The following is a 144179-nucleotide window of genomic DNA, read 5'->3' as shown; positions in this document are numbered from 1 at the left end:
AGTGAAAGAGGAAGCATGGCGGAAAAAGAAATACAATGATAAGATTTACAGCTGATTTTTAAGCTTGATATGGAATGTCCGCAAAGGGAGTGACAGAGAAACAGAGACAAGGAGAACGAGAGAGAGAGAGAGAGAGAGAGAGAGAGAGAGAGTGACAGACAGTGATAGAGGATGGGAAATGGAGGAGAGAGAGAGTGACAGAGGGAAATAGAAAGAGAAAACAACAATGCTAGAGACAGGGAGAATCTGTAACAGTGAAAGAGGGGGAGGCATTAGTAGCCGAGTGGGTGAAGGAGAAAGAGAGAAAATGACAGAGACTGACAGTGAAAGAGTGAGATATCGACAGCAGGAGAGAGAGAGAGAGAGAGATAGCAGGAGAGAGAGAGAGAGAGAGAGATAGCAGCGAGAGAGAGAGAGAGAGAGAGAGAGAAATAGCAGCTGTGTGGATATGGAGAAGCAAGAGAGATATAGTTATAGAGAGACAGAAGAAACAGAGAGGGAAAGAGACCATCATGAATGGGAGAGGGAAGGAGATGACATGGACACACACACACACACACACACACACACACACACACACACACACACACACACACACACACACACACACAAAACAGACTGACTGAAAAACAAGATTGAATTGGGGTAAATGAGAGAGATACTACAAATGAGACACTACAAAATCAGTAAAATACTACAAATCATGAATGAAAGAGAGAGAGATATAGGCAGACAGAGGGATTGACATTACGGATGTAAGGAATGGGGATGAGACGGAGAGAGAGAGACGGAGAGAGAGAGAGAGATAGAGAGAGAGGATGACCGAGAGGGGGAGAGAGATGGAGAGGGATTTCCTCTTTGGCATAAAACAAAGCCCTTGCCGGCTCCTACCTCCTCGGCGCTCCAGGAGAGCCTGTGTGGTGCCCCATTCCCTCGGGACGCCGCGGATTCTTTGTCTGCCTGTCGCCACGTCTCTCCCTGCCTGCATCCAGCCTATGTCCCGCCACACACACACACACACACTCTCTCGTTCTGGTTCTATCTCTCCCCCTCGCTCACACAGTCCTTCACACACACACGCACGCCTGCCGCTCTAACGCTCTGCTCCATACGCAAGCAAGCAGCCTCCCTGCCTCTCCCCGTGATTATGCGTATCCTAGCAACAGCCAACCGGAGGCCATCGGCATTCCCCAGCACTGCCGACGTCTGATTGGCCAGTGAGGGTTCTACTAATAAAGGCGCTGGTAATGATGTTTAGTCTTATGAAAAAAGCCCTCCCCCCACAGTAGTATGCACTGCACCTACAGAAGTCATGTCTACTGCACAGACAGATGATACCTGACACAGTGGCCATCTGCTTAAATTAAGTTAGCAAGTGGACCATGGTGTTTCTGTGAAAGTGTCTGCTGCACACTATACTTACAATATATTCACTGCAGCCTACTATATTTACTGCAATATCTGAAAGAGAGATTGTGACTATGGTTTTACTGTGTTTAATCTAGAGAAGCTATTGGGTGTAACGCTGCTACAAAAGCTGATATAATATTCTGTCTTGAGGGTACTATATTACAATTTCTTAATGAGATTTTCTTTTTCAATAATAATAAAACTGATATAGTCTCCAGGCGATGAGGCTGGAATTAAAAAAAAAAAACTATTATAATAAAAAATAATGAGCTATAAACAGTGCACCACATCACTTCATATTACTGGCTGGTAAATGAAGTGCATGTGAAATAATTTTTTTCCCATTAGGTTGTAGAAATTGGCACCATTGCGACGGCCAGCGTGCCATTAAGAAGCCATTCCGTCCTGTGGTTTCGAGAGGACGTTATATCAGCAACTAAACGAACCTCTTCTGCAGACCACATAAGTATCAAACACTAACCTCTACTCCTGTCCTCCATGCATTAAATATATATCCCTCCTCGTCTTTGGGAGTAATATGCTATTGATTGAGGTGCGACTGCGAATGGTCCTCATTGATTGCAATCTGCCTATTAGCATATAGATTAGCTAGTGGTGTATGGGGGGGGGGGGGGGCAGAAAGAGAAATTCAGAAGAGGAGAGAATGGAGAGAATTGAGAGAGAGAGAGGACGATGAGACAGAGAGAGAGAGAGAGAGAGAAGTCAATGAAGGACAGGAGGAGGGATGAGAAGGGAAAGAGGGGGGAGCCTCTGCATGCCTTCAATAATGATGGATTGTGCATCTTTAACCCCCTTTTTCTCAGATCCACTCCCAATTACTATTGTCATCACTTTTTTATTGATATATCTTTAAAGGGAAAATAAAATCTAACCAAGGCACACACATGTCACATGTCCAGTATCCCAAATGTCCACCATTACCTTGACCCTGGCTGTTCCAACAAGCACAGTCTCCAAATGGGCCTTGTCGCTCTTGTCTAGGGTTGCAAAGGGGCGGAAAATTTCCGGTAAATTTCCGGAAACTTTCCGGAAACTTACCATGGGAAGTTAGGCTGGGGAATATTGGAAATATTCCAAATTGGAAACTTTAATGGAATTAAAGGAAATTATGGGAATTAATGGGAATTCACAGGAATTAACTGGGAATTTTGGGTAATTGATACAAACTGTTTCATATACAAACAGTAACATTTTGTTTCGTAATAAGCAATATGATTTGTATGTTCCTATTTTCGCTTAGCTTAGCATACAAAGCTAGCTAGCATGCTTGCGGGAATCCCATTCTCTGCCTATTGTTCACTAGCGAGCTAAACTAGCAACACTGAACTGCCCAAGATACACCACACCACTCAACAAAAAATCCTATTGGTTGGAAAAAAAATTTCCCATGCACATGAACGCACCATAAGATTCCTTTATGTCTAGCCTATGCTAAATTGCTGTGTGCATGTGACTGACTGATGTGCAGGGTAGAAATTCGACTGAAATTGCATTAAATCAGGTTGTTTTAACTAATATTATGCTGCAAGATGGGGTTTTGTCCACTACATTTAAGTTCCCTGTTATAGACTAACTTGCCATATAAAAATATCCCAGTTTATTCCCATTAATTCCCGTTTATTCCTGTTAATTCCCATATATTCCCGTTAATTCCAATGGAAAGTTTCCAACTTTGAAAATTTTGCAACCCTACTCTTGTCTAATGTGTTCTTTGTCTAAATAACAATTGGCAATAGCCTCAAGATTTCCCACCTAGTTGCTGTTAATGGGTCCATTTGAAAGTTATCTTTTCTCTGAACAATCATTGCAACACCTCTCCCTGCACACTCTTCGGCATGATAGAAGAAATTCAGAAGAAAGAAAAAAAATTTACACGACACCAAACCAAATTCTAATGGAAGGATGTCACTAAAATGGCTAGTAGATGACCTTGTATAAGTCTCTCAAGCATTTGGTAGAAAGAAAATGGGAGAAACAATCAGAAAGAAAAACAGAGAGGCAGAAAGAGAGAAAGAAAGAAAGAAATGAAGAAAGAAAGAAAGAAATGAAGAAAGAAAGAAAGGCGTTTTTTGGGAGAGATGCTTTCAAAGAGAAAAATATGTTTATTTGTCGATTTGTCGTGCCAATAAAGTACATTGAAATTTAATTGAAAGAGAGTAACCCTTGACATGCTAGCCTGTAGTTGAAGACACTAAATCTTTGGGTGATTTGTGAAAGAGAGAGAGAGAGAGAGAGAGAGGAAGAGAGAGAGAGAGAGAGAGAGAGAGAGAGAGTGACCCTTGAGTTGAGGCTGCGGAGTCTTTGGGTGTTTTTGTGTCCGTCACTCACACGGCTGAGCAGTCCAGCACAAAGACTGCTGGCCTGCATCCAGAAAACACATCTCAGCACCATCTCTGTGTTAGTCTTCAGTTACTCAGACGTGTACACACACACACACACACACACACACACACCTGACCTGCACACACATGCAGGGCCACCCTGAGAAGTGGCACACGCACAAGTACCACACGTGTGTGTGTGTGTGTGTGTGTGTGTGTGTGTGTGTGTGTGTGTGTGTGTGTGTGTATGCGTGTATGTTTAGAGTATGTGTGTGTATGTGTGTGTGTGTGTGTGTGTGTGTGTGTGTGCGTGTGTATGTGTGTGTGTGTGTGTGTGTGTGTGTTTACAGTATGTGTGTATGTTCTGTCTACTCAGTGCTGCCACACACATCAGCACCCCTCTTAGAGAATTGTGGACACAGCCTAAAAGGAGCCAAAAGAAAAGGCTGTGTATAGTCTTATGCGTTAATTGACCCTGTGAACATCCTCAGTGTGTGCCGCCCACACCCCAGAGAGGACCAAAGACTTGCTCTGAACAATTCCCAATTTTATTTGCTTTTTATTCATTTATCATTTCACATATTTTATTCACTTTGGGTAGATTTCACATCTATTTTAAAGGTTGACACTCTCCGTAGTCCAGATATATATCCACAAAATATCCACAATGGCTTTACAAACTGTACTTAGTTTGTTTCCTTGGACCAACTGTAGGTGTAATATGGTCTTTGATCTATATAAGATGGGTGAACACGAACAGGGTTACACAGAGGATGGAATGTTTCTTCAGAAATAGCTTCAGCTGTGAGGTATTTTCCAATGGTAAGATTGGCAAAACACTCAAACATCTGCTCTCATTACCTTTCTTTTACTATCTCCAAAATCTTACCCTCCCTGATGGCATTTTTTCCATCAGCCAGAATTGCAGCTTTTTAGAGGCTCTCTGAGAAGTGGCACCATTACTGTAACCCAGCGAGAGAAACAAGCAACGGGGAGAGCTTAAAAGCAAACAACAAATGGAGAAGAAATAGGTCAGATGGGAGACAGAATGAGTGGCCTTAAGTGCTGCAGAGAGGAGGGTGGGGGAGATTGCTCCAACCCTCAGGAGCTAGACCACGAGGCACTCCGGAGGAAGGGACCAGGTCAAGTCCAGACTAGATCTATAAGGACTAATTAAAGAGGTCCCCTGTAGACCTGCCTGTCACAGCATCAGCCATGATGAGGACATGAAGGAGATTGATCAAGGCTCTGATAGGGGTCGGGTGTCCGCTGCAAGGTACAACGGATAATTTAGTTAAATCATTGAGATCCTCAGTCAGTATCTATCAGCAAAATTAGCGGTGTGTGTGTGTGTGTGTGTGTGTGTGTGAGAGAGACAGAGAGAGTGTATGTGTGTGTGTCTGTGTATCTGGGTGTGTCTGTATATCTGTGTGTGTGTGTGTGTGTGTGTGTGTGTGTGTGTGTGTGTGTGTGTGTGTGTGTGTGTGTCCTTGTATCTGTATCTGTATCTGTGTATGTGTGTTGGCCAGCAGGGTCAGATAAGGCTATGGTGGGGTCTTTCTCTCTCACAGCACAACACAGATGGTGCTCTAATGCCAGATTAGACTGGCAGATTTAATTCCTTAATGGAGCAATTACATGACCTCCCCTCTCCCTGCCCCACGTTACGCCGCCTGATTGAATTTCTACGGCATCCAAAATCTGCTCTTTGTGGCAAGAGTTGGGGGGGGGGGGGTGGAGTCCCCTCTTCTTCCTATCACCTTAACCAGTCAAAGTAGCCTTTAGCTTGATGTGTGCTGGAGAAGTAAGATGATCATGCTGTTAAATATCAACAATATAATCTTTTTGTTACATACTGTATATGAAAGAATATGGACAAAAAATATTGAGAAACTGAAATTGACATGTTGTTTTTCTTAAATAAAGAATGTCCTCTCTCCTCTGTTTAAAATTGTGTTAATGAAATCATCCAGAACAGAAATATAAAATACTGAAAATAGATGTTTTTAGCAGACCCTGTCAGGTATAATCCATGTGTTCGTTGGCAAAATATATGTCTTGCCTGCTTTGGATAGAGGTGTCTGCTAAATGAAGGAGAGGGAGTGTAAATCAGGCATAGGCTTGCTCCGAGAGAGCCGCCACCACAGCCTCTTCACACAGTTCACACAGAGCCCTAATGGCCCACTGTTCATTTACAGGGTGCTTAACACTCCTCTCCCCCCTGTGCTCTTGTCTCTGCATGACTTGTGTGACTTCACTGTGTGTGTGTGTGTGTGTGTGTGTGTGTGTGTGTGCATGTAAGTGCTTATGTTTATGCCTGATTGTGTATGTGTGTGTGTGTGTGTGTGTGTGTGTGTGTGTGTGTGTGTGCATGTAAGTGCTTATGTTTATGCCTGATTGTGTATGTGTGTGTGTGTGTGTGTGTGTGTGTGTGTGTGTGTGTGTGTGTGTGTGTGTGTGTGTGTGTGTGTGTGTGTGCGTGTGTGTGTGTGCGCGTGCGCATATGACTGTTCATGTTGAAATGTGCGAGTGTGTATGTGTGTGTATATGTATGTGTATGTGTATGTGTGTGTGTGTGTGTGTATGTGTGTGTGTGTGTGTGTGTGTGTGTGTGTGTGTGTGTGTGTGTGTGTGTGTGTGAGTGTGTGTCCTCTCTCAGCTTCAGTGGGGACCTCCTTAATGACTCCACTCCTGCTCAGGCTGGGAGCTGTTGGGTCTGGAGATATAACCCCCCCGGAGACCCACGCTCTCCCCCAGGAGCGCATCATCAATGGAGGGGCAGGGGATTAACTCTGGCTGAGGGAGAAATGAATAAAAGGCATGGATGATGTCTCCAGGGTGAGACGGCAGAGAAAGTGAGAGAGGTATGGAGAAGGAGAGAGAGAGAGAGAAGGAAAGATGGAAAGAGAGAACAGAGGAGAGAGAAATAGGAGGGAGAAGGAGATAGAGGAAACAGACAATCAAACTGCACACCTCCTTCCATGCTTTTAAGTGTGCACACCAGACTGACAGCTAGAGAGGACCTTCAGGAACAATCAGCTCAATTTCTCAAAAAAGCATATTGGACTAGAATTCAGGACTGTACCTTTAAATGTACAGATGAGGGAGACACCATACCAGCCACTGAAGTAACTGATAATGAGCCATGATGATCTCTTAAGAACCTTGAGAATGTCAAAGAGATTGGTGACCTAAAGTGAAGTTCACCTTATACAATACATTTCATTATTTATGTTTAAACCCATTCAAACCTCTCATCAGGATGTGAGACAGGATACAAGGTTACTGGTAATATTGGGTCCAAACAAACAGGAGGCCAAGTACAAACAATGGCCCAGCATTAGGGTTTTTGAGGTCAAGCTTAGTTTCAACAAAAGTTCTGTTATGGTACATTGTGGCAAAACCATGGCTTTCATCTCTTAAAGTCAAAGGCCAGTGAACCAGCGATGCAAAGAAGGCTTTGAAAGAAAGACAGAACGAAAACGAAAGAAAATGAAAGAGAGAATGCTACCCTCCTCTGTGAGTAGTCACAGCTGTGTAAGCAAACAGACACAACTGCCTGCCATGCTATTACCTATGCTTTGCTGCCTGTGATTCAGCGGTGCTGTTTGCAGACAGGCCTACTACATTGTTGATTCATACTTCATCTTGAATGCCCCTGAAGGAGGCCACAAGGCTTTTCCTCACCACAGTACACAGTCAGGGCCAGCAGGGTCACTGGGGACACAGGGTCCATGACCTTGGGATGACCCTGGGATGACCTTTGGAAGGCTTACACAAGAAGCTAGAAGATTTGCCCCTGGCATTGAGGGTACATGCTCAGGATCAGGAAGAAAACAAATGTGAGGATAAACTGTAGGCCTATATTACACAGAGTATATTGGACTGTAGCTTTACTTTAACGATGTAATAATATGCTGTGCAACAAGGGACGAGGAAGAGGAAGAGTGTATTGGCTGATTGTCATTACATAGGGTGATGAGTCGAAGCAGGATTATAATTAGATTCAGGATAGGCCCATTGTGTCAGTGTCAGAATAGTCTGACAGTATATAATGGTATAGTTACAATGTAGCAGGACCCATGCAATTTCTGCTTTTCGAGGAAGATGATGATAGTCACTCAAAGGAGTTTTTTTTAAAGGAGTTGTCTGAGGCTGTTGAGAAAATGAGCCAGTGGTTATGGCTGAGACACAAAACCACTATTTGGATTTGCATTTAATAATTAACCCCGAACATGAAGAAGTCTGTTGTCACAAGATGACTACCGGTAAATGTCTAAGGGTTGGCATCCTAGTTTCTTCACTTTCCCTAATCTTGGTTTGCCATCACAGACAGCAATCCTGCCCATAGTCCCTTCCAAAAACCTGAGTTCATATCCAATTCCTAACACAGGTTCGAATGGTCCTGAGGGGGCTACCCCAACCCACCCTACCCAGCCCTTACTCTGAACAGACTGTGGCATGTACAGTAGACTGAAGATGAGTAGGCGATGCTTCGGTCAGGCTCTGAGGTATGCATGTGAAAGCTTTTGAAGGTGCATGTTGAGGTGTCTCTGTTGTTGTTCCTGGCACTGAGGTGAGTTCTGAACGACCGTGACTATAGAGGTGGGTGGAGGTGAGGTGGGATGGAGGTGAGACACTATTGTTGAGCCTCCTGAATGTGTCATGGAATGTGTCATTCAATGAAATACACTGATGATGTAAAGTTTCCACTTGACAACCTCCGTCAAAAGGCTCACAAAGTCATCTTTGTTGTTGATGCTGATGCTTTTGTTGTCGCTGTTGACCTTAAATATTGTTAAGTACTGGTATGATGGTTGTAGTGCAACCTACTGTGCTATAATCCTTAGGTTTGGTTGTTGGGTGCTTGCATTTCACAGTGAAATCTGCACCCAGTAAAAAAAAGAAGTTTAACATCTTTCTATAAAGAGAAGTTACAAAATGTTGCAATCAAGAAGTGTAAAAAGGGGAACTCTGTTAGGTTTCCCTCAGAGAAAATTTCCTTTCTACGTTTTTTTTTTTTTACTTTCCAACAGTGTGCATTGTGATAATACTGACAAAAAACGTTAATGTCTACCAGAACCTTCTCTGAGTAACAAAGTGCTCGTTGTGTGGGAAGGGTCCCATTTCGACTAGATTTTCTGCGAGGGCATGATGAACCTTTCTTGCCAAGCCAGTGAGCTACGCCTCGCCAAGCCCTGCAGTGGCCGAGTACAGGCGAGTGTGTGAATCCTACCGTGGGGTAAAGCACCTCTCCCACACTGACCCCTCTCTGACCCCAGGTCAGCAGATAAGCAGTCTTTTCCTTAATGCCTCTGTGTAATCTGGCCAGCGAGCGACTCGACTGAGCGTGTGCAAAACCCCAGCTCTCAACGTAATTAACCCCAATGTCCCTCAAGAGCTGCGAAAGTGGTGCGAGAAGGAGCGAGAAGAGTGATAAAAATATGATCTTTCACTTGCCAGGTTGATCCGGTTAAGTGAAGACTTAACCCAAGTGAGTCAGGTCATGCAGATTTCCTTTTTGAATTAATGCACGGAGACACGGGCTGTCATTAATGCATCACTAATGTTTTTTGAGATGAATTCAGTGAAGTCTGCAAATCGGCTAATGCACGTTCCAATTCCAATTCAAAACTATGCAGACCAAATGTATTCCTGTGTGCTGCATTTGGAAATGGCTTTCTTTGCAGCTACCTGGTCTTTATTCTGTAAGTAATTATAGAAAAAAGGGTGCCACTTGGCACCAGAATAAAAACCTCTTTGGCTAGACTTGGGCTGTTTCATCCTCTCTCTCTTTTAAGTCATCCATCCCTTGAAACTCAGCAGCTGGTACAAATATGGTCATTTCTTTTAATTAAGCCATTTTCTTTCAATTAAGCCATGTTCTTAAACTCTGGAGCTTTCCATTGATCCCATACATTGTTTCAACTGTTGTCTGTGTCTATCTGAATTGAGGGTACAGATTGTGGTACTGAGAAGACCTCTGTTTAATGTCACAATACTTCATCACTGATAATGGTAATTTCTCTCCATTACGTCATACCAGAATACGTTATAAAACAAATACAAGTATGTGTTTATGTGATTATATCCTTATTTGTATTACCGAACCAATTCTTTCCAAGTGTCAACAAGGAAATCTGTTGTAATGGTGACGGAGAAGCTAGCTAGTGTCTTTAGTTAGCTCCATGTCCTCAACCTCAAAAAATAGAGGATCAACAGTCATCCCTGTTTGAAACCGTGGATTGTGTGATTCAAATAGTTGTTCTGATTGGTATGGTAGCCAGAGATTTATATGTAAATAATAACATATGTGTATGTTACACACACACACACGCACACAGCATTGTGTTGTATCCATGTCTTGCACATACATGCGGGCAAAACAAACACCAACACCCACACACACACAGCCCAAAGCTCCTTGTTGTATTCGTGTCATGCACCCACACACACACACAAACACAGAGGCACCCCAAAGCTGTGTGCTGCTGTATCCGTGTTATGAATTGCGGGTGCATGTGGGTCAGTGGAGGAGCTTAGGGCACCAGGGTGCTCTCCACAGCCTCCCAGCCTCTCTGCCCCTCAGGACAACAAAAGCCCCACCACCCCCACCCCCACCCCCCGGGCCCCCTGACCTTCACAGGAGCACTTGCAAACAACCGTCCGCACACCCGAAACCAACCCCCATCTCACACACACACACTGCACACCACGCATACCTAAAAAAGAAACAGAGGAAAGCTGCCGTTTGCATATGCGTGTGTGTGTGTGTGTGTGTGTGTGTGTGTGTGTGTGTTCATGAATGTGTGAGCATGCACTCTGCATTCCGGAATGCACAGCCCAAGCTGAACCTATGAAAAGCCGACTCCCCTTGCTGACAGCCAGCCGCCACGGTCTGAAGCGATGTCTTACGCAAACGCTTTTGTTTTCGTCTTTTTAATTAAAGAGGGGATGGTGGTGGTGGGGAGGATGAGGGGGGTTGTTGAAGGGGGCTGGGGGGTGTTGTTGGTTTGGCCTGATGTGCGACTTCAGCACAACCAGCTGCAGAACTGCTTCCCAATCTGTCACCTACTAACACCGACACACACACACACACACACACACACACACACACACACACACACACACTCCCCCCTTCTCAAAGTGCTCCTGCTCCAGCTCCAGCCACATGCAGGAAAAATATGAAAACAAACTGGAGCGTTCACCAGAGGTCCACCAGAGCTGTGCTGTGAGGCTGGCCAACACACACACACTCACACACACACTCACACATCTAGATACACACACACACACACACACATACACACGCAGAGCAGCCCCCGACACACAAAACAAGCTCAGATCTGCCTACCTTCCACCTTAGGCCTGGTGCTGTTCTCCTCGGGGGGTCGATTGCTTGGTCCTTCCCTGGTATCCTACACCATTTCTGGGTTCAGTTCGATCCGACAGGACCGTCACAGCCAAGGCAGGACAGAGGAGGAGCGGAGGGAGGGAGGGAGGAAAAAAACGAGAAGCCAGTGCATTAGCATTCATTCCAAAGCAAACATGTGACCTGGCCCCAGCCAATGGGCTGGCTCTGGCACAACTCCCTCCCCCCTCAACCCCTCCCCCTTCCTCTTGCTGGCTGCTCCTGTCAGGTCGCTGGTAGTGCGAGCCTGTCATAGTCTCCATGGCAACACAAAGGGATTTAACCCATGCGTAGAATTTTATGGCGCCTGGCTTAAACTAGGAATGCAGAGGAAAGGAACTGGTGGGAAATAGATTAGAAATTATGAACACATGCACACATGCACTTATACTTAAAGCATGCAGTAAATACAATTATTTCATGTCACTGTTTAAATCTAGGTCATAGTACATATACATTTCACAATAAACCCATACATTCACATCAACATATTTGGAGTCCTATCTATTTTAAGTTACAAACTTCAAAAACAAAAAAACATTTTTTTTCAGCAGACTGATTTGCTTCTTGTCATCAATCCTAACAATATGGCCCTGACACAATCATCTAATGGCTAAAAAATTATTTTCAGGCAAAATATGCAAAATACATGCAAAACTATACATTTTCTTTTGATGACATTGCATTCAGAGTGTCAGGGTGTTTGACATTTTATGGCTTTGATGAATAGCCGGACTATTGTTATTCTGTACTATAAATTTTAATATATGCAACTTTTTCATTTTCATTATCTTTCAAGCTGAGAGGTAATATACAAGTCAGAGAGAGGTCATAATATATGTGTGTATATATATATATATGTATATGTATATATTATATAAATATGTATATATTATTATTATTACTACATACACACACACACACAAACACACACACACACACACACACACACACACAAAGGTCGATCGAATTGAGTTTGTAGATTTGTACACAAAGAAGAGTGCTTCTGGTGCAATGCAATTCAAAACCTGATTAGTGGGTCATAACAACCTCTGGTACAATTAAAACTAATTAAATGCACAAAGCTGCCCAGGACACATGTCCTTTCTTTATAAATGCCACACTAAGAGCCCTACATTTGAAAGACAAATGATGATGGCAATATCCTCTTGGCTGTGATTCACTGGGGTGAGTATAGGGTGTGTGGGGGTAGGGCAGAGAGAGAGAGAGAGAGAGAGAGAGAAAGAGACAGAGGGAGGGAGGAAGAGAGGACAGGGGTTACTTTCAATGCATGCAAATGTATTCAAAAGGGTAGGGCAGCAGGTCTGCCATAAAATGTGTTCCCCTGTGTGAGACGTGGAGGATCAGAGCTCAGGGGCATGAGGGGGCTTCCCCCTGCCCAGTGGAGAGCCTGTCCCCTGCCCACTCACCGGCTGATGGAGGGAAGGGGAGGGGAGAGGACACGCGTGTCAGGGGATGCCCTTTCACAACAGAGGACTTGTGAACAAGGAGTTGTATTATATGTCATGAACCTGTGTACATAAAAAAACACTGGAGCAATATTATAGTATTATTTCTATGTTCTCTCTCACTCTCTCTCTCTGGCTCTCCATCTCTCTCTCTCTCTCTCTCAGTGTGTCTGTCTTTCTGTGTGTATATGCATTTGTTTATGTTTCCGTGACTGTATTCTTTATGTACAGTCGTCTATACATGGTTATGGAAGGGACTATTGTATGCATTAAAAGACCAACACATGACATAGGGCACTGTGGATGGAGTACAACAGAGAGTGGTCTTGATCTGAGGGATCTCCTCAGCCCCATCCCAGCCCCCCTCAGAGGTCGCGCTGAGCCGTGCTCAACCCCAGCCCGGTCGCATCGTCAGGCAGATTTTCTGCCATTTTCTTTTCATTAACCCAGCCAGGGATTTGCACAGCGGCTCTGCACAGCTCTTGGCTCTCGCTCATCCCCAACGCCGAGCGTCTGGTCTGATCAGGAATTCAAAACGCGTGCCTCTCGCATTGATTCACCGCGGGCGCTAGGAGAAGCACGTGCATCCATGCAGTGGTTATATGCAGAGTGAGGAGGGAGGAGGTGGAGGGGTGGGGGGGCTGTTTGAACAAGGCGGCATGCTTTTTATTCACATTAAGTGATTCTCAAAAGACTTCTTCCCATCCACGTGGGAAAACATCTATACCCTCTGTGACCTGCATGGGCCAATATTGAAAATTAAAATGCATCCCCAGTGCTGCCTTCTTCACGCGCATCAGAATCAGACAGCACTTCAGTCGGCTTCAGATCTGCACAATAACAGCTTTTATGGGTCTGTGAATGCTTAGCTTTAATATCTCTACGGTACATGCTGACCAAAGGAAGCGACTCTAAAGACATATCCAACACATACATGATTCATAAGAATGAGAAGATTTTTCACTGGCCTATTTCAACGGCTTGTCACCCTTAAGAGTGCAAAAAGAAGTTATGCATTAAATGTTTTGTATTTATAATGGGTATGCAGTGGTGTAGATATGGATAGCTAAGTTTTACAATTGTAGGATCAAACTCGCCAAAGCTTCACCACTGATGTCAGGACTGATTACTGATTACTGATTACAGATTACTGATTACAGATTACTGATTACTGATACTGATTGACTATTTTCACCCCACTGTCTTGAGACTTGAAAACCTCAGCCTGTACACATCAGCATTTCTATTGTAAGCTCTAATCTTAGACAGGTATTTCGGATCAATAAGGTCTGCCTTTCCAGAAAGCCTTGAGGCTATAACCAATATTTGCATTTAAATTATGCAGACATCAATGCAAAAGGTGCACTTAGTGTTCATATTTACTTGTAGCGACTGTTTGAAACTGTTTAACAATGTATAGGTGTGATCTTCAACATCAAAATGAAAACCGAGTAAAAAAAAGAAGGGAAAAAATCTATTGGCCTATTCAAATTGCTAAAGAGTCTAAAAAACAACGGTGAATATTGGCGATGACCTGACGTTGAATAATTCATCTGGATGAGACTGAATTGGTCCGACCGCAGGTTAATCATCCTCTCTCTCTCATAGCTCCCCTGATGGCTGACTTCCAGAAACACAAGGCGTCCACTGCTGCCCAGTGTCATCCAGTTCCGTCCTGTGCCGAGCCTTTCCAGTAACTCAGAATCCCCAGCGGTCCGGTTAGAGGACCTTCCCAACCAGCGCTCGCTGTATCCGATGACATATCCCATGTCACTCACATAGTGGTCACTGGCAGTCTTCCGTCTGTCATGAGAGCAGGATACCACTACCTCCCCCTACCCCCACCACCTGCCCCCCCCCCACCTCCTGAAACTAAATCAGATTCATATGAAGTGGAAATGCAACAACAGAACTCCCCCCCCCCCCCCATTGAATAATGCATGTGAAGCCTTCTCAAATATTAATGCCAGGTCTCTTGGTGTTGTTGTCATGTTAGACATAATGGTGTGAAAATGCAGTGATATGTCTGTCGATATGGAGATAGTCGCCCATAATGTCCAGCTGGGCAGTATCAGCACCTTAGATGGGTGGGCAAACAGAGCATAATTGATGACAAAATATTGCCCCCCACCCCTCCACCCCCATCCCTGTGTATCAGTGAGTGAACCCAATATAATACACACGTCAGATCGGATGGTTTAGAAACATATATCTAACCTACAGGTAAAAAGTCATCAATAATGTGTCAAAATAGAATTAAGTTTCTGTTATGTCATATGAACAATGCTTCTAATTAAAAAAAAATGCTTCACCACCAGTCCACTGTTTAAAAAATAAATAGTGTAAAATGTATGGTAACACTTAAGTTTTGTGACATTTTGTTACTGATAAAGCTAAGCTAGTGTCAAACAGAATCATCTTACATGTCACCTCATATGCAAAAGCATCTACATGACTTCCTGCTGTTCAATTAGTTTGGCAAGGTGCTACAAGCATCATGAGCGTGGGTTTGGACATACACATACAGGATACAATACTATACTGCTGCTGTGAATAAAAGCTAAATGAACAAATGCAAATATGAAATGCATTCTGGATCGGTGGACAGTTTTAAAGTAAACTAGAATTAGCAAAAAAGGAGCCCATCTGTAAACACACTATAACACTGCCCTCTTCTGGTAGTAGGCACAAGTTGATGCAAAGAAACACAAAGGTCAGCAAAGCATTTCACCCTGAAACAAGACACGAGGGAGTGAGCCTATTATCTCTCAGGATAATAGCTGGCATTTTCCCCTACTCAGCTCTAATTAGTTGCTAAATGTGTTTCGTTTCTTCATTAAGGCCACATTGTGCTTCAGGCCATTGTATTTGGAGAAGTCTTTGACTCATGTGCTATTTTTACTTTAGAGCTGTCAAATGCATCCAATCATCCCAATCCAGAAGAGATTTATATGATGAAATCCTGGATCAACTTCCATCCAGATCTTTCATACTGCAAAGTTAAAAGTACTCTGACTATGGCCACATGGTAAAGAAGGTTACAGTCTTTTCTTTGTTGGCAACTTTCAATAATGAAGGCAGACATCTTGCTATGAAGTTGTGAGGATACTGCCATCACCAGCATAATGACTTTATGACATTACGGTATCAGGTGATGAAAGTGGAGGAGTGGCGTTGTAGACAGAAGAACTTGTTGTAGACAGAAGATGACTAATCTGAGCGTCACACTTTATGTTGCCTGTGTCTCTCCATGATCGGGCCATCTGTCAGACAAAACTTTGGGGTGTTGTCATTTCTTCTTGATAGTACATCAGGATGTCTAGGATGACTGATCTTACTGAGGTCACACCAATGCTGGTCATCGCCACTGAGACTACAGGCCTCGTTAAAGGACTCAATGGTGTGCAGGTAGGAAGTAGCTTTGTTTGAAAATGTGCTTCTTCATATACAGTACAGTGCCATTTGAGATGTGGCATCAGCCACAAATAGCTAAACTACTATACTGATGAAAGAGTGACTTCAAAGATATGTCCACTAAGACTTACTGGCTATTCATAGATCCTGTGTTAAGACAAAATACACTCACTCATCAGGTATGCTGTTTGAGGCCAGGATGAAAGGCTGTTACAAAGAAATGGTGACTTTTTGTTCCGTGCCAAATACAGCTACTGTTCAGTCTAATTTTTTTGGTTTATTTTTTACCCATAATGCCTGCAACCCATAATGCCTGCAAAGTTACTAAATCATACTTACCAATACCAATATAAATCTGAAATATGACGTCATTAATGACATTTCATATATGTATATTTGCATTGTTAAGTATGACTGCATCTCATAACATCCTACATTTTTATTGGCTGAAACTTGTTTTAAGAAGTCCAACAACAGCTGTTGGCTGTTCTGCCATCTCATAAAGATAAATGGGAATCCCAAACACATCCCACTGTGTGCACGTGCAGTTGTTCTCTGCTGTCATCAGCTTCGATGGCTGCCCCAGGGTCACATGACCTAGAGGGCATTGCTGTCCCCAGCTGAGATTTAGTGGAACTTGGCTTCTTTTCATCGCCCTGTTATTAAACTCCCAGCCTCTCTTCACGAGTGCTGTGCACGGTCTAACTCTAGGAAAACCAATTACTTTAAACTACATGGACAGCATGCATGCAGCATGCAGCCTACATTCTGAATGCACAAAGTCAAAGTCAGAACCCATTCAGGTCAGGGCTATTTTCAGTGTAATTTTACAACCTTTACTTTAAGCTCTTATCAGGGCAGTCTGGGCTACCCATAGTGGGAAAGTATGATGTGAAAATACTTGCATATGTCTTATATGTCAGCCTTTATATCAAGGAAACATAATTAAATCTAATTTTTCATGCTTTTAAATTCATGTCATCAGAAAGCAAGCCAGTATAAAATATTGTCTCATATTTGTGTAGATGGGACTGTCTGGCAATGTAAGAATCATGATGGTGGGATACTCTATGGCTTTTACAAAACTATACTATTGTTTTATTCATTGAAGTCTTGTCACTGAAACATTAGATGAAGAATGTGCATTTGTTACCTGAAATAAGCTGTACTTACATATGTGCAGATGTCATGTAGCCAAAATTCTTTGCTTCAGTTTCAAAACTGGATTACTTGTGAAAGGCTTATTGTACAGAGTACTTTATATTCTGCTATATACTTTCTATCCTGCTGTTTATTTTAGTAATTGGTGTAGAGATGGACGCAGAGCTGTGTGCAGAATGTAAATATGATTACATTGCATGTAAATTCAACGTTAAGTTTCTCATGATTATGATTATGCCCACAGAGTGTAGAAGTACCTCTATACTCTTTGATTGCACTGTAGCTGCCTGGCTATTCTAGCTGTTGGCTGCAGCTAGGTAGCATAGATTTTTGCAAACATTTAAATAAGCTGGAAATGAAAAGCAAACTATAAATTGAGATGACAACAAGTAATGTTAAACACTAATGGTTATGGTTTGTTAAGTTTACGTAAACAGTTTATGCTATACAGGATCTCTGAATTCAAATGAATTAACATGCTTTGCAGGTGGATTAATTGGATAACAACAGTACAGTATTCTACCTATTCTACATTATATACATACCAGTACATACTTACATACATACATAATGTAAACAGTACAGAGACTGGGTTGGTTCTGTGATGTGGTTAAGCAACACAACCACCAGAGGGCGCCTGCTGAGTTGAAGTGCCTCAGCTACGGAGTCACTATTACCACATCTGCTGCATTTCACAAGTCTGGTAAATTAAGTTACAAGTGGATTGCAACACTTTTACCTTTGTCACAAACCACACCCTTATGGCATCTCACCATCCCCCAAAGTCAATTACACAGCAAATGCGTATATTAGAGACAGAGTACAGTGAGTATAAGCCACTTCTGTGAGCCAGATTGACATTGGACCATAACACAGAGTGCTGACAGATAATACAAATTCTAGGGTTGTGTTTAGGGTACCTCCATTGAATATTGAGAAATTTACATCAGAGATAGCTCTGTTTCTGATTGTAATAGCTGTCACAGACTGACGTTTGGCAATAAAGCATTATAGTTAGGGATCTGCCAATCTGCAAAACAAATCTTACCAATCGTTTTTTTTTACTATGTGTTCCTATAGGTGTCTAGTAACACCTCCCAATTTATCCACTATAATATAATATATAATATAATTTCTCCCTGACATAACACATATTTATCTAACAATATGTAGCGTCTGTCTTTCTACAGAGGATCTCAATCGTGCTCCTACAGTGAAAAATTGATAATGCAACCTCCCTACCCACAACATTATTCTCAGGCAAAGCAAGTAGTCATCTCTTGTAAAAGAATCATAGACACATGTATGATAGCAAAAGCAACCACAAACTAGAAACTAGAGTTTACTGTATATGATAGCCTTTGGCCTTGATTGTTATCTCATTGTCATTTTACAACATCCTTGGAATTTTTATGTGGCATGAATGGCATATCATGATGCAATTTGAATTTTGGCTTAAAAGTTGTACAACAATTCTTTAAGTCACTTTGGACAAAGCCACCGGCTAAATAGTACATAAGTTCTGAGGGTTGACATGAGAGGGTGTGGAGGTCGCATCATCAAATTTTTCTTAGCAGAGTATGTCTCAGGCTAAATGTAACCAAGGGACAAAATTAATCTCTTTGAAGCTTTATTGTTACTTGGCTCAGTTCCTATCATCCACCCATATTATCCAGTGCTTCGCACGATAACCTCGGCAGGGAATAGACTAGGAATGGAACTGCCACTCAACTCCCAGGTTCCTTGTTTATGCTGAAATCCTCAGTTCTCTATTGCCTTGCCGCGGCTCCTGTTGATTCTTTGTTTGCTTGGATGGATGGCTGTTTGAGTACTTTGTCAGGACATTTAGACTAACAAAGTTCCCAGCCATGGTTTCCCCTAAATCTGTGGGTATGACCAAACTTCAAACACACCTTCATCTCTGGAAGACATTTGTAGAGGGTTTCATAAGTGTCCACATTGATCATAGGAACTTGAACAGACTGTATTGTTTTAGCGATGGGCCTCCTTTTACGCTCTTGGATTTCGTCCTCCATTGGTATAGAACTCGAGATTTAATTTAACAGACATTAGAAGAGGAGCTAATACAAATCTACTGATTGGTGAAATAGTAAATATTTTAAAATATTTACAGTGAAACTTCATTTAAAAGCAGAATCACAATTTGACGCAGGCCCCTTGCACTGGCCTGGTGTCAATTAAAAGCCTGATCTGGTTTTATGGAAGTTTTTTGGTTGTATAAAACCTCTTAAACCCCCAATTGCCTGCTGGAGCTATTTCTATGCTGCTTTGAATGTGCACACAAAAGTGTATGACACTGCTTAACACGCATTTTCCACTGATGAAGTGTGTTAGGTAGAGTTCCTAAATGTTTAAGCTTCTGTCAATATGGGCGTGCTATATACATACTATTGGATTGGTTAGATTCTCCATATTTCAATCGTTGAGTTAATTTTACGGAAACCATGAGCACCAAAGTAAGCTACGTTCAAACTCATTCAGATTTACCAGCATAGTAAAGAGAGAAAGGGGTGACACCCTATCTTTGGTGGCCTTGTCCAAATATGTGTCCATTTTTAGATTTCATTAGATTTCTGTGACACTAACATTGAAACTGAGAAAAATGCCTTTAAAGTTTTCACAGTGGCCAGCCTGCTGCAACATGCTGTGGGTAGATTAGTGGTAATACATTCATATGATGCCTTCTTAGGAAGTATTTTTTGTAGATAAAAAAACATGACCACTGATGTGACCTTTGACCCCAAAAATGCAGATACTGCACATTGCCTTGGGATAACCTTAAACAACTAAAACACTATTGCAAAGGTAAAGTGCAGTATCTGCAATCTAAATGTGTAAACTAGATTGGTTTTAATAGTTGTTTTGTTTTATTTTTTGATGGTTGGTTGCAAGTTGCGAATGCTAGTAGGCTAACCCTCAAGATAAAGAAATATTGCAATGCTTCATTCTTTCATTAGTGTTTGGCTTTGGAATTTTTGTTTTCATTTTTAAAGTAATTGATTATAGGTGGATATTTTAAAAAAGTAGTTTTTAAAATTAATGCAATTTACAGTTTTTTTCAACCGCTTACACACACAAAATCTTTCACGCAAACACTACAATACCAAATCCGCTAAACCATGCACTAATTCTCAGCCTTCTCAGTTTTCAATTTAATAAAACACTATTTGCAAAACACCACACACTATTCTCTACCTAACACACATATCATAAACGTGCTAATTACCAACCATTTTGTTCGAAAATTCTTAAAACAACAATGTTTTTGATACTTCAAAACAACATTTGTTAAATTAACCTTACATTTTTCAGTAGCCATAGGTGTGTAGATTTGAACAAAATCTAGTTTGGTTCTTACCGGGGCTTTTACTGCCTGAAATATCCGATTTAGTTTACCACGCTCGGAGTTTAGTGCTGGGCTGGTGGCCAGGTGCTTATTCCCATCCTTTCTCAGGCACATGAACGGTTAGCCCGAGAATTCTCGTCGGCAAATAAAAATTCTACTGGAGCTCCAAGAGAATTTGTACACGCAGCCTTACAACGCTGTTTACAGCTCTTCGAGTCACGATAAAATGTAATTTTTGGTACATAGCTAATTTAGATAAACTTATTGTGTGGGTGCTTCATGGGCGGATTATGAACTTTCGGGCCCCTGGGCCCAGATGTATTAAGGGCCCCCCACTTATTGTCGTATATATGGGAGGGGGGGTTTGGGGGTCCTCCCCCAGAAATTTTTGAATTTTTCTGATGTGATTTCCTGTATTCTGGTGCATTTTGGGGATGGCCAATACTAAATTCAATCAGATTCATAGTAGGGATGTTAACCGGTAGCTGTTTAACAGGTGGTTGACCGAATCAACGTTGACCGGTTAAAATTTTCTGCCGCCAGTTAAAAAAAAAAAAAAAAACACTATTTTTAAAGCTCCCGAATACCAGCCAGCGTCTGTTATTACACTGCGCACACACGTGTTATGATCACTCAATATCTAAAAATGATAAATGTGAGCATGAGCTATCCCACAGTGGAATTTATTAAGCGCAACCACAGCACAGAGCCATGGCTCTGCCACAGCAGAGCTCACGTAGCCATTCCGAAAACAGTTTATACCAGTTACTATAGTGACTATTTGTACGCCTTACATGACAGGTCCTGTCTGCGCAGCTAAAAAAAATCGCCACTATTAACCTAAATAAGGCTTATGTGAAGCATGTTACCCATTATGTAAACAGTTAGAACATATAGGCCATATTGACTATGGCATGATGATAATTGTAGCAATGTAATGGCAAACGAAGACACGAAAGACTAACTTAGCATATGCCTACTTGTTGTGTTTTATTACTCATCTGTACTTAAATGGCATGACGACAGGAACTTATTGCAAAGGATTTTGTGCAACACGCTACAGAGGCTGTTGGCAATCGGTAAGTTTTTTTACGAAGACGTTGGTTAATATACTTTCCTGTAACACCACCAAATGTAGCGTTCTCTGTTTGTGACTTTGTAACGTGAGCTTTTTATAGCCCGAGCTCGGTGCCGCGTTGTATGGAAGGTCGACATTAAGCGTAATGTGTGCCTGTGCGTGGGTGCGCAGGGAAAGCAATTATTTTTCTCCCCAAAACAAAACCCTTATTCCTCCACAAGTATTGGTGAATGATTGGGGAAGATGTATAATACAAAGGGCACGAACTAACATTGTGTGACGGGAGCCTAACCATTCTAAAATGGGGGGATAACTTGTTTCACGGGCAGAGAAAGACGCGCGACAGGACACGGATAAATGGCAGTTATAGAATTTTCGGTGACCGACTTTAACCGGTTAATGAGGCTCAGTGGCCGGTTAAGATTTTTTTAAAATTTCGCCATCCCTAATTCATAGCCTACATCCTGATTTGTTGATATTGAGGCAATGATTCCATGCAAAGGCTTGGGCTTCAGGGCCCCCTGACCCCTTGGGCCCCTGGGCCTGGGCCCGGTAGGCATCCCTGCAGTAATCCATCCCTGGGGTGCTTGCGCTTCTTTATGAATCCGCCGTCTTGGTTTGTATAGAAATGAATATTAAGTGACACATACACGTAAGAGTGACCATAACAGTTTTCACTAAAATTGGATTAGCTGCCTGATGCATGAATAGATCAAGAAATGAAGAACACAAGAAACATCAACACGATCATAAATCGGATTATCTTAACATTGTCGGGGTGGATATTGCCTTCAAGTGAGCAAGTTGTGCTAAAATGACTTTAATTTCCTAGCGGCATGCTAGCCATGGTAACAGTTCATTGATAAAGCGGTCATTTGCCAGGCTATGTGTTCATATTTTGTACATCTTCCTTACCCGTGACCCGTCTTTGGATTGGCATTTTAACGCGAGTTCAAACATAATTTTACCGTGACAATGAGCCATAGCATATGCAGCCTTGGTTGGTTTGTTGTTTCAGTATTAGAGACCATTATGATCGGGACAAAGTGTTTTCGAGATAAAGGTCCCTACAGGATCTGGCAATGGTGTTGTACTCTGAAACCCATTATTTTCAATAGCTTGCACAGTGCAAGAACGGTCTGGCTACAAAGTCAGATTGCATTATCTGCAGTGTCAAAGCTGGGGAAACAAAGGCAAACCGGCAGTAACTGATGTTCAGTACCGGAGTTACTGTGGTTTGCCTTGGTATTAGCTTGGATTTTGTAGTTACTGCAATTTTGACACTCTTGTGTCTCTGAAACTGAACACAATTGAACCAGGAGACTTTAAGACAGAACAGAGGTCACAAAGTCATAACTCAATTTTGGTGTAGTTACTGCGTTTTGGCTTTGTACGGCAGTATTGGGTACCACTAATTTTATGAGGAGGAAATAATCTCAGCCCACAAGTTTTGCTATGTTTTATTTATATACTGTACATAGTGCATCCATGTATTGTATAATGAAAATGTATAATTTCCCCCTGGGAATAACGCTAAATATATATGCAATATTTAGCGTTTGTCTTTCTAAAGAGAAGCATGGACAGATTATGAACTTTCGGGCCCCTGGGCCCAGATATATTTAGGGCCCCCCACTAATTGTCGCATATGTGGGAGGGGCGGGGGGTTTGGGAAGTATAACGAGTGTAACAAATTGCTTTACTGCATTCAAATATACATACACGCCAGGCACCGGCTAGAAAAAGGTAGTGATGGAGTTTCTCAGACATTCGTCATGACAGAGCAAGCTAAAAATAAGCAAAAAACAGTAAGGAAATCGCCAATACTGCATAGTTTACCTTTAAAGTCTCTTGGATGAATATATGGAACAGGATAGGATCCAGGTTGGATAGAATAGCGTGACAAACTAAAACTAGAAATGCAATTCCAAGGAATTATAAGTGCATGAAGTTATTTTGTTTGTTGCCATGTTTAATTGTAGTCCTTGTTAGGTGTTGTGTTGTGTTTTGTTATGTTGCTGTATAATGTGGTGTGGTTTGTGTGGTGGTATTATATTGTTATGTAGGCTAATTGTGGTCTGTTTGCTTTTTTGTGTTCTTTGTCTGTACTAACTGGTGCTTGCTGCTGTTTATGTGTGCATGGTTCTGCTTGTTGTTGGTCCACTGTTTGTTTGTCTTTTTGTAGATGAGGTTTCTCTATTTTATTTACAGTGTTGCCTTTCTTGGCCAGGGACCATTTGAAAAAGAGACTATAGTCTCAATATGACCCCCCTGGTTAAATAAATGAAAAATAGACATTGCAGTGGTACTATGATGTTGCTAAGGTAGACATGGTGGTTGCTATGCTGAATATAAGCTTGTTTTTTATTAATATTTCAAAGAGTATAACATTTACATAAATATAATAAGATGAAAAATGCATTGCTGCCATGTCCTTTGGCAGACCTACGTTACAAAGTTTGAACGAAGTTTCTACGTTAAACGCTTCAAGATGAATTACACACATTTAAAGTGGTAAGCGGAATTATGAGAAGAAGAATAAGCCTGGGAATAACAGTACAGTGCATTTTCATGCACTGTAATAAATTGAATATAGCCCAAAATCTATTCTTTTTGTAACATAGATTCCCTACAAAACCATTGAAGAGGTCTCAAAAGGAAAGGCATGGAGTGGCTTCATGAAAAAGTGGAGATTTGTTCCAATGGTCAGCATGCCAAAGGGGCAAATATCCAAAAGCTGAATCCTGCTGTGCCATTGAGGCTTTGCCACATCTCTGTTATCCAGCGACTCAGGTGTGACTCCCAGAGACAGTTTCTGAAAAGACAGGCTCTTTGAACCACTGATGCACAGGACAGACCAAGCCTCCCTGTTCCCGAGATGACAACAAAAACGCCTCAGTCAAACTGACACACAGAAAATCACTGACGACAGCAGTCTTGTCTCCATTAAGGCTAAGCCAAATAGCTGCGATGATTGTGCTAGATCGGTGGTTTGGCAAACTTGTGGGACAGAGTGGCACCTTGCAATTGTCTAACCAGAACACAGTGTACTTCATGGAGATAGGATGAGAAACATCTTAAATTGCATTCACTTATATATGAGACAAGAAACAAAAAAGAGTTTTTAAAACACATTTTTGCTCAGTTACCAAAATATCACACACCACATCTGACTTACACACAAATAGCTGCTATTCAGAAGAAATTCAGTTCGCCATTCCACAGTGTAGAATGTGTTATATACAAATAAAAGCAGAAGTTTTGAAATGTTGCACTATAAGAGTACTTCAGGTCATATCCGCTTCATATTAATCCACACAAAATGAGCATGTGACAATACAAAAAAAAAGCCCAGCAAAAACTAAATAAAATGGGAAAGTAAAGGCAGAGAAGTTCCAAAGTGGCATTTCTATCCGTAGAATGGAGTGTTCAACATTACTTGGGGATAACTATAAACAGCTGTTCTTCTGAGTGACACTATTTTCAACTGAAGATGACTTGAAAGTCTTTCAAGCCCAAATAAGCAATTTGCCAGGTGTTAAGTAGTAAAGTATAACCATGTACAACAGCACAAAGAGGCTCAAAGAAATCTTACAAAATAACTCTTAATTTTTACCCAGAGACAGTGTTCAGAAACACTATAGCTTGAAATCATGTCACATTTACTGGGCCTGGCCTACAAAGACACGCTCTGTGTAAAATAACTCAAAATGTGATCCCCCTCCACCGTATTCACTGGGGTCCTCTGGGAGCACGTTCAGCTGGCAATGTGAAAAAACTCTCTCTGAAAAAGCATCGGGCGAGCGAGCACAGGAGGTCTCTCAGCTCTGCCTTGGACATCGCAAAGGGGTGTTGCTCTCCCAGGACCCGTATGTTGAGCGGGAGTTCATCTGAGGTGATGGCAGGAACTGAAATGAGCTCTGCGCATGGCTGCTATTGGTGTATCTGGGGCGGGATGATGTGGTCTGGCTGTGTGTTTCAAATGAACCACAGCTTTACATAGCAACTCAAAGCAACTCGGAGGAAGTCAATGCTTTAGAGGTGTCATCAGGCAGAATGTTCCAGTCAGCTGACAAGAGCTGTGTTAAAGAACTGAAAATTAATTTTAAGCTTTTTTTCCCTTGTAGTGTATATTTCAACTTAAGGACTTCAGGAAATGCTTCCATCAGAAATCCCCTCTCTCCCCTGATTCAAATCCATACAGACACACATTTCCATTCCATACAGTCATGTTACTATGATCTCCCCCTGCTTCAGCATTTTCCCAAGGCCCATGATGTGATGTGTGCTTCCCATATTCCTATTTTGGAGCTCTGAGACAAAGTTAGCACCATGCAAGAGTATATTTGTGCACAGGCACGCACACCATTTGGCTGAGTTTCCACTACATGTGTTGGCTGAAGTGTGTCAGAGCTCTGCATGCATGCTGACAGCATTAGTGCAGGTTGAACCAGGACAGGAGACCGACACAGAGTGTAAAGGAGCAAGGAGAGGAGTCTCAGGTGACCCAGAAAGACCTGAGGAGGAGAAAAAAAGAGAAAGAGACAGACAGACACACAAAGACTTCACTCTCTTTAGTTCTCTTACTCTTTTCATCCTACTTTTTTGGGGGATAAATAAGTGCAATTGTGATGTGACTGGTAGATGCATGTTTAATGGTCAACGTGTCTTGTGTGTTTCACTCACAGAAAAATAGTTCCCCTACAGAGACAATAAAGTATCTGTCTAGACGGACAAACAGACAGACAGACGGACATACAGACTCAGAGAGAGAGAGAGAGAGAGAGAGAGAGAGAGAGAGAGAGAGACGGATAGCTACATGGCAGACAGTGAAAGAAAGTATTACGGGTCTGAAAGAGGACAGTGAGTGACAAGGAGAGAGAGAAAGAATGAGGAAGAGAGAAAAAAGAAAAGAAGGGCATAGAAAGGGAGAGATACACAAGGATACAGAAAGAAGGAGGAGGCAGCAAGAGAGAGGCGTGTGGAACAGCACAGGCTTAACCACAGTCTCACGTGTCTACGAACCAAACCAGCTAGATCCGGTATGTTGGTAGAAAGTATTCACATCCTCACACACCTCTAGAAAACTCCACAGAGAGATACATTGCTGCCTTGAAAAAACAAAAACGTGACTCCTGTTCCAACAATCCTGTTAATTGATTTGAATGTGTCTATAGTTACCGTGACAAGCCAGTTACGTCTTTAATAGCTAACAGGTTATAAAACAATATAATGACTATCAGTACTTGCTAGAGGCTTACCTTTCTATAGTTTTCAGATACAACTATTTGCTTAAACAGTATCAAATGGCACATAGTAGTATTTAACATCAACATTATTTTTAACAGTATCAAATGGCACATAGTAGTATTTAACATCAACATTATTTTTAACAGTATCAAATGGCACATAGTAGTATTTAACATCAACATTATTTTTTCCTCAGCTTGGATGTGAGCTCTGAAGCCTGTTCATATTTTCTGTTATATTCAAATTCAAAGCAGGAGCTTGATTTAAGAAAGGTGACCTTTGCTCCATCTCCCTGAGGCAATCCCATTCAAAGAGGACGTCTTTTGCCAGGAATGTCTAAAGAATTCATTATGAATCTAATGCCTTTGATGTCCACCAGAACCATTTTACAGTCAATTCAGCCAGAGTTTACAGAGGGCCGATAAGATTCTTTTTTCTTTTGTTAACCCATTACATTGACCTCAGTATTGCCACTGGACTCACTCACTGGTTACAATATTTCAATTTAACATGATCCATAACCCACATTAAATAAAATCTAACTTAACCTGTGATGATCACCAGCGTTTCACAATTGTTGGGATCCTTCTGAGTGGGTTTTGTCACAGCTCCTTCATAACATTAATGACTGTTGTAGAAAGTAAATGAAAAGAGCTGAGTCTTCATGGTTCTTATGCCTCTATCATGATGGAAAATTGCTTTAAAATATCTAAATTTATTGAGTCTATAAGAACTATGAACTGCTGTTCTGCTCTAATGTCCAAGAGTCGCGATTTGATTGCAATTTCGGGGTGAATTTTTGAAGTATGTAGTACTATATTAAAAGATACACAATAATGATCAGACATATTTATATCATTTACAGATAAGTCTGTGACTTCTATCCCTCTAGAAATGACTAGATCGAGGGTGTTGCCAAGGTTGTGGGTGGGTCCTGTAACATGCTGCTTTAGCTCTAAACTGTCCAAAACATTAAGGAACTTACTGGCTTTAGCATCAGCTGTCTTATTGACATGGTCGAGAAAGCCAGTCCATAGTTTAGGAGGGCGGTATAAGGTTAATAGAAGTACAGCTGGGTCAGCCTTCAGAGTGAGGGCAATATACTCAAAGGAAGCGAATTCGCCAAAGTTGACTCTACACTGTAAAAAGTTTAACGTAAAATTTACAGCAACTTGCTGGCAGCAAATAACCAGCAAGTTGCTGTATTTCACTCTACAGTACACCTACTGTATATGAAATCACAGTACCTATGCCTGATACTGTAAATGCAAACTACAGTAGTACTACCAGTGCTGTAATGTATACAGCATTGAATTATCTACCGTATTTTTAATCACAGTACTTATGGATCATACTGTAACTAAGTACAGTAGTAATACCAGTGCTGTAATATTATATACAGTAATTTTGGGAAATTCATATCCTGCTTTATCTACAGCCAGGATAAATTTGGCTAGGCCTAGGTATGGTTTAGGCTACACAAACTTGCATAAATAACCATTGACAACTTGTTATCAGTTTGAAAAGCAAGTACATTTATTCACTTTTTTCCGTTTAGAAATTCTCGTGTGCTGCATCCTAACGTTAGACCAACGGTTGCAGTCAGCAGAGTGAAGCAGCACCTAGCAGAAATAGAAGAAGAAAAGATAAATAGTGTTAGATAACAATGTTCAACTGAAACTGAAGGCTACTTACAAGTGAAACTTTAGAATAATCATTTATATATATATATACTGTATGTTTTTTGAGTTTACTGTCAAAATGCCAGGCTGAAGATGGTGTTAGCATAACTCAGTTTCGCAAGGTATATTTAACGTTAGCCAGCTGGGTGAGCTCATTGATGAAGTTTGCTTGCAGCAACAGCCATTCGCGCTGTTCGTCCGAACAACGGTTAATGATAGTCAGATGTGACTTAAAGTTAACTTATATCAATATTGCTAAAGTTCGCCTATTAAACTCACAAAACCGTACATGATTACGGGGAGTTAACGTTACATAAGTCAGCTAAACCTCCACGTTAACGTTAACCAGCAGCACATCATCTTCAGCCTAACATTTGTGACAGTAACGTTAACATACTAGGCCTAGCACTACTAGTGAATGTTTTATATAAATGATATGAATATAATAAACTGTAACTTACTGAGAACTAAGGTAGGCCTAATATAAATGAGACTGCCATAACGTTAACGTAACATAAAACATTAACGTTAATGCCACCGTCACAGCAACAGCAACTATGATAGCTAGCCTAACGTTAGCTGCTACTTACTTAGTTGATCCAACAAGCATGGATGAGTTGCAGGGCTGTACAGTGCGACATATATGTCGCACATGCTACAAAAAAAATAGTTTGTGCGATGGATGATTTACCAACGTAGCACTGGTGCTACAGTATACAGTTTTGCTTATGGCAATACAATGCATGCGTGTGAGACTGACAGGGAGGCTACAGCAATTACCTTCTACTGTGATCAGTGCAACTGGCTACACCAGATGTGATAGCGGCGCGTAGGCTACGTAAAAAAAAAAAAAAATAGACCCTTCTGTTTTTGCGCGTCGCAAACGGAGCTCTTCGTTACGCGCCCGGTGTAGGCTCCCGGTGAAACGCTTGTTTGTTTGTTTGTTTGAAGTGCGTATGTATAGATTACTTCTGTAAGAGGCTACTTTGATTTCAACTTAGTTGCAGTCTACACGATTAAAAACTATGTCTACTTGTTTGTAGGCATAGTATCCAAACAATCCAACTCCAAACCAAAAAACACCTTGCAAATTATCCTCGCGAATCAAACAAGTGATAGCTATGCTTAGCCTAAAGCGAAAGTATCTTCCGACCGGGCCGGGCTGAGGTGATTAGATTAGTCAAGCAGAGGTAGAAGTTTGTGGCAATCGCCTTGTTGCTTTGCATTTTTAGTTCAGTTTAAAACGAACAAGTTATCCAAACAGCACCATTCAGATCTAAAACTTAGAAGAAAAAAGTCCACCGGGACGTTCGCTTCTATCTGTCAAATATGAGCCCACTTCATGCGCAACAGTCTCGCTTAGTAGTGCTTAACCTATACAAGATCGGTTCCGAAAAAACCTTCACGACACTTTAATTACGACTGCGTTAGCCACAGACCTTCAGCTATCTTTAGTAGGCTACCTATTGTAGCCTATGTGTATGGAACAGTCTAGGGATGCATTTGACATGTCAGTTAGCCTACTCATTTGCACCACTGGTTAGATGTAATTACGGTATTTCACTCGTGCAATGACAATAAGGTTAAATGTAGGGTTACACTAATTTAAAAACTTAGAAATATGAACTAAACGTGAATTAAATCTTAGTGGAATAAAATCTTCAGCATATCTTCTACTTATTCAAAAATAAATGAACAAAAAATCAATGGCATGACCTGTCTTCCTGATACCCATTGAAAAGTCTAACTGCATGGAACTGTCATGGATTGTTTTTTTGTTTTTACAAAAACACAACAACCAAATAACATGCTGATAGCTTTTGTTCATCTCAAACACAATGTAGCCAGGTGAGATGTTTACAACTACATGACCTTTTATCAATCCAGTTGCAGTAGGCCTAGATCCCAACCACAATTGATGAACTGTGATGAACTGATTGTTTTTAGAGATTTTAGAGGTTTTATATCGATGCTACAGAATTTGTGGCTGGTGCTACAAAACTTTTAACCTCTGTAGCACCAGTGCTACTTGCAAAAAAAGTTAACGTACAGCCCTGAGTTGTAAGTTAGACAGTACAACGTACATAGACTGTACACATGCCCGAATTTAATGTAGTACACTTTCACAATGAAACATTAACGTTACATAAATAAATGCTTGCTTACCATTAAGGTGGAGCTGCGAACTTGTCAGAGTGCTGAACACCGTTGGTCTGACTGACTGAACTGTTGCTCAAAAATGATCTCCCGCCGGACAGTTCAAACGTCGTCGCGCGGTGCATGTTTCAATCACCACGTCAAAATTTCCCAGTAAACCATAAATCCATGACTTTTCAATATCTTTTCAAAATGATGATTTGGATGGAAAATCAACATAATATCAATGTCACCTTGCTATCTGGGAGCTTAACTTTGTAAGAAAACAGAAAACCCCAACTGATTTTCCGCCATGTTTTTTCAAAATTTTCAAAAAGCTGACAAGTGAGGGAGGAGTCAGATTTATTACTGTGTTATGATTCGCAGCAAATTTTTATTACTGTAGTTTGACCATTTTTGACCATAATTCATAGCGAAACCACAGCAACATACTGTATTCACAAATACAGTACACATTTTCCCCCAAAACAGCAGTGATGCTGTGAAAATCACGGAATCTTGTTACAGTGTAGTGCAGCTATATTTGTTTGAGAGAATGGAGGCAATTCCACCACCTCATTTGCCCTTATACACTGACGTGGCCAGGCTTGGAATTTCACCATTCTGGGGGCAAGGCCACTTGGCCTTCAGTTGGGCATATTTGGTGGGGGGCACAAAGGCCACATGTCAGGGCACCAAGGCCAAAGTTAACTATACAGTAGTAGGCTATAAAAATGATCAAAGTTGTATTTAGCCTATTCACTGCAGTAGACCTGCATCACTGTATGAAACATTACAAAAACATGAAACATGACATATTACATGTAACTGTAAATCATCTGATCATCTAATAAAAACAGATATCTAGGCTATATATAAAATGTATTTTATATTTGGCCTGCTATGAAATCATGTATTGAACAATTTAAATGTAGCACAGCTCAGCTTTAAGAAACTCAAATAGCCTAGATGCATGCTTAGCATTTTGTGATCATTAAGGCTACTTTCACAAACTCTTAGTCAGCTGTCCTCTGATTTACCAATATCTAGGCGATATCTGTAACATTTATTTTGTATTTGGCCCGTTATGAAATCATGTGGAACAATTTAAACACATTGTAAAACTTAAAGCCCAAATTTGGAGACATCCATGCATGTCGAAATTTACTGCAAATTCAAAACTGGATTACTCTGGAACGGCTAACTGTACAGGGGACTGCTTTACACCTTTGTGTTCGGTAAGGTCTGCTGTTTATTCTGATATGTGGTTTGTCATGTGTTAAAAGAAGGGTTCGTGAAGTATTCCACCGAGATGAATGGGTAGGGAGATCATGGACGCAAAACCTTCAGTAGAATGTATGATTATATTGAATTATATTATTTACTTTTCTCGCGAACCGTTTAACACAGCAATTATCGGCTAACATCGTTTAAAAGCTGAGAAAAAGCTCTTTCATGTGATACTTGTGATGTCTGTGTGATGAATAGCTACTTCGCGAGTAGTTCAACTGAGAAGAATGGGTGAATTTGGACGCACTTTCTTGCGCTGTCACTTTCTCCACTGCGTAAAAGACTAAATTAATTTGCGCTGTGAATGCTAAGATTATTTTGACAGGCCACAGGCTAAAAATAAATCGCTATTAGTAGGACAAAGCAGAATATTGAAAGAAGGGGGCACCAAGGCCACCGTGGCCTGTAAACCTATGATTTTCAAAGGGGCTTCACGGCCAATGCAAGCGGCTACGACGGCCATGGCCGTCGTGGCCGCCGTGAAATTCCTACCCTGGACGTGGCCCTCCAATCAGATGACGTTGGCCGAAGTGGCCCCCAGCTCATTTGAGTTTGAGACCCCTGCTTTAAAGTTAGCATGATGATGGAAGAAAAATAAGGATGCAACAATGTGCGTTTAACCCTTTAAACAATGTGCGTTCAAGCCTTTTAAACCTGGGCCTGTTTTAGTTACGTTCGGAACAAAATCAGGAGCGTAGGCCTATGTTCCCCGGCTGGGTCCTATGCTCCCTGCTTTGTATGGGACCTGGGAACATACAACCCCTTTTAAAAAATAAAAAAAAAACCTAACCCTAACCCTGAGAGGGGAACATAGGACCTGGAGAACATAGGGATGACCCCACAAAAACGATGGCAATCCTTGCAGTTCTGAAATAGTTAGCATGCTAACACAAGCATTGGCTAAGTGCCTACACAATCCTGTGGCTAATTTGAAAATAGACAGCTTTTGTGCACCTGACTAGGCTTAACATGTCAGCTAATATGAACGAGATCCCTTTGGTGGTACGCTTGTGCATGTTAATATTGGTAAATGTAAACAAACGTTATCACATGAGCGTTAAGTCGGATCTACCTTTGTCTATATGTTAATCTACCCTAACCTATCCAAAACATTAAACCAAATTAATTGTGATGAATGCATAATTGTTTTTGGCTCTGGTCTCTCCTTGATCTCATAATGTCAATGTAAACTTATCTAATAACATACATTCTTATCTAACTTCAACTAGCCAAATTCTCTTTTGTAATGACTAGCATAACTGGATCTACATGTAGGCCCTGGACACTCTTGTCTCATTATTTGAATTTAAACCTCACCTAAAGCAATCTAATATTACCTGTGCTAGCCTCCTCAATAACATATTCTAAACTTCACTCTTTTAAGGGCTCGCCATAGCTGGCTGTTGCCCGTGGACTTACCCTGGCACCCTGATCACGTTACCTCAGCTCCTAGCTCTCCATGGCCTTCCGATGCTCCAGTGGTTCTGAAAAACACTGTAGTCCATCCTAACGCAGGCTGACAGAGTGTTTTTCTATTCTGCGTAGTTTCAGAGCGAACACAGACAGGCGTCTCCCTAATTGGACATAATGAATGAGGAAGGGATCACTGAGGCTCGGGGCAGATTGGCAGAGGGAGGAACGCACTGGACTGTTTGTTCGGGGCCTAATCCACAGATATAGTGAATAAAAGAGAATCTGACTTAAGCCCATCATGCTTTGGTCACAGCATAGCTGTACTGAGAGGAAGCTGAAAAAGGGGGATGGATGGTATGGTGTATATGGAAAGGTGATAGATAAACAAACACATTTGACATATTGATATACCACTACTAGGAGCAAAGTGTCATTTCATTATTTTTTATCTTTCTCCCATAAACTAGGAGGCCAAATGTTTGGTTTTGCATTTTTATCCACTAAGTAATGCAACTCATACCCTATGTATTCAAATATTTCACCCTCAGTTAAATATTTGGTCTTGTCTCACTATTGGACAGAGTGGAATTAATAGGGAATGTTCTTAGTAAAGATTAATTGGTTAAGGATTGCTGCCAAGTCATTTATCTTTTCTCAGTATCAGTAGAATGGTCTCAGCTTGTTCCCAGGTTATAAAGCTTTTTTTATCGAACCATGACATAGTGAGTTTTTAAATACTGTATACTGTATATATGACAGATTCAGATCTCCTAATCCTACACTAGGTGCACTGGCATATCGACTAATCCATTAATATGAATTTAAGCAAAAAAATGGCAAGGAATTACTTGATGAAGGCCTTGTTAGAATGGGATGACATTTACTGTAAACATTCACACTGAATAACCCCTTTATTCCCAGACTGTAAGAAGAGAATCTACAGCATGGGCCATGTGCCAGTAAGAAGAGCTTTGTGGTCCACCACCATGGACCCTGGGAAAAGTATGCAGTTTCACTCTACACCCATATTTCTGATCGTCTCGCATGCTCCGTTTTAATTAATGCAGGATTAAACAACCCAGCCCCCTTCCCCTTAAACCCCCTACCATCACGTTCACCATGTTCCCCGTGTTCTTTACATTGCCCAGGTCCCCTACTGCTACACTTTCCTCCTTAACCAGAAAGCCCAGAATCATAAAGGCCTTAAAGGAAACATTGCCACCTTCATTTTGGTCCTGTCCTGATGACTTTCTTCAGATTATTTGGTTTTATAACCAGTGTGAATGGTGAACAAAGATGAAATTGGCAATGAGGCAGATCTTTTGCTTACTGGGGTGTTTGTGGTCATTTGGACCCTGGTGAACATGGACGAAATGTGTGCTGGGTCCTCTTGGGTGTGAATTTTGCTGCTGCTGCCAGGTATTGGTTCAGTGGCAGTGAAATTTGGATGGAACTCAAGTTGTCCCTGTTAATGATGATTGGCTGGATTCTGGAAATAACCCAAACTCCTAGTCCTGTAACGAGTGTTACCGTAATTTCCTGCCTATTAACCAATTTATTCCTTGATTTTGCAAAATTTCCTCAGCCATACACGGGCCATGGGCTATACACCAGAATACTTTTCTTTTCTTCATTCTTCATTTCTGATTAAAGCATGATCTGATTCTGATTTGCTGTGCTGATTGGGCACTGCGGTTAATACACTTTTTTGTGAAATTTGCATACAATACTGTCATGCGGTTTATATACAGTGCAGGTAATACACAAGCAATTACTGTACAATCAGTGGAGGTCCTCAGGGAGTTGGAGTATGAGTTGATATGAGAAGAAAGCAGTGTGGTGTGGCTCAATTGTTTCAGAAAAATCAGAGGAATCAAACTTAAAGGAGCATTCCGGTGTGATATTGACCTAAAGTGTGTTGAAATATAATACTGAGTTTCTGCTACTGGAAGCAACCGGAATCCATGCATTTCCATGGAATTATTTTTGGAATCTGATCCCTTATCATACCTGTTCATTTGTACTCGTCGCTCGACTTATCGTGACTAAATTCAAGATGGCGGCGAATCGGCGGTCTGTATAAATCGTCTTGTAAATAAACTACCAGTGCTTTTTCAAAGTTCTCAATGTCTCGTTTTAAATGTCAAGGCCCTCGGAAGTCTACCAATGAAGTATGGAGCTACTTTGAGCCTCGTAAATGGTGTAAAACAGTGATTTATTTGCATGGCTAGGCCGATGCACGAGGCACCACCCAATCAAAAAACTGTTGGTAGCATCGGCTAACTAGAACCAGAATTCTAAGTGCAGGGGACATCCAGGGGATGAGCTACGACACATACGTTCACACTCGGTATCATGTTTCAACACCCTTTAGGTCAATATCACACCAGAATTCTCCTTTAAATAAAACAGGCAGTATCCAAGTTTATTCTTTCTCCAGGTGTAATGCTATACTCTGGCTGTTTAACCTAAAGGTCACAGTGTCACAAAAAAAAAACCATGAGCATGAGTAAGAGTTTTATTTACAAAATGTACAACCTCTCCCTCATCCAGCATAAAAGGCACCTGCATTGAAAAGCACCTGCAATCGAAAGGAAACACTAGTGGCTCAAGGTTGTCATAATAATGTAATGTCCCATGACCTCATTGCCCTCCAAGTAAAAGTCCTGAAATAAACCACAGTAGTGAACAGTTAGCAAGTTGGCATCATAAAGCAGAAATGGTATTTATGCTGTAGGCCCTAACCATAATCCTACAGTGTGTATGTGTGTGTGTGTGTGTGTGTGAGTGTTCACTCCTGATGCGTACAACTCTCCCTGCACGTTACACAAACCCAGACCCCCCCCCACACACCCTTTTACGAAATCACCTTATGAAGCTGCGTGCACATTTTTCACCCCATCCTGCTGTTGCTAAGCTGCTTTCCCAGCCTGAATGGCCTTGCTTCAGGATCAGTGAGCGCCCAGTTCTGGCCCCTTGCATTGCCAGTCAACTGTGCTGGAGCGATGGAACCTGAACTTGGCTCCTGTTACAGCCAAACCATCAACAGCAGTGGCAGCAGTTAGTGGTAACGGCCCAAGCAGTTTGTACAGCCTTTCTTCAGCCCGCCGCTCTGTAAACGAAGCAAAGTAAGCCAGCAGACACATTCATTACAGAGACGTCCCCCTTTTGTGAGGGGTTCTTTAGACTTCACAACACATAGCACCCTCCAAGCCTGCTTTGGACATGTCATTCATTTCTTTTGGGTTTAGTTTTCAGGCTGTAGGCCAAAATAGTTGGGTCAAGTGTGAATGGCTCTTAACCATGAAAAACCATGAATTCTGTTTGGTTTCTTTCCATTGAAGAACCCACCAAAATGGCAAAGTAAAAAAGAATAATATTATTTAAACAATAACTAGCTTTTTTATGAATCTATTTACCTTCCATTTAGTTCAGTGGTAAACTAAATGCCACACATTAATCAATCAGTGTCTTTTAAAGACACCACAAAACCTGTCAGCACTTGGATTTAGATGTCTGTAGTGTGTCCACTCCCCAATTCCAGTCTTTTCTGGATCTGTTTCAACACCCACTGTTCTCTGTTCACTGTTCTTCCTCAAACCAGGGCAATAATCAGTGTCATTTTCAATGGATACACATTTTATTGAGCCATGCTATAAGCTGCTTTTAGACCTGCATGTAAGTCAGGCTGTTCTGCGGCTGTATAAGTAAGCATAAGTATAAGTATATATACTCTTTTGATCCCGTGAGGGAAATTTGGTCTCTGCATTTATCCCAATCCATGAATTAGTGAAACACACTCAGCACACAGTGAGGTGAAGCACACACTAATCCCGGTGCAGTGAGCTGCCTGCAACAACAGCGGCACTTGGGGAGCAGTGAGGGGTTAGGTGCCTTGCTCAAGGGCACTTCAGCCGTGCCTACTGGTCGGGGTTCGAACCGGCAAACCTCTGGTTATAAGTCCGAAGCGCTAACCAGTAGGCCACGGCTGCCCTAAATCGGCATGTCAAACGGTTGAGCCATATATCTGAACTTCACCGGTCATTTGGAAGTCCGAACTTAGCCGGCTGTTCTACTGTTCCCCTCCTAGTATTTCCGACGGACATTATGTAAATGAGCTTGTGTCTGAACAAATTCGGATGTGCATGTTCAACCACACAGCGATACTGTTCATGCGTGTTTGTCGTTTACACATATTTCAGCATAAGGTCTTCAGGTTAGCATCATGTCTGAATCACCCGAAGGGTCAGACCTCTGTTTGACAAAGCTCCGCATATACTGCGGAGAGGTTGTGTTTGAAAGCAGCTATAGTGTCAGAGCATCATAGGAATGTGATGATACAATGTCTGACTACTTACAGATTGAGTCTTACCTCTTTACAATTTATAATCTTAGAATCAATGAAAGTTAAACTTGTGTGATTTCATGTGTTTTGACTCTCTCTTCCTCTCTCTCACACACACACATACAAGCGCGCACACACACCCACACACACAGACACATATTCACACACATACGCACACACACATGCATGTGCATGACAGAACGCATGAGTTCACACACATGATTTATGTAATCCTATAAGGATATAGGCATTACCACGTCTATTTCTTTTTAAATACATTTTCAGGGACTTAGGTAAGATCTGTCCCTCTAAGTTTCCCCTTCTCTCCAGTACAATTCACAGTAGGCCTGACACTCAGCCTCTCAGGTTGTTAAGGTGGTGTCTGTGATTCACTTTTTCTACACCCCCCAATAAATTCCTCTAATTGTCCGGTCAGTGTGTGTATTCACAAAAACTAATGTAAGTATAAGCATACTCTTTTGATCCCGTGAGGAAAATTTGGTCCTTGCATTTATCCCAATCCGTGTATTAGTGAAACACACACAGCACACACAGTGAGGTGAAGCCCGGAGCAGTGAGCTCAAGGGCACTTCAGCCATGGATGTGGGCTTGGGAGAGCAGTGCTCAACCACTTCCCCCGCCCACATTTTTCCTACTGGGTCGGGGATCGAACTGGCAACCCTTCGGTTTCAAGCCCGAAGCCCTAAACAGTAAGCCACGGCTGCCCCAAACTCCAGTGTTCATACACAGTCATGGCTTTGTGAATGTGAAACAGGCCAAGGTTAAAACCGACGCATACTCTAACCAGCCATCGCTTTAGGATCACCTGAGGGAGGAAATCTGATTGACAATTGAGCTCAAATATCAACAACTTTTTGTCAGAATCACAGACAATGCCTTTAAAGGAACGCGCCAACTTTTGGGGAAATTAGCTTATTTCACATTTACCCCTGAGAGGATACATACCCTTCTCTTCTCTGTGCTTGCAATAACCCAGTTTGATACCGTTAGCGCCTAGCTAATGTACTGGAATTCAGTGGATTAAACCAAGTAGCCTACAGCTCCCTAACTAAAAGTTGGTGTGTTCTTTTAAGGTGTAAACGTGCAAAGTCAGTCTTACTCTTGGCCTTCCTAACTGCCATATACAGTCTGTGAGCTGTGCATGAGTTAGATGAATGTGGAGGCTGTCTCAGTCTCACTTTACTCTAAGGTCAATGTGTCACAATACGCAAGGGGAAATTGATGCAGTTTGGAGTGTTGTTGTATCGCAGACAAAGACAAATCGAGAGTGCATGGCATATACAGTCTTTACATTGTACATCTAAAATGTATTTAAATGATTTTCTTTGGCAATCCATATGTTTGCACAATAGCCGAGAACGTTTTTTGGAATGTACTATGTAGAACTATCCCACTTGTTTCTATGCTTGACAGTACCATTGAGTCATTTTGGTGACTTGTGAATAATGATAAGAACAAATCCTAGATAGGATAAAAAACAATCCAGGTAAATTACACAAAGGAAGGGTGTGTCCTTGTATCCTATTGCAAGTCACTACAAGTCATTCTTATCAGCAGTCCTTAACACAGGTGACATGTTTGTCTGCGGTGTCTTGTACAAGGTCAGAGTCAGTTCCGGTTCCTACTCAAAATTGCACAGATTAACGTCGTTTTGATCCCCAGTGAAAATTCACACTCATTATCCTCCAAAAATAGACCATAGGTTGTTCTTAGAGCAGAGTTGTCCTTTATCACACTGCACTGTGCTTCTCACACACAGGGTGCCAGGCCTCTACGTGTATTTGAAAGGTCTGAGAAATGTACCCTGTACTGTAATGTAATGTGTGGTGAGTGACTGTCAGTAGTGTCTTTCATTTACACCATATGTGACCACGGCAATGAAGTTTTTGTGCTGTCTTGTTCTCCATGTTTACTATGTATTCCTCACGGAGCGGTTATGAGGGAAACACCCAGCCTCTTACTGGTGGTGCTCAACGCAATTGTAGTAACACATCTATATGTGCCAAGTCTGAAGTCTTGTAAAGCATTCATTAAAGCATTATTTAGAGACGATTATGAAGGATAGAATGGAGATGATCCACTGTAATGCACTGTACTACTGTGTGCAAACACTTGGAGAAAATGAATGGGAAGGAAGAATGGAAACATTGACGAGAGAATTCCCAGTTCGCTCACATGTGCTTGGGCTGATTTGTTTGTTCCGGAGACCTATGAACTTTTGATCTTGACAAAGACCACCTTTGTGTTGAAGGTTTTAATGGGGCATCCACATCCAATGCTGACATGCCTGACCACTGAATTTAAAATTAAAATCCACTGCTCAGTTCCTGGAAAAGAAGATAAAGAAATACCAAGTACCAAATACCAAAGTTATTTTGTTTCTTTCCCTCTTAACCTGTGATAGATAATATTATTATGTTATGTCATATTCACCTGTCTTGATGTCTTATTACAACAGCTATGTTACTGTTGTTTAATTAAAAGGGATCTTAATGAATGTTTTGACAGATAAGTCATATACAAATGATTAGAGGGTAGCTCAAAACCAGAAATACAGATGTCAAAGAACATGTATCGCCAACGCTGTATCTTAACAGGAGGGTGAGAAACTGTAAGAAATAGATTATAACTACAACCAGGCAACCATAATTGGCTAAGGAAGGATTCCTTACAGTGAACCTACAGTACCAGCTGCTGGTAGCTAGTTTTAGTTGGTCTTTGCTGGTTTTCTTCCGAGTCTTGCTGATTGAGCCATGCCCATCTGAAGAAGCTGGTTGTGCTGGTGTGACCAGTCTGTCAGGTAGGATACAGCTGGTGTAAGATGGTCATGCTAGTGACCAGCCTGCCAAGCTTGACATTGTTGGTGTGAGATGGTCATGCTGGTTGGCTAGAATGGCCAACATAAGCTGGCATGGCCAGTTAAACCCGCAAATACCAGCAACACAGCTAAAATGACCAGCTTGAGGTGGTACAACAAGCAAAATCAGCAGAATTACCATCATAAGCTGGGTAAACCAGCTGAAGGTATGTTTTCGCAAGAGTTTTGCTGATCTAGCAGGTCAACCATCATAGGGTGACCCAACAAGCCAGCCAACAAGCTGGTCAACCAGCAAACCACCTAAACTGGTCAGGGGTGCGTTTCCCAAAACCATAGTTGCTAACCTGTTACCCTTTTCAGCAGGGATGAATATCAGCACTGGATTTGTCCTCTTGGTCCTTCTTGTTCTTTTCTTTCATTGACAGTCCTGCCAAGTCAGTATCCTAACATGATGTTAGAGCAACAGATGAGGATCTTCACCTTCCTCTGAATTGAGTGAGTTGTACATTTCTGGAAGATCTTTTATGATAAGATGATTTTCTTAAGACAATAGTTGTAATTTAAATGATGATTGATGAAATGATGAAGATCATTTCATCAATCATCATTTAAATTACAACTATTGTCTTAAGAAAATCATTTGAGAGACTCATTATCTCTATGCTGTATATATTTTTTTTTTTTCAAACCTTTAAAGTTTCCTGTTCACACAAAAAAGGTTTTTTAAAAAGGGTGCACCAAACATAATTGTCTTAACAAAGATTTAACTTAAATAAATATAAAACAATTATGCAATTCAAAAATGAATGAGGACAAAGTTATCTGGGTGACTGTGGAGGCTTTATGTCCTGACGTTTAATTTTAGACCCCTCTGAAAGCAAGCAATGCCAAGGAGATGGATCAAAGGTCTTATGTCTTAAAGGCACTGGCAAAAGAAATTACGTATTACACCGACCACCACACGTATCAACTGCAGTCTGACGCACAAGCTTTTCTCTAATCCTGTAGTGTTCTGTGAGGTCCACTTTTAAATACTAGGCTACTGTGTAATGCTTTGTTTTAGGCTAGGATAATGCACAATGGTGTGGATCTGCATCAAACCTATGTTTCTGCATCAAATCTATGTCGCTACAGCATTGCCTGTAGCATGGGCGTAGATTTAGGGTGGGACGCTAAGGACTAGTCCTAATCAATATTTTAAGATGACAAAATTGTCCCCACCAATATTTTAGCGAACTCATTTGTGCTGCTGATTCCGACAGCCAGCACAACATTAGGCTACAAGAAACGTCATATGATTTGCTGAAAAACAGATGGGGGGAGGGGGGGGGCTATCGGACATGCACGCTACACGCACGGAGAGTGTTAAAGCACAGGCTACTGGCAGTCAAGCGAGCGGGTGTGTGTCAACGACAATGGTAAGTAAGGGCTGTCTGCCAATACATAGCCTATCCCATAAAAGGCCAGAGTAAAACATTGTGATATTCCCTTTGCCCTTCAGCATACATGTTTGCCCCTTTTTGTGGTTTGTAGATCAGCTATGCCACCCAAAAATACGAAGCTTTTTCATTATTCAGTCTCAGGCAAAATAACTAGCCATACAAACTGGCAACTGGTGACCAGGCTTTCAAATGCGGATTTTACTGTGTAAAATAGCATTAGCTGTTAGGATATTACCCAGGATATTGTCACAGCTAAACCTAGCTTCTGTAATCTTCCTACCAAAGTTAGGAGTCATGTTGAATAGGCTAAGGGTGTGCCGCACGGACAGTCGCATAGGCTATAGGCACAGAATAGAAGTCACCACTGACTGTTAGGCTAATTGGGCTACCAATCTTGCAGTCGCAATAAACAATGGATCCTTTCCTGTTCCTATATTCTGTTTATGTACGCTAATGTATTTGTGAATGAAGCCTGCACAATGCAAAGAAATAAAAGATAAACTGTTGCATTTCCATACTCATAGAAATGAACATTGCACTTATCTCTTCTATGATCTCATTCCAGAAAAAAAATCTTTGACTTGTTAGTTTTTTTAACATTTATTTTATCTAATGACATTGCAAACATGATTAATTGAATCCACATATCCTTGCACTTGCAAAACTATTTTTCACTAGCCTAAAACCATGAGACTGAAAGCTAATTGCGTTCACGTTCCTCTTAAAGTGACAAGCACTCAATTAGATTTACACACCACAAGTGATGATATTAAAGACAAGTGTAGCCTAATCATTTAAATATCAATATGATGTATTCAAATTACTAAATATGTTTAGCTATTAGTAATCATGCAGATCATAAAATACTATAAATAATTAACAATATAAGTTTATAGTTTATATGAATTCCAAAATAGCCTATGACAACCATCACTTTCTATGTGTGTGTGTGTGGAGGGTCAATCAAATTCTATGATTGCCACTGATGTGAATGATCTCACAAATCACACAAACCAAATAAAAATGTAAAAAAATCGCAATAGTATCGAAATCGGGATTCTTCACTTGCTTTTGGTATTGAAACAATAATGTTAGTATTGTGACAACAGGAGTTGTGAATGCCCACCAAAGCTGAGACCAAACCTACGCCCTTGGCCTGTAGCCTGTACCATACTGAATGCCACCAATCAGAACGAATGTCTATACATGCTAAACATTTCAACTTTCACAAAACTTTGTAAAACATGTCAGATCTTATTAGGGTTGGGTATCGTTTGGGTTTTATCCGATACCGGTGCTAAATCGATACTTTTAAAATGGTGCCGGTGCCGAAACGGTGCCTGAACCGGTACTTTGTTTTTAAAATGTTTTAAATTAAAATGGCCTAAAGCATGAATTGCTTTTTTTTTTATTGATAAGACAAATTTGAACATGAAATGGAACTGTTATATTTAATTTACTATCAATATCTCATTGCTCCTACGAATAATACATTTAAATGTTAAAACAGCTTGCCATGCATGCACACACAATGGTAAGCTCTGCTTTCAAGTTTACCCAGTGTAGGCGGTTTGCCATAAGGTATTGTTAAAACCGCTTGCCATAAAACTGCCAGGTCATGGACAACGGCATTTGCAAGCAAGTTAATCTAACAGGGACTACTTTCCAGTTAATTCAGTGTGTTCCCAAATGCTTCAAGAAATGTCATGTCTTAACCCATAACACGCAGTAGTTTTGAACAGGCTACATGTCGGTGTTGAAGTGTTTAGATTCTCAGCGCTAGCCTAGTAGGCATTTTAACAGCAACTATGGCTATGCGCTAAGTTAACACCAGTCAGCTGAGTTTAATTAGCGATAACGTACGGAGATGGTTTAGCCTCTTTGACAGCTCAGTGACATCAGGTATGTAACCTACATATTTATGTTTTTGCCAGCTAACTTTTAACATGATCTTCATATTCATTGTGATGCTATATGGGCCTCGTGCACATGAAAGATTAATATCATGCCATAACACACCGTGAAATAAAGTTTTCACCTTACAACTTTGCTGATAACATTTCAAATAAATGTCTGTTAGCGCATTATCAAGGATATTGTGTAACGTATACTGTTGATGTTGTTTCATAGCCTTTTGCTTGTGTGTAGTTAGGCCCACTGCTAGATTTTGACAGGAGCTCGCGATATCGCTTTAAAGTAAGCTACTTTGGGCTCATGCAAGCTGTCAAACATGGTCCACTCACCTATGTGGTGCACCCCTCTGGTTTATACATCCAGTGTTTATCATATGTTAGCTAACTGTATCTGGATGTGTTGCTATCACAGCAAGACGTTAGAGATGGCGCATGACATGCAGTGATGGCTCGTATAAAGAAAAAAAAACGCTATTTAAGCACCGAAATGAGGCACCGAAATCCACGTTGTTATTCGATGCAGTTACTACCGTTTGCGTTGGCACCGGTGCCATATTAGAACCGTGTTTCGGTGCCCAACCCTAGATCTGATATTAGGATCTTAGATTTTAGAGAAATCATGTTGCATCCTGAGATCTATTTGTTTTGCCAGGGACATTTACATAATTATTATGACCGCCGCTAGCGAAGCGGTCATAGGGATTGTCAAAGTTTTTTTTTGTTTTTTTCCCCCAGTTTCCCAGTGTCATCTATTTCCTGAATTTTTGGTCAACGATACCCGGGACACCAAACCACATGAAATTTGGTGGGTATGTAGCCCCACTAGACTTTTATGGAAAAATTTCGTTTGGTCCCCGGGGGCCACTCCCTCCCCCGCGCTGGGCCCCCCGAAACCCAAAAAATGCAGTTTTTCCTAAATAACTACCTGAACCGTGGCACCGAGGATGAATACATTTTTATGGTATGTTGGTCTCAAGGGCCCACATCAACCTAGCCCATAATCACTCATTTGTGATTTGCACCCCCGGTAAAAAATGAAAATGCAATATCATTCTGCTTTAATCGCCCCTCTCTTCAGTTAAATGTTCAGAACTGCACCAAATTTTATGTGTATGATTAACCTGACATTCTCTGGGGGTATGTCAAGTTTCGTAGAATTTCATCCATGGGGGGGTCTAAAGAAATTAAGTTATGTGTATATTTAGTGACTGTACACTCATTGGCCTGTAGATGGTGGTGCACACATATACACACGCACACACACACACACAGGCACGCACATACCAACAGTATCGGCAATTAGAACGGCCGATACATTATTACAAATTCAGTAGGATTAAAGGAAAACCAAATATTCATCATAATAATTTGGCTGCATTTCCAGTATTGGCGTCACGTAGTCGTTTGTCCACCAGATGGCGCATCATTGCAGTGAGACGTAATTTTGTTGGAAGTTAATCTAAAGTGGGTTGGAAAGACACTACGCTTCCTACAAGGACAAGACTGTAGTTTACCGCAGAGAACTAATAAGGGTAGGATGATTTCTGCATGACATGTAATTCCCATTTCTTCTTGAAGCCAAAATAAATCTGAGAATGTTTATCGGACATGCTTGGTTTTTACTGCAGGTAGGCTACGTTAATCTTAAATTATATCAATAGCCTAGAACGTAGGTAAAATAATGTTACCGTTAGCATTGGTTGAGTGATGGAGGACAATTTGATTATTGATGTATTTGTAGAAAACCATAAATAAAGAGAGGGGATAAATGCGGTTATAGGCTACCAAGCAAATTGATAACAGCACTAATTGTATCTTTCGACTGTCATCTCATTTGCTTATGACCATAACCTAGGCTACTAACAGGAGCTAAGTGAGTTAGCCACAACACGTTCGCTACGTGATGGTTTTCTAATGGAAAATAAATAGGCTACCTGAAAGATAACCTGTCTATGATGCATCCTAAACACCGGACTGGGACATTTCTGCTCAAAGTCTCAAAAAGCATCTGAGTCAACATTCATTCCCAAACACCCATATAGGCTACTTCAATCCTCTATTTTCAAAGGTGATTCAAGTAATAGTCCGGTGGACAGCCTATGGAGCCCCATTGTGGACCCGGAAATGTTGAGTACCCCAAAGTTTTATGATGGAAATATATAGTATGGGTTCCCAGCATGCAGAAACTGCCAGATGCTAATTTGCATATGTTGGGCAATTTGTGTAATTGAGCTAATTAGCATAAATTAGCATAATAGCCTATATTGATCATATCATAAGAGCTGCTTGGCCAAAATGGACAATGTTAGTATATTTTTAGGGGTTACTGGAAATGCTGAGTCCATATCTGACATTTTCAAGATTCAAAATCACTATTTAAATCTTGTGAGTTTGGTACAATTTAGACAGATTTTTGGAGGATAGGGCTGTAGCGATATACAGTAGGGCTGTAACGATACACCAACCTAACAATTCGATTCGTATCACGATTTTTGACCCACGGTTTGATACGAACCTCGATTTTTCTTTTTTTGGAGGGGGGGGGGCTAGACATTTCAATAGCCTACCTTAGAGTACCAGAGGATTACAATGTAATATATCTGTATTATTTTATATCCTGATATAAAAAGAGAGAATACTGAATGTCTGATATTTATGACAGCACACTTTATGCAGATTAGCCTATAGCTTAGGCCTACTATTTCTATTACAACTCTACCACATTCAGCTGTCTGGTTGAAGCCTGGAAATATTGTAAACAAAGTAGCATAGTTGGCTAGCTTATCCTAGTCTACTGATTGGACTGTTCAGTTTCCTCATGTGTGTTTAAGGTAATACTGTTCTCCTTGGGACAAGCCTTTTGGGAAACATAGGTATTGAGATGATCATTCAGTTCTCCCAGAATCACCAGCGCGAAACATCGTGGGAATCTCAAGCACAGTCCAGCACGCTGACGTTGCACAGCTCCCCCAACAAGCCATTGCCATCCTCGGCGCGGGCGTTCCCACATTCAGTCCAGCATTTAGTCTCTGGCACTGCCACACAGTAGGTGGGGTGCACACACCGCAAGAGCCCTACTCACCCTGGGGAACCACAACCACCAGCGGCCCAATGCGGGGCGTGCTAGCAGTCACCTGGTCTGTCGCCTCTTGTCCCCAGCTCCCTTCAGAGAACGCCCTCAGGTCGCACTTTCGCAGTGTGCACCACCGCAACGTTCCTCCAACACCTAGCGGGGCCTAGCCTCCACTGCCACAGACTCCTCGGCGCTGAGCACCGTAACTGGCACTGCACCTCCGATGCTCCACTCCGTCGTCTCGCCAGTCGGGGCAGCAGACTCCAGTTCCATCGCAGCCGGACCATGCTGCGCACAGCTACAGCTACCGACGTTGGCGTCCCTCCTCTGCTGCCTTGTCGCAGAGCTGTCCTCTGCTGTTCCGGCCACTCCACACCGCCACGATCGCGCCAAGGCCTAGACCCCTAGACCTACACCTAGGCTCGTGCAATCGGATTTCAACAACTTTTTCCCCCCTTATTTTTCTAAAGAGCACCGGCGAACAGGCCGACTCAAACAGGCTCCGCCAACCGTCCATCCTCAAGGCACCACCTCATTGCCGCTCCACCTCTGCTCTGCTCCGCAGCCAGGGCCACCGCCAACTCCAGCCTAAAGCTGTCCGGCGGGGGCAGGGGCTCAAGGTCTTCTCTCGGTGAAGTCAGCGCCCAGGCCAGCGTCACTACCTTATTTTCCAAGGCCGCGTCCTCAGACCGCTCTCCCAGTCCCGTGAAGTCCTTCTCCTGCCGTGGCCACTGCATCAAAACGCTCTTCAGGCAAGCATTTCTCCCGTAGCTAGGCTCAAGCGACGGCTGGTCTCCTCCTGCGGCTTCTACTGAAGACCTCTGTAAGCTTTTTAGTACCCCTTACAAGGGTTCTCTTCGGATCCTTTTGCTTGGGCCTCCACCTAGCGGTGAGCATGGATGGATTATGAACTTTCGGGCCCCTGGGCCCAGATGTATTAAGGGCCCCCCATTAATTGTCGCATATGTGGAAGGGGCGTTTGGAGGTCCTTCCTCAGAAATGTTTTAATTTGTTTGATTTCCTGTATTCTGGTGCATTTTGGGGCTGGCCAATACTAAATTCAATCAGATTCATAGCCTACATCCTGATGTGTTGATATTGAGGTAATGATTTCATGCAAAGGCTTGGGCTTCAGGGCTCCCTGACCCCTTGGGCCCCTGGGCCAGGCCTGGTAGGCCCGTGCAGTAATTCATCCCTGGCGGTAAGGTCTCCCACTCCCGGCTCCTCCAGCACTGAAGACACCGCCTCCTACAGAACGCAACTTGCTCCTCCATGGAAAACGTGCCCATCTACAGGTGCTGCTTTGGAAAGCAGCAGACCGTCCTGATCCACCGGCTGTGGATATAACTGCGTTTGGAGGGAGTTAGAAGACAGGTATGAAGAAAGGAGAGGAACTTGCCCACCCTCGATTCAAGTCCTGTTGCTCCTCCTGATTTGTTAGATGTTATCAGCTGTAACTGCAAAGCTGGGTTAAAACTGTGTATACATGTATCTGGAAAGTGCAGCTGTGCAGCTGCAGGCATGGCCTGTACTAATTATTGTTTCTGCAAAGGCAGTGATGTTACATGTGGCAATATATTTACACAGCAAAAACAGCAGGACAGGGATGAAAAGTCTGGAGAAGATGGTGACAGGACAACGGATGAGGACAGTGAGGAGTAGAGGCTAGTTCTTCCCTTTGTTACTCAATTGTGAGTCACAGCAGAGGGCCAGTGAATAGCTATTTCCAAAATGATTGTGGAATTCAGAAATAACATTTCTGAACATTTTTATCCTCCAAAAATCGCCCCCAAAAACTCAGCAAAATCAGCTTAATGAGAGTAAAAACGTGACCAAACCAAGTTTAAATAGTGATTTTGAATCTTGAAAATGTCAGATATGGACTCAGCATCTCCAGTAACCCCTAAAAACATACTAACATGGTCCATTTTGGCCAAGCAGCTCTTATAATATGATCAATATAGATGATTATGCTAAATTATGCTAATTAGCTCAATTACACAAATTGCCCAACATATGCAAATTAGCATCCGGCAGTTTTTGCATGCTGGGAAACCATACTATATATTTCCATCATAAAACTTTGGTGTACTCAACATTTCCGGGTTCACCTTTCTGTCCACTGGACTATAAGGAAGAGCATGGCTCAAAGTAAAGTAACTACTGAAACTACATAAATTCGTCAAATATGAAGGTATATTGGGTCCAAAAGTGGCGAGCACATATAACTGCAGATTTTGCATGTGCACACTAAAGTCATAAATGTGTAACAGTAAAGTTGAAGTTGTACATATTTTTTTTATATCTTGTTAACACAAAATAGGGGCTACGGGTTCACAAATCCTTTTTACAGGTACACAAATCCTATCCTGTGAGTCACAACTTTCAAGAGTCATGCACTCAACCCTTTTGGCTCCAATCGTTGCGACGCAGTTCTCTTCTCTCTTCTTGATAGCTGTTGAAAATTGCATGGAACTGACAGGGATTGTTTTGTTTAATAAACAAATAAATACATTATGCTGCTACCTTCTGCTTTTCCCAAATACAATGTAGCCTACAGGTGTACCTTTCATCAGTCCAGTTGCAATGGATGGATTATGATGAACTGCCCTATGTTTAGAGATTTTAAAGGTTTTATAACAATGCTACAAATTTTTTGGCAAGTGCTACAAATCTATTCACCTTTGCAGCGCCAGTAGGCTACTTTGTGTGCGGCCCGCAAACACACATTCCAAACAAGCATACACAAAAGTTTCAAGAGTGGGGGATGGAGTAGAAGATGGAGACAAATTCATTAATATTATTTATTTTCGTGGAATGGATGTACAGGACTGAGCGGCGGTCATATTTTGTACCGCTATGCAGTACATCTAGTTTCTTTTGTTGGTTTTTCTACTTATAAGTGGGTATTGATTATACAAGACTAGTAGTTCAGGTGACCATATCAAAGCATGGGATATCATTTTGTTTAATTTGCCATGTCCCAGGAGGAGTACAGGATGGGTGGGTTAGCTGAGACAAAATAATTACAGAATTAAACTGTTTTTACCCCTCTCTGATCTTATATAACCGCCTTTACTTGAAATGTCATAAATGCTTAATTTACCGTATTATACTACAATACTACAAGCAAGTGGCCCAGATTAGCTCCTTATCCCAACCCTTTGTGACCACTCACAACACACTATTGACTTCATTTATACAATACAGCTAGAAGAATGCATCAAGATCTTCACAGGAGGTGGTTGAATTATACAAGGAATGTCTTAGGAATGAAAGCAAACAGCTAAGGGTTGGTCTTATTTTAACAGATTTAATGCAATGACTGTTGGAGGAAAGCTACTATAGAATTAAGAAGGAGGGGGGTGTTTTGGGTCTGACCTGACATAAAAATACAATAGAATGTAAACAGTGAAGAGAAAGCCCATACAGTACTGGGTGGGCGATTTACATGAATAGGACTAATCATTAACTCTGGATTATGTTGATTGGCTGTGTTATGATCGGTGAGTGTGACCACCAATCCTAATCTGACTAAATCCATTTTTCAGACGTTGTAGGAGTGTGGCTGGGGTAATATTGGTTTCATATGCATTGTCATGCCTCACATGCCTCACTTTAATGGAAAAAACTGAGCTACCAAAGAATGAAGAAATCTGCTAAATAAATGTCAGCATAAAGTACAAGAGTATTTGATATTGATAGATATCGTATTGTGCCATACTTTTGTTGACAGTTATTGAGTAATAGACATTTTCCACAGTGCAGGCATTCCTGATGAATTTACTGTAGCATTCAGTATGAATTCTGGTACAAACAGGTCCCTGCTTACAATGAACCTAACTCTGTCAGAATGCATACTGTACAGGCAGCTGACACCAAACCACAGGCTAAATATGAATTAAGTCTGTACAGTAAGAGGAGGTCCCCTCACAGCTTATCCCACCAAACACTCAAAATGGGGGGATTGTCAAGGCGGGCCACTAGTTTAAGCTGTCCGCTAGAGCCCACAACATCATGGGTGAGGATTAGCATGCTAGCATGACAAGGGGTGTAGTCTAGCGTTAATTACAGAGGCCTGATTGTTTGGGACTGAGGAGAGAGAGGGGAAGCTATAGGCCTAACCCGAACCAGAGGAGAGTAGTACTTCAATTTGGCCTCACACACTATGAAAAAAAAGAAAACAGGCAAATATGGCCACCTGATTCAGGGGTCAAAAAGTTATTAGGCGGGTGATGCAATTGTTGCAAAAGTCTAGTGTTGCAATGGTTTCATTCCCATATAAAGATGCTTAAACAAAAACATTTTTATCAGGAAGGTTTATCAAAAAGGTTTGCTAGTAAGATGTATTATATTGAACATGGAACATTTTTTTATTTTTCTCTCAAAATATTGTTATCTTGAGGCTCCATGACTTTGTTAACACAGGGCATCTGAACACACAAAACAAATCAATAATTTTATAACAATTTGGGTGTTTTATTTAACTTTAGAACACCCATGTGTATTCATGGTCAAAAATGGCCGGCCATTAGAAATGAATGGGTAAGAAAATGGTCAGTGTATAAAATTGAGTCCAGGCACATATTGATCAGATAGACTGTATCTGTGATTCTGTACATTCACACACACACACACACACACACACACACACACACACACACAAACTCACACACACCTTCACTCCCCCTCTTTGCTTCTATGCCAGCCCCCACTGGAACTTTTCCCCAATAGCATCTTCCCCTTTCTGACTTGTATGAGCTCAGGTCAATGAGGCATGCAGGCCATATAGAAATTATTCATATCTGAAGTTCAGAACTGGTAATATCCAATAGAACTTAAGTTGATACAAAGGTCTATCACAACAATAGATGATAATATATGTATTACTATGGATTTATAACAAGTTATAATGCTTCAGTCATTTTTGACCAGGAACACAAAACTAGTAAACATGAAATGAACCGAACATGAGGGTTAAATGATGAAGTTATTGTCTTACTAGGCTACATTAATGATTTGTTTCTGGCTATGTAAAACACGCTCAGTTACAATAACTGATATAATTGCCAGAGTTACGGCTTTATTGATTCTGACTGTCAAGCACGCTCAGTTAAGACTTGATGTCTAAAATGGAAGAAAAGAAAAGAAAGGAAATGATACCCAATGGTCTTTACCACATGCCTTTATCTGTTCTTTGGTGCAATGGAAATGTAGGAAGGAGGAGCTAAGGCAAAAACACTTTCACTTTCTCTTGCCAGGATATCGTAAAATACAGCTTGTCCACATACAGCTCTATGTCATTGAAATACGCTATGTTGCTGTCATAGACAGGTGAATTAGAGTCTAAGTTTATGCTAAAACACCTTGGATCTTGTACTGCTGAAGAAAAAGTGCTGGACGATGGCAGAAGCTCTCTCACTGCTGGAAGAGGAGCTTACCTGTCCTCTTTGTTTTGATGTCTTCAAGGATCCTCTTGTCCTGAGGTGCAGTCACAGCTTTTGTAGAGGCTGTCTGGAACAGATAGACACCACCTCATCTCTTAGAGAGTGCCCTGTGTGCAGGGAACCATCCTCAATGAATCACATAGTACGAAATTTGGTTCTCAGGAATACGTGCACAACTTTCTCACAGCAAAAGGATAAAGGGGAGCCTAGTCTGCCAAAGACTAAACAAGGTGAGAAGCCACTTTCTCCCAGTCATAACCTGCCTGGTTGTTCAGGGTGTCACACTTCTGGCAAACCCAGAAGTGATCACTATACAACAGAGGAGGCTGCAATGATTTGTAAGAAGGGTATGAAGGATTCACTGGTGGCTCAGAGAGAGAGATTGTCGGCTCTCTCCAAGCTCAAACACCACTGTGAGACGATGGCTCAGCATGTTCACACACAAGTTCAACGGACAGAGAGGCACATGAAAGGAGAGTTTGAGGCTCTCCGGCGTTTCCTGCTGGAGGAGGAAGTCAGGAGGATCAGCCTCCTCAGAGAGGAGGAAGCGGAGAAGAGTAGAGCACTCCGAGAGCGACTCCTCAGCGTGACGGCAGAGATCAGTTCCCTCTCGGGAACCATTAAGAGTCTGGAGGAGGACTTGGCAGGGATGGGGAACACACCATTTCTTCAGAAATACGGGGAAACTGCCAGGAGAATGCAGCGTGCAGTGGAGCCAGTGACAGAGCTGGAAACCATGACAGGAATGCTCATAGACGTCGCCAGACATATCAGTTCCCTAAAATTTCGAGTTTGGAGAGACATGCAGGGGCTGGTTCAGAAGTTCCCAGTAACTCTCAATCCTAACACTGCTAATGCCCACCTCACGATCTCAGAGGATCTGAGCAGCCTTAGGTATCAGAAAGCAGGCCATGTCCCCGCTAACCCAGAGAGGTTTAGCAGGTGTGTATGTGTCACAGCGGCCGAAGGCTTTGATTCTGGCCATCACAGCTGGGAGGTTGATGTCGGAGACAACACATACTGGATTCTGGGAGTGGCCTCCAAATCCGTTAAAGTCAAAGAGAAGTTCTCAACGTATCCGGAGAATGGTTTTTGGACTATTCGTTTGTGTGGCGACCGGTATAGAGCCCCAAAGGTCACACTTCAAGTGGAGAAGAGACCCAGGCTGGTCAAAGTTCAGCTGGACTGGGACCAGGGAAAATTGTCCTTTTTCAGTGCAGAGGATAATGTGCCCATCTATACATTTACACATGTATTTACTGAAAAGGTGTACCCTTTCTTTAGCACAGGGTGTAAATCTCATCCCCTTTGCATTCAGCCTTTATTTGTATCACCCCCATCCTGATTTCTCAACATTATCTTTTCAGTCAAGTCAATCTGTCATCTGGAAGCCAGCCCGAATTTACGCTACCCACACAATTTGGAGTCACTCCATTGAGAAGTCTGGTCACATCACATGAGCGCGCTTGAGTTGATTTTTGCTTCCAAAAAAAGTGAGATGTTTAGATTCTGTTATTGCATGTGTTATACAAGATATTGACAGCGCAATAAAACAGAAAACAGGGATTAAGGAATTTGACATTGTAACGGTGTGGCTGCCCTTTACGGCTGCAGTTCATTCGAGCTAAACAAACAGAACGGACAACACAATTTAAAAAAACACTTTATTTGCACACACAAACAGCATCCATGGTTATAACGGCAACTGCAAAACACAAATGCACACGTAACAATATTAGTTAAGAGCCTTACTTTCAGGGTGGACATTTACCAAACATTTCTTATTAACGGACAATAGCAAAATACTCACCTTGTTGCTGCTTCAGTGGACTAACAAAAAACCTGACGGAAAGTCGCAGGGGATATTTGAAGTTTGCTGGATGTGACATCATAGATTAGCAGAGGTCACGTATGTATAAGAGGGGTGTTTGGGGTTTTCGTTAATTTATGCTATATATGGTGTTATGGAATAATGTAATTTGATTGCCTTGCGATGGAATGGTTTGTCTTATGGTATTGAATGTAATTGTGGATCTTGATATAGAGAATGTATACTGGTATTTATATAGAGGATTGATTGTTGAATTGTGCAATGGTTTAGGCCAGGGATTTAAATTATCTTATTTAAATGTTCTATTCCTCTGGTGGGAATAAGTATAAGTATATACTCTTTTGATCCCGTGAGGGAAATTTGGTCTCTGCATTTATCCCAATCCGTGAATTAGTGAAACACACTCAGCACACAGTGAAGTGAAGCACACACTAATCCCGGCGCAGTGAGCTGCCTGCAACAACAGCGGCGCTCGGGGAGCAGTGAGGGGTTAGGTGCCTTGCTCAAGGGCACTTCAGCCGTGCCTACTGGTCGGGGTTCGAACCGGCAACCCTCCGGTTACAAGTCCAAACCAGTAGGCCACGGCTGCCCCCTAATATATAAGAATATAGCAGAAGGAGGTAGAATGGTCTGAGGTGAGCTACTGGGAGCACCTGCTTATAAGCCTAAAAAAGTCTATGCCTGATACAGTACATGTCCTATAATTTAAAAGAATTGTCAAAGTTAATTTTGATATATATTTGGTTAGACTTTACTTGACAGTATCCAGAGCCATATAAAGGTAGAGTTGCGACAACTCCATAGAGCATCACAGTCCCGCCCCTCCTCCGAAAGAGCTTAGGCCTAGTCCACACGTACCAAACCGATCTTTTTTTCCTCCGTCTTCCCTGGAACCGTATCAAAAATATTTGCGTCCAAACGGATCCATCTCAACACGACTCAACACGTTACTTCATACCCCAGGCCTATAGGTGGCACTGTTTCTTTACAGAAATTGACCAAAACTTGCAAAACTTGCGCTTTAAAAACAGACAGAATAGGCTACGACGAAATGGCTAGTGCAAGGAAACCAGAATTGTTTGTGTGGACTGATGGTGAACTGTCAACTGTAGTCAACTGTAAAACTAATAAACTTTATTTTACGGTTTGTGAAGGGTGCAGTCCCGTCCTTTATTTGGCTAACGCAGGTAGGCCTACTAATCACCTTTACTTTCTTTGGTTGTAGGATAGTCCGTGATTCACATTAGTTCATCACCGCAATTAGGCTACTAAACGCAAGGCTTACCCAAGTTCTAGGCTATTCTGCCGCCACATTTATAATATTGCTATAAAACCTTCGTTAGTAACAGTCAATACTTTTGCAGGCATTAAATCGTGCATTCGCATTCAGTGTGCTACCATCGGCTTAACGTGAGTTCTAAGCGTCTTTGTATGCTTATATCTGATTTCACTCGACTGAATGCATGCATATATGTTGTAAGACATGTAAAATAAATGAATGACACTGGCACTACGCACAAATTAATGTAGCCTAAACTTACACCGCACTTTCCTAATAACTTAAGTTCTCTCGCGTCACTGACAGTAGCTAGAATGCATAAAAAACACCGGGAAAAACAGTGTTCAGTCCACCAAGTAATAAGCTATCGGCGCTGCGCAGCACCAGTTGTGATATTTATCTTACGGAGTGTAATCGTAGGTAATGTCATGTATGAAAACTAGTATTGTTAGGCAATACTATAAGTGCAAGTCCAGGGCAGCTGAGGTGTGGCGATGACATCATCGATACGCAAGCAGGATGTGCGGTTTCGCTGTCTAAACGAATTCAAACGGGCTACGGTTTCAGATGTCTCCACTCTGGGACCAGGTTTCAGAAAAGTGCGGTTTCGGGCAGTGCGTTTACAGGATTCGTTTGGACGCTCGGCCAAGACGAAGCAAAACCTCTGCGTTTAACCTAAAAAGCGTCTCCGTGTGGACAGGCCCTTAGTTTCCGGAAGTAAATTTCCCATTCATTTCTCCCATTGACGTTTTGGAAAAATCCGTATCTAAAGAGTTTTAGAGCATGTCTTAGGCTAATCAGCTACGGCGTAACTCATAAGCATACAACATATCAATTCGAGTGAAAAAACGAATAGAAAGTCCAAAAAAAGTCAAAGGTACAAGACTGTGTACATATTTTCATTTCCGAGCGAAGGAACTACTCATCCCATAAACCACCGGGCCTCACTGAAAAATATATAAGCAGCACGAACCAGCGCGAAATCATTCATTTCCAACCGGCGACAGCAGCGAACCCTCTCCTCCAAACTATGATTTTTATATAGTTAATAGCAGTTATTTCAGGAGTAATCGTGTAAATAATAGTGTTTTGGTATTGAATGTTATATTTACCATCGTGTATTTTATATCGTGTGTGTGAAAGCGGTTAACGTTAACGTTAACATTGTGCAGTGCTTCGTATCTGACTGCCATCCTGATGCATGGACCGGTGCATGGTCTGCTCTTGGACCACCATATTCAGTTTATTAACTTGAATTATTACACAAAATGTTCATTAAATGTACGAAGAAGTATTTCTAGGTTAATGATTGATACAGTATGAAGGCTAGCCTAGCTAATGTTAACTAGCATTACCAACCTCCCTGCAAAACTCACCACACAACTTCGTAGGTTTGATGGGTCTTGTTCCTCATGCTGGCCCATACAAAACCCACAAGCTGACCCTCGACACACAACAGTCAATAATGTGACCCGATTTAAAGTGGTTTTCACCCCTTTGGACACTCTTGATTTCGTCCTTGAAACTGAAATATTCACGGGCCGGGGGCATGGACGGTTTGCTAACCATTTTACTGCAGTGTCTACCCGGTGGTAGCATCCAGCTTTGCTATCAGCTAGCTAGTTCAAAGGTTTAAGTTCTTAATGGGGATATACAGGGCTTTTTATGCCTCGTCTAAGTTGATGTTTCATATAAACAACAATTCATGTTCATAGAAACAACAAGGTCACTAAAACATAATATATTTCATACCAGTGTTGCAGCATGTAGGCTAATGTTAGCAGCATTATAATGACATTCTAATGTCTGAAAGGCTAATGATTAGCTAGCCTATCGGCTACCTGAAAAGTTAAGTGTTCAAACTAGCATTTACAGTGTTCTATTTGATGGTGTATTGGCCCTGACTAAGTTCTTGTGATATATAAACCACAATCCTTGTTGATACAAGTACCAATGTTCGTCTAGAAAGTGTTTATTCACATTAAGATTTTCGCCATAGGCAGTAAAAGACTCCGCCATCTTGTCAATAATTTTCGCTGATTCAAGTTTCAAACTATGACTGAACGGCCTTTCCACCAATCAGAGGCATCACTGTGGGATTGTGGGATTGTTCAGGATTGTGGGCAATGAAGTACTTATCCAAGACATCGCGAATAAAAGACATTTATCTCAAAACGAGGTTAGTGCCCCGTGAACTTTTGGCGTCTATATGAGCATACACAATCGCTTAGTACAGCCGTAGCTGGTTTTGAGTCTACCATGTGCAATTAAGTTTTTATGGCTTATACCCGAATTGTCAATGGAGAAATTGCATTGAATTCTTACTTCCGGAAACTCCTGTGGGCGTGACTGTGATGCTCTATTGACGCTTATGTTCCATTTTTTCCAACAATGGCAGCTAATGGAAGCCTCAAATAGTTCCCGGAAGTTAACAATTAATAACAGCAGCAGTGCAGTTACAGCAGTATTTGTAGGCAACATTTCAGACTCAGATTTACATTCCTTTGCCTCATCCGAATAATAATAATAATAATAACAGTAATAGTAGTAAAGTAATAGTAGGCTATCAAAGCCTAATTATAATAATAAACGATTTATGTATCGACTATGACTTTTCTGCTGCTCAGTCTTTATCAGTTCCTCATATAAATTAAAAGAGGCTAAGCCCAATAAATGTGCCACACGTAATAGCCGAATATAAGATAACCCTTGCCTATCCCATTTCAATTAGGCAGCACTACACCACCACGAACAAGCTGTCATTAAGTTTTTGCGTTTAGTAGGCCTACAACTTTTATGACGTGACGTTTCTTGGGCATTTAGCTTCACCCTCACGTCAAGTTGTAACGTATGCGCAATGCTCATCTAGGCTATGGATTTAAGTGGCTTAAAGGCAGCAAAAGTGGGATATAGTGCAACTGCATCCCCAAAACAATTCCTCCATAACTGTGTATTTAATCGTTTGATATGTGGATAACTTTCAGTGGACTAAACAAAAGGTAAAGATTTTGTTATCACAAGGCTAGCTGGTTCGTTATATGGCGAAGCATATAGCCAACTTTGTTTGCAGCAGTGAAGCTGAGTTTGTTGTTAACATTGTTGGTAACTGTAAGGGAATTTAACCCCAACATATAGATACAAGAACCACAACACGTAGTATGGCTTTGCCCACAAACTCTGGTACCAAGAGGAGAGCCTGCTAATTTAAGGAAGAATTCCTCACACCATCAGTCTCTGACTCTGCAGCCCAAAAGCTGTGTCTTTTATTGTACAGATGCACACAGAAAATAGGAAGCAAGACATAGCGACTTTATTGTGACATACTCTTATCTCACCCACACACACACACAGAGAGGGTGCAGTTCCTGTCTGTCTGGGTGCACACTTAACTTGTACTCTCTGTTCTTAGAACTCAGCACAACAACATTTAACTTGAACTCTCTGTTCTTAGAACTCAGCCAACAATATTTCTGCTTACAGCTTACACAAATGGTTATACAATGATAATAATTTCCTTACAGTAACGTAAACGTTTCTTCAGTTAGCAGTAGCCTACTGTTTTTTTATGTTGCATTCATTTTCATTGGCAAAAGCTAGCCTAATATATAATATAAAATGAGAACCTATATAGATTTGAGGGAGCTGCAGCTGTTAGCATCAGCACGGTCATATTAACACAGCAGGCACTAGCCCAGTGAAGGATCGTGTACACCCCATCCCCAGAAACCAGTTTCAAACCAAGCTTGCGCTGATGATGCATGATCACTGATCAAATTGCTATTTTCTGACAGGATGAGCACAATGCAGGTTGTCTGAATCTCTAGCTCTTTAGCCTAGCATCCTAATGCTGTATTCACAGCACGGTGAATGACAAACGGTGACAAAATGCTTATGAGTTCATAGCCTGGGTATTTATCAAGGACTATATCACGTTTTATATGTTATTATCAGAGACGGTTGATAATAAGGATATTAAGGATCTTTATTATGATCACTCGCATCGCATTACCATGGGGTTACTAGGTAATGCTACGGTTAACTTAACATGCCCACCATTACACTGGAGAGATGTTAGAAAACTTTTAAGCTACTTAAGGTAGTTCGCTCATTATCTCAGATCAGTGAAGAACTACCAGAGAAAACGTTGGGGAGAAAACTAAAACAAGTTACAAGGATATCAAGGATACAAAGAAGTTTATTGTCACATGCATATAGGCTAGTTACTGGAAGTAAGAAATGCAGTGAAATTATGTCTGGTGTCAGCCTATTTGTGCATTTATGGGGGGGGGGGGGGGTAAAAAGTGCAGTAGAAGAGGGGTTTAGTAGATTAAGTGGCAAGGGCTGCATAAGAAAGGTGGGGGAGGATTGGGATTGGGGGGGGGGCACCAACAAGGAGCACCCAAGAGCAACAGGGGCAAGGAAAAACTCCCTTACCAAGGAAGAAACCTTGGGCAGATCCACGGCTCAAGGGGCTAACCCAGGGGTCTCCAACCTTTTTGGGAATGAGGGCTACCTGAAGACCCGAAATCATATGGAGGGCTACTCATTTGAAACAAACATACCCTCACCCCTTTTTTGCGAGGGTAGTCCTCCTAAAAAATAGGCCTATATGATTTTTACTTTTAAATTATCAATATTGTGTAGGCCTATAAGTCTTTATATATTAAGCAACTGTATTTTCAACTTTAATATCAATAGCCTATGCAACACTAATTCAGGGGTTGTTTAAGTCCTGATTTCAGTGGACAATTCGGTTTTAACATTTCATTAGTAATCGCCCATACCACCCTAACATATGAAAACTCCTTTTAAAGTTATTGCACACCTGAAATCTCTCCATGATCTGACAAAAAAGGTCATGCACAGTCCTGCTCAGTCATGCATGCCACAAAATTTTCAGCGCTATTATACGGCAGTAGCCTACGGAGGAGAAAAGGCCTGTGAGCTAAAGCAATTGTTTTTCAGTCCTTGAACCCTCATGCAAGAACCGTATTTGACGAACATGGAATGGCCACAGAACTTTTGCAAAGATATGTTTCCATTGGCTACACCAGACGAGCAAGTTTTTTCCCCCTTTACTGTCTATGCATGCGAGCAGCGTGTATGCGTTGTTTAAAGATTAAATAGGAAACGGATTTGGAGCCAAAGGCTAAAATGTAACGCAGCTACAATTTGTAAGGTATCACCAATATCAGTTTAATGTTACAGATGTATGGCTACATACATTCTTAAAATGGTTCTGGTCTAGACTTAAATATCTATTGAAAACTTCACAGTGGAGCGTGATCTGCAGGCGACCTGTTGGCTATTTTTAGAAGGTGCGCTGGGGGCGCCTCATAGCCGTCCCGCGGGCACCGTGTTGGAGACCACTGGGCTAACCCAACTGCCAGGGGTCTTGGTGTGTGTGTTGGGGGGATGACAGGGGAGATGGGATAGTGTGCTGTGTATGAGAGGGCAGTGTGCAATATGTGTGTTGGAGAAGCTTCCTCATGAGACAATGTGCTGTGTATTGGGGGGGGGGGGGGGGGGGGGGGGCAGTGTGCTGTAAGTATGTTGGGGATGTGTGTTGGAGAAGCTTCCTGATGAAATAATGTGCTGTGTAGGTAGGGGAGAGGGGGGGGCAGTGTACTGCAAGTATGGTGAAGGGACTTACTATTGCAAGCAGAGTAGGCCTACTGTATGTATGATGTATGTGAGTGATGACAGTGAAGATGTGTGTGTGGGCGGGAGGGGAGTGGAGCAGTGACTGTGTGTGAGTGTGTGTGTAGTGTGTGTGTGGGTAGGTGGGGGCAGTGTGCTGTAAGTATGTAGAGGATGTGTGTTGGAGAAGATCCTGAAGACAATGTGCTGTGTATGTAGGGAGGGGGGGGGCAGTGTGCAGCAAGTATGTAGAGGAGGCTTACTGTAGCAAGCAGTGTGCTGTATGTATGTGAGGTGATGACAGTGATGATGTAAGTGTGTGTGTTTTGTGTGTGTGTGTTGGGGATGGGGGGGGCAGAAAGGCTAGGCAATCAAGGACATGGGTAGATAGATGGAGGAGAAATCAAAAATAATAAATAAAAAGTTCTATGGAGATGTGGAAAAGTTGGAGAAAGTCAGATATGTGTGTGTGTGTGTGTGTGTTTTTTGACGTGTGATGAAATAAGAAAATAAATAAAAGATCTGTAGCATAGGGAGAGGGATGTAAAAGTGCTAAAAGTCATGTAGGTGTGTGTGTGTGTAGGGGGGGGGTCATGAGTGCTGAGGAGTGAATGAGTGCAAATTCAGTATAGTGTGAATTCAGAGTTGGGAAATGTTTGAGAGTGCTGAGGAGTGAATGTGTGCAAAGTCAGTATAGTGTGAGTTCAGAGTTCGGATGGCCTGGGGATAAAAACTTCTCCTGAGTCTCTCAGTTCTGGCTTTGTGACTACATAGGCGTCTTCTTGATTTCAGCGGTAGGAATAATCCATTGTTAGGATGAGAAGAGTCCTTCAGAATCTTTTGGGCTCTTAGGAGTACTCTTCTGGAATAGATATCTTGTAGAGCAGGGAGTTGAGTTCTTATAGTACGTTCAGCTGAGCGCACTACTCTCTGCAGAGTACTACAATCTCTAACTGTGGAGTTCCCATACCAGGTGATGATGCTACCCTTTAGAACACTCTCAACCGCTGAAGTGTAGAAGGCCTTCATGATGGATGTAGAAACTTTGAATTTCCTTAGCTGACGAAGGAAGTAGAGTCAGACTTAGACTAGCTGTGTTACAGTTTCTCGTTGCAAAATTAAAATCTCCATGCGCTTTTGTAGGCTACACGCAGTCTCAAAAACACTGTTTACAGCTCTTGAGTCACGTACTAGGTCATTGTTTTTATAACGATAATTTAGGTAGGCCTAGGCTACACTTATGGGGTGGGTGCTATTGCGTTTTCTAAAGAATCTCCCGTCTTGGTTTTGTACAGAAATTAATATTAAGTGACACATACGTAAAAGGGAGAAAAAAGCTTCCGATATTTAGCAGGCTACGGTCTGGAATTTAATTTAATAGCCTATTGTTGTAATGGTAGGATAACTACACAGTTTACACAATAATTACACTGTGTTATAGATATTGTATATCAATGCATTTATTGTCTATCAATTACCCAAAATTGTGGCTCTGTGTCTCATTGAACAGTATATTTAATGCATTCTAATCCATTGTCAATCACTTCCGGGAACTTTTTGAAGTTTACATGAACCACGTGACCTTAACGAATTTTGAACACCTATTGTCGCAACTCTACCTTTATATGGCTCTGACAGTATCGACATAAGAGTGACATGACACTGTCATGAATGTGTCATAAACAAGTCATAAACGTTTATGACATAACACTTCTGTTATTATTAACCCCAGTGGTGGAATGTAACGAAGTACAAATACTTCGTTACTGTACTTAAGTAAATTTTCCACGTATTTGTACTTTACTTAAGTAAAATTTATAGTGCATACTTTTGACTTTTACTTCGTTACATTTTACAGCAATTATCTGTACTTTTACTCCGCTACATTTCTATAACACCATCGTTCCTTTTTACGATACATTTTATGATCAGTTTTTTTTTTCTCTCTGACAAACACGTTTGTTTTACCAGGGGGCGGGGTTGCTACCAAAGATTCTGGAGCGCTACGTGCATTCTTAGAAACATAAGCTTCTAGTCTAGACCAGGCAAAGCGTGAGCTTGTAGCCATCTGCATTCGGTAGGCTATATTCACCAGACCCATGGCTACACTGTACATGCAACTGTGTTCTGTGCCTTTCTCTGTCTGTTATCTGCAGCCTCCTCTCCGATGAGATTGCTATCCGCGGATCAGCGAAGTTACAGGCTATGCCCATGCTTCTGTCACACGTCTGATCATTTGCGGCACAAATTAATTGTAGGCTAGACTATTAATGAACCGGTGGCCGGAAAAAACATAACATTTTCCAGATTAGGAAATATTACTTAATTGTGTGTGATCAAATAAAGATGCATAGCCTACAATTGGGGGGTAGTAATGTAAGCGCTCATTCAATGTCTATGCGTCTGCGCAAGTGAAACTGAACCTAATCATAAAGACACCTTTCTCAGCAACTTTTCTGTTCAATCAGCATAATTGGCATTACGATCCACCCGACGTTTCCCTTGTCTACACCCCGTTAAACTTCAGGCTCTCGTGTTTTGCTGAATGATATTACTCAGCAGATCACCCTAGTAGATAACCAGAATTACAGTCTCTAGAATTGTAGGTCAGAATGTAAACTGGGCCACAGATGGTAAGCACAATTGCATTAGTTTAAAACTATCTAGTTGAGTATAACCTAAAACTAGCTTAATTAAAATGCCACAGCCCATACTGATTTTTCCTTTTAAAATATAGATATTAAGATAATAAATCATTATGCAAATACTTTTACTTTTAATACTTAAAGTACATTTAAAAGCAGGTACTTTTTACTTTTACTTAAGTAGGGTTGTCATTGTGGTACTTTTACTTTTACTAAAGTAAATATTTCTCTGTGTATTTGTACTTTTACTTAAGTACTGAGTTTCAGTACTTCCTCCACCACTGATTAACCCTTTAGTCAGGTTTAAGAAAACCAACATTGGATTTTCACATCAAAATTTCAAAAGGCCATGGCTTGAAAGTGGTCAGAAATAAGCTCCCAATGTACATGTGAAAATCATTGAGTATGAACAAAAGTTTATGAAGGGGGTAAATTTACTAATCTAATTTGCATATTATGATGTCACTGAATGGCAACCACCTCAAATTATGCACATTTCAGTAAATACTAGATGTTGAACATATTTGAGCTGTTTTAATTTCTTTTTTTGTCATTTCACCCACATAACAAATGAACAGGAAAACAGTCACATGTAAACCAACATAGTAAACTATTACTATAACCACAAACCCTATGCTACTATAAAGCAGCCTGGTCAGACGCACTGTGACTATCACTGTCAATAGACGATCGATCATATTCTCCAAAAGGTATAGATTCTCCACGTGAACTTTTTTTTCAACATTGCTGTTTCAATTTGTACAAAACTATGACCTGCATCACTTTAGCGTTATGGAGGAAATGCATGTCTTCTTTGTGTGTTTCTCGCGTACTTGCTGAAAACTGTCACAAACAAATCTGAGCTTGAATCGAAGCTCTGGATGTCTGCCAACTAGTCGTAAAGAGTACAAATGAGACTCGGGTCTATCGTCTGTTTTATTCAGTAATGACGCTTGTCATTGTAGCAGTGGTAGGTTACTCTATTTATGAAATGTCGACTACGCCATCTGAGGCCCTGCCCCTCAGAATCTTCAATGAATTGGACGATAATTTGTTATCTGAAGCCCAACCAGGCAACACAGGTCTGTGGAGACAGTGTTTCCAAAAATAAACTCTTTGAGTTCTCTCCAGACAGTCAGAACTTGCCACTAAGGCACTGACACAAATGGCCTACAAGGCCTGGACACACATGTATACACACACAGTCACACACACATACACCAGCATGTGCATATTAGATTACTGGCTGAGGAGGGATTGAAGGAGCCAGGAACAGGGCTGGAGCTTACCCAGGACTGGAGAGTATATCAGAGGAAGGGTCTACACACACACCACACGTGAATATGTCGATAGCAAATTCTCAAATGCACCACAGAAGGAAAAGTGAAGGGACGACACCACCTCGAGATAGCCCGCCACCCCTGTTGGCCTGCAACTCCTGTCCGGCGAGAGAGGGAAATCAAAAGGAGCCAACACTCCTAGTACACACACTGCCCAGTATGCACTCACACATATAGTGTGGTGAGCATCGTATTTTATACAATAGCTGAGGCCTAATGCTGGACGAGAGCGTCCGGTATACAGTTATTCTCCCGTGTGTAAGTTAAAAGATATGCAAACATACAATAAACAAAACATGTTAAATCGACCAACACAACTTAGGTGCAGACAAAACAGCAGTGTTCGGAACTTGAACCAAGGTAGCCTTGATGTTGCCGCTCCTTGTGTTACCGCAAGCTCTGCTACACGAAAAAGATACAATTAAAACCCACGCAAGCTACATATTATTTTGAAGACCATTAAAATTACATACCAATCAGCTGAGGTCGGTTATGAGGCCCATGTTCAGCAGCCGACAGCGGTCCTAAAACCCCCAAAGTTTGCGTTAGCTATACTAGCCTACATCATACAGGAAACGTTACTACGCACACAATGCCATAATATTCTACCAGGAATATCACTGGATGTGTGCACAGCAGGCAGGAGGCCAAAACAGCTCAAGGGATCCCGCGGTGAAGGCAGGGGTCAGGTGGACGAACCACGGTATGCAGCTATGATGTCGACTTCCAAATTAAAAGTTACAATTTATATAGCCACTTCTCTGCACTAATTGGCTCGCCTCCGAATGCCAAGAGCCACTCGCAAAGGCACTTTGTCCTGTTACAAAATATTGCGACTTGGGCGGTTAGAGCAGTTAAGTGTCATTCAGTTTTAGTCATAACAGTTTAGGGTTAGGGTTCATGTGTCATGATGACAGTGCCATGTCACTCTTATGTCAATACTGTCAAGTAAAGTGTAACCATATGTTTTTGGAAGTTTAGTGATTGATTTTAAATTATTGTTTGGACTTTCGTTTTTTCCTATTTCTCCTGACTGGCGGGTTACCTGCTACCAAAGTGGAAATAAATCGTTGCCATTTTTTTGGGAACTATCAACACTGTCTCCAGTATTTCTATCGCCACAAGGCCATCCCAATCATAGACATCCTTACATTTTGTGGATTGGATAAAGTCGGGCTGACTTGCAGGCTAGATAATCAAATCCCAATGTCGTGTTACCCGACACAAATCGGTCAGTTTGTGCTTGAATAGAATACAGAGCAACAAGATAGAAACAGCACGTCAGGCATATAAACATGACACATTAGACAATATTACAGATTAATTGATTGTTTTTTTTTATGTTTTCCATGTCTGGTGGAGTGGAAATCAGGATGAGGTGCGAGTGTGTATGTGTGTGGGGAGTTTAAGAATGCAGATAGTTTTTTAGACTGAGGCTCAATGTCCACAGAAGAAATAAAACCATTTAGTTTCTGGTTTGTTATGGAGTTTCTGGTTTGTTTTGTTTTTATGTGTGTGTTTTGTATGTGATTAACTTATTGATTAATTCAATACCAGTGTCGTCTACCAACCATTATCAGAGGTTTTGGAGGAAAAATGAGTGACAATTTTGTCCTATTTCTGTCATTTTAAGAATTTTTGTAACAGCTCTATTTTTTTCAGGTCACATGGGCCAATGTTGTTTTAGTGTCCCACCCATTCCCCATCACCTCGTCACAATTGTTAGTATTTCCTTCTCAAACAGATTTACTGACCATATGGGAGGTGTCAGTTAGAATTTACAGATGTATTCTTACTGTGCATTTTTAGGCACTGGTCATATGAGACTCTCTCACATGCTCAAATTATCATAAAGATGTCTGGATTGTTCACTTCAACAATACATTATAATGAATGAACCAACATAAAACATTAAGAACCATGCTGTATTTTCAGATTGCACACACAGTTACTCCTCTGAGACATTGCATAATGAAAAACTTGTTGCCCTGTGCAGTTCTCCCACCCCATTAAGAGCATGCATAATGGTCCTGTGTGTAACTCTAATGCTGTGAGGGAGATTAAAAAGGCTCTGGGTCTCAGATGGTGGTGTTTGCCAAACATGAACATAGAAGAAATCATGAATATATTTTCTTGTTTACTTTTTGTTCAGGCAAACTTGATACCATGTAATCATTTGCTCAAGGTCTAATAATCACTTCTCACTATATTATTTCAATATTGATTATAATATTTTAAACTGGATCTTTTGTATGGCTATGTGGTCTCTGTGGTCATAATAATAGAGATTATCGCCTGCATGACTAATTTAACTTGTGAATGTACAGGCTTTGTATGTACTGGGGCAAGTTTCAAATTGTACGTGCAAATGAACATATTGAGAGAATACTTGGATCTGATCCAAATCTCTAGTTTTTTTTTTCTCCAAGCAATGGATTTTCTGCTAACAAATGGGTTTTTGTTTATAAGACATTGATAAACCAAAATGTGATCGGTTTAAAGTACTGCACATATAGCAAGACAAATTATGAGTGGGTTCCTGAAGGAAACCTTGCTCCACCATGTTGTCAGCGTCTGTTGAAGCACACACTGCAACAGTGGTGGCCACAGTACAAATGAGGCAGATAGCTGTCCTACCCGGGTTGAACTTCCCCTCCCCTTTGCCACACGTCTGTGAGTGACTGTATGTGAATCAGCAGCAGTCACTTGACACCAGCAAGAGTGCCCACATTCATTGCTGGGAACTGCCACTTCTCTGCCGAGTGGAGCGGGCATGCATCTGTGTGTGTTCCGATTTCGGACGTGCCAGACGTTGTGCATGCACAGGCGGTTGGCCGACACAGGTTACGGTCACGAGCGAGTTGTATGTTGGCTATTCCACTGACCAGTCGAAGAGGCAGGAAGAGCAGAGGTTAGTTATGACAAAGAATTCCCTTGGCAAAATATTACATTCCGGATCTATATCATATTCGGTGCTTTGAATGACTGAATCAGAATTAATAGCACCAGACAATGATGAGACAGGGTTAGCAACAAGAGAAGGCCAATGAATGGTAGGCACTATGGGCCTGCCAGCTGGCCAGAGACCCGCCATGTGTAGAACCCAAAAAAAGATTTTCTGTGGGTCAGGGCAGCGTCCTTGGCCTTATGAAATGCGTGCCACCCAGTAACCAGGATGCCCTGGCAAGAGGGTGCCCATTACTTCCAATGGTTGACATATCACAAGGTCTAAAATGAGATCAACTTCTCCCAGTCCCATTATGCAGTGCTCAGGTGGACTTCTGGGTGATAAGGACAAGCGTTAAAAAGAGACTTGTCCTCTGACTAAAAAAAGACTCTGAGGTCAAATTAGCACTTAAAGGTAAACTATGCAGTAGGCTATTGGCAATTTCCTTACTGTTTTCTCGGTTTTTGCTTCTTTTTCGCTGGCTCTGTCATGACGAATGTCTGAGAAACTCCATCACTACCTTTTTCTAGCCAGTGCCTGACGTGTATGTGTATTTGAATGCAGTAAAGCAATTCGTTACACTCGTTATACTTCCTGACACTGAGGCCGTCGGCCCGGCGGCCCACAGTTGCAAGGGTGGTTTTTCCGCTCACAGGCGCTAGGGGGAAGCGAGACGGCCACCATTCAACCCGAAAAAAGTCATATAACCATTCCAACGACTCTGAAGCTGTTAAATGAAGGTAAATTAAGCTAAAAAAAACTTGCATATTAAGTTAAAAACCCTGCATTGTGCCTTTAAAGGGATGGTAAAAATGCTATATAATTTGTTATACATGGTCATGTCACCAGTAGGTACACCAGTAATAATTGGCACTATAAGCTTGAGACTGAAAGGGTTATGCCAGGAAGGATTGTTTGTCCTCCTGTTGGCTTTTGAAATATTTCTTACAGTGTAAACACAAAGATATCTGCAGACAAACATATGTTATCAGTAAAGCACATGAACAAGCATACAAAGTTAGCCATTTGCACACATTGATATCCATAGCCTGACAACCAGTATCACGTCTTGTTCAGTTCTTAGCATTAAATGAACCAGCACGGTTTTACAGTCGGATGTAGACATCACAGTTGCAGTGATACAAAATTAAGGTGGAAGAATAGACTTCATTTATTATGTCCTCTTATAGTCTTTTGATATTTATGGGCAGCTCTAAGATCCGGACAAAAGATTTTGGTAAAACAAAGCACCAAACAATTCAGCCAAATGTCACACTGAACCATTTTTATTTTAGGGCCATACATACTTTACTTATTTAGCTTTGATCTTCGTTGATTTCCATTATTTTTGTCTTCCTTTCTGACTTCACAAATTCAACATAACAGCTTTTAGATCGCTCTTCTGAAATCCAGAGAAAATGCTTTTGATATGGAACACATGCCAACACAACTCTTAGCACCTTAGTGGTAACAGCCTGCGTCTTAGTATCTTCTAAGAGTTACTTTACCTGCCACTGCTCTGCTAGCTTACACTAATTTTTTAACTTTATTTGGTGTACTGTCTTTTTGTGAGAGCTCCTCACTCTCATATCTTTGAAACCACACGCATGGCCTGAACTGTTTCTTGCTCACCCTGTCAGAAAGCATTACTCTCCAAAAACAGCCTTTCTTTCACCAGAAACCTCAGTAATTGTTCTCCTCCTTATCCAACCCAACAGTGAAGCACAATGACAACTGAACAATGAGCACTCAAGCAACTGTGAGAGAAACCAAAGGAAACCAAAAGACTGTATGCCATTCACAAGCTAATTCTTAGCAGAGACTCGAGTTGTATCTCTTCTATAGCTTTATGATAACCTCAATAGGGTTTTGTGGTAATATGATGATGTGATACAATGACTATTGTCCCTGTGCAGTACAAACATAAACACGGAATTAGCGTCATTAAACTTTGTTACGGAAAAAACCCTTGGCATGAGCTAGCATTGTTGTTCCTCTCTGATTAAAGATGTAAACAGTCCCTGTAATCTCTTCATCACTGACCCCTGTGCTTTTGGTGTAAGCCAAGGTCTTAGGGGGTCCAGGTTTAGATTCCCCACCCTACTGTGTGACCTATATATCTATGCCAAGGTGCACTGGGTGCATAGAGTTAAAGCAGGCCAGTGTTAAGGGGTTGCACATCACCCAGAGGCATGTGTCTCAGGCACCTAGTGGGTGCCTTTGTTGTGTGTGTGTGGTGTTTGACTAGCCCTGGCCTAGGCCTTCTACTCAGGCGATCCAATGCCTGACATATACGCTAGCTCACTCAGAACAAGACCCCTGACCAGGGGGGCAAGATGTGATTATTTAGTCTGCGGCGAAGAAATGGCGCACAATACCGCTCCCTTTTGTCATGATTTCCGCTGAAAATTTAGGTCAGGTTCATACCTGATCAATGGGGGTCACCGTTTCCCTTTCGGTCCCATGGGGTGAAAAACCTCAAAGGAGGAACAAGCCCTCATCCGGTCGACCATGCGTCATGTTGGTACCAAATGCGCAAGGATGACGCTGTTTCAGCCTTGATATGATGCAACTGACGAACAAAGGTGGAGCCATTTAAGAGAGCCTTAAAGATCCACTATTTTTAAAGTGAATGCTTTTACACTGATCCGCTGAACATTTAACAGCAGCAGCAGTCCTCTACATGGCAAATGCCATCTATCTTGGAACTGTGGTCAGATGGTGATTTATCTTTGCAGACCAGGGTAGACCACACGTGTGTTTGTGCAAATAGAAAAGGTTAGTCTCCACTCACTTGTTAACATGGCTTTTAAAAATGCTCCCTATTGTAAGCTGATCAAGTGTGGAATTAGTTGTCACGCTTTGGGATTTCTTCAGTTATGTAACAGCACCATGGACCTGTTGCACGGAATGTGCGGAGAACAAAAGGTTTCGGCCAAAACAAAACAACAATTCCATAGAACCATATGCATGGGAGAAACTGTACAGTGCTCCATATTTCAATGAAGCAAGTTTTTTTTTCTATTTATCTTTTATTTCTACTTATATATTCTACTATTCTACTTATATCTATTATCTATGTCAAAAATATAATAGATTCATTTTACATATGTACAGAATTATGCCATTTGCATCACAAAACACAGAAACCCACAGCACTGACTAGATCAGCTGAACCTCCCTTTTCTCCTATTCTTTGGAAGACATTCTCAGAGACAAAAAAAGCTGTTCTCGTAAGGCCTTGCTGTGCTTTGTACAATGTGCAAATTAAGCAGAGCAGCTCAGCAAAGCAGAGTATTAGCCAAACAAAAAGTCCTCTGAATGAGATCATTTGGTGGAGTACGTGCAGGAGCCCACTACGCGGCCGGGCAATCACATGACGGCATGGCACAGGCTGCCATAGAGCTGTCCGTCCGCGTGCATTCACCAAAAGGAGTGTGGTTGCACAGCACAGGTCTATCGAGTGTCACAGAGGAAAGCCAACCTGCACGTAGTAGCCCAATGAACTGGATGCAACCGGTCGTGTACCTGTAATCAATATAGGGGTTTGGAATGCAGAAATGATTGGAAGATGCAATCAGGAAGTGGTTTCTGATAGAACCATAGGTATCTATGTGTGGGTGAACAGAAGTATATAGCTCATGTGAATGTGAGTATAAGAGTTGAGGCCTACTTTGGCTTTTGCTTCAGAATGATACAAACATGTACCAGTTGAGAACTACTTCATCTAAACGCAATTAACTGCTCAAAGTTTGAATAGTTTTGTTGATATGATGAACTTTGACAAATTATGTTTCATTGTAAAGATTTACAGCATGTTATGCATATTTGCTGAATGAGATTATAAAAAATCAGAAAATATTAAGAGAAGTGCAAGAGAAGCACACTATTACCAAGGCTGTCTGTGTGACTATTTCTTGCAGCCCCAAATATTCAGATATAAAGTTGGTTATGAAAAGCCAATAACTTCAACAGCACTCAAGATTGTCCCAATGCATATATCAACATATAAAAGCCATACCTTGTAGGGTAATGTGAGGATGCTCAAAAAGAGAAGAATGTCAAAAGTGGATGACTTAATTGATTTCTACATCTCAAATGATTTCAGCATTACACAATCCGATGATAAGTCATTCAGGGTGTTCCAAAGGACAAAGGTGAATACCTCGGCACTAGCATGTCTATCTTTTGATTTAGAACACAATGCAGTGGGACACAGAATGCCCATTGTTTGAGGAATGTCTGTTTTTGTTTTCACTGGCTTTCAAAGGAATATCTCCAAAAAAAGACGCAAAAAAACTACAATTCTATATCTCGTCAGTCTTCCCTTGGTCTTGAAGTTGTAGCATTGTGTGAGCGCCGCACACTTTCCTGTTCAGCTCGCCTGCTTGTTTTCCTTCTCCGCACGTGTGCACTAACCGGACGGCTCCCCAACACTGCTAACAAAAGTAGGAGCATCATCTGGGTCCTGATGAGGTGCTTATGTTCTGTCCTCCCTCGCCCATCCATCCTGTCCCTGATTTATGCGATAGATTCGAGTTGGAGTTGTGAAACTAGCATTCCCCACCAGTTCTCACAGGTTAACATAAAGACAGCTTTTAGATTTCATTCGCAAATCATTAATTTAGGAGATGATTTACAACACTGGTAATACATTTTATGAATTTGAATGTCTGTGCCTTCAGAACATTTTTGTGCTTTCGACTTCCTTCACCTGTTGACCTGCTGGAGCAAATGAAGATTCTCAGGAAGACAATCATCATGTGGACAATGTGTCATAGGCTAGGTCGACAATGAATCAAACAATTCAACACTAGAACAGGAGACAGGTTGGCTCATCCCATGATGGAGGGAAACTCATTGGTAAAGAATCCATGGTTTGACCAAGACAGTCTTTGTTGGGTTTACAACCTTGGGTTTCTTGTTTTAGTATTGCTGGAACTGCAACAATGTATGATCATTGTTTCTTCATTAGATTTAGCATTTTCTCACAATGTCCTTACTGAAAGAGGGTGGTACTTTTGTATCTGTGTCCGTGTATTTTTCTGCACATTGCCAGCTTCAGTAACAGGCCATGACAATATTCTACTTGATTGCTACATATAACAGGTCATTGGAGGGCCAGAAAGGCTGACTTGGAGGTCACGCTATTAGTTATGTAGATTTTAATTATGTGCACGTTATAGTGCCCTTTAAAAGCAATTATTTGGGCTTGTGCTATGTTGCAAGAGTGGTTCACCAAAGGCACAGTAAGTGAATGCCCTTGTCTGGCCTGGCATGAACCACTTGTCAACACATTTTATTCCTATATATTCTGTACAAGGGAAGTCAGAGTGAAGTTTACTATCACACAGCCCGTACAGCCTTCTAGACACCAGTGCATGACAGAGTTCATGTTTACGAGCTCATGTTTAAGGTCATATGTGAAACCCGCGGTCCAGTAGCCTATAGATGACATAAATCTATATAAACATACTGGATAAAGATATCCCTCTCACCCCATCATTTTCAATGCACCTGGGAATTCTGGTGCAAGACACAAATGTGTATGTCCTATATCTTTCATACTGTGCACAATTATGAGGTGTGTATCATTTCCACACAGGCTAGGCCTACACATTCTACATACTCTACATACTGTACACGTATGCAAGATCCAGCTATTCCCAATTAAAACTGTGCAACAGGCTGCTATTCTAATCCCAAAATAAGATTTAACATCATTAAATATTTTTTCATTCATTTCATCCATATGCCATATACATGCCATGAACTCAGGCCATGAATTTCTTACTTTTTGTATTTGCATGCTGTGAAATGGCTGTAGACAAAAGTAGGCCTATAGGCTACAATCTATCAGTTGTGCAAACACCAATATCTATAACCAATCTAATCTATATTTGCATTCAAAATCCAATGACACCATTCCTCTGATTAACGTATCCTCTTGGACTGACTGGTCCCTGGTTATCCTGGGTCATGAGACACTGATCTTGGCTCCCCAGCACCCGAACGCACCTGGCCTGCTGCCCGTGGCGTGGCCCCCTCAGATTAGACCGTCACTGCAGATTGTGCAGCCCTCCCAGCCGTCTTTGTCTGAGCATTCGCCTGTTATTATTGTTTTAGGCAGATTTCAAAGGGCCGACATAAAACAGCCTTGGGAACAAAATTTCATTTGACTCCTTTTTTTTGGTCATTCTATTTTTCTTTCAGTCTCTGTCAAGTTCCCTCCACTTTCATTGTGTGTAAACAAGTGTCTTTTCCTGTGTTGCTCTCTTGATTATTTTCCTTTGCTTCGTGTGGGCCGGATGGCGTGCCCTGTCATCTCTGACAAAAGGTAAAAACACAGTCCACTTTGATTTTCTCCAGCAAAAAGTTTGTTTTTATATATCGCTCTGGCAATAAACACTTGTCAATGCCATTTTCTGATTGTGAATGAAAGGACCCCCTCAGTCACACACATGACGTAGCCTAAAAGGCCTGAGGGCTACGCAGACAGACAATACGGCGAATTGCTTGTCCAGGTGCAGGTTGTTTATATGAAGGCCTGTTCAGGGCACAATGAGCAGATTATTGACAGTGCATTTATATCGATATTTCACACTGGATGTTACACAGCAAGCTATGGTAGGCCCACGTGTAGCCTTCTTCCCAAATTTAAGGAAATTATAGCTTCATCAGAATGTGAAACTGTATATTTTGCATTTAACACATTTTCTGTCCCAAAACATTCAGACTAAATATAGCAAAATGTTCAGTCATGGGAACATTAACTTGTGTAGGTTATTAGACCTACTAACATAAGTTATTACTAACAGTAATAATAGGCACAAACAATATTGAGGATAGGCTACATGACAGGATAAGTTATTTTTTCTAATTTGTCTTTCACTTTGAAAATGCATGCAGAATTCCAAGACAGACCCCTTTGCCAGACTCTTAAGAACCTGTCTCACTGCGCACATTTGCGCCCTCTCGCTGAATTAGGCTACAAGCAACGTAGCCTATTGCCAACAGGATGTAGGGCTAGGCTAGGCTATAGAAACTTTCATTAGTACTAGGCTAATTGTTAAATTAATTGAGTTGTATTTTTTACACAGTGACATTAAGGGCTGTATATATTGGTGGTAAGTGTAGACTACATTTCAGTCAGGATATTATTTTGTCTTTGTTATGGCTGTCAATGGGATGCCAAACGCTCCCATTGGATAGGGTCAGCTATCCAATGGGCGTTCATGAATACTCCAAGCCTCCGCTCACACCTCCGCGGAAGACAGTCCCAGTCTTGCGTCAGCCAATCACGCTAGATGCACACACGAAATATATTTACCGGCTTATTTCCTCAGGGGCACAAGTCTTGGGTTAGACACTAGCGTGAAGTGAAATTAGCCTATTGCGCGGACAGAACTTACAAAGACTGAAAAGTTTGGGGCATTGCCTCAGCTTTCGCGAACACAAAAATAATTGCGTGCAGGAAAGTTGTGATGGACTTTTGAGAGAAGAACACAACTTTGTTTGGGTTGCTCTTGAAGAAGACCCTTTTGTTCACAGCTAACGTTAACGCTGCGTTTATTTATTTTTTTCGTTTTCAATAATATTCTGAGACAAAATGAAACACTGATCGAATTTGAAGAAGAGAAGACTTTTAAAGAGCACCACTAAGTTACGGACATCTTAAGTTATCTTTACTGTTATCACACCACATGGATTCCGGTGGTAAGGTAAGTCGGGCTAACACAGACTTACGGTTAAGTATTGATATCCTTTTGACAAAGAATGTATAGGTGTGGTTTGAACAGTTATCATTAGCCTATTGTGCTTTAGTTCAACGTTACTGACATTACTATCTTAGTTGCTAGCTAAACAGCCCACCAACTAATGCATGTTGTCTCTGTCCTTAAGTTAACTTGTCCAACTTGTTCTGCGCTAATTTACCTAAAATGAAAAGCCACAAATTTCACTCGCTCACATTTAGCTCCAGCTAGCCGGAGTTAGAAATGGGTGTGTGCACTTATAACTTTAACGCTACTTAATCGTTCAAAGTAATAACGGAGTAATTACGCCTGGGCTCCTGGCATACATCGAGTGTAGGCTAGCAGCTATCCGGATAATAGAGTTTGGAATCAATGATGGTGTGGCCTACGTGCAGATGTAAGTGTCGCTCCTTTAAAAGTAGCCCAAATTCAACAAGCAGGTATAATGTGAGCAGCTGTAACGTGGTTGCGGTGCCACATTACATGGGCATATTAATTATTGAACACAATTGGTTGTGTTGGTAAAATACCACAAAACACATGCTACATAGAATACCATTACTTTTGAACTTGTGCCTGGGCATCAATACTAGGCGGTATCAACATAATAAGCAGAATAGTGTCAAATTATCACTGAGAACATACTGTCATATCCTCAACAGTTCGTCTTTTACCGATAACGATAGTATAACATGTGGATTTCAAATAGAATGTGTGCAAAACTGGTTTCTTCTTATCGTGGTGCTTATAGTTGATACATGTTACACTTTACTTGAAGGTATCTATAAGAGTGACATAACACTGTCATGAACGTGTTAATACACATTATAAATAAGTCATAAACGTTTATGGCAGAACGCTTCTGTAACTCGCTTCTGTCAAGTGTCATTCGTTTTTTGTCATAACTAGTTAGGGTTAGTGTCTTTCGGTTTTTGTCATGACAAGTTAGGGTTAGTGTTGTGATAGTGTCATGTCACTCCTATGTAGATACCTTCACGTAAAGTGTTACCCTACATTGTTACGTGACTGTATCTGTTAGCAATGCCGTCTTTTTGCTTGTCTATGTGTGAAGTGGGTTTACTACCACCAAGAGACACATCCGTTTTTTTCTTGTTTTTTTTTTCTTTCTCGGAACGTCAGTGGTTGACACCACTCTCACATGATCCTCTGCACTTGTTTGTTGTGTTGTTCCGTGTGCGGCTTGTTGTTTCTTTTCTGGACCAGTTAGGCTGTGGATGTGATGGGAACAGGGCAGAAGTCCATGGGGAGAACAGCGCAGCTTGGTTTTTTCAGGGGAATAGCAAGCAGGCTCTCCCTCAAAAGGTCCCATCACTGACCTATTCCCAGCCTCCTTATCCTCCTGCTGCATCACAGATTTGCAGCTGTGGAACTGAGCAGGACCTGTAGCCACAGCCTGGAAAAGAACAGATTTCACTTTGTCACAGACACAAGCTACAGTAGATACTCTGAGTATGAGCCTGTGCAATTACTCAGACACACTCACAACACGCAGGAAAATGCACTCAAACATACTCACTTACAACACACACACACATTCACACAAACGCACAAAAACATTTACAGTATGTGCACATAGGCACATGCACCTTTCGACCCAAAACACACTCTTAGACACGCATACATTCAGATTTTAATCCCCAGAGAATGTGCACACTTGTTACTTCAGATCAAACTCTCGTGGTTAGGCTTTGCATGCCTCTCTTGCAGCTGATCCTCTCAGTGTGCGTGTGAGACGTGTGTGGTGATTGGGGGGGGGGGGGGGGGGGCTTAGCTTGAGGTAGGCTACCAAGGGGCACGGGTGGGCAAATGCCAAGTGACAGGCTTTCCTCTCATAGTTTTGACATGGCTGAATTATAGATGTCAGGCAGTCAGCATTGCTAGGTGCCGTGACCCATTCAGATAACCTTGCTCATTCTTCTATTCATGGCATTATCAGCAAGTCATGTGAATCAATAACAAAAGAACAATGAAAGTTCAAGGTAATATTTAATCTAAAAATGAACGTTGGCAGCCACTCGGTGTCTACCACTGAGTAAAAACCGGAATTTTCCTTTAATGATGGAAGTCTCAGACAGTATTCCTTGAGCGAATACTGTTTCCTCAGGTGCCTGTCCAGTTAACGTGTTCCGAGCACTCAGGAAGCTTTAGTTGGAGCCAAACGCACAGCCCTCAACTCTGCCACAGAAACAGTTAAAGCCGTACACCAAAGCAAATGGTCTCATCACTTTACGCTACTCTGTCACGAATGCATTTAGCCCCTCTGACAAACAAGGCTGAACTTGAACTGAACATGTTGTGAGTAAGTCTTTTTTTTCTCTTCGCTAAGAGCATTATTCTGAATTGTGTTCCGTATTCAACTGGTAGGATGAGGGTGAATGGGGGGGGGGTGTACTCTTGTTTTTCAGAGTTGTGGGTATAGTGAAGGTAATTGGGGTTAGGCATACAGTTGACCTGATCCGCAGCGAAGGGAATTAAGTGGTCTTTCATAGGGAAAAAAAACTTAAAACTTGATTTCTGCTCGAGCTGACAGTTGGGGCTTTTGATTAAGCCCCATTAGTCCATTCTCTCTCTCTCTCTCTCTCTCTATCTCTCTCTCTTTTCGCTTTGTGCCTGTTAAAGCCTTAATGCCATTTCCTTCTGCGTCAGGAGCTCTCCAGCACCTTTTCTTTTTCACCGCCTTGCTTGCATGACTGCGCCTTCTCTCTCTCTGCCTGTCTGCTCCACTGTAACTGTCATTGGGGCCTAATGAGCAGTAACAAGGGCTTTCTAAGGAGGGTAGGATTAGTGGGATGTTGGGTTGGTGTGTGTAGTATATGTGTGTGTGTGGGGGGGGGGGTGACCGGATCCGAGAGGAGGGGTGAAGTATCGTACACACTGTAGCCCCCCCCCCCCCACACACACACACACACACATTACTAACCCCCCTGGAGTGTTGGCATCCATGCTGTTGGATGAGTCTGCTTCTGTGGTGCTACGGCCCGGTCCAGTGTTTGAATGAGAGAAAGAGAGAGAGAGAGAGATTTGAGAGATCTCAGGTTTCTGTGTGAAACCAGAGTCTGGTGAAGGACGTGCGGATGGTAGTGTAGCCTGACTGAGCTGGCAGGGCACTGGGCACAGAGCAGAGGAGGTGGGGGTGGGGCATTGAAGGATGAGTGTTGCTGTCGGGAATAGCTTTAGCATTAGCATCACAATCAGCCACTTCAACAGGCACCATCACACTCTGCATCACACCCGTGTGACAAGAATGTTGGAAAATTTACATTCTAAAGAATATCAGGGTTCATTGAATTCAACCAGAGCTAGAGGGCTCTGAATTCAACATGGAATTTTAGAACCTTAAATTGTCGCAGTATCTTTTATTAGAATGTTCAAAACTTCCCTGCTGAAAGGTTGTACACTGGAGCACATTAAAGTTGTACTACAACTAGACAGTGGAAAATTGCACTTGCATGCGATGTAACACATTGCAAGACACTGACACAGTGGTATTTATAATCATAATGTTATACTTTATTATTATATAAAGTGGTGTATTGTGGTGTATTACTTTCACCACAATGGCAAGCAAAATAGCCCTGAGACTCCACTAAGACTCAGCTGAGATGAGCTGTGTGCACATCAGACCATGAACCAGGTGATGTGGTTCCCCTCATTCTTTGCTAGCTTCAGTCAGACTAGACCACAGGATCTGTGACAGACGTGTGCTAGGCTCAGGGTGATATGGCTGCTATTTCACACAACAGGAAGTGATGCACTGAACTTACTGTAAGGACGCCCAGTTAATTAAGTTCAGTGGAAAATGCAAAGTCCATTCAAATCAAACAATAAAAACACCAGTGGGACCACATTTCTGCATGATGATGACAAAGGCTCAAGTTTACTTGTGACTCTGTGATCTACGTCTCCATAATTAATTAACCAAAGTGCTTTAATGTGTTTAACCTCCTAATCACCTAAATGCTTGCTCAAAGGGTTCAAGCATCAGGGGTTCAGTAACTATTTCCTGGTTTGTAAAATACTACTGTGAGTTAGGCCTTCTCTGTTCTGTTGTTGCCACGTGCCTTCCTGACGTAGTGCCCTGCCCTGCTCACTGGCAGCATTCCTTATTTGGAGCGGAGTGGCTCAGGCTCTCATCACATGATTGGGTCATCTCTTTATGGCATCGTTTGTTTATAATCTCAAGTGGGTTTAATCTACATCACCTAGCAAGCCCTCCAATGTGTATTTGTGTGTGTGTGTGTACGTGTATGAGTGAGTTTGTGTACTGTGTGTGTCTGCGTCAGTGTGTGTGTGCTGAGTTAACTGCAGCTCAGCATTAACGTCAGGCCATATCCAACAGCCCCATTGTTTACTGTAGACAAGCATGTCTGGTATTGCCTAACCGAGAGCTGTAAATGAGCCCTGTTCCGTCCCTTTATGACAGTGTCATTTGGCCAGAAACACTTTGGACAGCTCCATCCAGAATGCACCCTGACATTGGGACGGCTCTGGCCCGAGTGCAGCCCTTATCTGTGCCGGCTGAGGGCCGGACCCACCACTCAGGCTGCCATTATCAGGGACTCTTCCTGGATGACCTAGATCTTAGCTCATTTAGACAGAAGATGGTTTGGGTTACATACCAGAGGCAAATTGATCACTTTCCACCTCTCCCAGCACCCCACAGTGTCACCTTAGTGGAGTAGAGAAGAGTTAGCTGTTATGGTGTATAACCAAGTTTTATACTGTATATGGCTTTCCTAGAATGGAGCCCAGATGGTCAATCACAATTCTGAACCCACGACATACAATTTCCCATTCTCGCTCTGTAAGCCATAGCTTTATGATATAAACATTACGTTACGGAAACGATCTTGTGACGCACATGCACACAAGCACGGAGAGCATTATAACAATTCTGCTACCTACTTGAAACAGTAAATATTAGCATAGCAAGAGCTCCATTTCCAGCCAGCATGTGGCCTGAACTTTAACACCAGGCAGGCATGTCCAGTCACTCAGTGGCCGATCAGGACAGGGCTTTGTTGTTGTTCTGATTGGACATGGAGGGCCCAGCAGTTCTGTGTCAGAGTTGTTTCAGAGGTGTTGCATCATTATTTGACTGATTAGTATAGCTGTTTCAGTAGTGAGTTGAGACAACAGTGAAGAGGGAAACAAAATGTCTTTGCACAATGACATCAAAACAATTTTCAAAAAGCAGCTTTCAAAAAGCCTGCATTGTTGCGAACAAAAATATCCATTGTGTGTCTAATTCCAGATAAGGAGAGTGCCATTTTTAAGCTATTTCAAATGTCTGCACGGTATGGCTGTTAGTCAAGGATGTGTTCAAGTCAGCCTCTGTGTGACTTGTCCTGTGCTTTGGGTGTATGGGACACGGGGAAGAGCCTACGACAACACTGGCTTACGTCTCTCTCCTTTCTCCTTCTTACCACTGTGTCTGTGTCTGTGTCTGTGTCTGTGTCTGTGTCTGTGTCTGTGTCTGTGTCTGTGTGATCTGTTTGTGTGTACGATTCACGTGTGTCCATGTGTGATGCAGGTGTTCACATGTATGAGCTAACTCTGCATTTAAGACAGGGCAATTACTGGAATGTTTGTTCCTTTGAGTGTGCTTGTGTTTCTGTGTGTGTGTGTGTGTGTGTGTGTGTGTGTGTGTGTGAGCAAGTCACCTGCTAGATTTGACTTAAGCAGAATGGAAAGCTGTAGAATTCTTTTCCTCAGGCAGTGGACAGTGTTTACATTCTCTCTCGCTCTCTCTCTCTCTCTCTCTCTCTCTTCCTTCTCTCGTAATCTGACTATGTGTGTTTAAAGCAAAAATACGGATAAAATATAACCTACATCTTCACCATATTGAAAGGACTGCTTAAAAAGTGTCTAGGACTAATACAGATAAATCAAAGAATGTATAAGGGGTATGTAACCCATATTTGGTATTTCAGTGGGTGTGTTCATGACATCTTACATGCATGAATCTGGGGTGGGAGGTGTCCATAATCTTGCAGCGATGTAGGCTAAAGGCAAAGAAGCCACAAAGCAGCGTTTCAGTAAGGAGAGTGAACATGCCCTAATCGGGATGTCTGGGACCAGAGGAATCCATATTTAGCGAAGGGGGAGAAAAACCTCTACTCTGTGTTTCTCTTTAAGAACCCTGTACTTGTGTAGAGTGGCCTTATATGCAGTCTCGCTCCCTCAGTGGGGCAGTACTGAAACTGTTTTGAGATGAGGATGAGCTTCATGCTTCCAACAGGATGGAGGTTTTTTATGAGGTTATGGCACACTGAGAAATATATTGCATTCAAACGCAAGTAACAGGAAGAGGCTGGCCTGTGCAGAGATGAAAGGAATCCAAAAGCAATAAAAAAATGGAACTTTATGAGTTTTGATAGTTTTGGGATGGCAGAACTGTGTGTACTTTAAACTGTGCCCCCCCCCCCTCTCCCACATATATCTATGTGTGTGTGTGTGTGTGTGTATGTATGTGTGTGAGCTCACATCCTGTTCTAGGACTAGTAACGCAGCCTTGCGAACTCATCGACCTTACACAAATGTCATGACAACTTCTCATTGGATGACATGTTGTAAGTGGGTGGGAGTTTGCCATATGAGCTGCTGTGTATGAGAAATGACCACAACTGGGTGGGCAGACCCTCTTGGAAGGACACATACACACTCACATACAATCCTCTCTCTCTAGCTCTCTCTCTATCTCTCTCTCTCACACACACACGCACACACACATTTGTTTGTATAAACAACCCCAACCCTCCCCCAGTTAGAGAGTGAAATTCAGGAATCTGATAGTTTGGAAAGAACGCTCCGACTGCCGTTTAGAGAACGTTGTGTTTACAATTCACCCGTGACTCCCCCTGCCATCAGATTTGTTCTATTCTCTGGAACATACCTTTTAAATCAGGAAGAAATCTACAGGAAAGGCTTAGTCATATCTGCCGGTTGTAGGTTCTTACAGTAAGACTGTGATAAAGACATAACTGTCTTCTGAGAGTAGTTTAGTCTTTCTAACCCTTATTTCTGAGTGTGTGTGTGGGGGGGGGGTGGTTGGCTGGGGACTGAACAAAAACAGACGTCATCTTACAGTCCCTACAAACATTCTGATATTCAAGTGTCATAGCAACGAGACTCGTGATCTCAGAGCTTAATCCCTGAGTCTTTACGGCTGTGCTACGTCAGACCGCAGCCCCCAGCCCCCAGCCCTAACACTTAGCCTATCACTAGTGATACTCCCAACGTCACAGTGGAAAAGTACCACACTCTGGCCACTCCTCAGAGCTCTCCACTAGCAGGAGGGCCACTGAGCTCTGTGCAGCTCAGTAAAGTTAGCTATGCCTCGATTTCAGGATGCTAACTGGCTTGGTAACCGTGTCGGCCCAGGTACGGGTCAGACCTAGGTCTCTGGATCAGCTCTTGGCTGGAGATTGAGCTGGTCTGAATCCACACCAAGCCTGGCTCTGAGACTAATCCAGGCCAAAGTATGCAACCACCAATTTCCCTGTCTGATCAGGTAATTTAGGGGTTGCATAAGTCAGTGTTTCTTGCCTGGTCAATTTCCCATGGTCATTAAGTCGCGACCCATACTTTAGCGCTCAAGCCAACTGATTTGGTGAGCCATGTGGTAAAGTGCCGGTACTTGTTTGGAACATGCTGATGTTAGGCACATTTGCAAAGTCCACAACACCTGTATTGCCTTTCAAAGTACTTGACAGGTTTGTCTTTGACAGTAGGCTGTGGCATATTCCATGTGGCGTTTTAGTTTTGATGCTTTCATGCTCTCATTTGCCAGCAATTCACTGCACACCACACACTGGGGTTTCTGTCTCTTTTTGTCCTCAACAGAAGTGAATCCATACTTGAAATATTCAGGCTCTTTTCGCCATATTTACCACTAAAATTATCTTGTGTTTTGAGTGTCTGACTGGCAGGTTGGCATGACTCATATTATTGTTATGGTTTGTTAACTCTGTGGAACTTTAACATTGGGGGAAATAAACACACACACACACACACACACACATGCCTGTCCTCAGCTCCAGGGAATAATTCAACCCATCCAACGGGTTTTGAAACAACAGGAACCCGGACAATAGCTCTGCTGCCGGTCCTGCCCAATTCCGACTGCGACCCAACCCACTGAGTCCAGTATAATGCCGGGTTGTGTGGTCCTAAAGGGCCCCAGATGAAGGTCATCCAGCCCTCCTGTCACCTTTGTCACCCGTGACTGTTTTTTTATTTTTATTATTAAACCTGAGCGCTTACATTGGGCAAGCCACAAGGTCAAGGGAACCTTCACTAGACTGGGGTGTTGTATAAACATTTGGAATGAGGAAATGTGATGTGCATCATCTTGATTTCAGCATGAGTGACTGCTCTGAAATAAAGTCATAACACTGTCCTTGATCGTTCCATGGTCTACAGGGAAATAATGCATTGTAATGAACCCTTCTCTCATGGAGACATGAACAGGGAAGTAGACAATAGTATTTTGTGTAGATAAGGAGAACTAGTTATAGTAAACTAATCTGTACAGTTTGTCTTAGAGTTTGTCTTACAGTCCCGTCCCCAAAGAACGTTTGTCTTCTTTCTTCCATGTTGTGTTTGACTATGAAGATGGTGTTTTGGTGTGTGTACAGAGAGTATTTTACTGGCTTTGCCATTATTTCCTTTACACTAACATGCCCAGTTTGTTTTATTGTTAATACTGTCATTACAAAAGTAGGAAGAGGCCTGGAAAAGAAAGTGACTGAGAGTCATGTTTACTCGGTTAATCGGTTTACTCCCATTTTGATTTGACTGACAAAATAAATTATGATTAAAGTCTGTATGCCGGTTTAGGCCAGTTGGAGAAGGACTAGTTTGCTTGAACAGGTGATGTCAGTAATAAGCAAAGGGTTTGGAGGACTTGTTAAGTTCTTTCAGAACGTTCAGCTCTCTAGAAATGTTCAGTTAAGGCATTCTTCTTTCACCAGCAACCATTATCCTACACTGTGTGGGACACTACTCAGTATAGATTATAGAGAAGGCTTTTTTTCAGCGGGTATGCCATGTTTAGCTTAACATGCCCTCATCTCGGAATCCCACTTAAAAGCACTGAAATTAAGTCCCCCACACACTAAATTTAAACATTCAGCCCTGATCATTAATATCTGGTAAAGTAGGAAAACTGAATGTTTTATATAGTGTGACAAATAATAGTTTATTAACAGTATTATATGACATATCTAGTAACAGTGTTGTACACATGACGATCTAAAATTCATGTTTTATTTTCTGTCTTGGTTTTACAGCAAGTGACTCTCCAGCTGTTATTGGCTGTAGGAACCGCTGTTATTGGTTCCCTCCAGTTTGGCTACAACACCGGTGTCATCAACGCCCCTGAATTGGTAAGTGTGCAATCTTGGCATCACACAGTGTCTGTAGCTATATTTACCCCTATAGGCTACACACACCATTACGATCTCACAATGAAAGGTCCTCTGCGACGTGCGCCACTCGTGGACTGTCCAGATCAAGACGTTCTCTCGCTGGCGGAGTGGGTTCTAATTATAGAGGGAGGTCTGTGCCAAAGCCCTCTCAATCAGACAGACTCTCAAATTCTTGGCCAGGCCTGTGATGCTTTCTGAGTTTTCCATGCTATAAATGGACCAGCATTATAAAACATAGGTGAGATCAATAGCCATCATATTCCACCAGCTGACCGCCAGTGGTCAGAGCCAATGGGAACATATTCAGTTAATGTGCCCTAATCTGATCAGTCTTAAAGCACCCGTATGCAGGAATGTACTTTTGATGATGTATTGTCAGGTGATGTATAGACAAACACACCTGTCCTTCCCACTGTGCCAAAGCAATGCCCTTTGCTGTTGTCCAGGGGCGACCACCTTGTTAAAAAATAGGAAAAGCTTTCACAGTATGACCATACCGATTATATCACCGAGAAACACCTGTTAGCACGCTACAGGGTTTCTACGGGGTGTTAAGATAGTTGTTTGACATTGTAGTTCTCTCTCACTCAACAGTACAGATAAAGTATATCATAATGTAATGAAATTATACCAAGATATATGTGGAACTTAGCCTGACGAGCCAGACCCTTTCAAATTCCCTCTGCACGCAATAGGACAGCGGCAGCGCTGCTTTTCCCACCAGCGGAGCTGTCCCATGCGTTTCCCACCAGCGGAGCTAGTTGGCTAGTTCAAACGTTTGCCAACTTAATAAAAGCTTAACTGGTGTCACACTGTTCGCCAACAGCAACATCCATCTTATTTGTTTTCAAGTAGCAGGGAATTCAAGTAAAACCGTTGCAACTCTGCCATCAATCATTATGTTAAGCCCACCTAACGACTCTATACACGATTTGATTGGCCTGATAGAAGTTTCATTTTTCGAGCTCACAAGCCAACGGAGAGTTGCTAGACTAGCCCTGGCAGCAAATTTAATTTGCTGCCGCTGGGGGGCGTCTAGATTTCTAGGCTATGTGGAACTGATAACTGATGAAAATTTCCCTTTATATTTTCTGCCAATATTATATATCATAATAGTCTTAAACTGTTCTTAAAAAGTCCTTTACTTGTTTAAACCTTCAGAAACCATGATGCTAGCAACGCTAGCGTTCTTATTTGGCTTGATATATAACAACAAATTAGGAGAGATTTCTGGAGAGAGAAGTTGGTACACCTATTGTCTCCTCCACCACTGTCCCCTCCCCAGTAGGAAGGAGGAACTCAGCAGCAGCAGCAGCTGACTGCTCTTTTCTTCACCTCTGACCTATTGGAAGGCTGACACACATACACACACACACACACACACACACACACACACACACACACACACATTCATCCACCAGAGCTGTTGCAGCTGTTGTCTGATATTCATCTGTCAGGACAGCCAGTTATTGCTTCATCACAGACAGTAGAAAGAAGCATCTATCTGGCAGCAGAGTGCAGAGAAAAACACACACACACACACACACGCACACAAACACACACTTACACACACACACTCACTCTCTCTCTCTCTCTCTCTCTCTCTCTCTCACACACACACTTGCACACACACACACACACACACACACACACTCACGCGTACACACACACACACAAACATAAACACATACACACACACACACGCACACACACACACACACACAGGTACTCACACACACAAATGCATGCACACACACACACACACATCTGTACTGCTGGGTCTGGGTCATACATCTTGTCAGTGGGATGAGGTGACCATGATGATCATGTCTCAACACATTCACTGCCAGCCAGAGCTGCTGTAGCCCAACACTCGTATCCTAGCGGGCGGGTGGTGACAGACCTGTGTCAAGGTATTTTCAGGTGTGTTCACATCTCTAGTTCAAAGCCTGCACCACCTGTTTTACCTCTTCTCCAAGGACACTCCTACACTCCTGCATCTCAAAGGGCAAACGTGTCAGGGTCATTCTTGTCAAGAGCTGCATTGTTAACCCCGACACTGATAAATGGTATTTTCAGAGACAAACCTGATGAGTCGGAATGCGATCCAAACCAAGTCCACCATTAACAGGAAGTTTGCAAGTTTGTCAATTAAACTCCACAATCCCACAAGGAAGGGCCACAGTCACATTGCTGGTATTTACTCTCACAATTGTCACCAACATGGGAACAGATCTGTTTCTTGTTGTGCTGAGCTGAAGCTGGAACTGAATACTCAACTAGAAGTGAGTCTGCGCTGATATCGAGACTTCCCTCTGCCCGGAGGAAAGCAGAAGTTCTAGCATTGGTTTATTCGGTTGAGCTCAGGAAGCACGGTCCCATGGGAAGTAAAAGACTCAGGCGGTCTGACTGGAGGCCTGTGTGGGCACAGAAGGGGACACGTGGATAAACAGAGCCGCTTGCAAAGAGACACAGGGTCCATACACCCACTCACTCACCCACCCCACCTTCATGCTAAATGCATGGGTCAACATAGAGGGCCCCCTTCGCTAGTGGATGAATGGACATTGGAGGCTAGAACCTTAGTGGAGATGAGAGGTGATTGTAGAAAATGTGATGGCAACAAACTCATGCCTGCCACCAAGGCACATAGCCTGAAGACTGTAGAGTACTGGTGCAGATCCAAGCTCTGTATCCAGTATGTTTTTTTTGTTACAAAGACCATGTAGGAGGAGCCACAGAGGAGCTATGGTTGGTGTTTGTGCAGAAGGTGCCTAATATACCATGGCTACTGTAGTCATAAAGTCGCCTCAGTCAACTCAGTGGGTGTGTCAGTGCGGGATTTGAAGAATTTCCTCTTTCAGGTATTCAAAGAATACTGACAAGTTCTAGTCAGCTGAAAACTACCGGGCATACTGATTTTTAAATTGCATTTGTGTAGCAGTTTTTAACATTAGATAGTAAACAAAGCTGAGTAAAAAACTGATTAAGAGTCTGATTAAGAGTAGTCTACATTACACACAAATGTAATTAATGTTTTATGTTTGGTATTATGTTTTAAGCAAAAGATAATGATTAAAGCAACAAGAAAGGAATCATTTATGAATATGTTTCATGCATATAAAGGAAAATGCATCAAAACAAAAGTTTAAACATAAAATAAGAGAAAATAAAAAGGGAGAACAACACTAGGCACCAGGAGGATTGCAGTGGTCAGTGTGTCAGTTTTGTAATCATTGCTAGCTGGCGTTAGGCTGGCTCAGTGATATGTGTAGCCAAAAGTATCCACCGGATAGGGGGCCCGTGATAAGGCCCTGGAGTGAGGCTGCAGATCTGACGTCGGCCTCCCTCTGTAAACAGAGCGTCTGTGATTAGATAATTGCTACTTCAAGAGCTCCGAGGACGATCAGTCTCCCCCACGGCCAGCTGCAGCTGAAGACGACGGCCAACTCCCTCAGAGTAGCAAGGAGGTTCAGGGCCTGCCGCAGCCAGAGAGACTCAAAGGTGCCTGTTTCAGGACAACTCTATGCCCTGGCAAAGTAGCAAACCAGCCTGTCCGGCCACGGCCAGACCTGGCCTCTACAGTCTGCAGGAGAGCTTCAGAAACATGCCGATCTGTTTCTGTTATAAGCAAAACCACTTTATGGAAAAACACCTGCTGGTCTCATGATCTTCTGGCCTGAGATACCCTTGATCTGAGGCCAGTTCTAGTCACTGGGAAATCTATTCAAGTTTTAGGGCAGCTCAGATACCGTTGCAGACATTGGTTCTGTCCCTGGGCTTTATGGTTTCACAAGTCTTTCAGAAGCTTGCTGGCCATAGAAGGACCCAAGGTCTGATGCCTGGGGTCTTTAATAATAATAATAATAATAATAATAAGCTTTATTTGTATAGCACCTTTCATACACAGATGCAGCTCAAAGTGCTTTACATTTGGAGCATGTAACACAATAATAGTCAGTCAGTCATTATCAATCACTTTCACTTTTCTTCATTGCTGTGGCCGTTTATGATCCAATCAGCAACATATCAGAAATATAGAAAATAACATGTAACACAGTTATTAGAGAAGAGTCAGTCATTCCCCTTTGTTGCTGTGGCCGTTTATGATCCAATCAGCAACATATCAGAAATACTATTATACTACTATGGATATATATAAAGGCTTTGCTGACAAATGCCTAGGCTAACAAATGCTTAGGCCCCGTTGATGCGGACTCCAAGCAGCCAGCCTTAGCTTGTTCTTAGCATATGTCGCAATTATTTGACTTTATACACAGACTGGCAGCCTTAACCCTTTACCCCCCACAAGCACGCCATATAGCAACTGTGGCAAGGAAAAACTCCCATATTCCAGGAAGAAACCTTGAGCAGAACCTGACTTAATAGGGGGAGCCCATCTGCTTCTGGCTGGCTGCGCTCTCCAATGGCAGCAGATGTAGAATAATTTGAAAAAAGTAGTCTACAGGATAAGATGAGTTAACTAAAGGCTTTCCTTTACAGGTATGTTTTCAGATCTTTTTTAAAAATATTTACTGAACTCGCCTGCTTGATGTACAGAGGCAGGGTGTTCCATAGTTTTGGGGCATAATGGATAAAAGCAGCTTCTCCACTTTGCTTGTGGAGCACTTTGGGTACAATTAAAAGATTAGAGTTGGATGATCTAAGTTTCCTTTGTGGTTGATAAGATATTAAAAGCTCAGAGATATATGAAGGTGCTATGCCATTTAGGTGTCTTGGGTGTCCCCAGCTGCTGGAAAACGTAGGGCAGGCCTTGAGGGCAGCTCTTGTCACCTGCTAACTCAGGCCTTTAGGTAAGGCCAGTCACAGAGGCATCTGTTGACTTTTTCTAGCCCTGAACTTGGAGCTCTGGAGGTTTAGAAAGCCTTTGAAGTTAGGGCTGCAGGGTAGGACGATCCATGACCCGGGGGTGGCCCAGTCATTTGGAAACCTGAAATGCAGGTTATCAGACTCCTCAATTCATGACTTTGGTCTTGTTCATATCTTTTTGCTTTGCTGAAGGGGACATGGAGTTAAGATTGCAACTATGTTCATGATTCAGGTATTAATATCCAAGGAGGTAATTTGAACTTGAAACCATGAACGACCATTGACACAGGACAAGTGTGTTAGTCAGGAAGCTGCAGACAAGCCTGGATAGCCCCTCTATATAGTCTAGAGGGAGCTCTGGATGATAAAAATGTTACATCCAAATTTGGATAAGAGTAGCCATAATAGTTGACTGCAGCTTGCCTGCTCGTTCCACCTCTGTTTCCCCATCGGCTGGTCGCCTGTGTTATCAGCAGCTTAGGCACCACACAGAGTTGAGTTTTTATCAACACTGGGCCTCAGTTATGAATGTGTGGCTTTGTCGACAGACAGCTGGGCAGGATACCGTGTACAGTGCAATGCTTGTCTGCCTAATGCCTACAGTGAGGAAAATTTGCTGAGTCATTTAAGCTTTGATATGAGAAAATGGAAGATTTCCTGAATAGAAGCAAACCATGATGTCAAGTGTAGTTTTAAATGTTTTGAAGTTTGCTTTAGCTCAGTATTGATTTTGTTTGGATTAGTTCTTAACTGAGCTGGGGTTGGTTCAACTAACATAACAACTTCATCTAGGCGTAAGCAGTTCATCAGCAATGTGCTGTAGATCAAAACTATGTATCATAGCAACTCTTGGACAGAACTTCCTAAAGAGGCTGTGTGTATATTTGAATGATTTGGTTTTACGTAACAGTATTTACATAAGGTGTGTATCAGTTACCAAGGCACATGACCAGCACCATGAGCCATGAGTGATATTTAGATAGTGAGAGGACCATCAGACTGGCAGCGCTAGCAGCATACTTCTGGTGTCAGAATAAAAGCGACAGAGAAGGAAAGGGTGAAAGAGACAGCGAGAGAGAGAGAGAGAGAGAGAGAGAGAAAGAGAAATATAGAGTTGGAGATTTACAAAAAGTGAGAGTGCCCATGGAATATGGTCTGCAAGTATTGAGACATTCTAATTGTAATTAGCCCATTTCACAAGATGGGGCCGCTGTGTAAATCAACTTCCTGTGGAACAGCACTGTCACATAGACAGCAAAAGAAAAGTCCACAGGAAAGACAAAAGCAGGAAGACGTTTTACCCTGCCAATTAAGGCATCATTAACATCAACGAGGCCGGACACCTGGACACTGTGAAATAGGCTTATTATGAAAATTAAGAATGAGAGAAAGTGTGTGTGTATGTATGTGAGAGAGAGAGTATGTGTGAGAGAGAGAGAGAAAGAGAGAGAGAAAGATGTGGCACTCAAGAGCAGTGACAGCACTTGTACACATTCCTTGTGGTGCAGCTTGTGCCACTTCACCCCTGTGGACACGGGGGTGGAACAGTGTTTGTCAACATACCAGCGTCACCGCGGGGGGTAGGGTACTGAGCCTGGAGCCTGAAACCTGACACCAGTCTCCAGCCATAACAATCTGTTACTGCCACCTATTGGCCGAGTAGAGGCTTTTTATTTGGATGATAATGCAATGGCAAACATGCACGTTTAATATGTGTGTGTTCGCATGAGAAACGTGTAAGGGTATTTATTAAGGCAGCTGACGTTGATAAAAAATGGTTCTATTGACTTTCAAAGAAAGAATGACACTGAAAAGACTGGAAAGTTTGTGACAAAGGGACTGTGTTTTTCTAACAGATCATCAAGGCGTTCTACAATGAAACCTGGTTTGACAGATATGAGACTCCGATCACCAAGACCAACCTCATCACACTATGGTCTGTCTCTGTGTCCATGTTCTCCGTGGGAGGTATCTTTGGTTCCTTCTCAGTGGGTGTGTTCGTCAACCGCTTTGGAAGGTAATTAGACTGTTTGCATGACTATCCACCACTCTGTCCTGAAAAACTCTTATGGTCTTTTTGTGTTTAGATAGATTCTTATTTCTGAACTGAAATTCTCTCTGTCTCCATTCCACAGGAGGAACTCCATGTTCATGGCCAACGTTCTAGCCTTCATCTCTGCCGCCCTCATGGGATTTTCCAAGTTGGCCGCCTCCTGGGAAATGCTCATCATTGGCCGCTTTGTTGTAGGCCTCTACTCTGGCCTGTCCACGGGGTTCGTGCCCATGTACGTGGGCGAGGTTTCACCCACCGCCCTCCGAGGTGCCCTGGGTACCCTCCACCAGCTGGGCATTGTAACTGGCATCCTAATTGCACAGGTAATGCAAAAGTTTACTTAGGGCACATTTCAAACACAACCATTGAATACATAAGCCTCATGTCATCTATATTTGCACATTCCGGACTACTACTACGACAACTCTACCTCAGCAAGCCGATCAATTCTAGCCAGTAACAGTTGACTTTTTAATATCTAGCTGTAGACTACAGGAGTTGTCTGATGTCAGGAGATTCCTAAACAAATAGCATACTCTTCCAGACTGCTCTCCTGTGTATAGTTTGCCAGTGGTGCACGCCCTGTGTGCATCTGGCATTACCAACGGGTGCTGGTGCCATGGAGAGCCATGGGTGCACAGGTTGTCCAGTAAGGTCTGCATTTGTGGCGTGTTTGCGCAGGTCTTCGGCATGGAGAGCATCATGGGTAACGCTGCGCTCTGGCCCCTCCTGCTGGGCTTCACTGTTGTCCCGGCGGTGGCCCAGTGTTGCCTGCTGCCCTTCTGCCCTGAGAGCCCACGCTTCCTCCTCATCAACCGCAACGAAGAAAACAAGGCCAAGAACGGTGAGCCCAATCACACACACACACACACACACACACACACACACACACACAGACTCACAACACACTGGATATGACTATGATAAATTCAGTTCTATAGAGAAGGGTACTGCTTTGCCCAAGGGCTAATTAGCCCATTTCAGGCTTTGTTGAACAAAGGTTAATGATACCTTGGTAAGTGTCTGAAAAGAACAACTTTAATATGACTGTTAATATCTTGGAACCCAAAACTCAGCAAACTTGACTGAGACGTTTTGAATAAGCTCTGCATTTTTAATTGATCTGTCTACAGCTGGCAGGTACTGATAGCTTTGACATTTCAGGGAAAGTTGGTTTATACGGTGACGACATCTTGTTGTTGATTGTTGTCTCCCATGCAGATGTGAACTGTAAAATGCTTTATTGGCTACTCCAGTGCATTATATACATACAAGTGTTCAAGAATATAATAATATAATTGTCTTACTGTATGTGTTTGTGTGTGTCTGTGTGTTTCCCTGTTAGTTTTGAAGAAGCTGCGTGGGACATCGGACGTGAGTGCGGACATGCAGGAGATGAAGGAGGAGAGCAGGCAGATGATGCGGGAGAAGAAGGTGACCATCCCCGAGCTGTTCCGCTCACCACTCTACCGCCAGCCCATGATCATCGCCATCATGCTGCAGCTCTCCCAGCAGCTGTCTGGCATCAACGCTGTGAGTGGACACACACACACACACACACACACACACACACACACACACACACACACACATACACACACACACACACACACACACACACAGTCACACACACACACACACATTGGTACGCATAGATTCACACACATACATAGTTTTTACACACATACTCTATACACACACACACACACACACACACACACACACACACACACATTGGTACGCATAGATTCACACACATACATAGTTTTTACACACATACTCTATACACACACACACACACACACACACACACATGCACACACACATGCACACACATACACTGGTACGCATTGTTACACGCATGCTCATTTATTACACACATGCTGTACACACACACACACACACACACACACACATACTCATACATGTGTGTAGGCAAGTTAATATACACAGATACATAAACACACACAACCACACACACTCCTTGTGGGTCTACCACAAATAATTCATACAAATTCGTGAAGGCGTTTGTGTCTGGTCATATATATTCACCTGGCAAGCATAGCTGATTTTTTTCTCAATTTCATCTGCAGGTGTTCTACTACTCCACTAGCATCTTCCAGAAAGCCGGAGTGTCACAGCCTGTGTACGCCACCATTGGAGCTGGTGTGGTCAACACCGCCTTCACAGTGGTCTCGGTGAGTTTCCCACAGGAAAGGACTACTGGTGGAACTATGGGGTTTGTCTTCTTCTTTTGTAGTGAGAAGTTGTGAGAAGTTGTTTCATGTGGTTTAGTAGTTTCACATGGACTCAATTCAAAAGACAAAAGACTTTCACTTTACCTTTCTTACTTTCATTAAATATTTTCTTTCATTTCTCCCTCCTATCCTTTCTTTCTCTCTCTCCCTCTCTCCTCCAGCTCTTTGTGGTGGAGCGTGCCGGGCGCCGGTCCTTGCACATGCTGGGATTGATTGGCATGGCTGGCTCCGCTGTGCTGATGACCATCGCTCTAGCTCTCCTGGTAAGTACGGCGTCCTCAATCACGCCTGGCTGATTTATGCTGTGGTTGTTCTCTTATGAAACCAAAAGCCAGTCAGCCACTTACTCAAACAAACCACTTCCTTCCTGGGAATCATTACTCCCCTTAATTTTATTGAAGACATGTTGTGCAGCTAAAGCCATTCAAAACTCCCTTGAGTGTTGTTATATCCTGTACAAATGCTAACCGGTAATACTTTTGAGTGTTATGTTTGACTAGAGTTAAGTTTAGTTTGACTAGAGTTAGATCAGCACTCATCAGCAACATATCCCCTCACAGGAGAAGCTGAAGTGGATGTCGTACGTGAGCATCGTGGCCATCTTTGGCTTTGTGGCGTTCTTCGAGATTGGCCCAGGGCCCATCCCCTGGTTCATTGTGGCTGAGCTCTTCAGCCAGGGACCCCGGCCTTCCGCCATGGCTGTGGCCGGCTTCTGTAACTGGACGGCCAACTTCATCGTGGGCATGGCCTTCCAATACGTGGAGGTGAGGTCACTGAGGTCACTTATTTAGGAAATTGTAGTTGTTGGTCAATTTTTCTACCTTTTTTGGAAGTTTTGATGAAAGTATTGGCTGATGGTGTTGTATCGGGCTGTTTACACACTAGAGTTTTTGTAAAAGCCCATGACACCAGGGTCACAGGCTCTGGTATGGTATTTTCTGCTAATACATTCAGACTCTTCTGTTCACAGGAGGTTTGTGGGCCATACGTGTTCGTGATCTTCACCATCCTCCTCCTCTTCTTCTTCGTCTTCACCTACTTCAAAGTCCCCGAAACCAAGGGCCGGACGTTCGACGAGATCTCCGCCGGTTTTCGCCAGTCCTCTGCCACCGGTGCTGAGAAGCATCCGGAAGAGCTCAACAGCCTGGGGGCAGATTCTCAGCTCTGAGGCACCCCAGCCTCACGACCCCCACCAAATCTCCCCCACCCCCAGTCCATCCACTCACCCCCATCTCCTATAGTTTGAGCACTGCCCCCCCCCCCCCCTCCAGACTCTAAACTGGTAGACTGGCCTTTATGCTAACAGCATCAGTAGAGTAGATATTCTTCTTGCATTCTTGCATTTTATTGCATTCTATTATTTTAGTTAATGTTATTTTAGTTTTGCAGAAAGTAGAGCAAGGCCAACTAAACTAAACTGAAGGCCCCAATGACCTAGTAGCACTGATGGGTTTTGGGGGGGGGGGTAGGCAATGGGCAGCTGAGTTATGATTGCAGAGATTGAGAAGAGGGTTGACTTGGAGGAGGGGATGAGAAGAGAGGAGATTGTTAACAAAGGGTTAGAAGGACACATGCGAGAGAGATGATCGTGGGCGGTCTGTTTTCATACTTCCTCAAACTGCTCTAATTGTTTACTAGACTGTTACTTTACACTGTACTGACTGGAGGCTGGAGTGTGAATATGGTGGTGCCTCCTCTTTTCTGCTCCTTTTCTCTCTCCCTCTTTCCCCCTTTTTCTCTAAGTGCGTTAGGTGGGGTGTCTCTCTGGCCTACTTCTGGTAGATGTCAGGAGGACTTGTTAAGTCCAACTGCCTGTGACCCTGGCGTCATGGGCTTTTACAAAAAACTTGCTGAACATAGCTGAAGTCTACCTGTACACCTTGTTATACCTGTTAGTATAGAGATGAGAACCTAGACCCTCATCCAATGGTTAGCGCTTTCAGCCCAGTGTTTGCGTCAGACCTGCAGGGGGCGATAGCGAGACACTCATTTCAGTTCCCTGTTTGACATATGGGTTTCAGGTGTCCATGTGAGGTTACTGGGCAACAGAGACCTAAAACTGTATTTATTTCTCAGACATTTCTTGATAAATAGAATCTCGTATATTTTAGTGCTTACACTGATTTTAAAAGATAATTTGTATTCTAAAGAATCGTATCATGTAAATATATATTTTTTACACATCTCGTTTAAAGTTATTTTATCCGCATATGAAACTGTCAGTAAATATTTCTAGAGCTAATGAAATGTAGAGACAAATAAACCAAATCATGACGTTTAGATTCTGTAGAATTTCTAGCAAGAGTTTCAAACAACTGTATGAAGCAGGAAAAAAACATGCTGAAAAATGAAATGTTACATTTGAAGGAGGAACCATTGTGTTATCCCAGAGTTTATAGTCGACTGCTTCGGATGGCACATCTGCCCTGAACGGAGGCTGATTGCTGGGGGTGGTTAGGGACTTCATCATCATCACTTCTCACCATAACAATAATTCTGATGCTGCCTTTGCCACAAACAATTCATCAGGTGCCTTAACACCCCAGTCCAAACAACAAAAACAGAAAATATCCCTCTTCTGCAAAGGCATTTGCTTTGCACCCATCACTAGATGAATGTAAACTCTTTATATGTGTCCTTGACAGTGCAGAAGGGGTTGGGCATGGCACATCCTTTGAAAGAGGGACCAAATCAGACAGCTTGCTCTGCCATCCTTTTTTTTTCACTTCTGCTCTAAAAACTACACTCCGCTTTGGTGGGCCACTGGCAGTAATAGAATGTGTTGGTAGCTGTTTTGTCAGGCTGGTTTCACCCAATGTCTAGTCTACATTATTGTTGTCTGTCTCTGCCTTTGCCACCACGGTCCCAAATGACTCCGATCCGGGGCTGATTTGTGTGGTAGTTTGTGTGTTGAAGTACATGTAGTTGTTGCGGTCATGTTTTGTGATGTTTTACCTGCTGTATCAAGCCTGCTGTGCCACTTCAGAGTGTTCTGTCTTTCCTTATCAGCACTTTATAGTAGCCTGCTGCTATCAGACTATATTTCTCACCAGCTCAGTTTTAACAGCTAGGGTAGTCTGGAAACCTTCGATCTACAGACAATTGGCCTGGTAGAGTGGTTTAGGTGACCATCAACAACCATAAGGCCTTAACAGAAAGCCTGTGTTTGCTGCAAAATCATCTATTTTACTTGAGGGTAGATTTTGTAAAAACTCCTTTACTCTGGACAGGTGAAGGCCAAGAATTTAATGTTGTTCTTGCCCTAAACAGGGGCTTGCCACAAGATCTCTTTCGCTGACATTTTGGTCTAAACCTAAGCTTTTGGCTAAGGCACACCTGACTTGAATGATGACCCATGCGGGTTTCCAGACCACAGTGAATACTCTGAAAATGTATGGTGGCAGCGTTAGACTAGTATTTTCCTCCAAAAACAATGTTTGCATTTGAATAGTTTGGTTTCAAAAACACCATATCCTCCATTTTAATGAATATTCATGAATATATATATATATTTTTTTTTTTTTTTTTTTTTCCAGGTAATTTTAGTGGAACTACAAATGTGTTATTGTTATTTGATTTATCTTTACACAAACAAAACACAGCTGCAATTTTATTATTATTACCTGAAATACACAATTAAATGCCATGACTTATTAAGGTTTTTAAAAATGGAGATATAGCATTTTGGAATCAAACTCTTCATTTATTAGTTCCCCTCGTAAAAGTTTTTTTTGTTGTTGTTGTTTGAATATACAAAATCGTGTATTTCTGTTACTGAATGATAAAAGACTGAGAATGCCATTACTGCATTTATTCAGCCTGTTGACAACATTTGAACCATCCCACTCAAACACTTGTGTTGCTAAACACATATAGCATATGACTGAGGAATACTGGAAATTGCATTAATCAACTTAAATCACAGCATAAACCTTTCCTGGCCAGTTACTGAAGGTATTGTTGGGTCCAAATGTCGCCACAAGCCCAGATCAATTGGCAAAGTCCATTGCAAGCATTCCATGATGACTTTCAAGTAGGGGTGCAAAACAAACACACAAAAGACCCCTCAGAGACAAAAATATAAACCTATAGAGTGGTCTGAGCATGAATAAACTAAATAGCTTCAAACTGTCAAGTAGAAATAGTTGTACCAAAGATTTGGCCTCACCTATGCTGTCAGCATGTGTCAGTGAAGCAACCGTGCACAGAAGTCTTGTGCATTAAAACTGGTCCCCATTGGAATTTTTTGTTTTGTGAGTTAACCCTATATTTATAAACAGCCATCCAGCCTACACAAAGCAAATGTTAACACACTAGATCTTGATATTTTTGTAATGAAACATGGAGAACAAAACCTTTTATTTTTCTCCGATCAATTATTTTTTTTTAAATAGTATAATCAAAAAGTCAAGTGTATGATAACACAGTAACACATTTTTAAAGGGTGCCTCACAGAATTTTTTTTTTTAAACAAAATTTCCCCAATTGTACACACTTGTCTTCTCCTCGGATGCGCTGTCCACCATTCTAATACTGTACATCATCTTAAGAAGGCTCTTAACATCTACCATTCAAGGATAGACTATTTATTAGTGTAATTTAATTAGTTTTTGTGTTTCATTCAGTTGGTATTCAAATTGAGTATACTGTATGTATTGAAGAAACAATTTGTTTAAGAAAAAACCCTGTGTGTGTGTGTGTGCGCGCGTGTGTGTGTCTGTGTGGGTTAGAAGAATGGCATCCATGGCAGGAGAATGTTTTTTAAAACTGTGCCATGAAGATATATGTATGTATGTATGTACATATTTGTCCTGACTGTTGTTCTGACCTTTTTGTAAGATTTACATGAGTTCGATGTTTGAAACAATAAAAACACACAGGAATCTACAACTGGATGGTCTTCTTTTGTACATGTATTAACCAGCAATGCAATATATGAGGAATATATAGATATATGTGAAACCTACAAGTGTATGGTGTGCTTTGTACCCACCCATTTAACCAGCTGTACAGTATACAGTTTCAGCTTATGTGCTTCCTGGGAACCAAACCTGTGATCTTAGTAATATTAGAACTTTGCATCACCAGTTCAGCTTTACTTGTTTACTTATGTCCCATAAGATTTCACATATTAAATACAACTTTAAATAGTTACTTAAAGGCACCCTTTAGCTTTTTGACCTTAACATAACATTTCCAAAATCATTTTGATAGCACATAACCTCATAACATGACAAACGGCACTTCTGCCATTGTCTGAGTGGTCTTCTAGGCGATTACCGACCTTTCTAGTTTCGGGTAGGAGTTTGGTAAATTTGTTTGGTGTAATTATAATGCACATTGTTTTCACTGCTTTAAATCACTGTTTTAAATAACATAACAGCCTTTTTATCAGAAATAGTTTCTTGTAGAAGCATCTAGATGGCACCAGGTTGCCTCCTATCCGAGCTTACATGGACGCCGACATGACAAAACATAGCATGGGAAAGGATGAAGTGTGTCTATCACTTAGGCAAAACTGGTGGAAGACAGAACTTTTATATTGATGGTGAAAACATCCTTGTATTATAGAGAAACTGGTGAAGAGCTTAGGCATGTAGTTAGAATCCACCTTGAGCAGGATGTCTGTCGTGCTTGAGAGTGCCTGGCTCCGCCTGCAGGCCAAGGCCATGGTTGTGGACTGACTGGAACCAGTCATGTTTGTGTGTTCTAGAATCATACACAGGAGACACAAAACTATACTGTTTAGCATTCATGTTTATTTCAGGTTCAGTAAACAAATACTTGACAGATTTATGATAAAGTTTGCTTAATGTGCAAAAACTATAACAAGTATAGGATAGTTAAGGTTGTAGGTAAATGGCTATGATCCCCACACAGTAACAAGATCATGCAATGAATGCACACGACCATATTTCTTTTTTAAGTCACCTGGAGAACAACATCTTGTGAGTAGATATGAAATGTAGACCTCTAAGCTTGAGCTTTTTCAATGATGCTTTGATGCTCCTGAAAAATACATATTTAGATACCAAATGGGCATCACAAATGTAGATAGACCTTAGATATAAACATACAGCTCGACAAGAGCATTTAAAAGAGTAATCCTATTTCAATATGTTACTGTTTATAGGGTATAAAGAATACAAAAGTAAACCGGTTTCTCAAAGTGATATAGCTTGTGATATGACGGTCCTTACATACAAGTAAATACAGTACACGGATAGTATTTGTGAGAAGTTATACAGTTATCATACAGTTCCATTTCTCTTCACATTGTCTATGAGTAGTCCTACTAAATCTCCCATTTAAATAATTACTTGAGTATTCCTGCAGTTGTCGCGTATTTCTGCAGTTGAAGCGACAACTTCAGATGAAAAACAAAAGGCAATATCAAATACAAAAGGCACACAGGTACAATATAACAGCTGCATGTATTATTGTGTAAGGTAGTATTCATTGTTATGCTAATGTTCACAGCTGATGCTTTAGATAAAAGCGTCAGCTAAACATACATATCTGTAAATATATAAAACCATTTCCATAAAAGTTGGGATGCTGTGTAAAATGTAAATAAAAACAGAATATGATCTTCATATCTCGTAAACTCATGAAAAATAGCAAGCAACACAGTGATAAACGTGCACCTGTCCCAACAATTTTGAAAGGTGTTGTGGGCATCAAATTCAAAATTAACATATACTCTCCAACAACTGATACGTGTTGATTGATATGTGCACTATGCAATATTCTCAATTAAATTGGGTTTACATGATTTGCAAATTATAGCATTCTGATTTTTAATAGCATTCTAAATGGAAGTTCAGGAGGAACGTGATGAAATTTGCCACGCCTCCAGCGTCAGTTATTCCTGCCTGCCGGTTCAAGTGGCAGCATGTGGTTTCAACCCACCACCTCCCCTCACGCCTCCCATCTTCCTTGGTTAGGAATAACATAGGGGTGTACGCATGGATCCTGCTTGACTCCTGCTAGCGCAGTAGATTCCTTCACGATCCCTGCAAAGCACTCATGACCCTGGCTAGAGACCTTGCCAAACACGCTTTTTATTTGCTTCTCTTTTTGCCAACTTAGAACTTTTGAACACTATTTTACACCGCATCTCAACTTTTTTGGAAATGGGCTTGTAAACAACCTGGTGTTCCGATTCTCTTTGGGATGGAGTGGTAAGGCAAAGTGTATGGGGTACATGGGGCACACTTCAAACAAAGGATTACAAGAGATTTGGAACTGGTCCTTGGTCCCATTTACACTCTCCACATTACAATCCCCTCCAATCACATGGACCTACATTTAGAGTTAATGGATCACACAAACATGTAGCTAATATTTCCATTATAATCAGTGGTTAAAGTGGAATTTGGCAGGTGTGGCAACCCTAAAATCCAATGTCGGTGCAACGGGGAAAAATGACTCACCGTTGGACAACATTTTGAGTATCATGGTGTAGCAATATTTTTGGAGGAGAATTGCTAGCTTCTTGGTCACCTCTGTACACGCGGAAAATTAATTCACCATTTATTTTATCAATATCATGCTGTGCTATATCGTTGGTATGAAAGAATATATTTATTATTATCTGAGGTGGCGGGACTGCGTTCCTTCCCCCCCCCCCCCCCCCCCACACACACACACTTTAACCCCTGGTTATAATATTGTACAAGCAGAAGGGTATTTAGGTATGAAAACTTTGTTTTCATTTCCATAGACAAAGTACTCATAGACCTTCCCATGGTAGTTGTAAAAGGCTTGGGTGACGGGAACCAACTCTATGGTCTGCCTCTGCGGAGAGATTGACACAAGTGTTCATTTACCAACTAATTCACACTGCTCTGTGTTCTTAAACCCATGAAGATGCTGACTAAACGTCAGAGCTTCAACATGCTGCCAGTAGGCTACTGGACATTACGACTTATAGTACAATGTCAGCAATGTCATAAAAGCTCACTTGTAATCAGTGCCTAAGTATGCAGATGGGTCCTTTTATCACTTTAAACAAGTAAGCTTACAGAAACACCAATAAAGCCACAAAGAAGAGGTTAACATTATATCTGCGTCTAGAGATTCAAAACTCCTCCATTTCTTCACCATCTGCACAAATGAGCCCCAGCACCACCTTTGACAGGTAAATTCCTCCTCAGACAGAAGGTGATTTGTTAAGAGCTGCTTACCTGCTGCAGGATGCGACGGTTGGAAGAGAACTTGGCGATGTGCTCCTCGATCCCTTTCTTAGAGATAGCACAGATCTCCTGGTCTGGGAAGCCCACAATGGGATAGACCTGAAAGCATCATCACACGGAAAGCAGACACAGACGTCACTAACCACAAACCAAACTAACTTTGACTAGATATATTCTATGTCAGTTACAAGTAGGGCTGAAACAATTAAACGATTTATTGATTAGTTGTCGACAATTAAATTAATTGGGAACTATTTTGGCAATCATTAGTCATTTTTAAGGAAACAACCATAACATTATCTCATTTTCTCTCATTACTCTTAAATATTTTCTGCTTTACTTACTCGTCTATGACTAAATATATTTGGTGTGTCGATTAAACAAGGGTTAGTTCTTTTTTTATAACACAAATTGAACTTAAAAGTGCTCTAAGCGATGTCACTTCTGTTGACGTTCAAACAAAACAGAGAGCTAGCTCGCCCCTCCCTCCCTTACAACTGAAACTTTCCTGAACGCACACCTCGCTGGTGATTGGCTAAAACAGTTTGTTTTGTTTCATGGTCCAGGCTGTTTTTGTTGCCATTTTTGGAGTCTGGGCTGTCCACAGAGACCACATTTTTTTTATAGTGTAGGGGACAGGCAGCTAGCGGATGGTGAGGAGATGTTTGCTGTATGTGACAAAAAATGTTTTAGCTTAGAAAACACGTAACATCGCTTAGAGAAGTGCTTCTTAAACTGGAGGTCACCAAAAATATTGGAGAACTGCGAAATGATTTGCAGTCTGGATTAAAGAAATGTTTCTTAAGGTTTTTAGTCAAAGGCTGACATTGACATAATGCCTTTGGTGGTGACATAACCTTTTTTAACCTTAACCATAACATTTTCTGCCTCTGCTTCTAATACCCATTTCACAACATTTCAAAACCAAATTCCGCCGGTTAGAGAGAAGGGGGTCGCGAGACTTTCTGGGGGGTCACCAGACAAAAAGTTTAATAACCACTGGCTTAGAGCACTTTTAAATAATATGGTCATATGAAGTTCTGGCACTTTGTATGACATGCTTTTTAATCAAGTCACACAAGGAAGAATGACAAAGTACCAAAAGGTTTTCATCCTCAAAAAAGGCATCACCGGACACACTCTCAAGCTTCTCCATTGGAAACTCAGGCACCTTGTCAGGAGGAATGTATGCCATTATATTGTTCTTCCTGGGGGAAGACATTGTAGTTATAATTAGAGAACCTAAGTCACTTAAGCCCGATTAGTGAGATAGTATGTGTGTGGTAGGTATGAATATCACAAAGAGCCTCACCATACAATAGTCAGCTGGAGGAAGTGTAAAAGGTTCCTTTGCCCTTCGCAGGATGGACACACTTTAATACCACGACCGTGACAGCAAATACATCTAAAACAGGAAAATGTTTGACATACATACACACAAATCAATTCACTTCTAATTCCTGCTGATGTGATGTGCTTTTTCTTAGGAGTCTGTGAATATGAGTGAAAGTAATTATTAAGAAGCAGCAGACAAAAGGGACTGTTACTGAAACTAACACAGCTGTGATCTGGTGGAAGACATTAGCCAAACGTGCTTGCTATTGTACATCAACACAAAAGACCAATATACTTTAGAGATAAATCATAACCTATATGGGAACCTAAGGGGGGTTTATTCCAAGTAGATGGTTACGTGATAAAGCTGAATAAATTAAGCTAGAGAAAGTGGTAATCCTCCTAAGAGTGTATGCTTGTTCTGTTTAGTGTATGAGAATCTCTGTAAGAGAATGAAAATCCAGGTTCTTCTATTACCAGGTTTACCACTACCTCCAGCTTAACTTACCCAGGTTTACCACTTAACTACCTACTTGGAATACCCCCCAGGTCTTAGCTTTTCTTTGTTTTCGTTCACTTCTTCAAAAGACAAGTGCAAAGCAACAAAAAAGCAGATGCTGTTAGCATTTGTGAAGGGTAGTGAAGGCAAACTACCAAACAACCAGGTGATAAATGTTAACAATTCATCTTAATGATCAATACAGGTCAATACAGTAATACTGTTGTCGAAAAACAATAACATGGAAAATGCTTTTCAACCAGACTAAGATAATTGATTTGACCAGTTACATGTGCTGAAATGTGCTTTTTTAGGCTGTTCAACGGACTGATGATTATACCTTCTGACTCCACGGCCATGGCAGAGAGTGCATCTCCTTCGGTTCTTGCCAACACCTCTGTGACCATGGCCAAAACAATGTACACAGCGCACCTGAAGAACAAACACACTACCAATGACCCACTTTGGGTTTTAGCCAAACCCAAAGCTCTGCTTTAAGTAAACTGCCCCCATTTTATTTATGGATCCCAAACCCCATTGGACTCTTTCCAGGACTCAATGGAGGAGCAAAGCTAGAAAAGACAGACACTTAAATGCTAAAGAGAGATGGAAAGAGAGATGAAAAGAAAAAATGAAATCATTCTCACATGTCCTCGGGAGAAACAACGGGAGCAGCGCACACTCCCCATGCTCTGACATTGATGGCATGGCTGAAATCAGATGAAAGACTGAATATGTAAGACCAAGTCTAAAGACCAAAACCATTACCAAAATCCTAACTTGAGTAGAATTTTGTTTTGTTCAGTGAGCATAACATAACTTCTTAGAAACCTAAAACCTGAGATGCTTTATTAAAACATCTAATGATCATCTTGATTTTCCATGTTCATATTGTGCCATATAATATCCACCACTCCAACAACATCAATGTGTTCACGTTAAGAATTAAGACACCAAGGATTAAAATTTTTAAAAAGTTCAGTCATTGAAAAAGACTGAAAGAAGAGCTAGATTCATACCTTAACCAAACAGGAGTGTGGTACCCGGACTTGCATTGTGACGTCGGTGTATTTCTGAGGATACGGCACGGGAACCTCCCATGGCGGTGGGCTCCTGCCATTTTCTGGCCCGTCCACAAACTGGCCTGTGTGAAAGACCCTGGTCACTTATTTTCTCCCATTCCCATCTGAAGAAGACTGTGTAGTCACCAGACTCTCCTAGTTATTCCAATAGCAAGACCAAGAAGTGGAACACACATACATGTATCTGATTCCCTCCTCCTAAACAGGCGAATTCAGACACATTTCTTTTTTTTTTTTTTTTTAAGTATATTTTTTGGGCCTTTTGCCTTTATTTTGACAGGATAGTGAAGATGGGAGAGAGAGAGATGGGGTGGGATCTTGGGCTGTTGCGCCACAGCGCCCCCTCAGACACATTTCTAAGAACACAGTTCTACTAACTACGAACTGGAGAGGCTACCCTTAGAACTACACAGTTCCAAGGGCTTTTTCTGTTTGCATTCGCACACAGTAGGAACTCTGAGATGACTTAACACACGTTAGTAGTTCAATTATTACATGAACATAAAATAATGAACGGACAGCATTGCTATTTAGCATTGCTATTTACTAGCTACTGAGGTTTATTGACAAACTAGAAGTTCACGGTATCAGGAAGCATTAAAAAAAAAATCATCCTTATTCTTTCCATCTGTCCAGACACCAGAAGGCATTTGTCACGTGACAGTAGTCAGCCTCTGCAGCCTTCTTGTGCAGTTTTTATGTTAGGCAAATTTAAACAGACGCTGAATTATTTGTATAGAGATTTTTAAAAATGGCGCTTCTACTGCCTTGGCCAAGTTGGCATGTAAATCAGTCAATGTTCTTATGCTCAGTGAAGAAACCCTACCCCAAGGTAGGAGCTCAAATAGTTATAGAAACTCCGGTTAAAAAGTCCCTGCAGTGCAAAAGGGTCTGATAACATATAGAAACTTTAGAATCATGGAATAATTCTATCTTCTCTCTCAGCATGGATAACAGTACCTCTATATGGCTCTGATGCCCAGTTGCTCGATCTTAACTCTGTGTATGTCTCCAAACGGTACTGAAATAGAAAGAAAAGTGTAACATGACCAGCAGTCCAAAGGCATGCCTCGAGACACAAAGGCATGAGGCAACCCTATGAAAGCCAAGCAAAGCATCTCTATTCAAATCTCCAGAAAAGCCTGTACGGGGTGGATATACAGAGGGTCCCAGTTAAAAATTGACACTTCATTCACGATCAAGGTGATCGCAGCTGGGTGAAATGTAAGTACAACTGCAGCCGCTTGGGGGCAGATAGTCCGCTGTGGCGTTCCACGGTCGAACCAGACGGCGCATTCGACAGCAAGGGCTGTGATTGGCCGAGTTTTCATTGCGTTTCTCTGTGTTTTTAGCAGCCCCTGCAACATGCTAGTCCACTGTAGCCTAAGCTTTGTACATAATGTTAAACATAGTTTTGGATTCAGTGGCACCATGTATACACATGGTGATTGCATGGTGATATGTTGTTATACTTCTGTGGAACTGCAAAACTTTTGTGACAGCAATAGCAATATTTATTCATTTTTTGTTTTGTTTCAGTTTTAAAGATTACAAGTAAACTGAAAGTAAAAATAACAAATATCCCAATATATCAAGGAGTAGAAATATATTTGCATTAGATGTCAAGGTGTCTGTCAACTTGTACATCAACTGCAAACACTGCAAACTGCAAACAACTCTACATTTTGTAAAAAAGATGTCACATCTACCCGGTATACTGTAATAGGCTTGAGGTCCTTGAAGACCAGGTTTTTGGCGGGCTTGCTGCTGTAGCTCCACTTCTTCTCCACATGCTTCAGGAGAGCCTCACGGGCCACGTCCTCTGATACTGTTGGCTCCCTTCAGAAATACAACAAGCTGTAATTCTGTCAGTACTCAGTGATTCTGTTGCATTTCTGTTGAAAGCTTGATCAAGCTTTCAACAGAAATGCAACAAAATCACTGATTTGTTTTTCAGTCAGGAGTGGGAAAAGCCATGTACAAAAAATAACATTGTAAAAATATTCTTTTTTTAATCCAATAGAGGTATGAAGGACCAGCGTTTCTATGTTGTTCCTTAGAGTTAAGTACAGTACAACTGGTAGAGCAAGCTGCTGATGTTTATCCAGTAGTGTACTGTAGTGTACTTATTGATAACAGTGTGCACTAAATATAAAAGGGAACAGAAGTACAGTATATGAGACACCTGGCCAGTGTCAGACATTTTCTGAGGGACAGAGACTTTGCAAGAGACACCGTACCTCACATTGGGGACATGAGCATTCTGATTGCTGTCTGGTGGAGCGTACGGAGGTGGAGCATGGTAATTCTCATCAGGATCCTCTATAAGGAAGGCAAAGAAGATTTTTTTAAAAACCATAACTCAAATTCAAAATTGATAACCTCTATATTTTCATGAATTAGGTAAAGCTAATCATTTGTAAAAGGAGAGGGGGGTGTACTGATACAGAAATATTTACATAGGCTACACTCAACTATCACTGACAAATATCAGGATAATGAGGGTTCAGGTAGAAGGGGCCTATGACATCTAACAGTAGTTAATGCAGTTTTTACTCTACTCTACTCCTGAAGTCTTCACTGAAGCTTAGAAAGCTGTAGTAACAACAAAGGACACAGGGGCTTAGTCTGAAGCTATATATTCAACACTTCTTACGCTATCTCTATGCTCTCTTACCCTCAAATTGCACTTCTGTGTCATATGATAATGAATCAGCTATCCATCATAAAACAGCTGTAAGTGCCTTACCTCCTCCTTTGGAGCCCTCGTAACCTGAAACACAGTCCAACCAGCCAGGTGGGGGCGCTGATGGGCCTTCCTCAGGAATTTTAGGGTCAATCTCCACTGTGTGAAAAAGGAAAACCTGTCAACAGGAATGTGTGTGGAATATGATACGATACGAATATGAAACGAGACCAAAAAAGCTGAGTGGCCAAATGAAACCCAGTAAATGAGCCAATAGCGTGCTACTCAAACTCCTGTTCATTTGAATGGGCCAGAGGGGAAACCTATAAATACTACCCATGCGGAGCGTATTATGCAACGCACACAATGCTGTGAGCTGGGCATAAAAATACCCAGTGCAAAAGAGTTCCTGTCAGCTGAGATTTCTCGACAGATTGAGAGCTTTATAAAGACAGAAGAATGTAGGAACATAAACAGCATAATTAAGAAACACAATACAAGCAGATCAATGCTGCTTTGAGCAGATTAGAGTGCAACCATCACAACGTGGTTGCCAGTAACACTAGACATAAACAACATGCTGGCCTCCTCAAAACTAAACTGAGGTCTAGAAAAGACCATGACTTTCCCAAGTATATATCTGAGGGGGTTAACAATACTTATTAGCCAATAAAAATGCAGGGGTACTTTTAAATTACACTGTCATTTGGTCTTCTCCAAAGTGACTTTCAATTAACTAACTACTGGAGCAGCGCCCCCTGGAGCAAGTTGGGGTTAAGTGCCTTGCTCAGGTACATAACGGTGGCAAGCCCTGGGATTGAACTCACAACCTCCTGGTGTTCCATCTGGATACTGTGCAAAAATTCACCTGAAGTGTTCAGTGCTGCAATGTACTATTTGCGTCTATTAGTACATAGTATGGTTATGGTTTCTTTATGAGATTTGACTTTTTCCGCTAACACTGTTAGATGACATTCTACTGTATCTATTAATGATAGGAATGTCTGTGTGTGTGTGTGTGTGTGTGAGTGTCTGTTATTTGCATCTTGAACTGTTATTCAATTAGGTTAAACATAGACTGAACTCAAAACAGCTGTTAGGCCTATGTCATTTTGATCTAGGCTATAAAAAAATGTCAAATGCAGCCATGCTTAAATTCTGCTTACTGCATGTTTATTATAATATAATATAATAATATTCAATATCCTTCATTGAATGCTTAGCTGGAATGATGTTTTTCCCCATCCTTTTTTTAAAGCACGCGTACCTGCGGGTACGTAATTGGGCTACGGGTTTTCTACAGGAATAGCATGTTTTGCATGGGCACTGCACTAGCTTTTTAGAAGACATGTGAAGACCAATGATGTTATGACCTGGTGAAGTTGTTATGGTTTGGGATTTGGCAGACGCTTTTGTCCAAAGCGACATACAAATAACAACAATACAATAGTTAAATTTAACAGTAAACTGTTTAAAAAGTTAGTAAGACAACATTAAGGAGAATAGCAATAATGAACAACAATGTCAATTTAATAAATAGCCTAAAAACCCAAATATTATAATATAAAATTCTTTATTTCAGACCCACGGTGATCCATATCACAGTAAACAAAAACAGTAGAAAAACACACAGGGTAAAAAAAACAAAGAAGCCTCCCACAATATTCAATGTCTAGCATACAGACATTTTCGCCAATGGTTCCACAGTCTGGAAGAAAATCTGACAGGATTAGCCAACACAGCAATTAAGTCATTTTCTGACACAGATACCCTACACATAAATCTATACATCATATTACGTAAAACAGCAGAGCAGTTAGGTACCCCAACACTGACAAATAACTGCATTGCACTGGAGCTTCTTGGAGCTCTCAGCAGGAGCCTCATGCTGTCATTATACGCCACTGTGAGTTTTCTAATGCTGCCTTGCTTATTATACTTCCACCAAAGGTGGGCAGTGTACAAAGGTTTACAGTACGCTCTGAAGAGTGATATCTTCACAGATATGGAGCACATGCTAAACATCAAACATTCAAAATCAATACCATACTGTGTGCATATTCTCAGTAGCTGTTGGAGACCAGCACTATATGGTATATTATAAAACCTGTGTAGCATATAGCCACCAGAGGACAGTTTCTTACTGGCAAGTTTAAATTATGTTCAGCTGTAATATTATCCAGACCACAGGCCTTATTATCCCTTAACTTCAATATTGCTTCATAGACTTCAGCAGAAGTGACAATAACATCATCATTAAACTCTACATTATCCACTACAAACAGATTACTTTTTACACAGTTTAGCAGACCATAACGCATAAGAAACGCTTAATAACTAAGTGCATGTTGTATTATTCATTATGTCACTGTGTTGGTCTTGAAGGTCTACATTCAGCAACCTTGCACTTGACTGGCAAAAGTTTTCTGCACATCCTGCAGCTATAAGAAACTATACACTAAGGCCTTTTCCACAGTGGTCTGTGATTCTTATGCTGCTGCGCCTGGCCAGATAATACCCTTTGTCACCGTGCCACCAAAGTCGAATCACATAAAGACTTCCTCAGGGACAGCCTTGTAGGCCAGGACCATATACTGTATATATATACAGTACATGGCCATTATATACACAAAGCATATATATATATATATATATCATATGATTAACCTCATTAGCAGTGTCTATCACCATCAGCTAAGCTCAGCCCAAAATAAGCCTTTTGTAATTAAATGACATATGATCATTGTCACTAATTACTATTAGTAATATATCAATGGTTACTTAAGTATAAGTATAAGTATATATACTCTTTTGATCCCGTGAGGGAAATTTGGTCTCTGCATTTATCCCAATCCGTGAATTAGTGAAACACACACAGCACACGGTGAAGCACACACTAATCCCGGCGCAGTGAGCTGCCTGCATCAACAGCGGCGCTCGGGGAGCAGTGAGGGGTTAGGTGCCTTGCTCAAGGGCACTTCAGCCGTGCCTACTGGTCGGGGTTCGAACCGGCAACCCTCCATGCTAACTAGTAGGCCAAGGCTGCCACTTTTTTTTTTTTGAACATAGCTAATCTTTAATTCATGTTTTGTTAATATGAAAACTAATTTTCGTTGTTGATATTTAAATACCTTAAAGATAAACAGGACCATAAACGTAAAGGGTTGTGAGGTTTTACTCTGCTGACCAAAGCAGAGAAGTGCACATTGCAGAAAGAACAAAACTGCTGCCAGCCTGCAGCAGCAACTATTTGTTTTGGTGGTTTGTCCACTCCAGACTATGTGGCACTGCACAGCAACAATAGTGGGAGAATGAAAATAAAATTCAAGACCCAGGAGAGAAAAGTCCCTCATAAATTTGCTACAGCTCTTTAGCCACATGTTGCACAATTGCCGCCAAAGACCTGGGCAAAGAACTAACATACTAAGGTGGGGTGTCCTCAGTGAAATAAAACATATGCACACAGATACAGTAAAAAGGGAGTGTTTGGGTTGAGGTTGTATGGCCAGTCTTTAGTTGCATGCTAAGAAAATGCCACTATGTGCACATGTTGCAGGGCTGACACAACTGAAATGATGTCTTAACAGCACATAATATGATAATTTGCTTAAGAGGTTGGAGTTGAGTAAGACCTGAAGAAACCTCTAAACCTCTCACTTTTGACCTCTAACACATGAGTTCATTCTCATGAATCCACTGGCTGTAGAAGCACATGTTCTGTGATCTCAAAATGTCATTCATAGGCCATACGTATCACACATTTGATTGGTGTAAGAGCGAGTGGAGCCAATCAAATGAATGAATCTCACTCTCAATGTGTGAGAGTTGGCAGCTCTGGTAAGTATAGTATAAGTATATATATACTCTTTTGATCCCGTGAGGGAAATTTGGTCTCTGCATTTATCCCAATGGTAATACTATGAACATCAAATTTTCACTCAACCTCAGATCTGGGGTCTGTTTTTTTTTTTTTTTTTTAGAAAACCTTGTATACATAACAGGGAGGAATCCCATTCTACAATAAAAAATTTTTTTTTAAAAACTATTCTACAATAGCCCTGCACCGACATCTATACTACATCACATAGGTACATTATTTTGATGGTCAGAGTAGGCTACAGTAATTCCCACTATTCCTAGATGCAAGAGACTATCACTGCTGTACTGCTATAACGACTATACTGGGAGGGGTATAGGCTATTTGGGGCCTACAACATTAGGGTACTCACACACTGTATGTTAATAATCAACAAGTGGAATCTCTGACTTTCCCGAGATCCTCCTCCCGTGCTCCACTGTTTACATCTAGATCGAACCACGAATCTGATATAACTTTTTAAGCGCAGCTAAAGGACCAAGATGATTCACTGAATTGAAAAACAAACAAACATGTGAAAAACACACAAACATACGAACGGCACCCAAGTCATAAGCTATCAATTTGAATCAATGTGTGCGGTGTACGTCAGCTTAACTCCACATACAGATAGGCTACTGTAAATTATGCCTGGATATTATGCTAACACACTTGCTCCGGCAAAGCATATCGCTACCCAAATAGCGTATTATCTAAATAATTTAGTCTGTTTCAGACTAAAACATAAACTAGGCTTACCAAATAACTTTGCAAAGGTAGCCTATATTTGAAACATTACCCTTCAAATATAGAAGACTTTCTGTAGGCTAGCCCATGTATGTTTCATTGGCTTCAAAATATCACACATCACCTTGTAGCTGGCAATAGCAGCCTAAACACACAGTCAAATGACAATAACTAATCCTAGCCTAATTCATGCAGTGAAATATTGTAACTCACCAAAACCTTCCTTTTCGTCCATAATTTGTCTGCCAAATTGAACTCTGTACGTTCGGGTTCTGTTGCAAAGCTGTAAACTTCCACCTCACACCAAAACACACCCTCTTACGTCAAAACTATACCCTCTTACGACCACACCCCTCTTGCAGAGCACACTGCAGACCAGAGAACAGAATGCTTTAGCTTCACTGACACATCTAAACACATGATTGAGTAGCCTAGGCTTTAAAGCACGTGCAAGTAATTTCTAGAGAATATCCGTAGAAGACACAGCAACACCAACCGCATACACACACACAGAAACCTAATGGGGAACTTAAATTATGCAAAGGAGCAGTTCTTCGACTCAGCCTAAGCCAGGGGTGGCAAACTCATATTAGATGGGCCAGATTTGTTGGAATGAGACCTCGTGAGGGCCGTCATGTCATGGTCATTATCATTTTTCTGCATGGGTATGACTGTTGTTTGATATACTCCTTTTCCACATCCACTTATAAGCAAACTAGTACAAATCATGTGCTACTAACGCTATTTCTCTCTTGAAATAACCTACTTCCGTCAGTTCTTTCAGCCTCTTCCTTCCTGAGGATGGTTTGTAGTGCTAGGTTTAATCAAGGTATCATAGAGATATTGCTTATTACACATTGTTGAAGACTATATATATTTAATTTCCCCTTCCTACCCAGAACATCTGGGGGCCGTATATGAAACCTGCTGGCGGGCCTGATCTGGCCCCCGGGCCTTATGTTTGACACCCCTGGCCTAAGCCAAGGCATACGTGGAGAAAACGAAAAAACCTTGTTATTTGTTTCTGTAAGGGAACATGATCATGCAACAAACTAGGCTCTTGGCAGGGCGCACCCTTTTTTCTCACTGAATGCAATGTCTGTCCCTTTGTCTCACTCAAATGGAGCTGGGACCACACTAAGTTTTTTGAGCTTTGCTACGACCTAGCGTCTATTTCTTGAATGTTTTCAGGTCTGTAAAGCTTTTTACACAGGACAGTAGGCCTAGGCTAAAATGGGCCGATTTAAGACAGGCCAACGTTTTTGACATTTTGTTTGGGGCAGGAGATGCCAACTGTTGCACTTTGTGCTACTGGCAATATGATGATATGGGTGTCAGGATACCCACAGACTCAAGTCAACAGGATCAGTTCAAGCATCAAAGCTGTATTTATTAGAAGAATACGTGTCTCAGTCAAAACTCACAGAAGATCAATCCAAAATGAACAGGGTAAATGAGAAGCCTCCAAAAACACACAGAAGATCCAGAAACAGCATAAACAGAAATCCAAAGAGAGTCCTTAAAGAATGTTCAAACGCACAGAGGATACTGACTTAACTGAGGGAGAGAAAAGTCCAAGATCAAGGGCAGAGAGCACTGTGTGACAGCCAAGGGTATTGATCTGAGTCTCTGGTAACTGCGACGACAGGTAGCCCTGGTCTCAGCTGCTTAAAAAGAGTTTCAGTGTGATTACCCACACCTGTGATTACCCACAGGTGTGGGTAATCAGTACTCAGGGGAGAATGATTGAGTGGCTGCCAGCGATTGAGGAGTGGGTGTGGCTGAGGCAGAACCTGGCATGGCTGTGACAATGGGAAAGTGCCTTACACAGTCAATAGTCCCCATTTTGATAAACTATAACTGCAGTTATGGGAAAAAAAGTAGGTCTGGCTACAAAGTAGTAGAGAAATATTTTCATGACCAAAATATTGCATTTCTAGAGTAAAGTGCAGTGCTGGGAGTTTTTTCCATGTCCAAAATATCCCATTTCCTGCATGAACTGTAATTAATTCCTCCAAAACTGCCGTTTTGATACTCAGAAAACTGCAGTTTAGACACTTATTAAGTGAAAATGTATTAAAAGAAATTAAGTTGCACTTATTAAAAGAAAACTAGAGAGCACGGGTATTACCTAATAGCCCCATAATTGCATCCTTGAAATGTTTCAGTGCTGAAATACACCCTCTTTACAACTCATTTACACAGTGGGTTTGGTATAAACAAAGCATAAAACATTTGTTTTAATCACAACACATTTTATACTTTGTATATCACATTGCACTTTTCTGCTTATTTTTGCACTTCTGGTTAAATGCAAACTGCATTTTGTTGTCTTTGTACTTGTACTCTCCACAATGACAATAAAAGTTGAATCTACTAATCTAAAAACAACATTTTCATCACTATTCTGTAAGCTATGTCTAAACATTTGACTAATGCACCAGAGCCTAATGAGTAGCCTATACATCGCTGTGTTAAGTTCATTATCATATATAAGGATTCTTTCTGTTTTTCATGAGATGGAACAGCAGCATTTGACTGGGTAGTCCTTGGCGTAGACATTGTGTTCGGCCCCGTACACAAAGTAGATGTGAGTTTTGTCCCTCCAAGTGAAGTGCACTCTGGTCACAGGAATCAACTCAATAGTCTGCCTCTGGTCGTGCAAGCATTGAAGTGTGGGGGGAAAGTACAAATTTACAGACATATCCTATTACAAACATTTACATTTAAAGAGACAAACATATTTTAAATGCTTAACATACAAGTACAGACACAATAGAGGGTAACATTTTATTTTACGGGGTCTTTGTTCCAGAGTATCTACATAATGAAATACAGTGTAACAACCTATGTAATATGTAATATCATGTTGTCCATACATAATGTATTTTTGTGTACCTGCAGATCATTAGTATTATGTGTAATAAGAAGTGAAGGTTGTTACACTGTACTTCATTGTGTAGATACACTGGAACAAGGACCCCATAAAATAAAGTGTTACCCAATAGAGTTTAATTAGTTAGTCAGTCAGTTTTCAGTTCTCGGGTTTAGCTCAGGTCAGGTTGTTCGTGGCTTATGCTCACACCTACTTGCTTTTTTGATACTGATATCAACACATTGCTCTCATACTGCAATGCTTCTAAAGGGTATCACAGGCTATCAATGCACAGTAGGGGACTAGCTATAGGGTTTTGAGCTTCAATTTCTAGTTGGAAAATGAGGCAACCATAGGCAGACACATACATATGTGTGCTCGTAGGCTATTGGTGAGATGAGGGTAAGCAAAGTACAGTAACTTGCCCTTAGAGGATGTGTATAGAAAAAAATATAAGATCTCTGGTGTTTTAGGACTGGTAACTTTTCAGAATAACACATATGTTATCATACTGTATATTTAGGAAAGAATTGTCCATAAATATTAATAATAATTCATGAGATCTTTCTCATACATTCATGTGTTAACCTGAGAACAAGCAACTGTCACATGTTGGGTGTGTCACATATCATTGAATGAGTAGTGAGAGGCAGGGGCTTAAAAAAGTTAACCTGCAACAAATACTCAGACTGTGGACTGAACTTTTACCCATCCTGTAGGTAAGGTGTCACAGGTGGAGGATGTTACCTGTTGGAGGATGCGGCAGGTGGTGGAGAACTGCATGTGATGTTCCTGCACAGCTTTTTTAGATGCAGCATTCACGGCCCCATCTGGGAAACTTTCCACTGGGTACACCTGTCATTATCAAAAACATAAAACCATTTTTCAGAATTTATATTGTATTGAAATCTGAAAACATAGAAATACTCCAGAACACATGCACATTAAAATGATGGAACATGAAAAAACAACAGTGTTGGCCTCTTTTTTAATCTTCATTCATGTGCTGTAAAGTCCCTTTGCACAGCCCTTCTTCCTCCAGGTGCTGATGGTGTGCAGTATAACTATTGAAAAGTCAAAAAGTAGTATACATTGCACACTGGAGGGTATATTTTGCAGTAAAATATACCCTCCAGTGTGCAATGTATATTACTTTTTGTATTTCTTAGCACATTTGTTTGTTTTTACATGCTAGCAGTATCCCTCTCACCCGCTGGTTCATGTCAGTGAAGAGCATCTCCCCCGCTGCCTCCTGCAGAAGGTCCACGGGAAATCCAGAACGCTTGTCGACTACATGCACGCTGCTATGGTTCCTCCTACAGACACAAGGAAACACACATGCTGCAGAGACCAAACACTACTGACAACAACTTCTTCGTTTTAGAAAACAATCGGTTTTCTCAAGGAGGCTTTCTCTCACTCCACTCTGACCCTACAAATTCCAAACGCAAAGGAGCAAGAATTCCAGCAGAATTCTTTGGAGAAATAGTCGGCAATGGTAATGCTGACCCTTTTGGATGGATGTTGGAGTTTGCCGGAGGGTTTTGTTTGGTGTTTGTTGGGCCAGTGTAAATAGACATTTAGAGCAGTGTTTCTCAAAGTGTGGTCCGCAAGATATCCCAAGTGGTCCGCGAGCAGACGTGGTAAAATATAATATAGATGAGTTGTTTTCAATATTGAACCAACTTGTATGTAAATCAAAACAGTTCTGGAACACTGTCTATGTAAGCTATGCCAGTTTAAATCATATGAATCCTCTGACACAATAACCAAAGTGCAAAGACAATAAGCAAGGTGGTTCAGCGAATAGGCCTATTGTGTAGGCTAATATACTGTTGAAGTAGGTCTAATTTTTTTTTTTTTAGCTAGGTGGTCTGTGCGTTTCTTTTTTAATGGTTAAGTGGTCCTTCATCTGAAAAAGTTTGAGAAACACTGATTTAGAGCATAACCACCAGAGGAACTGTAACTCTACCATTTGACGGTAAGCTTAAGGAAGCACAGGAGTTGGCCTTTGCCTTGACAGTTGGGACACTGCAGACAACCAGCACCTGAGCATGCATTACACCTGTGAACGAACAATAAAAATGGATTCAGGGACAATTCATGAAAATATAATTAAAAGAAATTACTACATGGAGTATTACAAAACACAAACAAACTTAATTGTAAACGTGCGCTATATGTTGAATCCCACGTTTTTAGTACTTTTAGCTCAACATATATAAACAAAATGACAAATGAAACACTGGATCTGTGCTGTGCTGTGGGAGGGAATAATGTCACCTACCGGATTCGTCCAGATCCACTGCAGCTGCGGCACCTGGTGTCAGAGTGGTGGTCCCTGCCTGATCCAGTGCATACACTGCACTGAATCTGAGGCAAGAACATCAGATTTACATTTCTCAAAAAAGAAAACTCAAATAAAATTCAATTTAATTTCACTTATAGAGCGCCAAAACATTACACGTCTCTTGGCGCTTTACAGAATGTTAGACAATCAGAGAAAAGAAAAGAGGGCCCATGGGTAACAGTGGCGAGGAAAAACTCCACGACTCAAGGGCTTGACCCATCTAGTGTCAGTTACAGAACAGTAAGGTCTGTATACATGATAAATGCATAAGTTAGTCAGATGTAGAGAATAGAACATGGTGTTTAAAGCCACCTGAGGTGTACAGTATGTTACAAGAGGTGGGATGGTTACATATCCGGTATGATAATGCATGAATCCAATTTAGTGTCAGAAAGTTTAAATAGTCCAGTGTAAAATAAAACCCCAAACTCGCTTCTCAAGATTAATGTAATGTGACTTTAGTTACAAAATATGACAGCCGCTCAGTCCTGCACATTCTCTTCGCAAAAATAAATCACGCTTGTCAATTTGTCTCCATCTCTTACTCCATCCCCTACTCTTGCAACTTTTGTGTATGTAATTAATGAGTGTGTTTTCATCAGAATTCCACGAAACTTGGCATGCATTCAGAGGGTGTCATAATGATTCTAAATTTTGGGCAGTTTTTAACATGTCAGCCAAAGATACCTGTGATTACTAGGGGTGGGTCGACACACTGTACACTGTAAAATCATGATGATGACCATGTTGTTTGAGTGTCAATTAACACTGCCGACTCAACCATCACTCCCATAGAATAAAGAATAAAAGTCCTTCCTCAATCACAGTACTGTTTGCTGCTTGTAGACGCTGTCTGACTAGATCATTAACGCTAATAATTAATTATGGAAATTGCACGCACTCAGGTGTGGGAACATTTCAGTCTGGAGAGTCCCAAAAGTGGTATTTGGTATATGTGATCAAAGTTTGTCTTATTCCAACAACACATCTTCAATGCTTCACCATCTACGTGCGAAACACCCACTAACTTTGGCAGACGAACTTCAGAGGCCCAGTCTGTACCAACTGAAGGTAACATTTCTTTATCCGTATTATTCAGTTAAAGTTATTAATGATAATAATTACACTAAATAAGTGAAACTCTCTTAATAAAAGACTAATTAAATAGTTACCATTCTGAAAAAGTTTTTTTTTTGCATTTAGGACTGACCCCAAACAAACAATTTTGATTGAACATATTAGGCTATTGCCTATTAAAGGCTACCTATCTGAACTCCATGGGGTGTAGGCCACATATTTTGTATAGTAGGCCTACACCGTGAACATGCACTGTGTGTACACAGTGTGTGTGAACTCCATTTATGAAAAGCTGACATGTTACTTTAGCTCACTTGGTTAAACACTGCTTGTGGGTTCTGCTAATGTGGTCATTGTATTGTGTATTTTCAGGACGGAAGAAAGAGCTTGATGACGCCCTCCTAAACATGATAGTTAAAGATTTCCAGCATTTCTCTATTGTGGAAGATGAGGGTTTCAGGGCTTTAGTGAAGAAGTTGGATCTCACCTACATTCTACCATCCAGGAAAACTCTAAAGGCAATGATGAGTGAGAAGTATGTATGCAGTAGAGAAACAAAAGGCATTTGCACAATTACACAACATCCCTGCTGTCTGTCTAACTGCTGATATGTGGACATCTCTTACGATGGACTCATATCTGGGAGTCACCTGCCATTACATAGATGCCAATACAAATCTGAGTTCAGTTCTTTTGGGAGTGGCAACATTTCCAAAAGCCCACACCGCTGACAACATCAAAGAGGCTTTGTCACACCTCATTACTGACTGGGGCCTCACTGGATTGGTGACTACAATTGTGACTGACAATGCCAAGGGCGTAGGTTTGGTCTCAGCTTTGGTGGGGACACATCCCCAACTCCTGTTGTCACGATACCAAGATTATTGTTTCAATAGGCTACCAATAGTAAGTGAAGAATCTCAATTTCGATACTTTTGGGATTTTTTAACATTTGATTTGGTTTGTGTGATTTGTGAGATCATTCACATCAGTGGCAATCATAGAATTTGATTGACCCTCCACACACACACACACACACACATATAGAAAGTGATGGTTGTCATATGTTTCTATTTCTAATTCATATAAACGTTATATTGTTAATTATTTATAGTATTTTATGATCTGCATAATTATTAATAAAACATATTTAGTAATTTGAATACATCACATTGATATTTCAATTATTAGGCTACACTTGTCTTAAAGTTTAATATCATCATTAAGTACCTAGGCTAAATCTAACTGAGTGCCTGTCACTTTAAGTAGAACGTGAATGCAATTAGCTTTCAGTCTTTAGGCTAGTGAAAAATAGTTTTCGCAAGGATATGTGGATTCAACATCATGTTTGCTATGTCATAAAATAAATAAATAAAATAAATGTTCAAAAAACTAACAAGTCAAAGAAAATATTTCTGGGATGAGATCATAGAAGAGATATCTGGTGTCTCGCAATGTTCACTTCTATGAGTATGGAAATGCACCATAGTTTATCTTTAATTTCTTTGCATTGTGCAGGCTACATTCACAAATACATTAGCCTACATAAACAGAATAGGAACAGGAAAATGTCTTGGATCCATTGTTTATTGCGACTGCAAGATTGGTAGCCCCATAAACAGTCAGTGATGGTGAGTTATATTCTGTGATATGCGACTATCCGTGCGGCACACCCTTATTCAACATGACTCCTAACTTTGGTTGAAAGATTACAGAAGCTAGGTTTAGCTGTGACAATATCCTGGGTAATATCCTAACAGCTAATGCTATTTTACACAGTAAAATGAAAGCCTGGTCATCAGTTGCCAGTTTGTATGGCTAGTTAATTTGCCTACTTAGACTCTGCATAATGAAAAAGCGTATTATGTCCCCTTTCTTCTTTTTGGGTGGCATAGCTGATCTAGATAGATAGATAGATAGATACTTTATTGATCCCCATGGGGAAATTCAAGCTACAAATCTACAAATCTACATAACCTTTCCCCCTCCCCCTCGGTTTTTCATTCAATCAAATGACGTTTCTTGTAGGCCTACTGTTGTGCTGGCTGCTGGCTGTCGGAATGATCAGCAGCAATGAGTTCGCTAAAATATTGGTGGGGACAATTTTGTCATGTTAAAATGTTGATTAGGACTAGTCCTTAGCGTCCCACCCTAAATCTACGCCCATGGACAATGCGGCCAATATGGTAGCAGCCACTGAAAAGCTGGGGCTATGCCATCTGCCTTGCTTTGCCCATACTCTCAACCTCATCGTCAAGAAGGCAGTTGTGGAACATGAGGTATTGACAGATATTCGAACAGAGCAAGGAGAGTGGCAACTTATTTTAGAAGTAGTGCAAAGGCTAACAATAAACTTATCCTTGCACCAGAAAGGATGGGTAGGCAGCCCCTGAAGCTTGTGCAAGAAGTTGAAACCAGATGGAATAGTTATACAACTACTAGCCTCCTAAATCACACGTTGCAAAAACAATGTACAAGTCACTCACCTGTCCTGATGTAACACATTTGTTACAGGGGGATTTTCCCAAAGACAAACATTGATTGCAGCCCTAAAATAGAATTGCAATCTTTATGAAACACGCCCTACACCATCCTTAACAGATTCATGTGCTTAAGGCTATCAGTGCAAATACAGTAAGTTTGCAGAAGATTATTATGCATAGGTCATACATTTCCTAAACAAGTTTACCTGGACAGAAAAAGACTGAATATACTTTTTTTTATCATACTATGCAGAAATAACATACATGCATGCGTAGATTATAGAAATGTATGCTGTTGTACATTTAAAAAAAAAAATTCCTCATGTACAAATTTACTTTCCACTTTACTTATATCTGATATTTTGAGGACTCTTTACCTTGACAGAGGATGAATGGGGGATACGAACATCCCTCTGACAGTCCTGAAACATGGCTGGAATGGGCACAGGCACATCCCACGGTCCTGCTGCCACACCATTGAAGCCGTCCAGCACCTGACCTGAGAACAGCAGAGGCAAACAAACATTCCCAAACAAACATGGCACAACACACTCAAGGCTTCAATCATTTATGTACTATTTATAAACTACTTGACAAAAGTTGACAGACAATTGGATTACAACCCCAAATCAGAAAAAGTTGAGAAATTGTGTAAAATGAGAATAAAAACAGAATGTAATGATCTGCAAATCCCTTAAACTTATATTTAGTTGCAAAAATGACACAGACAGCATATCAAATGTTGAACAATGACAAATTTGACTTTCATGGAAATATACAGTTTGTTAATTTTGAATTTCATACCAGCAACATGTTTCAAAAAAAGTTGGGATGAGGGTAACAAAATGCTAGAAAAGTTGTGTAATGATAAAGAAAACAAAGGGATGATTGTTTCACAACAAATTAGGGTAACTGGCAACACGATTGGGTATGAAAAAGAGGAACAGGAACCCAAGAACAGGGTATCTTCATTCATCACTCTGTGTAAACCTGTGTGCAGGAAGCAAGTGGGAGAGAGAGTTGGGGTGGGATCCGGAAAGGACCACGGGGCGAGAATCGAACCCGGGTCGCCGGCGTACAGTGTCGGTGCCCCAGCCAGTTGCGCCACAGCGGGGGCGGAAACAATTTAATTTTAACGCTTCTTAACATGAAATTGTGAAGTATGTAATACAATTATATTGAATGACCATGGTCTTTTGGACCTCAAATGGCACTGCATCAAAACGAGACCTGTTTCTGTAAAGAAAATCATTGTATGGGCTCAGGAAAACATCTGATAACCATTGTCTATGTGTGTTTGTTGTTGGCATCAAATTCGAAATGAACATGTATTTTCCATGAAATAGTCCAAATATTCATTTTCAACGTTTGATATGTTGTCTATGTCCTTTTTGCTGCTAAATATGGGTTTACAAGACTTGAATATTATAACATTGTTTTTATTTTCATTTTACACAATGTCCCAACTTTTTCTGTTTTGGGGTTGTAATTCTATATCGATTTAAATTCCCTCAGTAATTGATAATGATCATGTTTATATAAAAAATATATAAAATAACTTTTTAAAACTGTTCACTGTTAATTTAACTATTGTATTGTTTTATTTGTCGCTTTGGACAAAAGTGTTAGCTAAATCCCATAACATAATTGGGCTGAACGCCATTGTGAAATGGAACCAGACTGATCATTTACCGTGGTACGGCTCACTGGCCCATTCAGTAGATCTGGATTCCGTAAAGGTGTCTAGGCGATACTGTTGGGGAAAGAGGTAGACTTAGTGTAAAACCTCTGGCAACCCTAGTAGGCAGTAGGGCTATGCTTTCGATATTGAAATATCAATATATTGGTAAAAAGTATTGCAATATATCACCATATGTATCATATCATGATATATTGTGATGTATTGTGTTGTGACTCATGTATTATAATGCAAATCGTATAGTGAGCAGGGCTGTAGTGGAGGCTAAATGCAAGTGAACACAGTTTACCCACCACATTACAGAATTATACTCTATCCACCTCTTATTAGAGTTTATCCAACTCTCTCTTTTAACATTCAAAAATCACAGGGTATTATTGACTCTCACAATATGTACACTCATCAACACTCTAGGGACCATTTAATACCACTGGTATTGTTATAAACATTGGACAATAACCTCCACTTTCATCAAACATGTTCTGAATGCCATTTTTTTTTTTTTTAAACGATACCGCATGGCACAGTCCACCTTACCGGGATCACAGAATTCATAGTTTAGCCCACTCTTATTTTACCACTACACCCCTGATAGTGAGGTCCTTGCCAATACACAGCCCTAGTAGGCAGCCACTCTGGGACAGGCACTACCCCCACAATGGGCACAGATCTGGGATATCAGTGTGTTTTCTCTGACACAGACAAAGACTAAGCATAATCAAAGCCAGCAAGTCAACGCCTACCTATTTGTCTTCCCCTAAAAAATCTGCCCTACGGCTATTCCCTGTAATTTCAGCCAAAGGCATCCTCCTGAAAGCCTTGTCTACAGAAAGTGTGTGGGCTGGTTTCATGCTTTCAAACACTATTACGGTCTCAGTCTAATCATTTACACCCACACCGGCCTAAAGGTCACCATGGTATTTTCCAGGCTGACATGCACAAGCAATGTGTGACTATAGGAGATTGAAGTCCCAGATACTCCAGCATGGCATAAGCATCAGCATTCCCATGGCGTACCCACCCTGTAAGTGTTGAGGGAGTGCAGGTCGGAGAAGACCATCTCCTTGGCTGGCTTGCCGCTGTAGCAGCACCTGGAGGCCACATACTCAACCAGCGCCTCTCTGGCCAGCTCCTCACTAATGGATGGAATCCTGGTCAAAACAATGAGAGCAGCACCACTCAGTGGAGAGACTGAAGTAACTCGGATATAACTAGCTTTAAGTAACAAATAAATATTTCTGACTGTTTGTTTAAATATAATTTAGAAATGTTATAAGCACAGTGCAGTGACTTTTTTTGTTAAAAAAAATAATGCATTTTCCCTTTTTTTTAAACTATTTTTTCATTGTCTTTGCCTCGGTATTGTTCTACAATGTAGGAAGTAGTCAAAATAAAGAAAAGCCTACAAATGTGTGTGTGTATGTGTGTGTGTGTCCAAACTATACATTCACTTGGTTCTCTTTCTAAGAATGTGTACAATCAATCAATGAGAGATTTTATATCTTAAGAGACTCGAAGCAGAGATGGCCAGGAGGCCAGAGTTCTTCCTATTTCACAACTCGCAAAAAGAGATTCAAATAGCAGATTAGCCTGGTTAACACGACCACTTCTCAATTCTCAGATTGAATCATGAATTTGTTAACAAGTTCGTCTGGGTTCTCCCAGGCTAACAGCAGATGCAAAGCAGGTCATATTTTCCTGCATCCTATTTCCATATGGTCCCTGACACGACACCTATAGGCTATAGCTTTCATCTGCACTTTCACACTGTGTTCATCTGCTTGTGTAAGAATGATTAAAATTAGTGCTTATAGTTCACTTAACTTACTGTATCTGTATTAATGTTACTCTAGTATAAGTGTCTTTGGATACATGTATGGCCAAAGAATAAATGGGAAATATTCAAACTTACTCCCAGTGGGGTGCCTGGGGTTGGCTGGGCCGTAGAGAATTGTCAGCAAATGGCGGTGGCAGGTCTGAAAAAACAGCATCCCACTGGCTTTTCATCCCCACTCAATACACAACCACAATTTTCATCATCAATGTTTTTAGCCTCTGTTTTGCATGAAATTGAACCTATATAGAATTACTGGCTGGAATTTAAATTGTGCAAGGTATGGCAATGCGATCATGATAACGTTTGACTCCTACATTAGGCTACCTTTGCCAACTTCAGGAAACGTGTTGACGTCTTCGGCAGGAGGCGCTGAAGCTCCAGACAAATCTTTTTTTGGAAGATAACATAAAGAAAAAGTTGAAATGGGATGCATAGACAATGTAACTTTCTACGCGAGTATATACCGGTAGGCCTACTTACTTTCTTTCAAGTGCCCCCGTACTCTCTCTGGTTCATCTTGATCACTGTCATAGAAACATTTATCAAATAGCTTAGGCTACCTAATTGTTGCACCACAAACGTTTAACAGTAGACCTACATTTATACAATTAGGCACTTTAATAAAGCAGTTACAGAAAGTAGTAGCCTACGTCTAGCCTAGGCCTACAGTTTAACAAATTTAAATCTAACGTTTTTAAAAGCAAATCTTAGAGTGATGCACAAAGAATGTCAACAACTAGACCTAGGCATAAGCCTAGACTACAGGCTAGATCAAATAATGTGCTGGAATTTATAGCGTCAACCTCCTACTCGGCTTTTGTATCTGGCTCACCTTAGCAAGCAACGTGTATCATCCATTGAGGCAACTTCTTGGATGGTTGTAGTTGGATCAAAGCGACGTAGCCTATCTTTTCAGTTCACTTCCTCACTTTTCTAAGAAAACGAAACCATAGGGCTGAATGCGTCATAGAAAGGGCTCTGCCTTACTGCTCTTTATTATTTTTTTTCATAAGCACATTTTTTCAGGTGATGTTTTGACGTCTTTGTCGACTTTCTTTAAAAAGCAAGAAGGCACGTCAGAGAAGCATCCCCTATCTTGCCGTAAAAATGCATCCTTATTTGGCTACGGTGTATGGCAACATTGAAACAGCACAGCAGGGTCAAGTTAGGACCGTTGCAGCTTCCATTGTCATCTTATTGTGAAGAGATAAGATAAGAATCACACACAGACAAATCGTTTAATTAATCTATTTAAAAGAAAATATCAGCCATTTTGATAGAAGGCACATTTATTTTATTTTATTTTTTTATTTGTTTTAGCCTTTTACTCTCTACACTGAGTAAAATTTTTTAGAAGGATAACAAAAAGGCTAATACAATCATGCAATAACAGTAAAACAGTGCTATATGCATAAAATGTGTCTTATAGACAATTCCTTCCAAATCAATGTCAATTCATGACAACGACTCAAAACTTTGACTAACTGATTTATTGGTTAGTCATGTACATGTCTATGGTTTCATGCATACACACTATAACAGGATAACAACATGGCATGCAATATTACAGTGCTCAGTTGAATTTTTTGACACAGTAAGCCATCACCAGTCATAAATAACAGCACCCTTTCCAAAGTTTTTGTTCATTTATTCTTCTATGGCAGTTAGTGTTTAACAAGTTCTTAATAAACAAAATGCTGCATCTGTTTGCACTGGATAGAACCGTGGTTTTAGGCACTCGTGGAAGAGAATAAATCCTTAAGCAACACAATTCAGCATCTTTGATTTTTTTTAAACCTATTCTTGTAACAGCATGTGACAGTGACTAATTAAGGCATTAATTACTAAAATCAAGAAGATGGCGAAGAAGATAAAATCAGAATAAAAATATGGATTACTATACTGTTTGGCTTATGGATACTAAATTGATTAATTTATTGAATTGGGTGGTGGGCATGACAATTATTAAGCCACTAAATACTGCGGTATTTACTGATTTGTTTCACAAGGTTGAGTTCTGATTTTGCCTAAGATATGCAAGCATATCAGTATTAAGGAGTGAATGCCTCAATTGTCAGTTTGTACTACAATTGGAATGTGATAAAAAAAAAAAAAACACATAGTAAATGCTGCATAGGAAACAACGCCACAACCAAAACCCGTAAGGTCACTGAAAGAGTTTGAGGTAAAAGTGTTTTCTGTGTACAGTCAACTTGTAACAAATCCTTGATATCACATAGTAGACATGTAAAGCTCATGATGATTACTCAATTACTATATCCTATTATACTGGTTATTCAACATTATTTCTTCAGGCAACTTCAAACACAAATGGCACTAGTGGTTCAATTACCCTGTGTGTTTACTTACAGAAATTCTTTAGTTTTAATTGACTGGAGTCCATTGTGGGTTTGATACCCTGATAAAGCACTGAAGAAAACTGCTAAATTTGATAAACAAGCTCTAACCTTTGCTAAATAGATACAAAAGAGAGAACAGTAGTCTAAAACTATACATTACACCAATATCATATCATATCACCAATATCATATCATCATATTCATTTACATATTCAAGAGTAAATACTTTTGGAGGAAGTACTGACCACAAGCATTGGCCCATAAATTACATCACGACACAACAGCAAGTGGCAGGGTAATCATCGGCACTAACTCTCGACTCATTCCCAAACACATAGAAAAGGTGGGTGCCGCCTTTCCATTTGTAGGCCACCTTGGTAATAGGAATCAATTCAATTGTGTGTTGCTGAAAGAAAAGAGCAAACAGGTGTCTTATTTTAAATGAAGAGTTGAAGAGTCAAAACATAAACCATGTGCGCAAAGACTGATACTATTCAGTGGTAGTCTAACAGGAAATTCAATGTGTGTATGTGTATGTGTGTGTGTGTGTGTGTGTGTGTGTGTGCGTGTGTGCATGTGCATGTGTGTGCGTGAGCGCGTGTGTGTGTGTTGGTTTTTAAGAGAAGAAAAAGAGATAGAGGGGTAAATAGTTAAGAGCTGACCTGCTGATGGATGCGTGCTGACTGTGAGAATTTGCTTTGGTGCTCCCTGACCATCCTCTCAGATGCCTGAGCCAAGTTGGGATCTGGGAAGCCAAGCACTGGGTACACCTACGTTGGATACATCATGTTAGGCCTACGTTAAAGCTACTGGACTATGCTCAACTATAGACCTTGCCTAAAAAACTAGTGGAAAAGGTCATTCTGGTGCACAAAAGTTTACACACCATTCTGAGAAAACACTTAAAAACAATAACAACAGTACAAATACAGTACAAAATACAACAATATTTCTTTCCAAATATTTTAGGTACTACATTAAATTATTGACATTTACAAACAATTAAGGAAAATTCCGGTATTTAGCACTCTGAGTCCCTTTTCTGGTTTGTTTTGGATGAACAAGAGTGGTGGAAAAATTTCGGTGTCCACCACTCTAGTTCATCCAAAACAAACCAGAAAAGGGACTCAAAGTGCTAATACCGGAATTTTCCTTTAAGTTCATTATGCTATACTTTGCTATTTCAAACGGTTAAATTCTTATTGAAAAGAAATGAAAACAAACCAATCTCTGTCTCTAGCTAGGTCATTTTCCCTCTATGTCCTACCATGTACTGAGTGTCGTGAAAGAGCTTCTTTCCAGTTACTGAAGTGAGGTTCCCAATCTGAATACCGCTAGACTGCTGAGCCACATAATCTTCCAGGTTGTTCTTCCTGGAAAGCACAGTGGACCACTTGTTAGCATCACTTAAAGCGATGGTTCGGAGTAATTTCACCCTAGGGTCCTTTGCACCATGACCCTGAGCCAAACACCCTCCCAGAACCTGTTTTCTCTTGGTCGAACCCTGGTCGATTAGCGCTGTCAGAAACTAATGAGTTTATGCAGTCGTAATGGTACAAACTTTTATCTCGTAAATTACCCCACTAATAATGCCCTGAATGGTACGAAACTTCTACAGTAGTACAACTATGTTCTTTACTCATAAAATGAGGCATTGAAAAGTTTGTAAATACACCAGGAGTTTATTTAAATAACACTAACATAACTGTTAGTCATTTGGTAATGTTATCAAACCGTGTTGTCTAGCAGGTGGAGTTGTATAAGGTGTTGGGGGCAGGGGCAATTAGCTCCTAACACGGTGATGAGGCAGAGGGAGCAGACCGAGTCAAGGCCATGAAGGGATTTTATTTCAATAGAAAAACTAAGATGAGTTTTTAAGGGTTAATCGATGGCTGGAGTGCATCTTTAATGACTCACCCTAAAACATTTGCCATGTTAATTTATTTTTTTACAAACCATACCATTTTTAATATAATCAAAGTATTGTTGCTATGTAAACTCAAACTTTATAATGACTAACTCACCATGTAACCTTGAGGTTGATGAACATCAGTATCTGCCTCGTCCCATCACAGGTTTCACACTTCTGCAGTCCCTTCCCACCGCAATCAGTACAGCTGTGGGCCACCAGGACAATGTTATCGCATTTTAACTGTGTGTGTGTGTGTGTGTGTGTGTGTGTGTGTGTGTGTGTGAGTGTGAGTGAGTGAGTGAGTGAGAGAGAGAGAGGTATCTCACTGCTCTTTTCCTGTTCCACTGCAGTCCTCACACGCTTCCTGAAACCTCCTTCCACTGCCATCACATCTATTGCATTGTTTCTGAAGGACAGTGAGATTATATTAAAGAACACAACAATGTTTTGAGAGGATACATAAGAGGATACATACCCTCTATTCTCTGTGCATGCAACAACCCATTCTGACACACCCACTGTTAGCCTAGCTGGACATACCTTGCCAGAGCCAGTGCACACGTCACACCGGGTTTGTCCTGTCTCTTGGCAGATGTGGCAGCCCTGAGGAAGCCACAGATAGATTTAGATTGTGTTAAATATATGATGTCATGTCAGCAAGGAAACTATCTCAAACAGCCTGGTGCCTCACTTCAGACACAGTCCCTAAGAACTTTAAAGGAGAACTCCGGTCTAAAGGCTGATATATGCTTATATTTATGTGTATAAGTATATACTCTTTTGGTCTCTGCATTTATCCCAATCAGTGGATTAGTGAAACACACTCAGCACACAGTGAACACACAGTGAGGTGAAGCACACACTAATCCCGATGCAGTGAGCTGCCTGCAACAACAGCGGCGCTCGGGGAGCAGTGAGGGGTTAGGTGCCTTGCTCAAGGGCACTTCAGCCGTGCCTACTGGTCCGGGTTAGAACCGGCAACCCTCCGGTTACAAGTCCGAAGCGCTAACCAGTAGGCCACGGCTGCCCGGATGCTTCTGCGTCGAATCGACTGTGTAGCCCCGCAGACCCCTCTGCGTCCCCGCGAACCCCCTTCCGAGCCCTCCGCCGTAGCTCGATGTGCACCGATGTAGCTCCATTTGCACCGATGTAGCTCGGTGTGCACTCTTCGCGTCGAGGCGACGCAGACCGCAAGGACTATGATTGGTCAACTCGTCCTGTGTGTGTTGATAGTCGGTGTTTCAAGCAGCCTACTGTGGGGAGTAGCAACATGCTAGTTCACGGACATAAGCTTTGCAAATAAACTCAAGACATATTTTGGTTACAATGACGGGGTTATCGGTTTGTAAATTGTCTATATGTCAATAACATTTTGAAATTAGCACTTCGCCAGCAAGCAGTACTGCCGGTACAGTACTGTGTCTATTTCTCAATACTTTTTACAAAATCTAAGCAAGAAAAGGCCAAACAAATAAGATTAATATTTGAACACGACAGTCTATGAAGTTTGCCATTCTGAGTACCGTTTCAGTGGTGAGTGACACAGACACAGGCGACACCGAACTTCGAAGCTACACACCCTCTAGTTATGGAGGTGAAATGCACCGTGATGCAAAGCAACCCCGACGCAGAACTCTGAAAGGGTCACGACGTAGGAGACAGCGTAGCTACAGCGTGGAGTTGACACAGAAGCATGCTGCAGGCTTATAAGTATGAAGGTATATTGGGTGCAAAAGTGGCGAGCACATTTAACTGCAGATTTTGCATGTGCACACTAAAGTCATAAATTTGTAACAGTAAAGTTGAAGTTGTACATATTTTTTTATATCTTGTTAACACAAAATAGGGGCTACGGGTTCACAAATCCTTTTTACAGGTACACAAATCATATCCTGTGAGTCACAACTTTCAAGAGTCATGCACTCGACACTTTTGCTCCAATCGTTGCAGCGCAGTTGGTGCGAAACACATTTGCACATCCGTATTTCATAATCTGAGAACATGCACAACATTCGTGCATTTGTAAACCCAAATGTGAACTAATGCATCCAAAGTTGTGCATCTGTGAAATAATATCTCATTAATAAAATTCTACAGATCGCTTTGATTTTCTTGCACGACTACAAGTCAATTGATACAAGTGCTCGAATCTGCTTCTACGAGTGACAATACTTTTGCTCCTGGCTAGGTGATATAATAGGAGCAAAAAGATTTGTATGTGTGCACGACGAGCGAATCGATCGAGAAAACAAGGCGGCCGGATCTGGATCCTGGATCGCGCTCAGACTACCATTGCCTGCTCATAAGGTAGGTAATATGATAATAATATGAAGAAAGTTATCAAATTACTGTAGAGCGGTGTATCCCCTCCCCCTCCCTCCTGACTTGAGGTTGCCAACCCGGATGCCGAAACACTACTGACTTTGTGATTAGTAGATAGGTAGAGGGTGGCGCATCAGGCCAAAACACAACATGACATGACAAAACACAACATCAACATCAGTTGAGGGCTGCAACTTCACTTTTTAAATGACAATATCCTGGCCGGACTACTGTTGTGTGATTTCTTGATGATTTCTTAATGTCTAGTGACATATCAGGGCCATTTTATGATTATTTGAAATACATTTCTTACATACAGTTCCTTTAATGCAGAAAAACACCCTTGGGTCAGTTTTCGCGCTAAACAGACTATCTTCAGACTATCGGTTTAGATCGCTAAAAGAGGGCACTTGGTTTTACACAGGGTACCTTCACAGAGGCAGTGTTGGGCACTTTTATGTTTTCCTCATGGTCCTTAAACAGGGCAGGCGTCTGCACTTGAATAGCCCAGGGAGGTGGGGCCGGTTGCAAGCCAACATCCACAGTTTGACCTGGTCAAATCAAGAAAATACAGGAGGAAGGGAGACACACAGTGGAGAGAGAGAGAGAGTAGTCACTTATTTTATGCACACATGTTAGTAGTCCTCTCATAGACAAACAGAGATAGAGAAAGAGAGTGAAAGAAAAAAAAACATGGATGGAGATCACAATATACCTTTAAATGCTTCAGTTTTCCACTCAGTGGTTCTGGATTCAGTGAAGGTCTCCAGCCGATACTACAAGAGGAGACAACAGCAGAGTTAAACTGATGTGTCTTAATATGCCACTTTGGAACGCACTTCTTTTTGGAATGAATTACACACTAATTTAAGAGGAAATCTCGACTTTTTGAAGTTGTGTTCAGAGAAAATGTAGAAGTTAAGCAAAGCTAGTAGCACTTTACAGATGAGGGCCAGGTACCCGATAAGTGTTGAATGCCTCCATGTTGGTTATGACTCCGTCCTTAGCAGGGGCTTTGCTCCAGCAGCAGTTGCTGCCGGCAAACTCCAGAAAGGCTGCCTGTGCTGCTTCCTCTGTGATTGCAGGGATGCTAAAACAAGGTCAAAGAAATTACATGTTTCAGACAGTGAGTACCTTTACATGGACATTGATATTCCAATATTAACCTGATTAAGACAATGTTCTGAATAAGACGCCGCCATGTAAACAGCATTTTCTTATTGTCTTAACCCGGATAAGGTCATAATATGAATAAGCAATAATCAAATTAAGATATGGAGTATTCTGATATTTAGTCGCATAACATGCTATTAGAATTTCCGGTGCAGAAACTTCTACGGAATCAACCGTCTTTGCTAGCAATAATCGGACTATGCTGTGTTATATGTAAACATGTATAAATATAAATGGAATATTCTATCAACAACTAATGTAAACCACATAATCACAATATTGTCTTATTCTGAATAAGGTCAATAGTCGGAATATTAATGTCCATGTGAAAGTAGTTAAGAAGAACATGTCTTCTGTCAGTGGAGTCTGTGATTGTAATTGTATGCACTATGCAGTGCTGTGGTTTGTCCAGTCCATGAACATGTAGAACTAGCTTCCACAGTACCATATTACCAGCTAGCCAGAACCCAAATATAACATATGTGAAATAAAAGACATTCTGGCAAGCCTTTCATCAGTGCAAGCTGTACGTGCTTTTTCAGCAAAGCTTCTTACTGCTGCTTACACTATGGAGAATAATAACATGCAATATGCGCACGGTTTTTCAAACAACTTTAAGAATTTATGTGACAATGCTTCGGACATCTCTGCTTCTTCAGGTCACCGAGTAGTGTTGGTACGAAAAATACGAAAACAAACGGTTTTACCTAGTTCGAGTTGTTACAGCCAGCAGCTAATGCAGTCAGGCAGCTACAGCGCTACACTCTGTGGGCATGTAAATGAGAGCTCACGGACATGCCCCCAGAGTGTAGCGCTGTAGCTGCCTGGCTGCTTTAGCTGTTGCCTGTAGCAACTCAAGCTAGGTAAAACCGTTTGTTTTCGTTTTTTGTACTGACCTCGGGAAATGGGGATTTATGTGAAAACTCACTGGATTTCTCCTTTAATTTAGTAATATTAACTACACTCATACAAAGAGCACAGCAACAATGAATGCAACTCTGTTAATTGTTAACATAAAGAAAGTATTTTTCCCTTGGACAGGTTGAAAAGCATCAAAATGGTGTAGAAAAAATTTACAAAACAATGGTGAGTAAGACCATAATCAGTACTTCCTAATCTTACTTCCAGTCAATCTGCTCAGGCTGAGTATCTGGTGTTGGCACTGGATGAAGAGGAGCAGGAGGAGGGATATATCCACCTGCCAAAACGAACAACAGCCCACAACATGTCAACATCAACAAGTGGTAGCCTACTAATACTGCATCTTACAGTATGTCCTTTAAATTAATTCCACTGTGAAAATGCTTTAAACTGGTCCACTGTCTTGCATTAAAAAAAAAAAAAAAACAGTGTTTGTTTGAAAAAATGCTTTTCTATTTGTAAAGAAATTAATTAATCAAATTGTTTGTTTGTAAATAATGGGTTATTTGCAAAACATGCTCAGTTTGATTGTGACATTGGCAGCTGTTTGTCTATAAATTTTCCATTTTGAAGGTCTGAGGCCTATTGCACAAAACTAGGATAAGGGATTAAGCCGGGATATCTTGGTTATCCTGGCTCAATTTATCCGTGATCCAGTTGCACAAAAGCAGGATAGGGGGCAGCAGGATATGTTATGGTATAAGTTACCATGGCGATTTATTCTGTGGAGCTAGCCTGCTCCAGACCAGGCTAAGGTCCAGGATCTATTTAATCTCATCCCTTATCTCAGTCATCAGTCACCACAAACGGAAACCAATAGTTATTCCACTGCCCACTACACATTGTTATCACATATACCTAGACCCACTGTCATTATTTAAACGTTTGTGATCATTAATTAACTTTTACATACTCGCCATTCCCGACCTGTCATGCGACAATGTGACGTCACGGGAGTGCCTAACCATTTCACGTGTGGTGGTCGCGGAACTAGTTGCAATATTCTCCTTAACAGAGCTGTTGCTGTTTGTTGCTGTTGTGAGAAGGCTATCTATCTACTTCACACCGTAGAAGAAGCAATGAAGCCGCTCTGGTTGCCATGGTGAATCAGTGAATCTGTGATCGGTGGCGGGGTCTATTTGAGGGAGCCGTGAGCGCGCAATTATCCAGGATAGGTTTCACCTGGCTTGATGAATCCGTGTCTGCTCATCCTGGCTTGCTCGTTGTGCAACCAATTAAGCCTGTACGCTCTTGTTTTGGATTCATTGAGCGCAGCTCAGTAACTTATCCCGGATGTCTTAATTCTGCTTTTGTGCAACAGGCCCCTGGAAGGGCTTAGGTGATCAAGTTATGTCAATAACCTCCACCATCATCAAACATGTTCTGAATGCCTCTTCTAAAAACCTGATAGGCCTACAGCATGGCACAGTACACCTTACTGTGATCACAGAATTGTTTACCCACCTCTTATTTTACCACTACATTCCTGGTCTTGAAATATTCACAGGAATCCATAGGAATTAAATATTCATGTTGTTTTGTCCAATATTAGTTGTATAGTCCATCTTATACACACCCATGAAACCATATAAAATGCAAAAATAGAGACTTTTGTATAATTATTCCATTTTGTGTAGTAGTCATTATCAGAACCTGACATGGCCTACCAATCCAAATAGTCTACAAGAAACTACAGAAATGCATAGTTTTATTGTCAGTATGCATTTTGGGTAACCAAAAATTGATCACACTTCTTAGTCTATTTCATTCTAAGAAAGGACCAAATAAGGAGCCATTTTGGAGGCTAGTGGTGGTTATAACAAAGGGATATGGGGGATGGTCTGCCACTTTGTTTAAATGGCCAAGCAGAGAGAGGGAGAAAAGCTCATCTCAGGGTTTGTTCTGGAGAGGTTCTATGATCTGTTTCAGAGGGATCACCAGTGACAAGCAGCAGTCAGATAAACATTTGATGGGGTGTTCATTAACTGCCTTGCTTATGGACACACTCACACACAAACACCAAACACAAACAGATGAACACACACACAAACACGCACACACACACACAGGCCACGTCTACATGAAAACGATGGTGCCATTTTTTCTTACCGTCTTCACTTTTAACACCCCTTTGAAAAAAACACACACACATACACACACACACACACACACACACACACACACACACAGGCATGTGCAGGCTTGGCCCCTCCTGAATACACATACCTGCCCCTCCAGCCATGAAACCCTCGTAACCAGGCACATTTCCATACACCGGTGGGGCAGTGGGGTTTGGGCCTGGCGGTGCATAGACAGCTAAAAAGGAGAAACAACAAATTAATTGCCCATTTGTATAGCTAAATCCATGAAGCAGTTGGGGAAACATATTTTTTTGCATATTTTACTGTATTATTTCCATTAAACTGTGGAATTGTGCCATTGATGAAGTGGTCAAGTGATGTATAGGCTCAAGAGGTAGCCTTTTTGTCAGTGAAACTGGCAGGTCAGCTGAAAAGCAGTCATCAGAAGCCTACATGCAATCATTTAACTGATCTAGTTGATTGGTTTCATTACATAGGGTCGTGCCCCAGTATTTATAAACTGTGCCCCCGTAAAAATCTCACGTTCAACTTTAAAAAAAAAAACAAAGGGGGCAGTGCATTTGTGTAGATTAATAATACCAGGGAAAGAGTGAATGTTTGCTTCAGTTTCGCATTTTTAAGTTAGCCTATAGGCTACGCCCACATTCCCGCAGCATTCCCCCCACAGCGCGTTTGAAATCAATGCGGCCTTATGAATGAGGCGTGATTTTTGGAACTTGGACTTTCTCGTTGACCTTCTGAATGCAATTTAAATCCAGAAAGAACACAAACCAGTCTTTGATTTTGAAAACATAAGCATCAGCATGATGAACTGAATAGAGAAAGGCCTATGGTAAAATGGCGTCATCAAATGCCCCATAAGTGTAGTGACGCCTCTGAATAGGCCTAATCCTCTGTTTTCAAGCTTGATGGCAAATTTTGCTTAGTACAATAGTACAAAATTAGAACTAATAGTACAAATCTAGCCAGCTTTACTCAAACAGTATAAAACATGAAAACGTTACAAGCCAGCAAAAAGTAAACTTCAGAAATGGATTGTGATTATGGAGAAGTTATATATAGGCCACCCTGACACACTTCCATGCAGCTGCCTTGGAAAGCTATAACTATGCACGCATGTAACATGACTAGCAGCTAATGCAGAAATCAAAGCCAAGCCCAAGCCAATTTATTTGCTAGCTCTCAACGTTTGTTTTTTCAGTAATCCACTATTACACATGAAAACCTTCAAGTTAGAAAAAACTGAAATCTGGAAAAAAACGAAAAAAAAAAAACGAATTCGTTATAGGGGTGGTCGTACGGGCATGATGGGCATTGGTGGTGACGGGTAATCAGATAGTCAAAACAGTAGGCGATTAGTATTTCTGGTAGCCTACCATATATCAAGGCAAATAAAAGACAAAACAATTATTTTCATGTACATTCCTTATTAATGGGCGACATATGCCACTCTGAGAATTAACTTTTTGCCAATTAAGCGATAGCCTAGCCTATGTCGTGCCTAGTAGGCTCGTAGTAGGCTACGTTACACTAGGCTACACTGTTCCCAAAGTTATGACAGGCGAGATATGAATATGATTAGGCCTACAAAATGACTCGTTTTCATCATCAATCCAAATATTTTGTTTGGCTAACATGCGACGCAGACGCAGACCACAAGTGTGCCGTTTCAATAGAAAGCACTACCGTAGGCTATCATGATTCAAGACTATTGAGTGAGCTCAGAACCAATGGCAAGAAAATGAGATAGTGGAACTACTCACCTCCACCTCCTGGAGTAAACATTATGAAATTATTCTAAAGGCAAGGTCTCACAACAGATTCCAATGCTCGGAAAAGGCTAGGCTACTTAAGGCTGGAATGTAGCACTAGCCCCTAGTGGACCCGCCTCCGAAGGGGCCGCTATTTAAATATTTGATTTAAACCATTTTTTTCAATCCACAGCAGTGCATACAACTGAATGCCTGGAAGATGATTGGTCTAACCACAGGACCTTTTTTGATATTACTGTACCTCAGTCCATTAACAAGATCAGGTTCAGATACGGTGCTATTTCTGTATTAATACAATTTTGGCTGTTGCATGGTAAAGTAGCATTTTTGAACTTTTTGAGTAGGCTATCAATGTGCTCATAGACAATGGTTGTCAGAAGTTTTCCTGAGCCCATTCAATTAATTTCTCTACAGAAACAGGTCTGGTTTTAATGCAGTGCCATCTGAGGTCCAAAAGACCACGGCCATCTAATATTGTTTTTCAGCTCTTGTTTGCAAATATTTATCCAGATTCTCTGAATATTTTATTGATATTACTGTAGATGATGAACTCCCCAAATACTTCATAATTTAATGTTAAGAACCATTAAAATTGTGTTTCATAATTTGTCCACACAGGTTTACACAGAGAGTGATGAATACCCCTACATCTTTACTTCTAAGAGACTCTGCCTCTCCAGGAGGCTCTTTTTCATACCCATTCATATTGCCAGTTTCCCTGATTAGTTGTGAAATATTCCTCCTTTTGTTTTCTTTATCATTACACAACTTTTCCAGCATTTTTTGCCCCCGTCCCAGCTTTTTTTAAAAACATGTTGCTAGTATCAAATTCAAAATGAACATATATTTTCCATGAAATAGTTAAATTTCTCATTTTCAACATTTGATATGTTGTCTGTGTCCTTTTTGCTGCTAAATATGAGTTTACGAGATTTGCAGATTATTACATTTAGATTTTAATTCACATCTTACACAACGTCCCAACTTTTTCTGATTTGGGGTTGTACTTGGTAGGCTACTATTATGTTCATATACATCTTCAGGCGTTATGATTCTGGGAAGTTGTGCTACACAGCTCAGCTAAGACTAATGTGTTTTTATTGTAGCACCATCATTCCAGAGGAGTCGCATGGATCCAACATGTCAAAGCAGGTTCAGCTCATTGGAACAAAGCAGAGACTTAGGGCAAATACCTCAGAGGTCAGGCTTACATTTCAGGCTGTCCTCACACTGTTTTGGTTAACCTTTTCATCCATCTAATTTATTTCCTTATTTCCTGCTCTCTATGTGTCCAATTCCTTTGCCAGTTAATATTTTGATGATCAAACATTGAGATGGATTATAAAGATTACAGATTAGGCCTATAGGCGTACATTTTTCAAACAATAATCAAGAAAGAGTCTGTCAACAGTGGTCCAGCCTAATAAAAAGAAACATACTGTAACCGTCTCTCTCTGATCTAGATTTTGGCGACCCATAAGACATTACTTCATTACTTAACATTACTTCACATTGTCACCAAATGCCCCCCTTCTACAAAAACAGTAAAAGAAAGAAAAATGATAATAATGCATGTTCTTTAAATATAATTTGGCTTCATTAAAGGCAGAATTTCATCCACCAACACCCGCAGACTGTTTAATATAATGTATCACTCCACAAATTTTCAAGATAATACCATCATAGCAACTCTGGACGCAGAAAAAGCATTTGATAGGGTGAACTGGAATTTCCTGTTTTCCACTTTAGGGAGGTTTGGCTTCGGGGAGTCGTTCATTAACTGGATTAACTGGGGCCGTGCACATGATGCCGGTTTTGTTAACGGTTACGCAAGGGCGTAGGTTTGGTCTCAGCTTTGGTGGGGACACATCCCCAACTCCTGTTGTCACGATACCAAGATTATTGTTTCAATAGGCTACCAATAGTAAGTGAAGAATCTCAATTTCGATACTTTTGGGATTTTTTAACATTTGATTTGGTTTGTGTGATTTGTGAGATCATTCACATCAGTGGCAATCATAGAATTTGATTGACCCTCCACACACACACACACACACACATATAGAAAGTGATGGTTGTCATATGTTTCTATTTCTAATTCATATAAACGTTATATTGTTAATTATTTATAGTATTTTATGATCTGCATAATTATTAATAAAACATATTTAGTAATTTTAATACATCACATTGATATTTCAATTATTAGGCTACACTTGTCTTAAAGTTTAATATCATCATTTGTGGTATGTACCTAGGCTAAATCTAACTGAGTGCCTGTCACTTTAAGTAGAACGTGAATGCAATTAGCTTTCAGTCTTTAGGCTAGTGAAAAATAGTTTTCGCAAGGATATGTGGATTCAACATCATGCTGCTATGTCATAAAATAAATAAATAAAATAAATGTTCAAAAAACTAACAAGTCAAAGAAAATATTTCTGGGATGAGATCATAGAAGAGATATCTGGTGTCTCGCAATGTTCACTTCTATGAGTATGGAAATGCACCATAGTTTATCTTTAATTTCTTTGCATTGTGCAGGCTACATTCACAAATACATTGGCCTACATAAACAGAATAGGAACAGGAAAATGTCTTGGATCCATTGTTTATTGCGACTGCAAGATTGGTAGCCCCATAAACAGTCAGTGATGGTGAGTTATATTCTGTGATATGCGACTATCCGTGCGGCACACCCTTATTCAACATGACTCCTAACTTTGGTTGAAAGATTACAGAAGCTAGGTTTAGCTGTGACAATATCCTGGGTAATATCCTAACAGCTAATGCTATTTTACACAGTAAAATGAAAGCCTGGTCATCAGTTGCCAGTTTGTATGGCTAGTTAATTTGCCTACTTAGACTCTGCATAATGAAAAAGCGTATTACCGTAAAACTTCAAATAATCGCCGAGTCCCTAAGAGACGCCTGTCTCTTTTAAACGCCTGGCGTGGCTACAGGTTTGGGTTAAAGGCCGGTCTCCAGTAGAGGCCTGGTCTGTTTTTTAGTTTCGGGTTGTATTTAATCTTCTAAAACCCGTCAGATCGTCTGTTTAAAGATTCGCAATGACACGAAACCGTTATAGAAAGGAGGTTACAGCAGTGTGAATTAGATGTTGCACGTCGTTACAAGCCTTCGCAAAGCATTCACATGTCTGGTCACAGTTGCAAGGTTTTAGAATGTTGCATCAAGTTGCTGCTCATATCGTTGCGAATCTTGGGTGTGATTTGACTGCACACGTTATAATTAGATGGCATTAAAAGACTGCGGTGGGGAAAAGCTAGAGTTCCAAATTGTATAACTTTTTTTCCAATATGAACTATGCCTATATGTCCCACTTCGTCATCGTTCAATTTATCCCTTGTGTTTAAAATTTGCGGATAGGCCGATGGTAAGCTTGTTTTTATGCTGGCAACAAAACCAGAACGGTTCGCGAACGTTATTCTTTATTCTAAATGCCATCCCAGCTAGCACAGTTACGTTGCCAGTACGTTGCTGCAATGTAACTGAATGACCCAAAATACATTGCCACAACGTCGTATCCAACGTTGCCACAACATGCAAAGTGAAAGGTGAGAATTCGTAACCGCAACGTCACTCCCCAACGTTGCCAATCCGTAACTGCAACATTAAGTTACGTTGCAGCAACGTGGAATTGAAAGGTGCCGTTTCGTAACCGTAACGTAAGTTACCGACGCCACCAGTCCTGTTCAGCAACGTTGCCACAACATGCAAAGTGAAAGGTGACAATTCGTAACCGCTACGTAACTCCCCAACGTCGCCACTCCGTAACCGCAACATCAGGTGACGTTGCAGCAACGTGGAGTTGAAAGTTGCCGTTCCGTAACCGTAACGTAAGTTACCGACGTCGCCAGTTCTTAACAACAACTTCAGGCAACATTGCGGCAACGTCGCAAGTGGACCGCAACGTAACTTGCCAATCCGTAACCGCAACAATAATAAAATTATAGTATGTGCCTTACATGACAACTACCCTTCTTACAGCACTTGTACATAGGCCAATTAATACCTGTAGGCACAGCGAATGCTTTGATCCGGGTGATATTACTGTTACTGTGGGAGAGAGACAACCTATGTAACATCAGATCACATCTTCATGGTTATCCATTTTGCTATTAATTACATACAGTCTGGAACTTACCTTATGTGTGTAGCTGATTTTCAACCATTCAGGCTTATGTCCTCCAACAAGATACACAATGGAATTGTCAGCTGGACTTTTATACTGGGTTAGAACTAGTAGTTTCACGTCCACGGTTTCTTTTTTTTAAATAAACTATTCAATTTATTGTTCAAAACATCAGTAAGAGTTGAGCCTAAGCTAAACTGTTTCAACCATATTGTTTCAAAATCAATAACAATAATAGCCTATAAACGAGGCAACTGACTTGCAATGCATGCTGGGAAGCAAACCTCAACATGAAATAAGAGACACCTTATTAGTTCCCCCCTCATTATGAAATACTTTTTACAGTTTTTCACTGTTTTTCTCAGTTGCTAAAACACTAAAACCCATTGGCTGAAGAAGGTTCTCAGTTGCCTGAACTCATTTAGCTAATTGTTCAGTCTGTTGTCAATACCTTAAACCATTTCACATGGTAAAACACAATTTGCAGATCCCACTTACACTTTTCAGCAAAACTCTAAACACATTCGCATTCTCAAAACACATTCTGAACTCTAATGCACATGTCATCCATACTGGTAAACACAAGTGACGACAATTACAGTTTTTTTCCATTGCTAAAACACAATTTCTGAAACTTTGCTCCATTTTCTTAAAGCATTAAACATAAAACCCTGTTTACAAGCACTATTTACAAAACCTCTGACTCCTCTTGCAAAATCAAACTTTCGCCTCAAAACAGGAAACATCAAGTAGAAATTACTACTTTGCTTTGCTCTTTGCATTTTTTTGTTCTTCCTCCTCCTTGTACCTCTATTTTTACAGTATCCTGCATCTCACAAACTTGTCCTTTGATTTTTGTTCTTTGTTGATATGAACTTGCATCAGTCAAAATCTATTGAGCAGTCAGTACTGTAAACAAATGGAAAGCAAAATGTTCAGGGCCATACGATTTGTTTACAGTATTGTACAGTATACAGCCTACAATGCACTGTACTACAGTGTCCAATAAAAAAAAAATTTCTTGCCATCATCCCCTTCCTCCTCATCCCCCACCTTGCATATGCACTCGTCCTCTTACATAGTTTCTTCTATCCATTTTCATTCCCACCTTCAACAACCTGTTTGCTTTCTGAACTGGCGTATATTGGTTTTGTCACATCATTTGAAACAAGTGAAATCAATTTTGAGTGGTTGTGTTTAATCGATGACATGTGTATGTCTATTTCTATTTCATTTTTGCCACTTGTGTTTACCAGTATGGATACAGTACATGAGCATTAGTGCAGAATGTGTTTTGAGAATGAGTGTTTAAAGTTTTTCTAAAAATTGTGTTTTACCATGTGAAATGGTTTAAGGTATTGACAACAGACTGAATAATTAGCTTAATGAGTTCAAGCAACTGAGAACTTTCTTCAGCCAATAGATTTTAGCCGTCATCGGCTGATGTCGTGGTGACGTTTCCCACGGCATCAAATGGCAACGTCATCAGCAGACACGTTTACAACGTTGTGGCAACATCACTCCAAATACTACATGGCAACGTCATCGGCTGACATCGCCGGTACATTTCCCACAGCATCAAATGGCAACGTCATCGGCTGACCTAATCACGATGTTGTGGCAACATCACTCCAAATACTACATGGCAACATCATCGGCTGACGTCGCCGGTACATTTCCCACAGCACCAAATGGCAACGTCATCGGCTGACCTAATCACGATGTTGTGGCAACATCACTCCAAATACTACATGGCAACATCATCGGCTGACGTCGCGGGGACGTTTCCCACGGAACCAAATGTCAACGTCATCAGTTGACCCGTTTACAACGTTGTGGCAACATCACTCCAAATACTACATGTCAACGTCATTGGCTGACGTCGCGGGGACATTTCCTGATACTAAATGGCAACGTCATCAGCTGACCTGATCATGATGTTGTGGCAACATCACTCACAATACTACATGGCAACGTCATATGCAGACGTCGTGGAAACATTTTCCACAGCACCAAATGGCAATGTCACCAGCTGACCTAATCACAATGTTGTGGCACCGTTCTTAACGGTACCAAATTGCAACATCATCAGCTGACCAGGTCACGACGTCGCTGCAATGTCACTAATGGTACCAAGTGACAACATTGTCTTGCAAAGTATCTGTGACGTTGCAACAACTTAGCCAGAAGGTAATGTCGCGGTGACCAAATGACAACTTGCTGCAACGTCAT

General features: G+C 41.3%; 6 protein-coding genes across 9 annotated transcripts in view; 2 read left to right on the top strand and 4 right to left on the bottom strand.

The window, feature by feature from the left end:
* The window catches only part of phc2b (polyhomeotic homolog 2b (Drosophila)), a 39865-nt gene extending 28643 nt beyond the window's left edge, over positions 1-11222 (bottom strand). For 2 of the 3 annotated variants that reach the window (XM_076267305.1, XM_076267306.1), the window contains exon 1: positions 11107-11222. The gene's annotated coding sequence lies outside the window, so the exon portion shown is untranslated. The remainder of the gene's footprint in view (positions 1-11106) is intronic. The other variant, XM_076267304.1, reaches the window with a different exon arrangement.
* Positions 11223-52065: 40843 nt separating this feature from the next.
* On the top strand, positions 52066-59849 carry LOC143104150 (nuclear factor 7, ovary-like). The gene is made up of 2 exons (XM_076268102.1): positions 52066-58681; positions 58728-59849. Exon 1 carries the CDS (start codon positions 52439-52441, stop codon positions 53825-53827), a length of 1389 nt encoding a protein of 462 aa, XP_076124217.1. The 5' UTR covers positions 52066-52438; the 3' UTR covers positions 53828-58681; positions 58728-59849.
* Positions 59850-75478: 15629 nt separating this feature from the next.
* Positions 75479-95781, top strand: slc2a1b (solute carrier family 2 member 1b). The gene is made up of 10 exons (XM_076268814.1): positions 75479-75885; positions 85233-85328; positions 92057-92217; positions 92336-92576; positions 92935-93097; positions 93599-93786; positions 94347-94451; positions 94673-94774; positions 95072-95275; positions 95482-95781. The coding sequence occupies exons 1-10, from the start codon at positions 75868-75870 to the stop codon at positions 95677-95679; spliced, it is 1476 nt and encodes a 491-aa protein (XP_076124929.1). The 5' UTR covers positions 75479-75867; the 3' UTR covers positions 95680-95781.
* Positions 95782-99410: 3629 nt separating this feature from the next.
* ssuh2.1 (ssu-2 homolog, tandem duplicate 1) lies at positions 99411-113210 on the bottom strand. Of its 2 annotated transcripts, XM_076268815.1 has the most exons (15): positions 113128-113210; positions 108375-108470; positions 107866-107947; positions 107335-107464; positions 106586-106646; positions 105563-105687; positions 105191-105253; positions 104884-104975; positions 104022-104114; positions 103809-103917; positions 102701-102808; positions 102255-102311; positions 100832-100878; positions 100443-100520; positions 99411-100220 (listed from the first exon to the last, which is right to left on the bottom strand). In XM_076268815.1, exons 1-15 carry the CDS (start codon positions 113147-113149, stop codon positions 100112-100114), a joined length of 1272 nt encoding a protein of 423 aa, XP_076124930.1. In that variant the 5' UTR covers positions 113150-113210; the 3' UTR covers positions 99411-100111. The 2 variants fall into 2 exon arrangements, with proteins under 2 accessions (XP_076124930.1, XP_076124931.1); XM_076268816.1 differs by lacking the exons at positions 99411-100220; positions 100443-100520; positions 100832-100878 and having other exon boundaries at positions 102158-102311.
* Positions 113211-114279: 1069 nt separating this feature from the next.
* Positions 114280-125520, bottom strand: ssuh2.2 (ssu-2 homolog, tandem duplicate 2). The gene is made up of 10 exons (XM_076268818.1): positions 125311-125520; positions 124420-124549; positions 123392-123452; positions 122077-122198; positions 121703-121765; positions 118077-118162; positions 117762-117854; positions 117000-117105; positions 116537-116644; positions 114280-115567 (listed from the first exon to the last, which is right to left on the bottom strand). The coding sequence occupies exons 1-10, from the start codon at positions 125403-125405 to the stop codon at positions 115427-115429; spliced, it is 1005 nt and encodes a 334-aa protein (XP_076124933.1). The 5' UTR covers positions 125406-125520; the 3' UTR covers positions 114280-115426.
* Positions 125521-126710: 1190 nt separating this feature from the next.
* On the bottom strand, positions 126711-137886 carry LOC143104658 (protein SSUH2 homolog). Its single transcript, XM_076268817.1, has 12 exons — positions 137789-137886; positions 136150-136239; positions 134125-134200; positions 132790-132919; positions 132545-132605; positions 132259-132380; positions 130048-130110; positions 129834-129913; positions 129620-129712; positions 128863-128968; positions 128258-128365; positions 126711-128001 (listed from the first exon to the last, which is right to left on the bottom strand). The coding sequence occupies exons 1-12, from the start codon at positions 137808-137810 to the stop codon at positions 127861-127863; spliced, it is 1092 nt and encodes a 363-aa protein (XP_076124932.1). The 5' UTR covers positions 137811-137886; the 3' UTR covers positions 126711-127860.
* Between the last annotated feature and the right edge of the window lie 6293 nt (positions 137887-144179).

This window comes from Alosa pseudoharengus, unplaced genomic scaffold (genome assembly GCF_046254945.1).
Source record: "Alosa pseudoharengus isolate Yale_2024_CS ecotype anadromous, Long Island Sound unplaced genomic scaffold, YU_APseudo_1.1 YU_APseudo_1.1_scf_5, whole genome shotgun sequence".
Lineage (NCBI taxonomy): Eukaryota > Metazoa > Chordata > Actinopteri > Clupeiformes > Clupeidae > Alosa > Alosa pseudoharengus.
This window is presented reverse-complemented; position numbering and strand designations above follow the sequence as displayed.

Excerpts from the sequence above, each read along its gene's own strand:
- ssuh2.1 (XM_076268815.1), bottom strand. The coding sequence starts at position 113,149 with ATGGACGAAAAGGAAGGTTTTG. Across the intron at positions 104,976-105,190 it reads GTTGTTTCTCCCGAGGACAT|GTGCGCTGTGTACATTGTTT; the intron begins GTGAGAATGATT and ends TTTGTTCTTCAG. Across the intron at positions 102,312-102,700 it reads ACCGTCGCATCCTGCAGCAG|AGGCAGACCATAGAGTTGGT; the intron begins GTAAGCAGCTCT and ends ATCTCTCCGCAG.
- LOC143104150 (XM_076268102.1), top strand. The coding sequence starts at position 52,439 with ATGGCAGAAGCTCTCTCACTGCTGGAAGAGGAGCTTACCTGTCCTCTT.
- LOC143104658 (XM_076268817.1), bottom strand. The coding sequence starts at position 137,810 with ATGTTTACTCCAGGAGGTGGAG. Across the intron at positions 134,201-136,149 it reads TTTCATGGCTGGAGGGGCAG|GTGGATATATCCCTCCTCCT; the intron begins GTATGTGTATTC and ends TCGTTTTGGCAG. Across the intron at positions 129,914-130,047 it reads TGTGCACTGGCTCTGGCAAG|AAACAATGCAATAGATGTGA; the intron begins GTATGTCCAGCT and ends ACTGTCCTTCAG.
- ssuh2.2 (XM_076268818.1), bottom strand. The coding sequence starts at position 125,405 with ATGAAAAGCCAGTGGGATGCTGTTTTTTCAGACCTGCCACCGCCATTT. Across the intron at positions 121,766-122,076 it reads CCCATTCATCCTCTGTCAAG|GGCTGCAATCAATGTTTGTC; the intron begins GTAAAGAGTCCT and ends ATTCTATTTTAG. Across the intron at positions 117,106-117,761 it reads CTTAAGCTTACCGTCAAATG|GAGGAACCATAGCAGCGTGC; the intron begins GTAGAGTTACAG and ends TTGTGTCTGTAG.
- slc2a1b (XM_076268814.1), top strand. Across the intron at positions 85,329-92,056 it reads TCATCAACGCCCCTGAATTG|ATCATCAAGGCGTTCTACAA; the intron begins GTAAGTGTGCAA and ends TTTTTCTAACAG. Across the intron at positions 95,276-95,481 it reads TGGCCTTCCAATACGTGGAG|GAGGTTTGTGGGCCATACGT; the intron begins GTGAGGTCACTG and ends TTCTGTTCACAG.